At 45.4% G+C, this 139,214-nt stretch overlaps 2 protein-coding genes and 1 pseudogene across 3 annotated transcripts; 1 reads left to right on the forward strand and 2 right to left on the reverse strand.

Moving 5' to 3' along the window:
* Nucleotides 1–40,602: 40,602 nt before the first annotated feature.
* RPL37A (ribosomal protein L37a) lies at nt 40,603–43,477 on the reverse strand. Its single transcript, XM_014785502.2, has 4 exons — nt 43,380–43,477; nt 42,853–42,981; nt 42,253–42,335; nt 40,603–40,726 (listed from the first exon to the last, which is right to left on the reverse strand). Exons 1-4 carry the CDS (start codon nt 43,380–43,382, stop codon nt 40,663–40,665), a joined length of 279 nt encoding a protein of 92 aa, XP_014640988.2. The 5' UTR covers nt 43,383–43,477; the 3' UTR covers nt 40,603–40,662.
* A 12,809-nt stretch (nt 43,478–56,286) lies between these two features.
* SMARCAL1 (SNF2 related chromatin remodeling annealing helicase 1) lies at nt 56,287–120,018 on the reverse strand. Of its 2 annotated transcripts, none has more exons than XM_004427535.3 (18): nt 119,838–120,018; nt 118,667–118,703; nt 117,376–118,259; nt 116,577–116,627; nt 107,990–108,199; nt 105,677–105,727; nt 100,417–100,603; nt 96,202–96,352; nt 94,450–94,617; nt 91,285–91,350; nt 83,400–83,540; nt 77,954–78,172; nt 72,422–72,492; nt 69,064–69,166; nt 62,466–62,648; nt 61,234–61,334; nt 60,121–60,217; nt 56,287–56,573 (listed from the first exon to the last, which is right to left on the reverse strand). In XM_004427535.3, the coding sequence occupies exons 3-18, from the start codon at nt 118,199–118,201 to the stop codon at nt 56,355–56,357; spliced, it is 2,844 nt and encodes a 947-aa protein (XP_004427592.1). In that variant the 5' UTR covers nt 118,202–118,259; nt 118,667–118,703; nt 119,838–120,018; the 3' UTR covers nt 56,287–56,354. The 2 variants fall into 2 exon arrangements, with proteins under 2 accessions (XP_004427592.1, XP_087280974.1); XM_087424848.1 differs by having other exon boundaries at nt 119,767–120,018.
* On the forward strand, nt 80,664–81,248 carry LOC106801441 (tetratricopeptide repeat protein 23-like pseudogene; annotated as a pseudogene).
* Nucleotides 120,019–139,214: the final 19,196 nt, after the last annotated feature.

Consider the following 139,214-nt stretch of genomic DNA (forward strand, 5'->3'; position numbering starts at 1 on the left):
CAAAACTGAGTCTCAGTGTTCCTTTGTGGAAGAGAGAACCACACTGGGCCTCAGTTTCCTCAACTATAAAATGGGGAGACCATTCTCTGCCTTTCCTCATTGATATCACAGAAAGTAAAGCCCATTTGAGATGCTAAAGACCTTGACATGTCAAAAGGACCCTTTACCTTTAGATCGTCTTCCGGAAGCACTAGACGGTAAATGAGGCCAGAGCCATGTGTGACATGCTACCAGACTATGCTTATCTTTTCAGCTGCAAACACTCTTCCTGCTTTCAGATGATAACTAACCTACTTTCTTCCCACCAAAGCAACTGTGACTTGACCACTCCCAGGACTTGGCAACCCCAAGCACTTCAAGACCACTTCCCACCAGCCTACATCAGAGCTCCTAGGTAGCAGGAGCCTCTTGGAGGCAGGAACCAGCCACATGCCCAAACGGAAGTGAAGAAAGAGCACTGAGGACTGGCTTAGAGCCAAGGAAACCTGAAGCACCATCTCAACCTGTGGGTTTCAACTGCAGCCCTACGGAATCCCAGAGTTCCGATGAGGTATTTTGCGGGGTGGGAATGGCGGCAGATCAGGGTAGTTTTGGGTCTCTCACCCCTGCCTCAACCACAGCAGCTCTGATGTTACTGGTCTTATATATCGGTGTTCCGTATATGCTTTTGTTTACGAAAGGGGTCTTATGGTTCTAAAAATGTTTATAAAACATCTGTCTCACTAATATATTTTATAGATAAAGAAACCCAAGCCTAGAGAGGAAAAATTAATTGTCCTCAAGACTTCTTTAGAATCAGATACTGAATCCAATAGAAGAATTCTACTGGACAAAGGACTCACACTGTTGACCCTGAACTAGTGCAACAAGCACACATACCCCATCTAACCTTACATTCTTGCTGCGTTTTCAGCTCTCCCTGTGCCCTCAATTCCTAAACACTTCCAGGACAGGTAGAGATGCTATTTAGGAAAATGTCCCCTGTGTGTCCTCACTCTATGGCACTGCAGACCCTCCCATCAGCTCTGCTTTGTTCATCCTCCATCATTAACACTCTGTATTATTGGTTGATCTAGACTGTGAACACCTTGAGGGCAGGGGCCAGGTCTAATTCCATAAATCTATGCAGTCTCCACATTAAACACAGTGCCAATAACTCAGGAGAAGCTCAGTAGATGGTTCCTGAATGAATGAATGAAGATACTTCTGCACAGACATGGTCCCTTGGTTTCTCTTCTCTAAGTAAGCTAACCTCCCCCACAGTTTTTTTCTTCTGGGTTACAGAGGGCGAATGCTGTAAATTCTCTCTAAGGGGAAAGCTGGGCAGATGTACTTGGGAACATTTAAAAAACTAGGTTGGCATTGGAGAGGAAACAGCCAATATATTTAGCTACCCATGGCATGCCAAGGCCTTATTGAGACAGAAATAAGCACTGTAGGAGGAATCTCAATTAAATATTTTTCTAAGCAGTCAGTTCTGGGCTTTGCCTGAACATGGATATAGAGCCGGGGTGAAGCATAGGACAGAAAGCCAAGAGGATTCTGAGCGGGGCTCCTGAATCATCTTGGGGCTCAGCTACTTGCAACATAAAGCTGGTGACCCCAGGGATGGAGTTCAGTCTACCAGTAGTCCACGATCCAAGAAGAACACCCTCCTTTGCAGTATCCCCTATATTGGAGGGACCCATCCTTTCTTCCACGCCTATTCCTAAGTGGCACCATATATCTGAAATATTCTTCCTACGAGCTCCACCCAACCATTTCCATTAGTCAACACTCCCTAAGAATTCTGCCTCATCGGGAAAGTGTTTCTGGAATGACCTGAGGGGAAACAATGACACTTTGGGCATGGAACTCCGCCACACATCCTGCTTATCTTTGTTAAAACACGCAGCCCTTCAATCCAGAGGCATAGGGATGAGCAGTCCAACCTGACTGGGCTGTGAGGATGGGCTCTCGTGCAGGCAGGATGAGGATGAAAGAGGGTACCTGTTGGTGGCACAGGCAATCCAGTGCAGAAGCCAGATCTGTCTGCCAATGTACACACATGTGAATAATAACAAATCGCTTTCTTTTTCATATTTGGGATCACACTGTTTTGAAAACAGCTTTTCTCACTTAAAAATGTATCATCAACATTTTCCCATGTCATTCAGTATTCTTTTACAACATGATTTTTAACATCTATATAGCATGCTCTCATTTGGAAGTCAGACTTTATTTAGCCAATCTCCAGCTGTTAAGCATTTAGATTGTTTCCTATTATTAAAACGCTAATATGCACACTCTCAGGGCGCAGCCTCATGTTCATGTCTAATCATTCCAAGAGGCAGGATGGCCTGGTGCATAAGAACAAGGGCCTTGCAGCTGTTCTCCTCGATCTCCATCCCTTGGTCATCAGATTGTGCTCAGATGACATAACCTCTCTTGGCCTAATTTTCTTTATTTATAAAATGAAAATCTACTTATAGAAAGTATTAGTAGTACTTACCATATAGCGTTGTCCTGAAGATTAAATGATTATTACATGTAAAGTGCTTAAAACAATGCCATCCTTGATACTGTCATTGGTTGACAGAGCACTCAATAAACTTTAATTTTTATGACTTTGGGGTTCTATTCCTTGAAGAAGAATTTCTGGATCAGCAATTCTATACATTAAGGCCTTTGAAACATACTGCCCTATTGCCCTTCTGAAGGATTGTGCCAATTTACATTCCCACAAGCAGTAGATAAAGACATTGGGTTGTCCACAGTCTTCTAAATCTCTTCTTTTAAAATACTCAAGAAGTTGGCTTTCATCCACCTGGATTTCTCTGTAGTGAAGGCATTTAGCACTATTGACACTCTTTCCTGAAACCCTCAATTCCCTGGTTCTCTCTCCCTGTTTTCTGTGTTCTCCTTTTATATCTCTGATCTTTCCTCCATTTCTCTTGTTGCATCCACTTTCCTGGGACCCTCTCATGCTGAATGTTTCCTCAAGTCCAGACCTCAGCAGTCCTCTCATCTTTCTCTGAATCCTTTTTGTCAGAGGTCTCATCCCCTCCAACCAACCCCCAGCTTTCTAATTGACACCTCTAGTCCTCACTCATCATTAATGTCCCAATCCTACGTCTCCACCTGGCTTTGCCATCATCTCACATCTCCAAGTCTAACACCAAACCCACCATAACCTGCTCCCTCTCCTCCACCTCCCCCAGGCAAGCTCCTGGTTTCCATCTTCCTGTCACCATAGCTTGAAACTTCCAAGGCACCTTGGACTCCTTACCCTCCAACATCTAAGCAGTCATCAGACCAATACATTTTTTTTCTCAGTGCCTCCTGGAGTGTCTCTCCCTTTCTATTTATAACACTATCACCCTTATTCAAACTTTCATCATAAAGCAGGTCCTCTTGCCAACCAGCGCTCTCCTCCTGCACACTCCTTCCTTTGATCAGCTTTAGCATGGCTCTCTCTAAACGCCTGGCCACCCTCCCACTCAAGGATCCTCTGCAGTCCTTGCTGCCTGAATAAAGCCCATACTCCTCCATTTAGATTCAAGGACTTCAAAAACCTGGCCCTACTCTTCTGGACGTTTCCTTTTGCAATTCTCTTTGCCTAGAGTGTCCATTTTCTCTAAATCCTACCCATCCTTCAAATCATTCTCTTCCCTGAAGGCTTTTCTGATCACTCTAGCCCACAATAATACCTCATTTTAGTTAGGACAGTTGGGCTACAGGTCCTAGTTTGAGAAACACTCAAAATGGCTTTAACCATTAGGATATCTGCTAGCTTGCCTCAAAGGAAATCTACGTAGAGTGGCCAACGGGGTTGACTGTAGCAAGCACTGTTGCTAACCAACATCTATTTCTCTCTTCCTCTTTCCTAACAGAAATTCAATTTTGTTCAAGTCCCCACCTCTCTTCACAGCCATGTGATCCAGGGAGGCTGACCTTATCCTTAACTCGAGTTAAGTACTGATTAAGAATGCAGGTGAGGGCCGGCCCCGTGGCTTAGCGGTTAAGTGCGTGCGCTCCGCTGCTGCCCGCCCGGGTTCGGATTGCGGGCACGCACAGACACACTGTTTCTCCGGCCATGCTGAGGCCGCGTCCCACATACAGCAACTAGAAGGATGTGCAGCTATGACATACAACTATCTACTGGGGCTTTGGGGGAAGAAAATAAAATTAAAAAAAAAAAAAAAAGAATGCAGGTGATGGGGCCGGCCGGGTGGTGCAAGCAGTTAAGTGCACGCGCTCCGTTGCGGCAGCCCGGGGTTTGCCAGTTCGGATCCCGGGCGCACACCGACGCACCGCTTGGTAAGCCATGCTGTGGCGGCGTCCCATATAAAGTGGAGGAAGATGGGCATGGATGTTAGCCCAGGGCCAGTCTTCCTGAGCAAAAAAAGAGGAGGATTGGCATTGGATGTTAGCTCAGGGCTGATCTTCCTCACACACACACAAAAAAAAGAACGCAGGCTGGAGCCTGAGTTCAAAACTTAGTTCTGCCACTTCCTAGCTGTGTGGCCCCGGGCCAATTATTGAAACTCTGTGTTTCAATCTCCTCATGTATAAAATGGGGATACCAATAGTGCTTTTTCGAGAGGATTACAATGCATCTAAAGCAGTTAGAACAGTGTCTGAAACATAATAAAAGTCATAAATACGGAGAGCTTGCTGTTTTCACCCCACCTAAGATAATAAGACCATCATGGCATTCCCATGCCACTTGCCATTGCCTGGTTTGGGGTAGCCATGGGATCGAGTGCTGGCCAAAAACCACGAGGGCAGGCTGCTGGCGACCTTCTGGGGAGATTATCCTAACTCTTAAGGAGACACAGGTTTTCTGACCCTTTTATTTTCTCAACTGTGCCCTATCTGAAGTCTAATGTCTGGGATGTGCAGGCTGAGGGGAGTGGGTCCCAGTGTTGGTTGAGGGATGCCATGCAGGACCCAGACTCTCTTGTCTCTTTGCCCATCCTCTTCCACGTGCTGCCTTCTTCCAAGCAGCAAGTCGGCTGCAGCAGTCCCAGTAATCATGTTCCAGGCACAACAGCCGGAGGAATAGAGATGCTGCCCCTTCCTGTGGCTCTTTAGGAGCAAGAGAAGTTTTCCCATCAGTTGCCCCGCAGACCCCCATTCCTGCCTCATTAGTTAGAATTGTGTCACATGGCCTTTCCTGAACCAATTAATGGTGAAGGAAATAGGATTTTACGTAGCCCAATCAGGGCAAGCTCAGAGCTGGGAGTGGGGTCGTCATCCCCTAAGACAACAGTACAGCTTTCAGCAGCATCCCTACTGGCTCCTTTGTACACTGGAAGTGGTATCAAGATGAAGGATTTCCATGTAGGGCTCAAGACACCTGGGTTCTGGTCCCAGCACTGCTGCTAGGCAGCTGGGTGACTGTGAGCAAGTCACTTAACTTCTCTGGGTCAGGGGGCTCATCTTTTTAAAGTGGGAACAGTAACCCTGCCTTCTTGTTGTGAGAATCTGTGAGACAGCACTTCGTGAGCTTGAAGTTGCTCTACAAATGTAAAGTGTGAGAATTTTAAGGGGCTGTTGTTCTCCTTTATGAATCCACTCTCTCAGGCAACAGAGATCGAGAGCCATCGGCCAGCTCAGGAAGTGAGGCAGGAACCTCTGTCTCCTTCCTCTCGGCTGCTCCGTTGGGCTGCCTCATCTCAGAACCCACTCTGGGTCAGCAGCCCCCACCATGGGTCATCTGTCCATCTCCACCCCGTAAACACAGGCCTCTTTGGACTGGAGAGTCTTCAGGGAAGAAAAACGTCCCACCTCCTTCAGGTGCGCACACCTGGCTGCCTGAACTCTCACTGTCAGGAGGGCTGGGGTGTTGCGTTTTCATCTGGAAGCTCTAGGCCATGTTTCCTCTGACCCATTCTCTGAGATCTGTAAAGGCCAGACAGGAGAGTTTTCAGAAAGTAGCTGTGAAAAGCATGAGCTCCAGAATCAGGCAGTCTCTGAGTTAGAAACTGGAACTTAGCGCTCAGTAGGTGGTTCATCTAAGCAAATCATTTAGCCTCTGAACCTCGGTTTCCCCATCTTTAAAATGGGGCTACAAATGTCTCCCTCATAAGGCTGCTCTGAGATAAGAAAAAACATGTAAACCCCTTAGACTGTGCCTGGCATGTAGAAGGCACTCACCAAGCAGAAGCCAGCCTTTCTGTTCTATTTATAACAACTATCGGGGAAAACTTGAAGAAACTATAATTCTAGCTCCTTTGCAACCCTTGAGGGGTAGGAGCCTTGGAAAGAGAACAGGAGATGTGAGTTCCAGTCCTCTTGCTACCACCATGAACTGTGGGGCCTGGGTCACCCCTTTTCTCTCTAAGCTTCCATTCCTGATGCATGAAGTGGCAGGGGCTGCATGAGGTGACCTCTGAGGCCCCTCCTGACACCAGATGCTCACGAGCTTATTTTTGTGGCTTCCCAGTTCTTCCACGACAAGACTTCCAGAGTCTCCTCCTGTCTATCTGATTTCAAAAGCGGCCCCCAGGCCTGTCCATGTCCAGACATCTACTCCAGGGGGCTCCTCGCCATTTTTTGGCACAGACACCGCATCTCCAGATTGGAGCTGCCGCTGCTCTTTCGCTTTCCTCTGGGGCTCTTCCTGGGTTTCCCAGAACGCCGTCCCGCCCCCGCCCCCACCCTTTCCCCCCAGGCCTCGTGTCCTCTCACTTTCTTGTCTCCTGCCAAAATTCCTGGCTGCCTAAGCCAGGTGAGAAAGCGGTTTAGTTCAACCCAATCTGGCACTTTCTCAGAGCCTCCCCTGCCTCTGGCACATTCCTTGTGTTTGGGCAGGACCCAGAGAGCTAGAGAATTCCTCTCCCTCCTTAGCATGGGTCCCCGTGTTGGCATGCCAACAGCCCCAAATATTTAAAGCAATCATGAAAATGAGCTCAGAGTCCCATGCCAGAGCCTTGAAAGGAATTAGGCTAAAAACAGGACAAAGGAAGAGGTGAGGCCAAACGGAAAATGCCATGAAAGGCACTGCCCAGCATGGCCAGGGCCCAGAGCCCTCCTCACTGGCTTCATTCATTTGCAGCCAGGCACTGTGCTAGGCGCGGAGGACGCAAAGTTAAATGAAGCATCATGCCTGCCCTTGAGGAGCTCCCGGTCCAGCGGGGGAAGCTACACAACCACAGTACAATATTGTAAGTACAGAAAGGATGCTACCAAAGGCACAAGGGAGCCACCAAGGAGTGGGATATCAGCTCAACCAAGGAGGGTCAGCAATGCACCTCCTAGAGCCTTGGCCCAGGCCTGACTTAAGACAGGCCTTCACTAGGGGACAAGGCAGCAGACGAGCTGCCAGGTAGAAGGGAAACAGCAGATGCAAAGGCACAGAAGCATGAGACAGGGTGGAGGAGAGAGAGAAAGTCCTCATGCATGACTGCTTTGTCAACTGTGAAGACCCGGCCCCTCCATCGGGCATGTTTACACACATGTAATACACAGGACAGAGAACGAAATTAGACCCAGCCTTATAATTTAACATTTTTAAAAACATTGACAGAGATGAACATTTGGAAGCATGCAGACAGAAGGACAGTCTTGAGCCCCTTTATCAGAAGGGGTTTTGAGTGCGAGTCAAGCATTATGTGTGTAGGGGAGGGTGGCAGGGCTGCGTGCCACATGGCAGCATCTTTCTTGTGATCAATCCAGGGAGATTGATCCCCTGCTGGAGGGGAGACGGGATTTCCCAGGTCACTTGAGTGATGGAAGAGAGTCAGCTTGGCAGGCTAGGAGAGCTGGCAGTCCCCCAGGCACCTGGCAGAGCACAGGGGAAGGTGCCAAGGTCAAAAGCAGATGCCTGAGCGAGTGAGTTGTGATTAAGGGAGCCCCAGGGCCTCCTGGTTACCCAGAGGAGATGTGAGATGCGAGCGGTGGGGCAGGCCCAGTGCCTCCTCCTGCCAGAGCGCTTCAGAGGCCTCACAGCAGGAGTGGAGAGTGGCTCTGACATGAATCTTGTGCTGAGCAGCCACAGGGAAGCCTCTTTTGGAAAGGAACCAGCAAAATGAAAGTGACATGAGCACAGTGATCATCAGGTGCCATAAAAAAGGAATTCTGTTATGACCGAGACATCTGCTAATAACGGTGGTGGTGTTACCAGCAGCGGAGCGGCGTCTGCGTTTATTCATATGGTTCTAACACTGACTGAGCACCTACTATCAGCCAGGCTATGTTAAGCCTCATAGGCACTTAGTCTTCACAACAACCTCAAGAGACCAGTACTCTTGCTAACCTCATTTTACAGAGGAGGAAATGTCTCCTCAGAAGCCTAATGAAGGTCCAGGATGCCCTAAAACCAGGCTTTATAGATTTAAAAAGTGGAAAGTGTTAGGGGCTGACTTTTGTCCCCCTCAAACTCAGATGTTGAAGTCCTAACCCCCAGTACCTCAGAATGGGACTGTATTTAGAGATCGAGTCTTCAAAGAAGTAATTAAGTTAAAATGAGGTCATTAGGGTGGGCCCTAATCCAATATGACTGGTGTCACGATAAGAAGAGAAAATTTGGACACAGACAGGTAGGTACAGACGGAAGACCATATGAAAACACAGGGAGAAGACGGCCATCTACAAGCCAAGGAGAGAGGTCTCAGAAGAAACCAACCCTGTCAACACTTTGGTCTTGGACTTCTAGTCTCCAGAGTTGTGAGAAAATAAATTTCCATTGTTTAAGCCACCCAGTCTGTGGTATTTGTTATGGCAGCCCAAGCTGACTAATACAGCAAGAGATGGCCCAGAAGTGCCTTAGAGAAACTAGAAGAATCGAGTCTGCAGGGAGCACGTGGTGCCTACACAGGGGAGCTAACCACTGCATGCCTTTGCCTTGTCTTGGCTGTAGGGAACCTGATGACCCCTTGGCATCCTCAGCTGAGCTCTGGGGGTGACAAGCCCCAGATGGCTTGGAGCTGTGCAGCAGCAGTGTAGTTGATGGTGTCTGCCTTGACAAGATCAGGGCTTGAAATCAATGGGATGAAAAACTGGGGTTGAGAGAGATTAAAACACAAGACCTAAAGCAAAGCAAAACCATCATAATTCTTCCACTCTGGAGACTTTTATACACCAAACCTCCACAGGACGTGGGGTCAAGGGGGCAGACATGCCTTGAGAAGCAAAACTGGTGTCCCAGAGGAATTCACATTCTCACGTGAAATGGACCAGAGCCCCGAGGATGGACCCTCATGTGAGACATCCTTAGGATGGGTCAGTAACTAGGTTAGCAGTCACTGTGTCTGGGCTCTCGAATTCCTCGAAGCAAGTTAATCATTAAAGAGAACAGGCAAAAATACAGTCTTGAGGTTCGGTTAAACTAAAATTGGTCTAGTCAGAGAGTGGGGTGGGAAAGAGGGTTTCAGGAATTCCAACCCAAGTTGCCCTGGAATCTGCAATTAATATGGAAATCACCAGAAGTACAGAAGGGTGAGGGCTCCAGGTTACAGGATGGTGGGGTCTGGAGATGGGGGGAGAGAGGGAGGCAGCCTGGAACTTTAAGAAAGTTGGATTTCTGTGTTGAGAGCAAACTAAAATAGGTCCAAGGCCCCTAGGACAAAGAGAGGGCTAGCCCAAGACAGGATCTGCAATACGGAGGACGTCCTGGAGGGGGCGCTCTGCGAGCTGGGCTCCGGAGGAGGAAGGAGACGGAGCTCAGAGGACAGAGGAAGCTGCTTTTTCCCATGGAAAATGGGAGAGAGAAACTCAAGAAGGTTCTGGGGACAGCAGTCCTCAATGAGGAGTTGAAAGCTGGAAGGGGAGCCAAGCCGAGAGGGGTGAGTGTGTGCGCATGCGCGTGAACGAGCTCGAGTCCTGGACTTGAACGGGGAGGAGTCCTCGGTCCAACATCTCCTGGGGGAAGTCGGGCTAAGGAGCCAGAGCTAACAGCGGGATCTGGAGAGAGTTGCGGCAATTCGGCAGGCGCCTTCCGAGGTGGTGGGGGAGCAGGGCTAAAGGGTCAAGAAAGAGGCCTGCTGGATTTTCCATCAGACCTGCAGTGTCAAGTTTCAGCTCTGTGATATCCAAGTGTCTCCTATTTCTGTTTTATCATTTCCACCCTTACTGCCAGTAAGCAGAGAACGCCATCTGCGCACTGTCGGGCCAGAGAAAGAAAACCCCGGAGGAAATTGCACTACGGTGCAGCCTAATCAGTCCGATATGTCTGGGATATGAGCTGAGACATGTGCGTCTTCACTTATCTCAGTGTTAGCGTCCTCACTTCCGAAGCAGGACGTTTCTGTTTGGTCTGGCTGAGAGGCAGCTCCAAAATGAACCGTGGAGTGGCAGTTTTCCGGTCCCACTGAAAAACTTCTCTCCCCTGCTCCTCAGTCACATTTCTCCCCACTTGCTGCAAATGATTCTTATATGCTGACAGGTTACACAGTTCAAGACAAGACACTAGCAGGAGTCCGGGTCTGAGCAAGAGGCAACAGTGTGGCAGGGAGGCAACACGAGACGGATGGTAGGTGACAGGGGCAGGAGGTGACCTGCCCGCTCTTCCCAGCCGTCTTCCTTCTTGGCCCTGCTCACGTGTCCTCTGCAGCCCATGGGGGCAGGGCCTCATCTCAGGCAAGTCACGTAAACTCTTCAAATCTTAGCTTCTTCCTCTGAAAAGCAGGCTTAGTAACGCCTGCCTTGTAGGGCTGTAGGGGAGGTGAACGTGTGACCTAGGAACAGCTCCTTATACAGCGCCTGGCACACAGGATGCACTCAAGAAATGCTCTGAATAAAAATACTAGTAGTAAACACTTATGTCATGCTTACTACATGCCAGGAATGGTTTTAAGCCCTTCATAGATATGACTAATTTAATCCTTTGCAACCCTGTAAGGCAAATCCATTATTATCCCCACTGTACAGAGGAACACACTAAGGCACAGAGAGGTTCTGTAACTTGCCCATGGTCACAGAGCTGGTACATCTGGGATTCAAACTCAGGTGGTCTGGTTCCAGAGGCTCGGTGTGAATAATTATATCACATAATTGAAAGGCTGATGTATTGGTGGATGGACGGACAAAGAGCATGGATCCCCATGAGCTGCAGTAAGGGGCGGGTTATCTCAGTAGCACATTGACAACTTGAAGGCTGGAAGTTCTAATCCCGGCCCCGTGATGTCCAAGAACCACAGTCAATCATCTAATGTTGCAGTGCAGCGGCCCCACCCCCTCTAAGCCAGAGGTGAAGGCTGCCTCCCTTACCGAAACAGGGATCGTATGCTGTAATTTGGAAGGTTAGAACTGGAAAGGACCCAGAGATAACCTAACCTCTACTCTTATGTTTGGGGGAACAGAGGCAAGAGAGAGGAAGCGACCAGCCCAGGGTCACGCAGCGCCTGCTGAGACACGGCCTGCAACCATGCCCAGCTGTTTTCACCACACCATATAGCCTCTTCTTCACACCAGGAAAGTCATCTGGAAGTTGGGAGAGTGATTATGGACAGAAAAAGCAAGTCTGAAGAGCTGAATACATTGCACGGTGGATTGTTTTACAATGAGAAGGTCTTCCTTTGTCGCAGAGAAGTTCCTATTTATGTGAGTCTGGGAAAGTCATCAGGCCTTGCCTCCTCCCGACCTCTGCCTGAAGGCACAGGGAGATCCGCCGAAGGGACAGGATGCTTAGGGAACGCACCCTCCTTGGGCCGAACGGGCCACTTGCTGTTCCTCAGACACGCCTAGAGCAGTCCACATTCCTGCCCAGCGACATTTGCTCATGTTGTTCCCTGTTGCCTAAATCCCACCCCACCCCTGTGCCCCCATCAACAGTGAGAGAAACCCTCCCCAGCTTCGAGGGGCAGCTTCAAAGCTGCCCTCTCTGTGAAGTGTCCCCAACCATCACAGCCAGAACAGACCTTCCGGGCTCCAGAAGCATCTTAGGCCAGCAGGTAAACTTCTGGCCCCACAACAGCCAGGCCTGGGTGTGACTCTCCATCCTCTGTTCATCGGGGTGTGACCTTTGGCAAAACCTGTCTCCATTTTCCCACTTATCAAATGGGGATAATAATCATCCTCTCCTCGTGGGGTTATAAAAATGAGATTAATACATGCACAGAAAGAATTTGGCACAGAGCCTGGTGCTCAGTAAATGGAGACAGGGTGGCCTCCCTGGGAGGCCTTATTCTACATGCTGTTTTGATTTATGGCTGTTTGGGTTGCATCTTATCTCCCCTCCTTCGGAGATACCTACCTTGTTGGCAGGAACGGGCCAAGTTCATCTTTCCACTCCCGCTGCACTCTGAGACCTGCGCAGTCGGTGCTCGGTGACCGTGTGTTCAGCTGAAGTGAACTGGACGCAAACAGGATGAGTTCCTTGTAGCCGAGAGCAGGCGGTTACAGCTTTTGTCAAGAGCCTTTTTCCTTTTTTTTTTTTTTAAAGATTTTATTTATTTATTTTTCCCCCAAAGCCCCAGTAGATAGTTGTATGTCATAGTTGCACATCCATTCTAGTTGCTGCATGTGGGACGCGGCCTCATCATGGCTGGAGAAGCGGTGCGTCGGTGCGCGCCCGGGATCCGAACCCGGGCCGCCAGCAGCGGAGCGCGCGCACTTAACCGCCAAGCCACGGGGCTGGCCCCACAAGAGCCTTTTTCAATAGGCTTCAGAAGTTCTGGGTAGAAATGGAGAATAGGATATCACTCTCAGCTCGTAGGACTAGTTTCCTTACGGATGATAAAAGCAACAATAATAGCCTCCACTTATCAAAGACTTCAAACAGTCCACGTCAGGTTCTTCATACTCTCAACCTCATTTAATGCTTACTAAAACTCAGTGAGATAGACATCAGTATCCCTACTTACGGATAGGGAAATCGAGGCTCAGAGAGATTATGTCACCTGCCACAGGTCAGATGCCAAGTGCACCACTGAGCCAGGGTTTGAACCCAACCCTGTCTGACTCCCGAGTCCATGCTCTATGCCAGGGGTCTGGAAACTCCCTCCTACCGTCTGCCCTGGTGCCTGTTTCTGTATGGCCATGGAGCTAAGAAGAGTTTTTACACTTTTAAATAGTTGGGGGAAAAAAATCAAAAGGAAGCTAATATTTTGTGACATGGAAAAATTATATGAAATTCCAATTTCAGTGTCCACAAATCAAGTTTTATTAGAACGCCACTACGTCTGTTCATTTCTGTATTGTCTGGCTGCTTTTGTGCTATAACAGGAGAGCGGGGGATGTTTGCAGGAGAGACTGCACGGCCCTCAAAGCCTAAAATATTTACTCTCTGGCTCTTTACAGAAAAAGTTTGCCAACCTCTGCTCAATGCCATGCTGCGTCTTACAGAGAAACTTCCTGCAAAGAAAATTTCCCTCTCCATAAACGTCGTGTGATGGACACCCATCTCAGCAGCAGTCCATCTTGGTCTCGATTCTGACTTTCCGTGTGCATGCTGAGCCAGCCCTGTGATCTCACAGCCATCACCCAGCTCCCAGTGTGATTTGAAAGGCAGAGCTGAGGGCGGCCTCCAGACTCCGCCAGGCAGGGACACGCCAGAGCAAGCCTAGAAGGAGAGGGGAAGGGATTTAGACCCAGAAGTCAGCTTGACTTCATTAACGCCTTCGCCCCCTTGATTCATGGTTTCCTGTCACATCTTGTTCAGTTGTGAACGTGCCCAGGCCCCAAGCAGGGACAGGCAGGCTGAAACTGGTGAAAGCACAGAGGCCCCAAGCCCCACGATGCTTTACCCGGCCTCCACCCTGGCCAGGCGGCAGAGGCCCGGCTCAGCAGAGCCCTCTCTGGGGGCCTCAGGCAGTTCTCTCCCTCTCCCGAGCCTCAGTCTCCCCGTCTGTAAAATGAGAGGTTGGCCTGGCAGTTCTAGTCCTCACCTGCCCCACACACCTGCGGGACGCAGGCCTTCTCCTTCGGATTGTGTAAACATGCCAGGAGATTCTACAAAACCCTTTGCCCTTCCACTGCCCCCTGTGGGGTGAGATCCAAAGAGCAGATCTTGCTCTTTGAGGCATTCCTTCATTCAGCAAGGATTTTTGAGCACCAGCTGTGTGTCTAGCTCTAAAGACATATAAAGGAAGTCAAATTAACATAGAAGCTTTCAATTTGTTTCAGGACACAAAATGTACCAGATGAGAAGCTACAGAACGATCTCAGCAGATTCAGCTTCCCCGGACCAATGCTGAGTGCTGGCTAAGCATCGGGCATGCTCCAGGTGCCTTCATATCCATGCTTTTACTTAAGCCACAAAACACTCCTGTAGCCCAGGTGTGCTTAGACTCATTTTGCAGATAAGGAAACTGAGACTGTGAGAGGTTGCTTGAGATCAAATGGCTGTTAAGAGGTGAAGCTAGGCTTTCAATGCAGGTCTCACTAGTTCCAAAATTTGTGCACCTTCAAATAACGGGGCTGCCCCCTTCCACCAGGGTGCAGTTGGGTGCCTGAGTGGATGCAGGAACAGGATGTTAAGACAAATTTCTTAGAGAAGAAAAATCTTCTTCTTCTTTTTCTTTTTTTGTTTGCGGAGGAAGATTTGCCCTGAGCTAATATCTGCTGCCAATCTTCCTCTTTTTGTATGTGAGCCGCCACCACAGCATGGCCCCCAACAGACGAGTGGTGTAGGTCTGTGCCCAGGAACCAAACCTGGGCCGCTGAAGCAGAGTGCACCAAACTTAACCACTAGGCCACCAGGGCTAGCCCAGAGAAGAAAAATCTTAACTGAGGGGCCAGCCCCGTGGCTTAGCAGTTGGGTGCGTGCGCTCCGCTCCTGGCGGCCCGGGTTCGGATCCCAGGTGCACATCGACGCACCGCTTCTCCGGCCATGCTGAGGCCGCGTCCCACATACAGCAACTAGAAGGATGTGCAACTATGACATACAACTATCTACTGGGGCTTTGGGGGAAAAAAATAAATAAAATTTTAAAAAAATCTTAACTGAGCCCTTATACAGCAGCAGAAAGAACACTGGACTGACAATCAGAAATTCTTCTAGACCCAGCTCTGCCTTTTAATGAGCCATATAGCTCCCCGTGAGATACTTTTCCTCCTGGGTCTCAGTTCCCCATCTTAGAACTACAGTGGAGAAGCGGGACGAACGGATCGCAAAGCACCACACTCACTGCTTCTCTCTGTACTTGCTTCACAGATGCTGCGCTTGGGCGCAGGATTCATCACTCAGCTCTGGCCCTGAACTGCAAAGCTGAACCCGGGTGCCTGCATCAGAACCTTACAAAGACACAGAAGCCCTAATAAAACTCAGATATTTGAGCTGTATGGGTTCAAACCACAAAACTAAATTTTACGAAAAAATGGCGACTAAAGATGTTATAATAGATGCTGTCTTCCCTTCCTAGTTTCATCCTGTTTGGCTTATGAAATTCTCTTTCTAAGAGTACCTTGGACTTCTATTGACTTTGAGATTTCAGAGCCTCTTGCAGCAGGAAACAAGAGACAGGGATGTCAAAAGGAAGCTGGGATAGATGTGGGGTGACAGAAGGACTGAGGCCTGAAGGATGGGAAGGATTTAGACAAGGTATGGGTGAAGATTTAAAAGAAGGAAGGAAGAGAGGGAGGGAGGGAGAGACAGAGAGAGGAAGGGAGGAGGGAGGGAGGAAGACTCCAAGGCCTCCTGAGGAAACAGTGAGGTCACCAGTTGACTTTGATGTGAATATCAGGGAGTTAAGAAGGAGAGACTGGAAATATGGGCATCCTGAATGCTTTCAGTGAATTAAAAATGTGACTTGACACCCCAGTAGCTAACAAGCACACCTGCACCCAGATCTTGGTTTCTAATATCATTCTTCAATAAAAGGAACCAGGGCTCCTTGGAGAAATAACTGATTCTAGGACTGCAGCAAAAAATATACAAGATGCACCTGGAACAACCTGTAATGCCAGAAAGTAAGGAAGTGCTCAAAAAATAAAAAAAGAAAAAAAATTACAAACCAACAGTAGTAGGGTTATGTCAAAGGAACACAGGAACCAACTGAAAGAGCTCCCAATAGGCAAGGCTGGAAAAATCTAAACAACAAGATACATAAAGTAGTAATGATTTCTAACCCGAAGTATAAAAGAAATGTCCATGAGTCCACACTGATATAAACATATTGTATAAATACATATATGATATAAATATATGAATAAAGACATAAGTGGGGAAGAAGAGAAAAACCTCTTATAGAAGTATCCCCAATGATTTATATAGATAGTCCTCCCTCAGGAAGGGGAACATAACTGCCATTTCTTAAGTGTGGGCCGTGCATAGGGATTTCCTTCGAAAGAGCACAGAATGGAAGTGGGGGAAACAGTAACTTTACAGTGGAGAAACCTGACAAGACAGCTGCCTGCTCGTTGCGTCCTCATGTCTCTTTCTCTTCTTCTAAGGACACCAGCTCTATAGGATTAGGGTCTCACCCTTGTGACCTCATTTAACCTTTATCATCTCCTCACAGGCCCTATCGCCAACATGTAAATTTTGGGAGGACACAATCATTCAGTCCCTAACACTTATGTACAAACCAAATGACAGACATTAAATCTTATGGGCTGAAAAATAAAGTGATAGAAGAAAAAACAGCAAGACTATTCAAATTTTTAGATAGAGATATATTCACGATAACCCTATTGTAATAACAAAGGGCTGGAATAAACCCAGATATTCATCAATAGGACATATGGTTTAAATAAATTCTGGTAGATGTATACAATGAAAATACTATGCAGCTGTTAAAAAACAAGAATGAGGATGCTCTCTATGTAACGCTATGGAAATAGTGCCAAGGCAGATGGTTAAGTAAAACAAGTAGGTGCATATTTAATTTGTGACACTTGTGTAAAAAAGAGATGGCGTGGGAAGAATATCTGCATTTTTGTTATATGTGCACAAAAAGACTTGGGAAGGTTATACAAGAAACTGATCACTTTTTGGCAATGAGAAGCGGGTGGAAAGCGGGTAATGGGGGCAGGGCACGGTCAGAATTCTAACTGTATGTCTTTTTCTATAGCTTTTTTTATTTGTGAATCATGTGAATGTCGTACTTATTCAAAGAATAAATTGGAAAAAAACAAATGAGATGATTTACCAAAAATTATTAACTTAAATCATAGTGAGGTGCTATGTGAGTATGGCAAAAGTCATGAAGGTCCTACGCAAATGACTGGGTAGCGAAACACTGCCAAGCTCTTTCAACTGGCCCCCAGTGGAGCCTCGGTCTGGTTCCTATTAATTGATTGATTACTGATCATCCTTTAAATCTTACAGGCCGAAAAATCAAGTGATAGAAGCAAAAACAGCAAGACTATTCACAGATTTTTAGATGGAGAAAAAACTGAGAGAGTTTCTAACACTGCGCACTCACCCAACAAAAAGAAAAGTGTCAGGGAAGGAAAGCGACTAGTCAAGGCTCGTTGGCGGGCGGATTAAGACCTCCTAGGCCCTGGGCACTTGTTCTTTTGGAGGCTCTACCTCACATCAAGCATGTCCCAGTGCACCCACATTGAATAAATTTTGTCTGTTTAATCTCCAAAGTGTATTTCTAATTTTGCTTTTGAAGTGGTTTGGCTATTAGTAACTTACTAAATTTATGGTTGCTTGTGATTCCCAGGTATTTTAATAACTGTGTTCCCTGGAATTCCTGCAAAGTATGAAAACCTCAACTAAAAGTTGTTTTCATAAGAAATTTTTAAATGTTAAATTTAATAATGAACGTGACATGAGAAGTTTTAATTTAATGGATAATAATTTTTTTGTGTGTGTGTGAGGAAGATCAGCCCTGAGCTAACATCCATGCCAATCCTCCTCTTTTTTGCTGAGGAAGACTGGCCCTGAGCTAACATCTATTGCCAATCCTCCTCCTTTTTCTCCCCAAAGCCCCCAGCAGATAGTTGTATGTCATAGTTGCACATCCTTCTAGTTGCTGTATGTGGGACGTGGCCTCAGCATGGCCGGAGAAGCGGTGTGTGGGTGCACACTGGGGATCCGAACCCGGGCCGCCAGTAGCAGAGCACGTGCACTTAACCGCCAAGCCATGGACCGGCCCCACAGTGGATAATAATTTTGATCTTGCATTTTCCTTTTGGTATCTTCTTTTTTCAGGACTTAAAAGTTTCCTAATGCCTGCAAAGCTCATAAGTCACAGGCATTGTGAGCTAGTGGCTACAGACGTAGGAACCCTCACCCACTGTCTCTCAAACCAATGCCCCCTCTGAGGTCACCAGTCCTCAAAAGGCAAGAGAGATGTGTCCCCCTCCATTGGCACTGCCAAACAGAGCCGGTCTCCTGCCCACTCCCACCTACATGGATGCTGCTGATACTGGAGGTGAGAGGAGCCCGGAGGGTCTTCCCCCCACTGCCCTGCCCCACCGTTCCTGAAATAACCTGCTGTGGAAGAGGCTGCCCCTCCCTCTTCCAGCATAGCCCATCATCCCTTCCGGTGACTCCATAAATCACCAAAGCTTTGCACAAAAGCCCCTTCCAAGGTTTCCCAGAAAGAATCACTATTAAGTACAACAAACGAGGGAGGTGGTGCTTCTTAAAGGCTGACCCAGGCATAAGTAGAAAGAAATCGAGAATGTCAGCTAGGGACTGCTAGCTGATGCCAACCAGGCCTTTGTTTTCAATAGCAGAGCACAATCGCTCTCCTGCAGCCTCATTTTCATTTCCACTCGAGGTTGGGGGGTGGGGGAGGGAGAGGGTTTGGAATGGGGGTTCAGTGCTGGGAATATGCACACAGAGGAAGGTAAGTCAAGGCTGGGAGCAGCCAGATGGCCGGGATGAAAAGCTTCCCAGTCATAGAGTCACAACTTCTCTTTCTCTTCAAGGACCCTAGGGAGGACCACAAGGCAAGAGAAAGAGTCTGATTCTGTTAGTTACACAGGATGTGGCAGCACAGTGACGGCTGTGTGACTGCTCTCACTCCTACACGTCAGGGAGCACACAGGAGACAGAGCCACCCAAACAGATATGCATTTACCGTCCTTGGTACGTACAAGTGTCAGGGCATTACTCCTGATTGCATCCACTATCCACTTAATTAATTCCTGTACTTGCTCGGTGCTTACCCTGCGTCCCTCAGGCCCATCCAGCAGGCCCCAGGAGCAACCAGAAAGCACTGGCCTCAGCGTGGTCCACGCAGTCAAATGTAACCTGTGATGATAACAGCTAACACTCACGGGTTCTCTCTTGTGCCAGGTATTCTGCTAAGCACTCCTCTCCAGTCTCATTTAAATCTCAGAGCAACTCACTGAGACAGGATTGTATCCCCATTTTATAGATGGGAAAACCGAGGTTTGGAGAAGTTGATATATCTTCCCAGAATCACACAGCTAGGGAGAGCCAGAGTCAGAAAAACCCAGATAGTCTGCCTCGAGCCCACCCTCTGAGCCAGTCCCCTCTCCTGCCTTATTAACTGTCTTCTGATGGCTACTACAGGTTAGCCGGTGACCTGCGCTCACACTCATCATGGGATGAGGTAAAAAATCCTCCCCCGGACTCAGAGTGGGCATTCATAAAGCACCTGTCCTCAGGGACTCCACATCTCCACTCCAACTCTGCACCACTCCCCCACGGGACTTTCAGACCATGCAGCTAGTACTTGCTTAGCTGTGCACATCCTCTCCTTTGAGTCTCACAGCCACCCTATGAGGTGAGCAGGGCAGACCTTTCTGTCTCCACTCCACATGGGGGAATTGAGCAGAACAGGGGTAAAGAGACTTGCCAGAGGTCACTGCAAGCGTTTGGGGGAGTTGGACTTCTAGCTCAGTTTTCTAAAGCCAAAGCATCTCCCATTGCTGGTACTACATCTCAAGGTCATGATGAGGAAAGGAAAGGAGACTCTCCGGAGCCCTTGGTTCTATGGCTTGTCCTCTCACCAGAGGTCAGAAAATAGCTCTCTGGGATTCTCCATAATGACTGACAATGGGATTCCTTCCCAGCCAAGACTGTCCTCTAAATCATCTGTTCCTTTGGGTTATGCAGTTCCCAAAACTGATCTTACGCTTAAAGCACAAATGTGCCTCTGGGGAGAGTAAAACACCAGCTCCTTAATTCTTTCAGGTTGAGAAGTTCACAGTCCCTTTGGGACAGAAAGGAGACCACCAGCTAAAAGTTAGGCAAGAGAACAGGGGTGAAGGAGACAGCTGGGGTGAGGTGAGGAAGACCGCAGGCCATGTAAAACTTCTTTATGGTTTTGCCAACGTTGGTCCAGCGTACTACGGGGAATGTACTACATACTCCAGCCTGCTGAGTTCAGGGAATCGAAGGAGGCCTCCATCTTCTGAACTTTTCTTTGATCTTCTGCTCTGCTTTCTCTCCCTCACACTCACCTAGACCACCTCATTCTTGTTGATCCAGCAGTGTTCAAGGATGCCAGGAGTCAAGAGGGGGATCAAGTGATCAGGGTGGGGCTCACGGGGCTTTCTTGAAGGGGTGAGTTCTCTGTCACAGCCAGTCTGGTTGTAAATGAGGCAAACTATTCACCCAGGATCCTTAGAGTCACTGGAATAATCCCAGAGACTAAATTCTCACTGAAGTCTATCATTTTTCAGCACAGCTAGCTTCCTAACTACCTATGTGACCTTGGGCAAATGGCCTATCCTCTCCAAATTCAGTTTCCTTGACTGAGAAATGAGGCTAGCATGAGACCTACCTCCACAGTATTGGGTGAAGATCAAATGAGACAATCTACGTTCTTTGTAAACTTGAAGCCAACAGAGAGATGTCATTATTCCTCATTCACTAATCACCTTTACCCCAAATTGGCTGTTGTACACAAAATGAGTACCAGATTCTGCCATTAAATTGTTTTATTGGAAGAGATTAAAAAAAAAGAGGCAATACAAATTGAACAAAAAAAAAAACAACATATTAGCCTAAGAGATCAGGCTTGGAGAGACGGTCGTGAACTGAAGTCAACAGTGGCCTTGACAAAGAAATGCCAAGTTCCCTAACCTTTGTTCCACACTTCAGAGGGCACTGGCCCCTGACTCACAAGAGAACACAAATATTTTTTACTCCAATGTATTTCTTTGTTCAATACACTCATCTCGTTTTCCCTGGGTCCTCTCCACATTTGTCAATATTATGGCTGCCTTTTAAGCAGGAACCCTGAAATTTCAAGTGTGATGAAAATATCATAGGCACTTGTTTAAAATGCCAGTTTCTGGGTGGCTCACCTAGACACTCTGGGGTGGGCCCCACAAGTCTACACCTGTGGGTGACCCCAGACCCATTCTTTCAGAACCCCTGCTTCAGTTTAGTTAAGTCTCAAAGGGCACAGACTGTGTCATTTAATTGCCTGGTATATCGCCAATGCCCAACACTCAGAAAAGATGCTTGTTAATAAATGAGAAAACACCAAGAAGTCTAAACATTTGCTTCTTAAAGGATGTAACACTTTGTCCCCAATATCATTTCACAACTTCAACAAGTTGCATAATTCCCACCCGTCCTTAGGAATGAAATTCCAGAAACATCAGCTTTCCCATACTGAACTTTTCTGACCCAGCCTAGATTAAGTGACCTTCCTTTGTGGTTCCACAGCTCCCAGACCATACCAGAGCTTACCTTATATTCTATTTGTTGACTTTACTGCTAGTCTGCCACCACTAGCAGGAAGTTTGCCCCCTTCCTTGAGGACAAGGGCTGCGTCCCCTTTTGTGTTTCCACTGTCTAGACAGGTGGTAAGCACTAAATCAGCAGCGGCTAATGGAGTGGACCACAAAGGGTATGGGACAGCATGGGATGGGTGGTAAACACTTGGATGGGAGAGGGAGGTGAGCCCTCTGTGATGTTCTAGCACAAGGACCCTCTCATCCTAGGATGAGTCACATGACTGTGTATCGTTGGCTTTTAAGGAATGGAGATTTTGACCTTGCCCATGGTTTGGGCATTTTGAGAAATTATTTCAATGACTAGGCATCAGGAGATGTTCCTTTTAATGCTGTGGAAGGGTCTCTAAGTTTTTCATACCAATTCTGACATCTCAGGGCAGGTGTTTCACTTGGCTCATGTCAGAGGATCATTCACACTAAGATTATCTCTGTTTATGTAGCAGATCGTCATAAATTGCATTGCTCTTCACCAATATCTGGTTACCTCCTGTAAGGGGATCATGCTTACCCACATTGTTGAACTCCCATGTGGCCATGTGGCTTGCTTTGGCCAAGATACGTGGGCAGAAGTGATCACAGTCACTTCCAGATGGATGATTTAAGAGTAGGTTTGTGGTTCAAATGCCCAGGTCCCAGAACAAGGGCAGTAATGATAGGAGCAGAGCCCCAAGCTGACCCACAATGGACAGAGTGTGGGCAATAAATGAACACTTGTATTAGAAGCCCTGGTGCTTGGGAGTTGTTACTGCCACATAACCTGAGAGCCGTCCCTGGCTCTTATCCAGGTGCCCACATGTTCCCTTTCTTTAATCAATTAAAATGTTCAACTAGGCTGGTTTTGTGATTTTAAGAAAATGTATTTCTTAAAAGATACCTCTATTTCCTCAGTTTCCATGTCTGTTAAGCGACGGAAAGAATAATAACATACTAATAATATTAAACATTAATTGAATGCTTATGAGGCTGAGCACTTTAGAAAAAGTATCTCATTTTATCCTTACCACAACCCTATGAGGTGGGTATTATTATTATCCTCACTTTATAGACAAGGGAACAGAGGCTTGGAGAGGTTAGGAAACTTGCCCAAGGGAATAAAGATACTAAGAATAATTTTTTGCGTGTGAGGAAGATTATCCCTGAGCTAACATCTGTTGCCAATCCTCCTTTTTTGCTGGGGAAGATTGGCCCTGGGCTAACATCCATGCCCATCTTCCTCTACTTTACATATGGGATGCCTGCCACAGCATGGCTTGATAAGTGGTGTGTAGGTCCAAGCCCAGGATCTGAACCTGTGAACTCCATCTGCTGAAGCGGAGTGCGCAAACTTAACCACTACACCACTGGGCTGGCCCCGACACTAAGAATAATTAGTGATGGAAAGTGAATGGTCTGACACCAGAGCCTTGTCTCTTGACCTCCATGCTACATCTGCAGGGTCATCTCTAAGATCCTGTCCATCTGGACCCTCTAAGACTTTGTGACATTGCCATATGGTAACAATTGACCTAGGTCTTCAATTTTGAAACTAACACCCATTTTCATCACTGCTCCACTCTCACAGGATTAAGAAAATCAGTTGTGCTGTGCTCTGAATGTCTTGGAGAAAGGCACTGGGGAAACAAAATGGATGCCCCCGTCGACAGAGGAGGACGTGCCTCCTCCAGGTGCAGGAGGTCCACTCCAGCTACCTTCCTCTCCAAGGCGCTGTCCTGCTGTGCGAGAAACGTGCCGCCAAAGCAGAAAGCCTTCCTGCTCTTGCCGGGAGATTTTTATATATGGATGAAAACTGCTTACTGGAGAAGTGGTGGCCAGGGAGGGGGCCTCTCTTAGGGAGCCTGGGGTGAGGGGGTGTGGCTTCATTGTGTGGCTCTGGGCTCAGTTTGCAACCCCTGGTCCCAGGGAATTTTGTTCATTGTATCCTACTAATCCTTACAACAGGCATTCCTCAGCCCCTTAACAGGAGCAAGGGACAGCAATTTTCCCAAGAGTGGAAGCCCTAGTCCTTTCCTAGAATGGCACTGGTGGAACACACTCAGACTTCCCATATTTTGTGCCCAGTTAGACCCTGCAACAAAGAGACCCTCCTGTATCTACCTCTCTTCTTCTGTTAGGCAGAAACTCAGGGCTTTTTGAGAGGACGTTTTCACTCGATGGCCTTCTCTTGATGACCTGGCTCTTGAGAATGAAAAAACCTCAAGTCCAACTGACCTGATAAGAGACTGGTTCCTTCAGAGGAACAGAAGTGTCAAAATAAGAACCTCCAGAGTCTCAGCCTCTGGGCAGTAATGAATCTCTCACCTGCAAACCTGTGCCCAAAACAACTCCGAACCCCCCGAGGCCTGCTGCAGGTCTGCTCTGGTTTGTTGTCATGGGAAGAGCCCTGAATCAGGCTTTAGGCTCTGTCGCCACCTAGTTGTATGACTGTGGGTAAGTCACTTCACTTCTCCACACCTGCGCCTCCTTCTCTTTAAAATGATGGAGCTGGATGAGACGACCTCTAAGTTTACCCCCAGCAACATGATTTCAGGCTGCCATAGCTCTGTGGTTTGGGGGACAACACTGGCATAACTGTCTTGCTTGACCGTTAGCAAGAACAGCATCACTGGTTTACCTCTTCCCATCCACTTCCTCCTCCCTAAGTGTTACTAGAAGGTGGATTTCTCTTAACTTCTGTCCCCCTACCTACCTTCCAGCCACAACCAACTCTCTTCCTGCCCCCACTACCAGTGTATACAACTTGTGGATGGAGAAGTACAGAAGGATGCCACCAAATGTCATCAGCCACTTTATTTTGACCCTCAGCAGCTCTGGCAAAGGCTGAATTGCTGTTGGAGTGTATCCAAGAATTTCACTCATCTGCCTTTTTCTCATCTTCCCTTAGCTAAGCTCATGGAGATGTGGTTTCATTTTGGCATCTCTAAAAGAGTAGAGTTGAAGCACGAAAGGGAAAAGACTGGGATTTTTTAGGGCCCTAAGCAATGTGATTTGAGGAACTCCTTGTGTTTTTCAACAAGAAAGTGTTCCACCAACAGCTGATGGTCAATGACATCAAAAGGTCAGCCCCCTGCTCAGGCTCCTCTGACCACAACCCCAGTACCCTCCCTTCAGATGCCCCTTGCCATGTCTTCCTTTGGGTCACTAAATTCTTACTTCCTTCCCAATGTCCTGCAGTACTCCCCCCGACCCCCAGCTGATCTTGGCCCTGACTCATTGGTGCTGACTCAACATAGAAAAGCAGACCCCTCAGGCAGCAGGACGGTGGACCTGGGCCAGAGCCTGCAGGAGTGGGCGGGAGGGCAGGCAGAAGTGGGGAATCCATCAATCAGCCTGTCACCAAGTCTTTGCTGAGCCCCCCACCCCCCTGCCCCCCTCCCCACCAGGACTTGGTCCCATGCCAAGCTGCACAGCGGGGGTCCCAGAAGAGAAAGGGGACAAGACAGGAGTCTTTATTTTGTAGCAACTAAAGATGTGAAGTTGGAGCTCTTTTGCTTTGGGGGTCTCCAAGTTGTGCTAACCCACCATCGCTCACGGGAGGAAGGTTTGATTATTGCCAGTAAAGGCTGCCACAGTGGAGTTTAGGGAAGACTGGAAGACGGCAGCCAGGGTAGGGTTTTGAAACTGTATTCGCAAAGCTTTTGGACATTAGATAAGATGATGTCAGTTGTTTATAAGAAAGAGAGAGAGGGGAGGCGAATGGAAATTATGGGGGGATTTTAAAGCCCCCAAATCCACACCCTTGGTACTGCCATTGCCACCAGTCCCCACGTTTCTCTCCTACGGGCTTTCTGGGTGTGCACCTCCTTTGAGTCAAAGCATTGTGTTTTTGTTTTTTGGTTTTTTTTTAAATGATTGTTTTTATTTATTTATTTATTTTGTGAGGAAGATCAGCCCTGAGCTAACATCTATTCCCAATCCTCCTCCTTTTTTTTCCCTTTTTCTCCCCAAAGCCCCAGTAGATAGTTGCATGTCATAGCTGCACATCCTTCTAGTTGCTGTATGTGGACGCCACCTCAGCATGGCCAGACAGCGGTGCATCGGTGCACACCCGGGATCCGAACCCAGGCCACCAGTAGTGGAGCACGAGCACTTAACCTCTAAGCCACGGGGCCGGCCCCTAAAGCATTGTGTTTTTAAACTGTCCCTGCTAAAATGAACACAGCCAGCCCTGGTGGTCTAGTGGTTAAGACTAAACGCTCTCACCGCTGCAGCCCAGGTTCATTTCCTGGTCAGGGAACCACACCACCCATTTGCTGGTTCAGACTAAGACAGACCAGGAAGAAGGACCTGGCCACCCACTTCCAAAAGAATTGGCCATGAGAACCCTGTGAATAGCAGTGGAGCATTGTCTGACAGAGAGCTGGAAGGTGAGAGGATGGTACAAAAAGACCAGGCAGGGTTCCCCTCTGCTGTACAAAGGGCCACTAGGAGTAGGAATCCACTCGTCGACACTAACAACAAAAAAATGAACCTACTACGGTACTCTAACATAGTGTCTTTTTAACCCCATTTGTACCCCGGATTGCATTTGCAGAGGGGGAATACAGGCCCACAGAAGATTCAGGGGCACAGAAAAGCGACTTGGAGATGAGAGGGCTGCACTTTAGAATCGCAGAGCCCTAAGAAGTGGCATCCTGACTCAATGACTCACCCGTTGTGTAAGTGAACTGGGGGCAGTTAGTCAACTCCTCTGAGGCTTGGTTTCCTCATCTAGTGAAGAGGAATAGAGCAGCAACGTCACAGGGCGTTGTGAGGAGAGGCAGGATTGCCAGCACTTCATAGGCACCTCTGTTAGGGAAATGACATAGGCACCGAGTAAAGACGAGAATGGGGAGGAATAAGCTCATGGCAGGGGAACACCAGGGAGAATGTCACTTTCTCATTCTGAGTCCAGACTTGATGAGCAAAACTTACAAGGGCTCCCTCTGCTGTCCATTCTCTACAGTCCTCTTCCTGTATAAAATACGACATGCCCAGATCCCTTAGTCTGAGGCAGATGTGTACATGCCCTAATGTAATCAGTCAAGACCTGTTTGTACTTCCTTAACATTACTCTTGAAAACAGTCTTTCCTTTCCATTCTGTTGTTCTTCCCCTAACTTTATGCCTTTGTCTCATGCCTAGGTTGACCCTCCCATCAGCAAAATCCTTCGCAATGTATTACTCTCAGAGAACCTCAGTCTCCTTATCTGTAAAAAGAGAATAAAGATTCTCTGAAGTTCAAGTCAGTAAATGACACAGCTGAAGTTGGATAACATAACTTCTGGGTCCAAAGCTCATCCTTTTTCCACATTATTATCCCTCTCTGAAGTGTGTGACCTTAGATGTAACATTTAACTTCTCAAAGCTTCTTTTTCCTCATCTGTAAAATGAGAGAAACAATCATATTGATCCCATGAGTTTGGTGTGAGGACAATGCAGGAGGAAAGGAGAATTGGCAATAGAAAGAGCACAATAAATACTAGCTATGATCTTAAAGCAATGTGCGTTCAAGAAACTGAAGCAAGTTTAGTATGGCTGGTGCTTAGAGAGGAAAGAGGACATGACAACAGATAAGGCTGGAAAGGTAAGCAGGAGTCAAGTGATAAAGAGCCCTGTAAAACACGGTCCTACAATTACCCAGTGCAGGGCTGTCGGAAGGAGTGAGTTTATACAGGTTAAGCCCTTAGAACACAGCCTGGTGCACAGCCAGGTGCACGTGTTAGGTATTTCTAATAAAACCCTCCCACTGCTAATCATGACTTAGAAACTAAAGCCGGGAAATATATGTGCACAACAGCCTTGAGTCGATGAGTTAAAGAAGAGTTGCTTGGGAGGGAAAAAACACTTAAAAGACCTTGAAAGAACAACACCAGGAAAGAGAAGTGAAGATCCATATGTCACCCCTGTAATACTGGCCTTTGAGTCTCAACAAATCACACCATTTCACATGTGCACGTGCACACACACAAACTCCCTCTGGACAGAGAGAAGCCCCTCTCCTCCTGGCTCCCTTCCACGTCATACTCCCACTGAGCATCCCATTGGCTCTGCCCAGCAGTGACACCATTAGGGCATCTCCCTGCATCAAGGTAACCTTTTGACCCACTTTTGGGAGGCCGCGCTCTCACTTAGCTTCCTTCATTGGCTCAAGTCTTCATTGCTCGAGTTACTCAATTACGAAGCCCAGGGTTTATGATGGTGTATTTAATACTTTCCTCCTGTACTGACCTTTTTAAAGCGAAAAAAATTCTTGAAGACTCTGAAAATGTGGTCAGAGACCTGCACGCCCTAGTTTGAGAAGTGCTTGACAAATAAAATCATAATCAATTAAATACATTCTAACGATGCATTATCACTGCAGAAGAGTTCTGTTTTTTCAACTGGTAAAAACAATCTTTAATATTATCAACAAAATGAAAATACTAAATTAAAATTTTTCTCTTCAAACTAGCAGACTCTAGAAAACACACCAAAGGTCATCTTAATTATATATCAGAGTTGTTTGTCCCAGAAGACCTGTAATTATTAACTCCTTTTGGTCTCCTTTCTTCACTTTAGTCCGCTTGGTCACATTATAGCATTATGGAAACTTAAAAATAATTTGGTACTTACTAAACTGTAATTTTACACAGCTCTTAACCATTTTATATACGCCCTCAAGATGAATCTTTCAAACACTATGCCTAATTGTCAGGCTGCGTTCCTTTCTCCTAGTTATACTCTATCACCCCCTAGCGTTATATTTGAGGCTTGCAGCCAACACATACTGACCAAGTTCTCCACTTTGTAGAGGGAATGAATAACATCTGCAGATAAGTATTTTCCTGATATACAGACTAGGTTCCCAAAGAATATATATATACCCATTGTGTTCCAAGGCCAAAGTGCACCATATAAACCTTCAAAAATATCTAGAGAACCAGTGACTATACATGACACCTTACAAAGGCTGTTTTCCAAAGTCAGCACACAAAACAAATGGTGAATACAGTGATATGCACGCAACAATGATTGTTCTGTTTTCCCCTGTTGACATTTTTAGGGATACGTCAATATTTAATGCCAATCCAGGAAACAAAATGGAGCAGCAGGCTTCAGTAACAGAGAACAAATCATAGACAAAGGGAAAGGTGGTGGCTCTGAAGCCAGGTACCTGAGGGTTACTATAAACATTCAACAAGAACTTGATTACTCTTCAACCGTGTTCCCAACAGAGACACAGATGAAAAGAGGTTGATCTTGTTAATTTGCTGTTTTCTTGTTTAACCTGAGGGGTGACTCAACGGTCCCAAGGATTTATGAGCTTATTTTGCAGAAGAAAAAGAATGCCTTTAAGGAAGTTATGATCATCAGATAACCAGCTGCCAGCTGCCCAGAAGTCTGATTGCACAAGGGCTTATCTGGAGTGAAAGAAACACGGATTTCCCTTGTTTCTCTGAAACTCCTCCTCCCAAGCCCCTTAGCTCTATAAAGACCCCCTGCTTTCTTCTTTGGTTAAGATGGATTTGAGAGAACGTATCCTCCCACCTTCGCATTTGGGCCAATTCAAATAAAACTTTCTCCGTCTCCAAGCACTGGTGTATCAGTGACTGGCTTATTTTGCATCGAGCACATGAACTTGAGATTAAGAGGTTCAGTATTAGCTCTATTTCAGCTTGAAAGGTTAATTTTTTTAAATTATTAGCATCTATTACCATTATATCTTGAGCTGCTGAAACATTTTTTGATATTTTAAGTTTTTACTTCATAGAGATAACTATTATTCAGAAATTAACTAATTTATGTATTTTCTAGGTGATAATGATTCCAACTTGCTGGGTCTTTTTAGTCATTGGCATTGGCTTTGTAGAATTTATCAGTTCTCCTTGATTTCCTCTAGTCAGTGTTTCTCTAAGTTCTTCAATTAATTCTTCAAGTTGCTCCTCAAGAATATCTTTGGAGCCATCACCACCTACTTATCTAGTGTTTCACATCTTCATCAGTGGCCCAGAAATGCTGAAAAATCACGCACACACTTTTTCTTTATGTTTAACAATATAAATGTCCCTCTTTGTCTCTAGCAATGCTTTTCTGCCTTAAAGTCCACCTTGTCAAATATTAATACAGCTTTCATTTCATGGATTAGTGTTTGCAGGTTATATTTTTTTTCATCCTTTTCCTTTAAACCTTTCTGCATCCTTATGTTTTATTATTTATATCCTATTCCTTATTCTTTAGGTCTGCTTTAATCTTTATACTTTGGGTATGCAATTCAATTTGACTATGTTTACCTTTTAATTGAAGTATTTATTCTATTTACATGTAATATTATTTCTGACACACATCCGTGTATACACATATATGCTTAAATTTACCATCTTACTATGTACTATTTGTCCTACTAGTTCTTTTCCTATCTCTTCTGATTGAGTGCTTTTTAATTCTATTTCCACTGTATTAATTTGTTAGTTATACATCATTTTCTATTCTTTTAATGATTACCAGAGATTACAACACATATTTGATTTGTAGTTTGACCTCTTCCGGAACAATGCAAGAACCCTAGGCCTTTTTTTTTTTTTTTTTTTGTGAGGAAGATCAGCCCTGAGCTAACATCCAAGCCAATCCTCCTCTTTTTGCTGAGGAAGACTGGCCCTGAGCTAACATCTGTGCTAATCTTCCTCCACTTTATGTGGGATGCCACCACAGCACGGCCTGACAAGCGGTGCGTCGGTGCGCGCCTGAGATCTGAACCCGGGCTGCCAGCAGCGGAGCACGCAAGCTTAACTGCTACGCCGCAGGGCCGGCCCCAACCCTAGACCATTTTAACACTATTTACCCTCTTTCTTGATCTATATGCTGATCCTGTAATATATTTTAATGTTAACCCCAAAATTATTACTGCTATTATTTATAGAGTCTATATTCACCTATATTTACTTACATATTTCCCCTTTTTGTTGACTTTCATTCCTTCCTGCATCTTCAAGTCTCCCCCTTAGATTATCTACCCTTTGTCCAGTGGGTGGGTCAGCAGTGATAAATGCTCTCAGTGGTTTGTTTGAAATTGTCTTTATTTCACCTTCATATTTTAAGGATATGGTCCCTGAGTACAGAATTTGAAGGACTTTAAAGATATAAACCTGTTATCTTCTAGAGTCTATTGTTATTAAAAAGTTGACTGTCTTAGTGCTGCTGCTTTTAAGACATTCCTTTTGTCTTTGGTATTCATTAGTACTATGATATTCTCACATGATTTTCTTTGCATTTATTTTGCCTAAGGTTTACAGGGATTCTTAAATTTGTGGCTTGATATTTTTTACTGGTTTTAGAAAATTCTTAATCATTATCATCTCTCCTTTTCCTCCTTCTGGGACTCCAATTATGCATGAATTAGAGCTCTTCATTGTATCTCCTATGTCTCTTATTCTTTTCCATTGTTTTTTACACTTCTTTCTGGATATTTTTAAATTCATCTTTCTATTCACTGATTCTCTCTTAAACTGCATTGAATTTGCTGTTAAATCCATCTATAGAGTTCTAATTTTAGTTATTAAATTTTTCAGTATAAGAAATGTCATTTTTTGTAATGAAATACTCAGTCTTGTCTTTTATTTCCTTGTCCATATTAAGCAGTTCTTTTTAAGTCAGTGTCTGATAACTCTATTATTTTTATAGCCTGTGGATTTGGTTCAGTCGTCTACTGTTTCTCTTGGTTTTTAAAATCAAACTATCTTGTCTTTCTGTACACTTGGTTATCTTTACTTGGGTGCCCAGACATCATATATAAAAAAGTATAGAGATAATTTGAAGTTTAGGATATCTTTTCTTTTTCCAGAGAGGATTTACATTTGTTTCTTGTACACAGCTAGGGCACTAGTAATTCTAAATTAACTAAATCCAATCATGGGTTAAGATGATTTAGAACTCATCTTCAGTCCCTGCAAGGGCTAGTTTATTTCTTGTTCAGTTCTACTCTCAGACAGTAGCCCACCGGAGTCTTACTCCATACTGGGATCTCACCAAATCAAAGGAAGAGCTGATACCAAGGCAGAACCAGGGCAGCTTCAGGGAATCTTAGAAATTCATGGTCTGTCTCTTAAAAGACTCAATTCCAACTACTCACCTCCATGTGTGTGACTAGTGCCAATTTATATATTCCCAGGAAAAATAATTTGTTTGATCAGTTATAACAGTTTGTGTCATGTGACCATCCTTTTGTAGTCAAGGGAAAGGATCCTATCATTGGTTCTCCCACCATAACCAAATGGAAGGGAGGAGGTAAGTGGCTCAAAGGAAGAGATTTGGGGAGACAAAAATAATGTGTCTATTACAGAATATAAGGAAGAGGAATAACAGATGACATAGGATGGGAAACAAATTTGGAGGATATAATTTCAGCTCTAGAAATGTTAAAACAGGTTACTGTGAAACATCTGATTTGGTCAGGGTCCTGGCAGAAAACAGATGGGACACTCAAATGGAGTAAGTGAGGTGAGTTGAATGAAGGGACTAAGGTCAACAGTGTGGGCAGGGTTAAGGGAAATCAACAACGGATGAAGTCCTCCAGGACTAGTAACAATGGGGAGCCATTACACTAGGCCTGAAGGAGTAAAGAGAGAGAGTGGATACTAAATCTCAGAGACAGTAGCTGTAGATACAGGAAAGAGTCACCTAAGAGACCTGCAGCCTTCAGTAAAACAGTCTACCTGAAGCAACTCTGCAAGGCAGAGCAGGAGAAATAAAGTATCATGACTCCATTTTCCTCTTATCTGCCAAGTCTTCTTCTGGTGTTTCCCACTTACTGAACTTAACTAGAAGCCAGAGAACAAGGGAACCCACTGCTGCTGCCCATACAGGTAAGGAAATCTGCTGGAGCACAGAGGTGGGTGGTAAAGGTGATGCGAGTATCTGGAGACATCCCCTTTTCTGCCTATTGGTTCAGTGGCATAAAGAGCCCAAAATGATTGGAAAATTATCTCAAGATTTCAATTTAAATGGAACCAAGGTTGTGCTCCCTGGAACAAACATACTTCCTTAGGCACTAAAATCTCCAAACTCACCAAATTCAAGGTCATGAGCAGAGGAAGCAAACATGCCTTCAATGGGTCAGTTGGTATACTTCTCAGTGGTGTGATCACACTTCCATCTGTTGTCTTCTTGACCTATGCATCTTGGCTATACAGGAGAAAGCATCATATACTGATAAGTTGAAGGCATTTACAAGGAATTTTGTAGGACAGTACCTAACCTCGTAGTGAGTTAAGTCCTATCCTAGCTGGTCCTGTAACTGAGCCTTTGGGAAACCACCAAGTCTATTAAGCAAGCTGCCTCCGGGTGATGGGGCACATTGTAAAACAAATGACTCCCATGAGTGTGAGCCAATTGCTACAATTCCTTCACTTCCTTCACTGTCAGAGACCATACTGTATAGGATATCACAGTGATGGATAAGGCATTCTGCAAGTCCATGAACGGTGATGCTGGCAGATATACTGTAGGCAAAAAAGACAAATCCACGCCCGTAATACACATCAATCCCTAAGAAGACAAACTGTTGTCCTTTGCATGATGGAAAGCATCTAATGTAATTACTTGGCTAAATGGTATCCCTAGGGAATGGTGTCTTATTAGGGCTCAGCATTGGCCTCTCTTGTTGCAGTCTGCCACTCAGCGGAGGCAACAGCTAGATCCTTGGTAACAGGTGGTCCATCTTTTTGAGCTCACACACAGGCTCAATCTCTGCTATCATGATTGTTCTGCTCATGGGCCTATTGAGCAATCACCAAGGTACTGGCTGGGGAAAATAGCTGACATCCACAGAATGGATTATCTATTTATTTATGGTTAGAGCAATATTCATAGTGAATGCTTTCTGGTGGGCATTCACATGGGACATAAATATCAACTCTGTACTAATTCTGAGAATTCTATGCATATACCTATCTCTGCAACATCCTTGTCTCCAGTCTTTGATTCTTCTTCTTTCCAACTCTCTGACCAGCTGGCCAAGCCATTTGCCACTGCCCATGAATCAGTATAAATCTATAATTCAACCCATCTCTTCTTCCATGCAAAATAGATATTACCTTGGCCCGGCGAGATGGCGCAAGCGGTTAAGTGCGCGCTCCACCGGGGCAGCCCGGGGTTCGCCAGTTTGGATCCCGGGCGTGCACTGACGCACCGCTTGTCAAGCCATGCTGTGGCGGCGTCCCATATAAAGTGGAGGAAGATGGGCACGGGTGTTAGCCCAGGGCCAGTCTTCCTCAGCAAAAAAAGAGGAGGATTGGCAGATGTTAGCACAGGGCTGATCTTCCACACAAAAAAATTAAAAAAAAAAAAATAGATATTACCCTAAGTTCTGCCCACTGGGAGGATTTCCCTTCACTGCTGTCTTTCGTGGCTACCTCTGCCCACTTTCAGCTGATGCCAGCAGTGTGGAGATCCATCCATAAAGTACATGTCCCTCTCCCATTAGCAGACACAGGCAACTCCCCCAGACCATCTGAGCCAAGGAAGAAACAGTGAGGCAGTAGGAGCATACACCTATACTATATCCATGCTATATCCATGGGAATCTAAGCTACATTCTAGGGCAGCTTACTTGTATTTTCTGGATCTTCCCTTGTCAATTTTGTGTATATTATGAATCTCATGTCTTAGTAAGACACGCATACAGTGCTTTAGATCATATTGGGAATTTCCTATCTGCAGTGATAGACAAGTTTCCTCACCTTTGACCACCCCCAACTGAAAAAGAGACATAAGGTTTATTTGATCTGTTTGAATTTTGGAGGCAAAAATAGACCACACTTGGGTGTGCTTCTCTGTCCCATTTACAGAATAACCCGTAAGGCTATGCATTTTGAGTGGAGACTGGAAAAAGAAGACTCTGGAGGTTTAAGCTGTGATCCAAGTCACTCTGCCACTTAGCACAGCAAATATAGCAAATCCATACATAGCAACACAGCAAATACAACATAGCAAATCCAAACATTCCATTTTAGAATGGAATGCTGCCGCATACATCTGATTTTCTAATCTCATAGATCAGGTAACGTCAAGTTTCTAATGGGCAGTTTCAGTTGCATAGAAACTCTCCACTCTGTGTTCAGGCATTCCACCAGGGCCCAGTAGCAAACAAGAGCTACTTTCAAACGGATAATAAATGTTAGCAGAAGCAGTCACTAACTCCAAACCCCTAGTGCACTATGATTCTTCTTTTGGGGCATCATAAGGCATCTCTGTCTGCCACTAACACTTCCAATCTATTCAGATTTGCTAGGTCATACACTAAAATGGCAGAGTGACTTAGACTTGACTTGGACCTGCTCCAGAGTCCTTTCTTTTCTCTAGCCTCCACTCAAAACTGACAGCCTTACAGATCACTCAGTAAATGGGACAGAAAAGCACATTCGAATGTGATCTGTTTTGCCTCCAAAATCCAAACAGATCTAACAAATGTTATGCCTCTTCTTTAGTTGGGGGTGGTCTACGGTAAAGAAACTTGTCTACCACTTTAGATAAGAAATCTCCAAGATGACCCAAAGCATGCATGTCTTACTAAGCCATACAAGGTTTACAATACTTCCTAATCTCACTTGGTCGTTATTATGTCATCAGCATAATGGAGCAATATGATCTTTTGTGAGAGACCAACATGATCAAGATCCTTCAGGACTATGACATTCTAAGAGTTGATGGCCCTGCAGCAAAACAAGGAAAGTATACTGCTGTCCCTGTATGCGAAGGCAAACTAATTTCAATTACTTTGCAGAAAAGGATGAAGGGAAACATTTGCTAGGTTTTAACAGCAGCATCTCAGGGCCAGAGGTGTTGATTTCCTCCAGTATAATCTTCGGAATCGTAGCTGAGATCAGTTACGATCGTAAGACCATTGCTCATAGCAATTTCAATTGTTTGGTGGTACCATTAATCTGATTCCCCAGAGAGTCCTTTTGTTTTACTATCTTGGTGTGTCTGTTGGACGGGAAGTGCAATTCTAGAGGTTTGCACTTCACCTTTCCAAACCTAAGAGTCCTCCTTCCACTGACCAAGGGACAAATGAAGGGACTTTACCAGTTACTAAATATACCTAGTCCCATTCTACATTCTGGGAATGGGGTAAAAACCACAGGATGGAAGCCATCATTCCACATTATCCACGGATGACTCAATCCAAGACATCATCTACCATCTGACAGGCATAAGCGCCTATTCTGATCATGGTCATTGGCCTCACGTTTCCATGGGAAAGAAGTGGGGAACAACCTGCAGCGTATACTTGAGGCCATGTTATAGCGTTCTTCTATGAGTTGCCATTTGCAAGGTGGTTTGAGGGACAAAATACAAGTGTTACTTTTAAATTAGATGGTTTATAAAAGAGTAAATGGTAAGAATACAATCCAAATAATTCAAGTCTGATGTTAAAGACACTTGCCCTCCTAAAATTATGGCCCATCACTTCCTTTTGGAGATTTCTCCTCTGTCTGTAGTCTTGGTGAAACTGTCTACTAAAGTGCCAAGGGATGGAAATGTAACCCCAATTAGGCCAACTGGACACTCTTTTCAGGTTTTGACTCCTGAACAAAGTGTCAAAAAGACATAAAACACAGATCTGATCCCCTCATTGGGGATTTCTTAAGAGGACTGTCTCTTAGCTCCCCCATTGATAACCGTGAAGAAGCCCTGGTTTCTTCCCCTTACAAACCTGGTCCTTTTCTTCTATCCTGTGAAGAACACTATTATCCTCCAGTAAATCTCTCTTCTGCTTTGGTTAGCTCAAATCAGTCTCTATTGCACTCAACCAAAAACACTAGCAGAAACAGGTAGGAACTGGGACAGCTCCGTGATCTTGGCAGCAGGAGTCCATGAAATTTCCCAAAGCGTGGTGCTCTGCCTTAGCATGACTCAGCTCTTGTGTCATTTGATTCAAATTCTCTGAAGAGAATTGATTGGTTTCATTTACTCTATCAGTTGTCCATCCCTTTTCCCATAGTGCTTGGGGCAATCCTTTTATGGTTCCTGTGCAAACGCAGCCAATTCATAATTTATTTTCTCCAGAGCCTGGAGTAAGCTGAAGAGTGACTAAGTTATCTACAATTAGACTAAAATACCTACGTAGAGCACCTGGAAACGTTACTGCTTGATTTTCTGCATAAATTTGCTAGAATTTAACCCACGACATACAGGTCCACATGACAACTTCACATAGACACAAATAGCACAGGCAGATCAGATGCAAGAGAGTAAAATAAAACTTCCCCTTACAAGGAATACCACAAAAACCCACAGAAATTTGAACAATAAAAAAGGAATGCTCCATATTCTGGGCATGCCCTGTGGTCACACGTGTGCACGTGCGCACACACACAGGGCATGACGCTGGCTTCATATCATCACAATAAATCTTGCTTTAGCTCCTCTTTCTCCTTCGGCCAAAAATGTACCTTATAAAAAGCTTCCTCACCCTGAACCTCACATCTCCTCCTCCTTTCCTGGCATCATTAAATCATCCTTTTGCCACAGGCAGTTTCCCTCCTGATTCTGTCTCCTTTGGTCTAACATCCCCACTAAAAAACAGCACCAGTATCTCCAAAGGTAGTCCTCTTCCCCTCTCCAAGACCCAGGACTCTATTCATCCTGGGTTCTTGGACCCCACTATTAGTGACCAAGTTCTGGAACAAAATTTACCTAATTTGTTCTGTTTGAGGAAAAAATTATATCCATTTTACAGAGGAGGAAACAAGTTCAGAAGAGGAATAAACTTGTCCACTGTCACCTACCTAGTAGTAAGAAATTTAAACTCCTACTTCTGACTCTAGAATACATGTTCTTAACCACCATGCTACATTGACTTTCTTGTTTTCCTAATTCTGTCTCCAAATAAATTTGAGCGAGTTCTGGGGGGAAAATTAGCATTTTGATTAGAAATGCCATATATATATATATATATATGGAATTACTTTGGAACACCTCTACCATATAGTTTTCCAACCTAGGAGTTTGTAAATCAGTTTAATGAGGCATGCTGTTTCACCCCTGCTAGTGAGCTGAGGGTGGTGACATCCTGTCCACACTGCAGGGAGCTGTCAACACACGCTGGTTTAATGAATGGTCCCTACCCTTCTGCATTAGCGGAACCACAAAAACACCTGTGGGTCTTTGGCGTCAGCCATACCACCCACTCTCCTGATACGATGCTCACGGCCCTGGACTACAAGGTTGATTGCAGCATGACATTAGACCCTTGACTCACTTTGCCTTTTGTATCCCAAAACACATATTCAAAGTTTCCCTTTCCCACTGTTGAATTTTGGCCCAAAGTGCTATCAACAACAAAATGGCTTTTGGTTTTCCACAGAAAAACAGTTAACAGTAAAAATTTTTTAACTTTGTAGACTGCTTAGTTCTGGTTGCTACATTTCAAAGTTGCCGCTGCAGATGTTTTATTTCTATTATATCTTAGTTGGGTCCACAACTCTGGTCCTCCCAAAATACCTTCTTAGTTCCCATCCTTGGTTCCAAAACTTGATCTCTAGTCCTCATCTTTGGCTGACAATCCTTTAAAACAAAGCTCAAGTATCCCCATCCCTCATCTCCACACCCAAACCAAAACCTGTAGTTAGATGTGCTCCTGTTTGGGCTTTCTGGCTACCTGACATTTATCACAGCAAGCACACAAATATTTAAGATACAATGAGATGGCCTGTAAGCCTGGAGTCTAATAGTGGGGAACACATCTTATTCACCTTTATATCCTGATGCAATTCAACTAAATGACTTAGATTCAAAGCCTCAGAAAACCACTGGGAAAACAAGCTAGAGGGTGAGGTGGTTTTGAGAGTAAAATGAAGGTAGGGATCTTTAATCTATAAAGCGGCAAATTAAAGAGGAATGTGCTCTGAGACCATAAAATATGAGGCAGCCTAATACAATGTGAAAAACATGGACGAGAAGTCAGAAACCTAATTAGCCCTCGCCCCACAGCTGCCTCCTGTAACCTTGAGAAAGTCACTACTTCCTTAGCCACAAAAATATTTACTATTTCAACAGCCCTCTAACTAGTCTCCATGCCCCTCATCCACTCTCCTCTTTATCATAAAAAACCAAGTATGTTAAAAGCAATATAAAGTGTCTAGGGTTATCAGCTCTCGAGCCAAGAATGCACGGGTTCAAACCCCAGCTCCATGTGTAAATAAGGACATCATCTACACTTCTTCATAAAGCTGTTGTGGGATTAAATGATACTCAGTGTTTAGAATTCTCAGGCTCAACAAATGTTAATTACCTCACTGCTTACAGAATTCTAACAGTTCTCTATTGACTACAGACTCAAATCCAAATTCTTAAGCAAAGTAACACAAAAGCCTCCAAATAAAAGTAATCCCAGCTCCCATCATATACTCCATTCTACTACCAGCAATTGTTCAGGAAAACGGAAGCTGAGACGTTAAGTAACTTAACCTCGACTACACAACCACCCAGGCAGTCTGGCTGAGTTAGTGACTCTTAACCACAGCCACCTAATGCTTACTCAACTCTCTATGCTGGCATGAAATCCTAGCCGGTCACCTGGGGATTCCTGAAGACCTGTGTCAAATATTTCTATCAAGTCTGATAATACCGACTCGTCACTCCTGGTCCTACGCCTACTGACCCAAAGTACTTATCGATGTCTCACACTACAAAATCAGATAGAGGTGCTACTTTGTTTTAAAAATGAGATCCACGCATTTACTCAATAAAATACTTAACGCCTACTATGCACAGGGAATTATGCTAGGTACTGGGGATATAATGGTGAACAAAACTGTTGGGAGCAACAATACCACAAACAAACAAAAACCCTATAGTTACTACTTTGGGTCTGACAAGGGATTGACAGTTAAGGAGTGTAACCCTGAGGTAATGATGTTTGTGCTAGAGCCAATGCTGAAGCAAAGGGAAAAATCTATGCATAGGCCTTACAGAGCATTAAAGACAAGAGCAAGCAATTGGCCAAAGAGAAAGTTACACAAGACAGGGCCAGCCCATGAAGAGCCACAAATGTTTTTACGCTACCCTAAGAGTATAGGAAATCCATGTTTCCCTCACATCTGCATTCTTAATAAACTACTGTCTGCGGAGCGGAGAAAGGATAGACATACCAGTGAGGGGGCTCCTGAGTCCACACCACAGATAGTAGCTTAGACAGTTGACAAGAGGTCAACAGGCAAAACTGGCAGAGAATTAAGTGATGGACTGAATAAAGGTGACAATGAAAGGTTAACTGTAACTATTTACAACTCTTGAATTCCTCCAAGGAACTTCATCTTTTATTGGTGTGACCATTTGTATCAACCTGAATAATTCAAGCCTATAAATTCCTGTGTGCAAACTGAAAAACAGAGTATGGTGTACATATTTGCAAAATTTGTTCTGAAATTCTAATTGTTTCATATTGGTTCTGAAGATGCTGATACAACGGGTGGTCAGACAAAACACCAAAAGTTAAGAGGCGATATACGTCAACCTACCCTTCACAAACATTTTTAAAAAATATTAACTGTGATTTAAAAACAAAAGTCTGCACAATTTGAACCAACGTATCTCAAGTCAAACTGGCAAGAACTTATAAAAAGCTAAGACACAAATCTAACCTGTAAGGCTAATAGTCTTATATTTTATTTATTTGACTACTGAAAAAAAAATACTGGACTATGAAAACCCATCTATCTCAGCATGCTTTTCCAACAAAAAATAGAACATTTTCAGGGGCCGGCCTGGTGGCACAAGCAGTTAAGTGGGCGCACTCCACTTCGGTGGCCCAGGGTTTGCAGGTTCGGATCCCAGGTGTGCACTGACGCACCGCCTGTCAGGCCATGCTGCGGCAGCATGCCAAATAAAATGGAGGAAGATGGGCACGGATGTTAGTCCAGGGCCGGTCTTCCTCAGCTAAAAAAGAGGCGAATTGGCATCAGATGCTAGCACAGGGCTGATCTTTCTCACAAAAAATAAAAAAATAGAACATTTTCACTTCCAAGTCTTTTTTGAGAAAGCAAACTTAATGCAATGCAAATCAGAACATCTAATTAATAAAATTAACAACAAACCAAAGTAGTCTTGTTACATAAATTAACCCATTTATTATAGGCTAGCAACGTTTCAAATGGTGGCGCTTCTACTGGTCTTTCAATTCCTTCAGTCTTCTGATGGCAGACTTGACTGTGACGGCAGAAGTGGTGCTGGAAAGAAAAACAAATTTGGTTCCAACATAATTAACTACGTTAACATGTGAAATGGCAAATGAGTAAATCTGCCTTATTTTTACATTTCAATCTTAATTTTGATGTCATCCTTTAAGAGTCACGTCTTCTGGCTCTTGCAGAATTAGACAGGCAATCTCACGCATCTGATTTCTCAAACAGAGCATAAAAAAATTAATGAGGAATGGCTGCAGGAGTCTGATCTAAACTCATTAAAAGGGAATGGACAGAATGTCAGAAGAAACTACTAAATTATAAGATGGGACAATAAATAAGAGATATCAAGAAAACAATGTCTAAGGCAGTAGAGCAAACTAAAGCACATTTTGGAAAGACAGGTATTAAAACTACAAAAAGTTTTACCACACGATTCAGGAACTGTGCCTGAAAAACACACAACCGTCCATCCCATTCGGTGGGCACATGAATGCTAATTCATCTTACTATCACAACCGAGACTGTACTAGTCTCTGTCTCTCCCGTTGACCTCATAAAAGCCACACCAGTCGCTTACATATATTCACATCATTTCAACATTTTCCAATATTTTACACTGCTTCAGTTTCAAATTTAAATGAACTAAAATTAAAAATTCAACCCCTCAGCCACACCAGCCCTATCATTTCATACACAAGTGGCCAGTGTATTGGACAGCAAAAGCAGACACTGGCGGAAGAAAGAACACCTCAGCCTTCAGGGTCAGCAACGAATTCCAAGACCAGAGGCCTTCTAGGGTGGCTTTCGTATCCAGAAATGGATAAACTCAAGAATCCACGCAATTAATAACCAGGGCGGGCCCCGTGGCTTAGTGGTTAAGTGTGCGCGCTCCCATGCTGGCGGCCGGGGTTTGGATCCCGGGCGCGCACCGACGCACTGCTTCTCCGGCCATGCTGAGGCCGTGTCCCACATACAGCAACTAGAAGGATGTGCAACTATGACATACCACTATCTAATGGTGCTTTGGGGGGGGGGGATAAATAAATAAAATCTTAAAAAAAAAAAAAAAAAGAATCCACGCAATTAATAACCAGCATAGAGGTTCACCTCAGCAATATTACCTGGCCCTTGTCAGGGCCAAAAATCGGAAGAAGTCCCACCAGTACTGTTCAGAATGGCGAGGGCGTGGCGGTCCAGATGGCCTCAAGTTTCCACGCACAATAATAAGCTAACTGACTTAAATTTCATAACAACTTGCAATGCAAGTCAAGGTTCAGCGCGTATTCAGCCCCACTAGTGGACCTGTACACCATCAAGATGATGCTCGCAATGACGACCCTAACCACTCTATACAATTCTACGGTAACGTGACTTTTTCTTTCTGTAGGTTTCCATTCTTTGAATAACTGAAAATAAACCCTAACTCTCAAGAGTCCTGAAAAAGCAAACCCATCCTGACTTTCTCAGTCTCGCCAAACAGGGAAAACCAGCCCGCCCCGCGTCAAACCTGGACTTGGGACGTGGTCCACACACACCCCTCCAAATACCCCCCACAGCAGGGGACTCACTTGTAGGTCCAGGCTCCCCCGGCCACCGTCTTCATGCAGGAGCCACAATGCCAGATGCCCACGGCTCGTCTCTTCATCTTGGTCTGTAAACGGCAAATCAAGTTTCCCCCGGAGCCAAATAAAAGTCTCTTATCTTGCAAACACCCAGGAGCCTCAATTGCACCGGACAACCAACGCTGGCGCCTTTTATGAGGTTGCGCCTGTTTCTAATACCCCACAGTTCTCCGAGGCAGAATGTGCATTCACCGTGGTGACACCGCCAGGGATATGCAAGACCCCCATTCCCTCAAAACCAACACGACGACTGCGGTACTACGGTATTCTGCACACAATAAACGTGCAAACACTAAACGAAAATCTCTAGCAGCTCCAGCAGACAAGACTGGCACTCGCTTTTAGGCTGGGGCTCTCGCTCAAATCATTTTTTGCCCTTTAGTTCCCGCGTGGTTTTCTTTAAATGAGAAACGTCCTACAAAACCTAAGTCACCAACAAGACTCGACCGTCGCACACTGATCACGAACAGGGGGCGCGATGCTAGCCGCTCCCCAACTTAGGGCCGGGGGAGCCTCCCCCTCCCGCCCCCGCCGGGACCACCTCACCTTGCCGCAGAAGGAGCAAGTGTACTTGGCGTGCTGGCTGATTTCAATCTTCTTCACCATCTTCCTGAGGGAGGCCCCATAACGGGTCCCGTACTTGCCCACGATGCCCACCTTCTTGGTGCGTTTGGCCTGTGCAGGGCGAGTGAAGAGGGACACGGGCGATACTGGGACCCGCTCCCCCGCCACCATCACCAAGTCCCGGCGCCTCCGACGCCGTTCCTCCACCCGCCGGGCCCCCGCCTGCGACCCAGCTGCCCCCATTCCAGCCCCGTAAAACCAGGGCCCAGCGCGGGCCCAGTGCTCCGAGGGGACCCTGGTAACCCGCCCCGGGGGGCCAGACCCCCGCCAAGCCGTCCCCGTCCCCGCCCCTCCGCCCCGGTCTCCGTCCGAGAGGAGCGGCGAGGGCTCGGAGGCCGGGGAGGACACGGGACCGGGCGGCCAAGCAGAGGTGGGTTGGGTCGAAGAAATCAAAAAACAGAGAGATGCGAACGGATAAACATCTAGGCCTCACCGGGACCAACACTCACCATGTCGCCGCGAACTAGGTCCCAGCCCAGAGAGGAAGAGACGCAGTGCGCAGGCGCGGTTTTAGGCCAACGAGCGGAAGTGGCTAGTGGGAGGCCCAGCTAGGAACTGAGCTCTATGGTCTGGAGGTTTCCTTGCCCCCGCGGCCTCCTGGGAAATGTGGCAGGAGGTCTGTCTCCCTGCCAGGTTTACCCTGATTCAACAAGTGTAGCAACAAACTGTATCAGAAGCAGCATCGCACGTCCACAGTATCTCACACATAGCTCACAAAATCCTGCAAAGCAGGTACGATTTGCTCAATTTTATGGACAAAGAAAGATTCAGATTTTAAGTGACTTGCTCACTGGTACTTGGCTTAGAGAAGAAGTGCTTGAATCTGATAACTCCACTTCTCTTTGCTTCCTCGACTACATTATACCTTCTAAAAGCGAGAGGCCGTGTGCGGGGTCCTGGCAGAGTGGTGACTAAAAACCACAGCTCTACTCTCATAAGTTCCAGGCCAGCCAGGAGACAGACATAGGACCACCTTAACGCGTTACGAAATTTCAAACTGGTCAGAGCTCGGAAGGAAGGAAGAGGGAAGAGCCTGAGATTCGCTGAGGAAAGTCAGATCCGACGGCTGGGGAGGAGTAACAGTCACTGTGGACTTTGTTCTTCCAGTTTCTCCTTCCACCTCCTCAGTCCTGATGACTTGTCTTCCTCTTCATTTCAGAATCCACTCCCATGGCCGCATCCTAGGCTGTCAGGTCCCTGTCTCAAACCTTGAACCCATCTCACTCTCTAACCGCAATCTGTTATCTATCCTTGCAGCTCTCTCAAAGGCGTCAGCAGGAAAGAGCCAGGTTTCCGCTCAAGGCGGGGAAGTGGAAGGTGTGTGCTGTGAAGAGGAAGATGACGTTATCTTTTCATGTAGAATACATATCAGAAGGTTTTGCTGCCCTTTCTCAGAAGATGGTTAGGAGAGGAAGCTCAGAGAACTATTGTATGAGAGTGTAAGAGAAGATCCATGATTTAGGGGCCAAGAAAGACCACGAGCGCTGGTTGGAAATTAATAAAAGAAACCTTAACTGAGTTGGAGTCAGGAAGGTCTGTAGGGGGAGCTCTCATGCCTTATCACACACCGTCAATTACACCAAACAGGAAGAGATAGATAGATGCATCTTGGAGGGAAGTAAAACCGTTTGACTACTGAAGGAAGATTTCTGTCCTCACTCTGTAACTGCCCGGCTAAGGAGAAGCATTGCCGCTCTGAACTGTTACTTTCCCCCAACGGACTTTCATTTAGAACAGTCCCTCCCTACTCCCCCTTTTTCTCTATAAAAGCAGCTCCCCTCCTTTGTTTTCTGGATTTGCCTATGGTTTGCCATAGCATGCACATCCCGAATTGCAATTCTTTGCGCTATTCCCAAATAAACTCATTTTGAGATACAATAGCAGGAAAGTTTGCTTTTTAAGTTGATAGCAAAAAGGCATCGTGGGATTACTTGGCTTTGTTTCCAATCAGAATTCTGGTAACAAGTAGCTTCGGTTCACAAAGTTTAGCGTTAACTATCTCAAATGATTTTGCATGTGTTCATTTATCTTCACAAGTACATTAGAAGCACCTTGCAGACAGCAACATACTTCATACTTCATAGGTTTACAATCTTTGGACCTTCGTGATTTGAGTACCATACTGGGAGAGTCACTGGAGCTCAAAAGCAGTAGAAGTGGTATTAATAATAATGCCAGCTGGCATTTGTTGAAAGGTAATATATGGTAGGCACTGTTCTGAGTGTTTTACATGGATGTTCTCATTTAATTTTTGCTACGATACTTTGAGATAGGAAAAATCATTATCTTCATTATTAGGATAAAGAGAGGAGGTCTCATGTAATGATTAGGATCATAGGTCTGGATTCAAAGCAGGGCTCTGCTACTTGCCAGCTATGGGACCTCCAACAAATTATTTTACTTTTCTCTATGTTGGTTTCCCCAATTGTAAAATCTAGATAATTGTAATACCTACCTCATGAAGTTGTTGTGAAGAGGCAATGAATTAAATGCATGAAAAATGTTTGCCACGGTGCCTAGAATATAGTAAACACTATACAGTTGTAACTATTACTATTGTTATTCCAGATGAAGAAACCAAGGCTCAGAGAATTTAAGCACCTTGCCCAAGGTCACATAGCAATAGGTGTGGAGCTAGAACTCAAATTCAGGTCTGCTTGACCCCGAAGTCAGTTCTCTTAATTGTTGGCTTGTATCACTCCAAGTCATAATATTTAGTGCACCAAAAACTCATAGCAGAAAGTGTACTTGACTTAGAATCAGGTCTGTGGCACTCGGTCCAGGCCAGGCTCTGTGACTGCCTTGTGGTATGACTTTGGGTTAGCTGTAGTCGCTGCCTGGCCTGGAGAACCACCACTCCCTGCCTCCCAGCAGCGACCATCTTTACAATGAGGGGCTGGACCAGATGATCCCCATGATCCCATCCAGTTCTTAGGTTCTGTGGTTTCAGGATGAGCTTCCAGACTCTGAGTGCTATTGGGGCAGCTGACTGACCAGGCAATTTGTGCTGTCACCATCCCGTAAATTTTTGTGGAACAAAAGCTCCCCCTTTACCCTCCCCAATCTGTTGCTCCAGCTCTGGCTGTGTAAATTCAAGGAGGAGAAAAAGCAAAATGTCTACTTTTTTGTGGTCATGGGTAGTGGGAATATTTAAGATGATTTTTGTCTTTATACATTTCTGCGTTTTCTAAATAGCTCTGCTAATGCGCATGTATTTATTTTATAATCTGAAAAACTTACAATTAAAAACAACAAGAACAAACCCACTGGCAACAAGTACACCTAGCACCCAGATCTTGGCTTCTAATACCATTCTTCAATAAAAGGAACCAAGGCTCCTGGGAGAAATGGCGATTCTAGGACTGCAACAGGAAATATACAAGATGAAACTGGACCATCTCACAGTGCCAGAAAATAAAGAAGTGCTCAAAAAGCAAAAAGACCCTACATTGATGGAGATATGTCAAAGGGACAGAGGAGTCAACTGAAAGAACTCCCAAGAGATAGTTTGGAAAATTTTGAGCAAAAAATAAAAGTAGAATTGATTTATAACCCAAAGTAAAAAATAAATATAATATAAATATAACCCAAAGTAGAAAGTAAATAAATTGGGCCCACGCTGATATAAATAAATGATCAAATAAATGAATAAATGGGGGAGAAGATGCAACTCTCTCTTACAGAAGAATTCCAAATGATTTATGTGGATTCTCTGCCCTCTAGGAGGAGGGCACTCTCCACTTTTTAAGCGTGGGCTGTGCAGAGTGACTCCTTCCGAGAGCACTGTATGCAAAGGGGGGAAAAAGAGTAACTTTAGAGTGGAGGAACTTGACAAACACTATCATAGCCAGGTCAAGGCCAATATCAACAGTCATAAGTCATGTAGATGGGATGTACCCTCCATATGATGCGACGAAGGTAGCCCTTTACTTTTGCTATCCTCCTCCCCAAAACCATAACCCCAGTCTAATCATGAGAAAAAACATCAGACAAATTCCAGTAGAGAGGCATCCTACAAAATACTTGACCAGTACTCCTCAAACTATCAAGATCATAAAAAATAAGGAAAGTCTGAGAAAATGTCACAGCCATAAGGAGCCTGTGTCAGAGGAGACATGCTGACTAAATCTAAAATGGGACCCTGGGACAGAAAAAGACATTAGGTGAAAACTAAGGAGCTCTGAATAAACTATAGATTTTCGTTAATAATGTATCAATATTGGTTCATTAATTATAGCAAATGTACCATACTAATGTAAGATGTTAATGATAGGGGAATCTGGGTGAGAGGGTATATGGGAACTGTCTGTACTATCTCCCCAATTTTTCTATAAATCTAAAACTGTTCTAAAAAATAAACTCTATCTAAAAAAACAACCCAAAGTCATCACAAGTCAAACCCATGAGAGGGCAGGACCTGTTTTTGTCCATTTCTGCATCCCAGGACCGAGCACAGAGCCTGGCACATCAGTGGTAATGAATACTTGTTGAATGGGGGAATGTTACCTTGCACGGTATAAGGGTGATGATGGGTTTATAAAGGGTTTTATTTGTCTAGGCTTCTCTGCCTTACAAGGTCAATCCACTTATGTCAGAACTAAACAAGGCATTAGAGATAATCTAGCCCAAACTGGAAACTGAGGCCCGGGGAGGTCAAATGACTTGCCCAAGGTCATATAGTCAATAAATGACTTCGAGACCAGTGCTCTTTCTACTATTGTCACAAGAGCCATGCTGTTTCCTTAGCTGCAAAATGAGTATACCATACACCTTATAAGGTCCTTGGGAGGATGAAATAACTTTTATGAAGTGCCCAGTGGGCATTTCTAAATGATGGTTATCATTATCATTGAGATGATGATGAAACCTGATTTCAATGTCTCTTGATGCCTTTTCAATCCTATTTCCTCTTCTGCCATACTTGGGGGACTACAACAGACCTGCTTTCTACTTTCCCTTAAAAATATGCCCATCTCTTTTCTCCATAATTTCTTTAGCTTGGGCACAATGAGACTCTTACAGTCGTGGCTACTGCTACCTGAGGCCCACTGAGGGAGCAGAATGTGCTCAAGTTCTCTCATTTCCACCACAGCCTCCACGTATCTTCTGCCCCTTCAGGGTGAAAAATAGCAAGGGGCCAAGGGAGCAAGTCCCTCCTCCCCCAGAAGAGAAATGCACTGCATTTGGGGATGACTTCTGGAAAACTCTCCATCAAAACTATGTCCTGCCTCCAGAAAACTACAAATTAAAACAAAAATGTGTTCATATTGGTGCAAACAAATGGGACTGGTGGAAGGAGTGTGGAGAACCAAGCACTCAAGTGGTTCTCCTGTTCCAGCCTGTGTCTCTAGACCAAGCAGGAGTGGTGCTCACTTGCCCTAGGTGAGTGGGAAGGCACAGCCAGCCTGGCGTTGGGGCAGCTCAGGCAGAGCTGAGGTGAGCTCTCCTGGGCTGGCTCTAGAGTCTAGTTCAGGTCATCATTTAGCAAATTTACCACTCCCTCACCCCATCCTCTGCATAGCCTCCTTTGTCTCTGGCCTTCAGAGAGTCTGAGAGACAGAGAGCAAGAGAAGAGAGAATGCATGAGTAAGACTGCAACAGTATGTCTGAAAATGAGACACTCCAAAATAGGAGGAAATTGTTCATGTTCAGAGCAATTTCGTCAAAACTGAACAATTCTCTTTAAATAACGAGCTCGAGGATGTACAAATGGCGCTCTCATGAAATCAGCCCTAAGTGGCTTTAGAGAATTGTGCCTCTCATAAAGTCTCAATTTGTCTTATCTGTGGGCTGACAAATTTCCATCCCCATTAGAGGACCATCAGGTGTAGAGATTGTTAACTCTAATGTGTACCCATAAAAATCTCAGTAAAAATCTCTGCTGAGTCACCCCTGCTCCTCAGGGGCACTCAAAAATCACTTTTCCCCTTTAGAAAAACAAATAAGTTAAAATCGCCTCCAGAGAAGAGTTCTTTCAGCTGTTGAGTCAACCAGTTCTCTTGGGGGCACGTGGAACATTTTCTTCTTGAAAGAAATCAGAGGAGCACGTATCATCCCCGATTCCTCTCATGCTGGAGACAGAAAGGGTTTATCCTGGAGCCCCAGGTTCCACGTTGTTCCTTCACTGCGTGCCTCAAGACCTCTCGCTTGCTCTTCACTGAAGTACCCGGAGGCCACAGACAAGAGCCAAGTCTGCACAGAATTGTCAAGAGCCCTGTGGGTCAAGCTCCTCAGGGAAGGGCTGACTCAGCAAGAGGGGGCAAGGCCTGCCAAGGCCACATCCTGGACACCTAGAAAGAAGCAGCTGTCTGAAATGGATTCAGCACATGGATTCTTTCCTGCCTCCCTTCTCTCCACAAATTTACATTCATTCTAGTTGCTGTTGTTTTTTTAACAGACATTTCACAGAGCATTGACACAGGGAATACACCCATCGGGATGGGAGTTAGCAACTCTTAAAGGGAATAAGGTAGATCAATATAATACCATCACCAAATCTATCATGTGAAATGAGCCATTTTCAGTACGAAGAGCTTGACACAATTTTTGTAAAAACAAATTCTATGTATATTTATATATATTCATATGCATAGGGAATAATTACCAATGGCTCCATCCCAGATTGGTTATATTAGTTAGTACCTCCTGGAAGTAGGGCTAAGAGTAGAAAGGATGAAAATGTGCGACTTCCATTTTTTTACTTATACATTTCTAGATTAGTTAGTTTTTACATCAAATTCATAATAGCGGAAAGAAGGCACTGCAGAGCACTGGTGGAAGGGACAGTCTTTTCCCTAAATGGTGCTAAAATAGCTGCCTATTCGTATGGCAGAAAATTAACCTTGACTTTACCTCACCCCATATATAAAAATAAACTTCAGGTGGCTTGTATATCTAACCATTAAAAGCACAACAATAAAGCTTCAAGATACTATATTTATAAACTTGGGGTCATGGTTGCACGGGTGTTTGTTTTATAATATTTTCTTAAGCTGTGAATTTGTTTTAAGAACTCCTTCGTGTATTATATTTCACCTCCAAAAGGGGGGGATTATAAAAAAGTGGAAGAGTGCCTGGTGTGCAACAAAATCTGTTGAATGGATTGGGGGAGGAATGTGGGCAGAAGTTGTTGCAAAATCAAGTAACTGTTGGCTGTCACAATACCCAAAAGATTGTGACTCACAGGCTTCTCGATGCTCTCTGCAATGATTAGGAATCCATTTCCTTTGCTGAGACCCCACAGGCAAACACAAAACCAAAATAAAACATAAGTACGAAAGACTGCTCCAATAAACTCCTTTTAAGCTTCCAAGACATTTTTTACCTTGTAGTCCTGAACCTGGTAAGAAATGAGAGGATGGGGTAAATAATAAGGTTGGACTTCTCTTTATCCCCTTTGCAGCTTAAATTTCACCTAAAAAGAGCTTCAGAAAGCATCAAGGTTCCAACAGACAAGAATGCACAGACAAGGCAAAACCCCAGAGCGGGCGGTGTGGGGAGGGCACCTCCGGCTCTTTCTCAGCTCTCCCTCTGACCTAGAAAAAGGCTCATAGGAAGCCAAGAAGGGAAAGACAAGATTAATTCAAACACAAGTGGATCAAGGCTAACAGACTTGCTGCCTCCTGGAGTCTTCCTGACGCCGGCCCTGGAGGCAGAAATTAACCAGGGTCACTCAGGGAATAAGACTCCACTTAATGACCCTGGAGAGGGGAGACAGAGACAGCTCCAGTGGGCCTGGGGGGTCTTCAGTAAAACCCCTTATGGGGATAATCATGGCAGGGATGAGAGTAGGATGAGATGGGCCCAGATTTTCTTCATTCCAATTGACATTTCCAGAAAATGCAGTGGATGGTGGGGGGAGTGTCTGGACTGGGCTGTGAAATAGAGGAGGAAAAGGATTTGGTGTGGAAATGCTTCCGTAAAACCAAACGTATCCACTCCATGTAAATAAGTCCAAGCGTCTTTCACTGACTCACACAGAAATGGCTGAGTGGCTCTCAGCAAATTTCAGAGGTACATTTGGGACAGCCTAATTTAAACTATATAGGCTACGTGGTATAAATAAAATTTGCTTTGCAGGACCTCAGAGACATCTCAGAGAGAGAGGTTTTCTCCAGTGCAGCTGGAATGGAGGTTCAACTAGAGGCCAGATGGAGGCTCAACAGGCCATATTTGCTAAGACCACAGAGGAACAGTGGTTTCAGTATGACCACCAAGTTGTAAGGACCAAGGGCAAACCTTCCCCATGGCAGGCGCTGAGCCAAGACTCTGCAGTATTCCAAGGGCCACTCTGTGCCACGAGGTGAACAGAGCTGGAATCTGTTAATTCAACAATGATCAGTGATTCTCCTAAGCAACACTGCACATGTATGTGTCAAAACCACCTGTGCATTTCACTTTTACTTTTGAAGAGTATGCATTGTATCCTAGCCACATCCCTGGAGTAAGGAGGAATTATGAATAGAATTAGAGATCCTACGATCACATACTTGAAGACATTAAAGAGCTTGACCAAACTCCAGGGGAGCCCATGGAAAAGCTGCACCCAAACTTCTCTGGATACTCTGGGGGCTGAGTGAGCAGCAGGCAGGTGGGAGCGTCTCTGAAGATGTCCGCAGGCTCACAGCAAAAGGCTCCTTAACATTTCTCAAGCTGTGTGATGTAAATACGCAGAGCAGAGGCTACGGGTAGGCACTGGGGCAGGCGAGGAAGAATGTTCCTCTCTGAAACTCTCTCAGGACCTGACTGTGACCCCAAAACCTTTCTTTTTTTTTTTTTTTTTTACGCCAAAATCCAATGTTGGGGGGTGGGGTGGGGGGAGTCGGTGGGTAACTACATTTTGAGCAGTGAAACGCCCGTGGCAGTGCGAAAGGAAAGCACCGAATGCCTGAACAGCAAAAATGCAGTCTCAGCAAACACTTTTTGAAAAGCGGCAGACGAGAACCTCCAGGGTGCGGATCTCCTGCTGGGTGAGGTCGTTGGACACGGCGCACTTGGTGCGCAGCCCGCGCAGGCTGCCGATGGAGATGTCGATGAGCTTCTGGAGCTGCCCGCACTGCTGCAGCGCCCGGCTGGCCGCGGCCCCGGCGCCCCCATCCGCGGCCGCCGCGTCCCCCCCGCCGCCGCCCTCCTTCTTCTCCCCCATCGCCGCCGCGCGCAGCGCCGCTCTATCCATGCCTCGGCATCGGGGCCGCGGGGTGGCCGAGGCGGGGAGCCCGGGGGCGCGGGCGCCTCGGAAGCGAAGCCCCGAGCCGGGAGGGCTGGACCAGGAGCGCACCGCGGCGCTGCCGGAGCCGGGACGCAAGGAGAGCCGGCCGCGAGCCCGCCGCTGCCGCCCAGCCGCGGCGGCAAAGCGAAAGCCGCGACGACCCCCCCAAAACCTTTCTGCTTCCTGGACCTTAACTCATTCCAGAGATTCTTTTCCCTAATGAAGTGACTACGTTGTTTCCGTTAATGCAAGACTGGCACGATCACACAGGCAAAGTTGATGTAGAATTGTCAACATTTCTTTTTGTACAGGTTCTGTCCCCATTGGACCACCTCCCACTAGGCCACCCAGTGCACAAGTGACTGTGTCCTTCTCCATCTCTGCATTGACTGCTGTGTCCACGGCCGATTATGAACCTCCAAGGGCAACAGCCATGAAGTGACGTAGTTGGCTTTCCAGGGCACCCACTCATGAGAGGACTCAGTAAAGCTTTGGTGAAACAGCAGCCATTGCTCTATGTTAATTGCTCTTAGAAAAATATTTAAGTGCCTGTTTGGGGCAAAAGTAAAGTAAAATTTAGATAGACCCAACGCTTGTCCTCTGGAAGCTTCCACCAAGACTAGTCACTGTCACAGACAAACATGTTGAGCTGGCAGAGCTAACAAAATTAAAAAATAAAATAGAGAGCTGGGAGGGAGACAGTATGAGACAACTTCAGGTGGCCCAGAGGAGAGCCAGACAGTCACTCTCTCCAGGGCTCTGGCCCTGGATTTTCTCCAGATAACACCGGGTAGTTCCCTTTTCAGCAGGAGATGAGGAAACCAAAGGCCTGATGATACGGAGATCTGGGGCCACAGTGGACCTCTTCACGGCAGGAGGAACCAGCAGAACGCAGGCTCAGCTGCTCATCTCCACAGGCCTCAAAAGAAGAGGACCCACTGGTGCCCCTCAGACTCAGGTGTTCAGGCCGGACCGTCCTGAAGTGCCCTGATCCCGTGGAGAAGCCAGCAGCCGCGGGTCGACACAGCCACTAACAGGAGGCATCGCAACCAAAAGCCAGGCTTGACCGCGGAGGGCGGAAAGGTTAGCATCTTCCTAGCCATTTCCTGAGGCTGGAGCCTTACACAGGACGTGGAGCCCCGCATCCAGGCTGTGTTGAGATGTCAGTAAGCCGGACCTCCCCTGAACAACAGTGAGGGCAGTTAGGTGGCTCCCAAAGATCCCTTCTCTCCACTGGAGCTGTCTGGAAGCCCAGGAAAGGGGACTCGATGGGACAAAAATGGCGCATTCCCAGGTCTTGTTCCAGTTTGTTGAGCAGAGAGCCGGCCGGGGGCCTGCGGAGAGGCCAGTGCAGGTTTACAGCCAGGGCTGAGGCCCTCAGGAAGGAGCCACGTAACAAACTGCTCACACACCCGCCAAAGCACGCAGGGCCTCCTGCCCTGGAGGAATGGCACACCTACGCCTGCAGGTGGGCTCTGGAGGGGGCGCCTGGTGCAGGGCCCGCCCTGCCACTTCCTAGCGGAGACACCATGTGCACCATGAAACTGGAACGACCTTCCTCCAAGGTGGGTTCACTGTGTCTATACATGTGAAGCACTCAGCCCAGTGCCTGGCGCCCAGTAAACAGCACAGAACTAAAAACCAAGTCTAACAAACAAATCCACAAACTACCACACCGGAACAACTGGGCATCTTTCATTGCTGCCAAGAAAATCGGGCTAATTCTAAACTCTCACTTACACCTGGCCCACTGTCTTTCTACAATACCAATTAAAGCAGCAACTCCTTCCTTTCTGAAACACTTTTTAAACATCCCTTTCCTGGACACCCATTTTGGTTTTCTTCCTCCTTTAATTTCCTGCTTGGTCTCCTTCTCTTCTTCCCAACTCTAAATGTTGGAGTGCTGTGGGGACAGTCAGATCCGTTTTCCTCCTGAAGCCGCCGTGCGCCCTAGGTGATCTCACCCAGCCCCAGGACTATAAATACCACCTCTAGCTGGGGAGGACAGAATCCACAGCTCTAGGTCTGACCGCCCATGCCAAAGACTCAGATATCCCACTGCCCCCAGGACATCTCTGCTTGGATCTTGCCACAGGTTGGGTTTCTGGAAACAGATACTGAGATGGAGTTTGGGGTGCAAGGTGTTATTAGAGATTGACGCCTGTGACACGAAGCGGGGAGGAAGCAGGGCTGGGCAGAGGGAGAAGGAGAACTGTGATGCAGACAACCCAGGGGGAGTGGGGAACTCTGCAGGGAATACTGCCCATCTGAGGTGTCCAACCATTAGGCCAAAACAGCCCAGCCTTTACGCCCACCTTGCTCAGTCACCGATGCAGGCCACCCCAGGTGACCTCGGACAGAGTGGCTTTCTGTGAACTGAGTCCAACCTGGAAGTTGTGGCCAGGTGGAGGCCATCTGCTGACTGCACTCCCTGAACCTGGGCAGCAAGTCTCTCCTGGAAGGGGAGCTGGGTGGGGTGTCTCCAGGTCTGCCACAGACTGTCCCCCAGCCATCTCCAACTCCACAAGTCCATAACCAAACCCTTGACTCACTCTGCCCCCCAACCTATTCTTCCCCGTCTTTTTAGCTCAGTCGATAGCACTACCACTTTGCTCAGGCAAAACCCTAGGTCTCAGCATTAACTCTTCTCTTCCTCAAATGCCCCATGGTCGAGCCATCTGCAAATCTTTTCAGCTCTACCTCCATTATATATCCAGAATCCGACCACTTCTCACCTCCCTCACACTGCTACTCAGCTGGGCCACACCCCAGCATCTCTTCCATGGTTGGCTGCAACATCTCAATAGCCTCCTCCCCCACTGTTCCCTCCACTCATCCTTCTAGTCTATTTTCTACACACAAACTGGGGTGAGCCTTTAAAAATACAATCAGATTGCCTCCTACCCCTGCTCAAAACCAGTCGGTGGCTTCCATTCACGTTCAAAGTTAACATGGTCCGATCCCTGACGATGACCTGGGAGCTCTACATCAGCCGGCCCAGCTACCTCTCAATATCATCACCTGTTACTCTTCCCACCTGATGCTCTGCTCCCTCCTCAGTCTCTACACCTGCACTGTCCAGCACCAGAGCCACCGATCACCTGAAACGTGGCGAGTCCATACCGAGATGTGCTGTTTGTGTCAAATACACATTGGATTTTGAAGGTTAGTATGAAAAAAAGAATGTAAAGTTTTTCAAAAACTTTTTAATGGTGATCGTATGTTGAAATGACAATATTTTGAATATATTGAGTTAAATAAAATATTACTAACTTGATCTTTTATTTTTTAAAATACTCTATTAGAAAACGGAAATCACACATGTGGCTCGTGCTATATTTCTATTGGACAGTGCTGCTCTAAACCAGGGGTTAGCAAACTACGGTCCGGGGGCCAAATCCTGCCCACCACCTGTTTCTGTATGGCCTGTGAGCTAAGTACAGTTTTTACATTTTTAAATGGTTGAAAATAAATCAGAAGAATAACAATTCGTGACACGTGAAAATTATACCAAATTCAAATTTCAACGTCTGTAACAGAGTTTTATCGGAAAAGAGTCATGATCATTTGTTTCTGGATTATCTATGGTTGTTATCTAAAATAGCAGAATTGAGCAGTTCCAACAGAGATGTCCTGGGATTGAGCAGTTCCAACAGAGATGTCCTGACCCATGAAGCCCAAAATATTTACTATCTGGTTATTTATAGAAAATGCTGTCACCCTGCTCTAAACCCTTCCCTTACTTTATTTTTCTTCATAGGACATATAACTATTGCTTCTCTCATTAGATGATAACCTCTCCAAAGGTGTGTAAGTAATTTTTCTCTTTTGTTTGGTGAATTATTGCCAGCACCTAAAACGGTGCCTGGCACATATTAGGTGCTTGATAAATACCTGTTCAATCAATAAATTTTAAAAATCCAGACTTCCAGGGTTGTGTAAGAAGCACCTTGTTATTTAAAGAACATGAATTACTACTACAACCACCTACTGTCTCTGTTTCTCAGCCAGAAAAGCTAAGGTTGATTAAGACTCCAGCAAACCCACACATACTGATGCTGGAAAGGAAACGCCGACACTTGGCCCGGTACCTCGCTGGGCTGGGAGACGGACACGAGCACTGCTGCAATGACAGGAGGAGCACAGGCTTTAAGAACAAAATGCCTTATTTTACTTTAATGAATTCTGTGATTTTTAAATGCTTTTTCTGCCCCTCTTACAGCGGAGAGGTAAAGCTGTCCCAGTTATCAAAAAATTCAAATCTCCTTTTCTTCAGTGGACTGCCCGTCATGGTGCTTTCCTCCAGTGTGTCTCCCATGTCCTGGGAACCACTTCCGGGGTCAAAGGACTCTGCTGCATCCAGGAGCTCCATATCGCTTCCGGCTTCCTCAAAGGACTTCTGGAAAAGGTCATAGATCTTCTGCTGCTTTGGGTCCTTCATCAGAGATAGAGAAGAAAAGATAAAAGGAGGAACCCAGGCTCCAACACCGACTCTCCCTCCACCACTGTGACACGAGGTGCCGCCCGATGGCGAGTGCGGACCAGCTCAGCAAACTATGTATCACTACAGCAGCCTTACTGCAGTAGTGTCTGACATCTCATCCCCCATGCTGCTTGTTGGATAAAGGGGAAAAAAAAAAAGAAATGGTTGTGAGCAACAAAGAACCTGCTTCCACACTATAATTATGTTAGAAATGTTTTCTCTCTTCTAACTTTCCAAGTCAGTATTTCAACATGAAATAGCTCCCAAGATCTCACTTCCTCCAAGCCTTTCTCCACTGAGGGGTTAGTTAAGCTGTAATGCACCTGCCGAATCAGTGTGCTTAGCCATGGCTTACATCTAATTTTCAGGATGGCTAATAAAACACACGCATACTTAACATATTGATAAGCAGATACCTGTACCTGTTTATGATTACCTTAAAGTTACAAATGATCAAAACGCCCACCCACTGTATCTATGCAGTGACGACAATGGTGTAGGGTCAAAATCATGCCCAGTGGTTACAACCACCACACACGATGGGCTCGCTATCACCCCTTTGCTGACCTCTCCTAAGTCTAAATTCCTGACCCAGACCATCTTTCAATCCAGAGGCACATTTTCAATATCTCCACTGACATCTCAGCCCTGGTGCTCTAGTGGTTAAGATTCAGTGCTCTCACCACTGTGGCTTGGGTTTGTTTCCCGGTCAGGGAACCATACTACCTGTCTGTTGGTTGTCATACTGTGGCGGCTGCATGTGGCTGTGATGCTGAAAGCTATGCCACCTCTATTTCAAATACCAGCAGGGTCACCCATGGTAGACAGGTTTCAGCAGAGCTTCCAGACTAAGACAGACTAGGAAGAAGGACCTGGCCACTCACTTCCAAAAAAACTGGTCCCAAAAACTCAATGAAGAGCAGCGGAGCATTGTCTGATAGAGTGCTGGAAGGTGACAGGATGGTGGAAAAAGACCAGGCAGGGTTCTGTTCTGCTGTACGCAGGGTCGCCAGGAGTCAGAATCGCCTTGATGGCACTAACAACAACAACAAACTGACACCCATAGCTCCTTAACACTAAACCTGTTTTAAAGCCAAAACCATCTCTCATCTCACTCCCGCATCCTTAACCCAGCTCCCCTTCCAGAAAAGCCTAGTTTTGATAGTCTACCAACATGCTTAATAGTCTCCCTGGCTTGAAATCACCAGGGCATCCTGACTCCATATCTCATATCTCAAACTGGTATCGTGTGTTTCTCCCATCTGTTCCCTCCTTGACACTTCACAGACATAATCTTTCCTGGGCCCCCTCACTTTGTATCTGCATGGATTTGCAAAAGCTCAACTGTACATCCCACTTCAGGCCTCCTCCCATTTGAACCCCTGACAGGTCTCTGCCAGGCTGATTTCCCCCTAAGCTATCTTTAACAAGATTTTCTTGTCACGTCATTGGGTCCCCTCGTGTCCACCTCATCAAGCCTAAAGTTGCTCCCCTGGCTTTTCAGGCTCTTTATAATCAGGTCTCAACCTAACTGGCCTCTATTTCCTCACTGCTCCTTAACAGAAGCCCTCCACACTGGTGAAGTGAAGCTGCCTGGAAACTGATCAGGGGAGCATGTCAAGGAAGAATTCCGGATCACTCAATGAACCTGCAGCCTACATTCCTCGCCTTTCAGACAGGAAGTGATATTAAAGGTCATTAAGGTCAACCCCACACCATCCATGTGTCCTCCTCTGGGACAGCCTCATCAGTTTCTGTCTGCAACTAAAAAGTCAAGGAAATGAATGCTACCCCACGAGGCAGCCTATTCTAAGTAGAAATAATGTCAATGTGCACTTGATTATGACGATGGCAATTGTTACCTTGGAACATGCATAATTGATGGAGGAAATTTCAAGATCAGAGTATTTCACTTTCCCTCTCAGAAGGCAGGTTATCTTAGAGGTTATCTGAGACATAACCTCTTTTGCTTTTGTTGCCTACATAGGAGATAACATTTTCTTTTTCTAGTATTTGATAAAATTTTCAACCCTATTTTAATAAAAATAAATGATACAATTATTAATCAAAATAAATATTGATAAATCCTATTTTTATTATCTTGTACTTTAGGCAGAAATTCTTAACTAATTCAGAGTAACTGAGGGCAAGTATGAATGAATCAGTTATAAATAAATTTATTGTCACTGGTTGAGAATCCTTTAAAAATAAGGCTCTTTCTTTTCAAAGGGCATATAATAACCAAGGCTCTGTTAAAATATTTACCATTCAACTGAATTAGAGAGTTCTTTAAAAATCTTAAAAAATAAGGTTATTTTAAAATTGGCTTATTAACTGTTTACATCTATAAGGATAATTTATACTCTACATTTAAAAATATGATCTCAGAGTCTTATTTATTCCAATAATTACATTTGGAAGAAAGGATTTAGTTGCTAAGTAAATGTGAATGAAAGATGGAATCCTCAGACTCTTAGGTCTTGTCACCTACAAGATTCTGTTGATTTAACTCAGCTTCTGATGCTCAGCAATTCCGCAGGAAGGAGCAGGCACCTCGGGTTCCCGACAAGCTACCACAGGCCGCCTTTCTGTGCGAGGCTCAGACCTCCGTCCAAGCTCGTGCTAGAAGCATTCACTCAGGAGTTACCTCCGGCAGGCAGTACCTCCCAAGATTCACCTCCCTTGTCAACTACCTGAGCTCTCCCGTGCTTCCTGCTCCTCTCCATTGAGTTTCACGGGAATGGAGGAGGAAGAGGCCGTGGCAGCAATTGGGCCGGAGTGCTAGGCCAGGGCAGACTTGCTGGGCCCCGGTCATCCTCTCCAGAGGCAAACGAGCCTTCCTCCCAGCACCTCTGACAAGGCCCACCAAGTCATGAAGGATGTTCAGTGGCTTCTCACTCCCCACGATAAGAGGGGCTGTCACAGAAGGAATGCTGGGCCGGGTTGGGAAGCCTTCTACTTTGGGCTGGCTTCACATGACCTGTGACTTTGGGCAAGTCTTACTGGTCTGCATGTCTCAGTTCACCCCTCTATAAAATGGGGAGACACAGAATAAAATGCAATGACAGAGGGGACAATACGTTATCTAAAAACAACACCCCATGCTAAACACTCTCATTCTGTGCTCAGTCCGTGTTCCTGTGGCAGCTCTGCTGTGTGGTGTTGCTATGTACTTTTTGCAACAACTCAAAAGTTGCCATGGGGAGTTTCTGTCAGCGTCTAATGCCCTGATGGAAAAGGCAGCATTTGAAAGCCCTGGTTTTATGAGAATCTACGAGGGCATGTCACAAGCAGTAGGAGTTAATGCCATCAATGCTCCGTGAAGGAAATGTACATATGAATTGAACTGAGAATGACTGCAGGCCATCATTTTCAACTCCTGGGCTGGGGAGGGTGGCCCAGGAGTGATTCACACCTTCCCGCTCAAGACCTCAGGGCTGGGCAGACAGCTCAAGGTCTCCCTCCCCGCCAGTGCTGAGGAGCCCTGTGCTGGTGTTACCTTGTAGAGGTAATCAGTGGCTTCTGTCATTTCTGAAAAATTGGTCTCAGAAAGCCCGGCTTCACCCAGAATTTTAATCTTCTCTTGAATCATAGGCCTGTTGGGGAGAAATGAGCTGCAGTGAATACAACCTGCACAGAACCAGCAGACTGATTAAAATGAGGCCACCCTCCTCATGGGACTGTGACACGCTTAATGTTTCATATCCTCGCATCTCTCGAGGCACAAATGCCCATCCTGAAATAATGCCCCCTCTCCAAGGTAAGCCAACAAAGTTAGGGCTCAATATTATCAAGTTCAAAATTCTTTCCACTGGAAGATGTGTAGGAAATAAAGTCTACCTCATGACAACAAAATCTTGAACCTGGTGTCGTCAGGAGCCACCCAATTAACAAGTCCACTACACAAAGAGAGGGAAGGGGGGAAATCTGCACATGTGCAAAGGGAGGACCCCTTAGTCATAAGCCTGGGAACAGAGACAAGCAGTGGAAACTAATGAGAGAATCAAGAAACTTCCTATCAGGAAAGGGAAACGGGATTGGGAAGGAGCATTTTGGGATTTTTTGCTTAGGTAACAGACATGAACCCCCAGGGTTGGAAATTTTGCCTCAGCTCTGCTAATGAACCCTACACGGCCCCGGGTGAGCCACTTTCTCCCGATGCCCCAGCGGCAGCATTGCAAGATCCACCATTCTAAGATGTGGCCTTATCATACCAGTGCACAACACAAAGGGGCACAGTGGGCGTCACCCTGTCTCAACAAGTGCCTTATGGCTGGGAATATGGTGTTTCAAAAATGAAATTCCATCTGCATTGCACCACAATCAGTTCCCTTCCCTTGTCTCAGTGCTCCTTGACCAGTGGGCAAGGAGCACATCCCCTTATTCCTACAAGATGTCCTCATGGGCGCTGCAAGCCACCAGTGAGTGCTGTGAAGGAGGCCAAACGTGGTCACAATGCGGGGCGGGGGCAGGGAGGGGCATTACTAACAGGTCTTCTGTTTGGGTCCCCGAAGGCCTTAGCAAAAGCAGAAGCACGTAAGGAGCACGGGAAACATGGCATCGGTGTCAACTGCTGCTCAACCCCCACTGCTGGGCCAGCGGCCGGCCGTACCAAAGGTAGTCGTCAGCGGTGCCTCTCGCCACGAGGTAGTGGATGCCCACGGATCTCGACTGTCCAATGCGGTGCACCCGGTCCTCAGCCTGGATCAGCACCTGTGCGGCCAGGGATCAGCATGCACGTAGGTCAGGGCCCGAAGCGGCTCAGCCCACCAACGCGGGCAACCCCCTGCCCCCGACCCCACCTCAACCCTTCCTCCTCAAAGCTCTTCACTGCTGTGCCACGCGGCAGCAGGCCCACTAGCCTCTAGGTACAAGGACCTGTCATCTGACAAAAGAGGGAACCAAACGAAATGCTGGTCGGGGAACTAAATCTGCAGCTGGACGGCCGTGGGTGACCCTCCAGTGCCGGGCATGGTGTAGGTACTGCGAATGCAGAGCGAGCCTCAGCCCTGCCATCAGGCTGCGATGGAGGGCAAATGAAGGAAACCTGGCTCACTCCCATTCTTCTCTCCGTGGAATAAAATTATCTTCTAAATAGATAAACATCACACCCAAGGGAGAGGCCATATATGATTAGGGGGTACACTGTTTTTTTAATATGGTGGCAAGCCCCACAATAAATAAGGAAAACCAAGAGACTTGTTTCTATTATAAAATGCCTTCAACCTTGAAGTCCACCCATCATTAGAGCACTCACCGATGTGGCCAGTGAGAGGGACACTATGTCAGAATACCAGAAGGGAAATAACCTCTTTCTGGAGCTCAGGAGAAAATGTTATGAGTCCAAACAGACATCTTCTATCTGCTGTCAGAGCCCTCAGCTGATCAGGTAAGGCTAATGGATACAAGGACCTTGCTCAGGGAACACCACACGGTTGCCATGTTTGGCCCCATCAGCCAAGGCAGCTCACAGGGATGGTTAATAAAAGGGGCCCCGGCTGGAAGGCCTGGGCTGCCCCTGCTGCTGCCACACACTCCCCTTCGGGGACAGCTACGCATTTGAGCTGTCTGTGCCCCAGTTTCCTCAGAGAGAGAAGTCTAAGATTCCTTCTAGTCTTTAAAATTTCGATTTTCCCACTGATGAGATGGAGGTGATAACCTTACTAGTTAGTAGGTCTTTGTGAAGACTGACATGTGGGAAGTACACACATGTTTATGAGGCCTAACAGAAGAGGAAATCGGCACTAGGGACAGCTTGCCGAAACCCTGTCTCCCCGACTGACACCAGCTCCTTCCTCCCTGCAGCCGTAGGCACGCCCGGGAATTCAAGTCCCCGACCCTTACCCCTGGGTTCCAAAACAGCTCTGCGAATACCACCAGATCCGCCGAGGAGAAGGTGAGGCCCATGTTGGCGGCGGTGATGGACAGCACAGCCACGGCGTGCCTCTCGGTCAGCTGGAACTCCTGGCACAGGGCCTCGCGGTCGGCCGAGGAGGTGGAGCCGTCGATGCGGATGTGCTGCACCTGCTGCAGGGGCAGGGGCGAGGGAGGGAGAGCGTGGGCCAGGCCTCTGGGACAGGAGCAAGGGAGGGAGAGCCTGGGCCAGGGAGAGCGTGGGCCAGGGCTCCGGGACAGGGGCAGGGAGGGAGAGCGCGGGCCAGGGCTCCAGTTCAGGGGCAGGGGAGGGAGAGCGTGGGCCAGGGCTCTGGGACAGGGGTGAGGGAGGGACAGTGTGGGCCAGGGCTCCCGGACAGGGGCATGGAGGGAGAGCATGGGCCAGGGCTCCCGGACAGGGGTGAGGGAGGGAGAGTGTGGGCCAGGGCTCCCGGACAGGGGTGAGGGAGGGAGAGCGTGGGCCAGGGCTCCCGGACAGGGTCAGGGGAGGGAGAGCGTGGGCCAGGGCTCCCGGACAGGGCCAGGGGAGGGAGAGCATGGGCCAGGGCTCCCGGACAGGGCCAGGGGAGGGAGAGCGTGGGCCAGGGCTCCCGGACAGGGGTGAGGGAGGGAGAGCGTGGGCCAGAGCTCCCGTACAGGGGCGGGGAGGGAGAGCGTGGGCCGGGGCTCCCGGACAGGGGCAGGGGAGGGAGAGTGTTGGCCAGGGCTCCAGTTCAGGGGTGAGGGAGGGAGAGCGTGGGCCAGGGCTCCCGGACACGGGCAGGGGAGGGAGAGCGTGGGCCAGGGCTGCCGGACAGGGGCGAGGGAGGGAGAGCGTGGGCCAGGGCTCCGGGACAGGGGCGGGGAGGGAGAGCGTGGGCCAGGGCTCTGGGACAGGGGTGGGGAGAGAGAGCGTGGGCCAGGGCTCCCGGACAGGGGCGAAGGAGGGAGAGCGTGGGCCAGGGAGAGTGTGGGCCAGGGCTCCCGGACAGGGGTGAGGGAGGGAGAGCGTGGGCCAGGGCTCCCGGACAGGGGCGAGGGAGGGACAGCGTGGGCCAGGGCTCCCGGACAGGGGCGAGGGAGGGAGAGCATGGGCCAGGGAGAGCGTGGGCCAGGGCTCCCGGACAGGGGCGGGGAGGGAGAACAGGGGCCAGGGCTCCTGGACAGGGGTGAGGGAGGGAGAGCATGGGCCAGGGAGAGCGCGGGCCAGGGCTCCCTGACACACCCCCGCTGCCACTCTGGCTCAGACCCAGGGCGGGAGGGGGGGGTACCAAGTTTGTCAGTGATCCGGCTTTCGGAGCTTCTTTTCTTTCAATTAAAATTTGTGTTAATTGTAGATTCACACGCAGTTTAAGCAATAATACAGAGAGTCCTTGTACATTTTGCCCAGTTTTCCCCAATGATAATAATTTGTAAAACCATAGTATAATTTCACAACCAGGATACTGACTTGGACGCAATCCACTGATCTTCCTCAGATCTCCCCAGTTTCACTTGTCCTCGTGTGTGTGTGTGTGTTATCAATTTATCACCCACATAGGGTTTCACGCATCCCCCTTCACAGATACTCCACGGAGCGGCTCCAGCACCACCAGCGTCCTCTTCTAGCCCTTTCATAACCACGTCCACCTCCCTCTTGCTCCTTCCCTGCCTCTTTCCAGTCCCTACTCATCTGTCCTGCATTTCCAAAATGTTTCGTTTCAAGAATGTTACATAAATGGAGTCAGACAGTGTGTGACCTTTGCGGATGGGCTTTTTTTTTTCACTCAGCATCATTCCCTGGAGATTCATCCAAGTGGCGGCGTGTATTGGTGGTTCATTCCTTTTTACTGCCGAGTCCCACCCCGAGGTATGTATGTACCACAGTTTACCCACCAGCTGCTGAAGGACATCTGGGCTGGTTCCAGTTTTTGGGCTACTACAGATAAAGCTGCCACGAACATTTGTACGGGTTTCTGTGTCAATGCAAGTTTTCATTCCTCTGGGGAAACGCCCAGGAGTCAACCTCTGGGTCATATGGTGGCTGCATGTTTAATTTAGCTTATTTTCTTTTCAGGGGCACTTATTTTTTTATAATAATAAACATTTTAAGGAAAATAAAAACATCAGTAATATTACCAATCTATTTTTTCCTCTCACTCTTTTCTCAATGTATAAAATGTCTTTTAAATAAAAAGTTTTATATCCTGCTTTTCTTCAATAAACATGATATTGCAAATTAAATTATTAAAAAGTTTTCTAAAATATGACTTTTAACAACTATTTCACTATCAGCAATAGTATAATTTAACCATTCATCTATTTCTTCACACTTGGAGGATTTCTAATTTTCACTAAAAAAGGATAGGTTGGCGGAGCTGGCCTGGTGGTGTAGCAGTTAAGTGCGCGCGCTCCGCTTCTGCAGCCCGGGGTCTGCAGGTTCGGGTCCTGGGTGCGCACTGATGCACTGCTTGTCAGGCCATGCTGTGGCGGCGTCCCATATAAAGTAGAGGAAGATAGGCAAGGATGTTAGCCCAGGGCCAATCTTCCTCAGCAAAAAGACGAGCATTGGCAACAGATGTTAGCTCAGGGCTAATCTTCCTCACAAAAAAAAAAAAAAAAAGGATGGGTTCGCGAATATCCACCAACAGGTTAGTGAATAAAGAATTGTGTTACAGGCACACAAAGGGATATTACTCAGCAATAAAAAGGAATGAACTGCTGATACACGCAATAACGTATGAATCTCAAAATAGGCTGAGAGAAATCAGATTAAAAAAAGTAGACACTGTATGATTCCACATTTATATAAAGCTCTGAACAATGCAAATTAAGCTATAGTGACAGAGAGCAGATCAGTGGTGGTCTGGAGACGGGAGGGCGGGGAGAGACAGGAGGGTTTACCAAGGGCACAAGGAAACTTCTGGGGCTGATGGATATGTTCACTATTTGATTCTCATCCAACTGCACACTTCAAATATGTGCAGTTTACTGCATGGTAATTACACCTCAATAGAGCTATTAAAATAAAAAATTTAAAAAGGATGGGTTAAAATAAACTTCTTCATGGTTCTTTGCCCATATTTGGTTATTTCCTTAGACTACTAAAAATCAAGGTTGTATGGTAAAAGAGAAAAATGTAATTTAAGGCTCTCAATATAATGTCCAAATTGCTTTCCAATAAGTAATGCACGAGCACGTCCAGCTCACTGCACGGTTATCAATAGTGAGCACCGCACGTTTTGAAACCTCTGCTGATTTGATAGGTTAAAAAAAAGTATCTTGTTTTAATTTTCATTCATTCGATTACTAGCCAAGTTGAATTTTTTGATATTTCAGGTTCTTAAAGGATCCAGTGATCTCCACAAAGTTAAGAACCACTGATCTACACCATTATTTTTTATGTCTGAATGGACTATTATTTAATGGTATACCTATTGATGAACATTCAGGGTTGTAATTATTCAATATCATAAATAACAACGTGACTAATATTCTTGTACGTAATCTTTCTGACTGGTCTGGTTATTTCCTTAGGATAAATTCCTAGCAGAGGAGCTTGGAAAAATTAGTGTTCACATTAAGTTACTGCCAAATCGCCTTGCCAAAAAAAAAATGTACCAAATATGCAAAAGAACCATGATTTAACCATTGTGTATGTGTGTGACAGAACGGATCCATTTTTTAGGTAATTTGAATCAATTCTCCTTTGTAATTTCTTTCATTGTTTTTATGCTTAGAAAGTCATTCCTCCATCTAGTAATCAGCTATATGTTCACCTGTATTTTCCTCTAATACTTTACGATTTCAAGGAGCTTTGATTCTTCTGGAGTTTAGTCTAGTAAACAGTGAAGCAAAGTTCCATTTAACTTTTCCCCCCCAATGACCCAGACTTTACTTGTTGAGTAAGTCAAACCTGATTTGTGATGACCTTTGATCATATATTTGTTTTTAATTTACACTAAAGGGCTACTACTCCTCATTCTGCCCATCTGGCCACCAATTCTCAGACCAGAACAACTGAGTTTTTTTTGTGTGTGTGTGAGGAAGACCAGCCCTGAGCTAACATCTGATGCCAATCATCCTCTTCCTTGCTGAGGAAGACTGGCCCTGAGCTAACATCTGTGCCCATCTTCCTCCACTTTATATGGGACACTGCCACAGCATGGCTTGACAAGCAGTGCTTCGCCGCGTGCCCGGGATCTGAACCTGCAAACCCCGGGCCACCGAAGCGGAGCGGGCGCACCTAACCACTGCGCCACCAGGCCGGCCCCACAACTGAGTTTTATAAGAGATTTTAATATCTGGAGGGACAAGTCTATCAGCCTTGCCCTTCCTTTTCAAAAAGTTGTCTTAGATACCTCTCCTGCTTATTTTTTGAGATGTTCTTTGGAATAACAGTATCAAGTTCCCTTAAAAAAATCCAACTGGAATTTTTATTAGGATTGAATGAAACCTACATGTTAATTTGGGAAGGACGGGCATTTTTATACCTTTTATCCTATTCAGAGGAGTACAGCACAAGTCTCTCCAAGTCTTCATCAGTTTCTACACTCTGCTTGGTGAGATTATTATTAGGTACTTTAAGTTTTTTGCTGCTGTGAACTTATCTTTTTCCCATTACATTAACTAATTACTTACAGCTAGAACATTAAAAAAGCAATTTACTTTAGCGTATTTATTTGGAATCCAGGCATCCTATGAAACTCTTATGCATTCTAATAGTTTTCTAATTAATTGTTTTGAATTTCTTGAAAATAGTAACAGCTCTGATTTTTCCTTTCCAGGGATTATAGCTTTTAATTCCATTGGCTGGCTTTCTGCATCACATTATATATAAAATTCAAATCCAAGTGGATTAATGGTCCACCTCTAAAATTTTCAGAAAAAAAAATACAGGAGAAAATCTTTATGACCTCAGGTAGGGAAAGATTTCTTAAACTGGTCATAAAAATTAAAAACTATATAGGAAAAAATTAATAAACAAAATATATTTAAAAATTTAAGATAAAAATTTAAAACTTCTGTTCAATAGAAACTTAAAGTAAAAAGATAAAAACATAACTGATAAAGGATTAATATCCAGAGTTTCTAACGAATATTTCCAAATCAATCAATAAAAAAAAGACAAACAATTCCCCAGAAAAACAGGCAGAATACTCACAGAGGAGAGCCTGAAATGAGCAATAAACACATAAAAGGATACACCGTTTACAGGTAGTCGGGGAAATGCAAATTAAAATAAGAATGAATGAGACTTCATTGGCAAAAGTAAAAAGTCTGATAATACTAAGTGTTGATGAGCACATAGAACAGCAGGAATTCCCAAATGCTGCTAGTGGGATTATAAATTTGAATAACCACCCTGGAGAACAATTTGACAATACCTAGTAGAGCTGAAGATGAGCCTATCCAATGATCATGCACGATCATGCATGGATATGCCCAAGCACACACACGGCATACTTACATATGTACACACACACATGCAAAAATAATCACATGACAGCAAAAACTGTAAATAGAATTCAATGTCCATTAGCAGGAGAATGGATAAACTGCGATACGGTCATCCAATGAGAGACCACTCAGCAGTTACTGTGAATGAACTACACATATAACACTGTATGGAGAAATCTTAAAAATAATGTTGAGCAAAAAAGTAGACTGCAGGATGCTTCCACTATGCTACCATTCGTGTAAATTAAAAAATATACAAAAAGAGACTATATATTGTTTAAAGATACACACTTCTAGAGTAAAGCATGACAATACGGAGGGGAAGGATTCAGGATAGTGGTTATCTCTTTGGACGAAGGAAGGGGAATGAATTAGAGGACCACTGAGGAGGCCTAAGTATTACATTACTTAAAAAATAAACTTTGAAATAAATACAGCAAAAGATTTCATTTATTAAATCCAGGTGGGGGCCACATAGGTGTTTGCTGGGTATTTCTCTGTCATCATCTATATGTTTGAAATATTACATAAGTGTAATAAAAGATGCAGGAAGAAAAAACGAAATTTATGGTCCTAAATTTAACCACAAATTGAAAGGGAGGTGAAAATACGATGTGTTTAGTTTTAATGAACATCCTTGGAAATCCTTCTAGATATTTTTCACTCAATTTAACGAGAGCCATAAAATTGTACTGAAGTCTGCGCACTGCCATGTACCATTAATAAAGCCACTTTGACAGTAACGAGGAGGAACAAAAGGAAGAAGAGAGGAGGATATTCACACAAATACTTGTCCCCACACAGGACAATGACTTTTGCCACCTCCTCTCTCAACCACTTTGTAATTATTTACACAGAATAATAGAAGACCCACTGGGAGATGCTCCTGACCAAGACTCCAGGGATATCTGGACAGAGCATGGAGGAAGCTAAATGACACTGCTAAGAAAATATTTTGGCCTCACCATGGTTCTATAAACAAGAATCCTTCAGAGAGTCTTCAGCAATGCTTCAGGAAACCCAATCTCAACTTCTTGGCTCAGGTCTGATCTCAGCCTGCTCAGAACAACTTAGCAGCCGACACACAGATAATAAAAGCATCCTGTGTTGAATTTCAAAGGGAGCTTACCTTTCTCTCAAGCTCCTTAGTAACTGCATCCAGAACCACCTTATGGTGTGCAAACACTAGAAACTTCTCTCTTCCACTTTCCAGTAGGTCCAGGATATATTCACTGCATTCGACAATGACAACACAATAAATTAGGCATCTACTCAACCAGTTGAAGTTAATTACTGAAAACTGCCTACATCTGTAGCAGTCATCTTCAGGGTACCTGCCTTCCCCAACCCATCCCCGCCCTTCTCTGGGGCCGACTTCTCCCCCTCTCCCTCACACCAGGTCACTTGACCAGAAGAAGCAAAATTAGGAGCTGTGGAGAAGCCATCTTCTGCCACGAACAGAAAGAGTTCTTCTGTACTTTCTAGTCGACTCCCATACACAAATAAATCGAGGTATTCTTATGTTTTATGTGTCTCTGATATGTTACTGAAACATTTTTATTACCTGGGATCACAGAAGATAATTAACAGTTTGCACATGGGCTGCTACTGTCATTATAATGTTTTCAATGCAAACCGAAGTGTCGCCTACAGATCTGAAAATGCCTAGGGAGGGGATTAAGGGATTTCTTGACAGTAATCAAATTTCTGGAAGCATAATATTGAGACAAAAGTAATAATATAGAAGAGATGGTCAGCGAAAGCTCTCCAGCTCCCTCCCTCACTACACTGCAAACCACAGGGCCAGCAGTTACGTCAGTGGTAAGCGAATTCTTTTCCGAGGCAAAGGAATATGGGGTGAAGGACTTTATTTTCTTGGTCTTCATTGTCCTGTTAGTTTACTTCTCTCCTCCATCCACTGTGTTTTTTCTTGACTTCCCAAGAAAAGTCTTATCTTCAGCCAAGGCCTTAAAGGAAGGCAGCTACCCCCGGGAACTATAGGGAGGAGAGCCACCCAGTCAGCAGACCTTGCAGAGGGCTCTCAGCCCCAGTGCAGGTCACTGCTCTCGCACGGACAGCGAGAAAGGGAGCTTCCTTGGACACAAGGCGCACTCACTCTGCCTGAGGCCATCCCTGTTGTGTGTGTGCGCATGCGTGTGTGGTGTGTGTGTGTGTGTGTGTGTGTGTGTGTGTCTGGGCAGAGAAGAGGCATTGCCCTCCTCAGAGGAGGACATATCTTAGAGTCTCCTATTACAGGGAGGTGATGGAAAGGTAAGTGGACTGTCCTCTAAACATCCAAGAATTATTTTCAAACAACACTACGGCCAACCAGGGTACGGATTTGAGTTCAATTTGCGAATTGCTGGTACTAACAGAATCTGCTTTAATTAGTTTGAGAGACATAAAATTTGCCATGATATAAGCAAAAAAGTTTATTGCCACAGCATCAAGAAGTCACAAGGCCATAAAATCAACTTGGCTGGCTTATAAACACCGCAGGCTCCAATGTTCCTAACGCTTCTCTCCCCTCTCCATTTCAGACAAGGCTTTGCTGCTCTGCCCTTCCCTGCATCCCTAAGCCACCACGCTGGAAATATTTGCCTCCCACACCGACCTTGGCTTCACATTGAAAGAAGTCCATTCAAATGAAAACAACAGCAAAAAAGGGAAGAAACACAACCAGCAGAGGAAATTGGGGTTTTAAGATTTATAACCCAATTTCTACTTACTAGCTGTGTGACTCTGAGGTCCAGAGATGTAAGTGAGATTTACTGTTTCTGCATTTTAACAATGGGGCCAATATGACTTATTCTACTGATCTCACAAAGAGACTGTAAATGTGAAATGAGTTAACAGATGTCAAAATTGTTGGAAACTATAAAAGCACTATATAATCTATCGTGGAATTCTGAAAAAGTAGGTATGAGGTATGTGATGGACTGAGGTCTGTGTCTCCCCCAAAATTCATATGTTGATTAGGTCACGAGATCTAATAATTCGGGACTAGCCGTCATGAATGGGATTAGTGCTGTTATAAAAGAGATCCCAGAGAGCATCCTCGCTCCTTCCACCACGTGAGGACACAGCGAGAAGATGGCTGTCTGCAAGCCAAGAAGAGAACCCTCACCAGACACTGAATCTGCAGGTAGCTTGATCGTGGACCTCCCAACCTCCAGAAGTGTGAGAAATAAACGTTCGTTGTTTAGATCCCCCAGTCTATGGTATTTTTGTTATAGTAGCCTAAACAGACTAAGACAAGGTACGACTCAAGTTTATTTATGAGGTGGCAAAATGGTTAAATCGGTGGTTCTGGGCCCAGCACTCAATGGACCCTGAATTTTGTAGGTCACAAGCTGAGGGAGAAGAGAAAGGACCACTGCCATCTGTTATTCAGCAGCTCATGAGAAACGGGTCGGTGGGGGCAATTCAGATTAGTTTCTGAGATAAATTTCCAGGCCACAAAAACCACATCTGGAGTTCATTAGTCTCGTAACAGTATCATAAAACAAAAGGGCGGGTGACAGAGAGCTGGCCAACATTCAGTGGTCTTTGTGGAGAATCTTAGATTTGAATAATGCAGTGAACTCACTTTCTTACCACATTGAAGGGTGCAGAGGGAGGGGTTGGTGAAGCTGGGAGACCTGGAGGCCGAGAGCGAGGGTGGGGTAGGCTGTGTGTGTCTCAATTTATCCACAGGGCTTGGTCCCCATAACCAATCTGGCACCACCCAACCCACACTAAACACATTTCCATTGTAATTTAATCACATGGAGCGTTACCCCACCAGAGCCTCACATGAATGTTAAATAACAGAAAAGTAGGAAACAGCACGTCATTAGAATTACAAGGTTCTACCACAGTGATATTTGAACATGAGTGGGTTTTTCCTTTCTTTCAGAAAGGCAAACAATTGAGATTTTTCAAGTCAGTGAATAATTTTAAGAACAGAAATTATTACTTCAGCCTTAGTTTATAAGGCGGAAGGAAAGCTAACTGTGACAATGGCTACTTGCCCATCTCTTTTGAACAAACTTTGTCATTTGCCTTTTTATGTAGGTAAATAATAGCTGAAACTTCATGTCTTTGGAGAAGACCAGAGAATCCCCTTAAGGCAGCCTTCTTGGTCTTCCACGAAACCCTTAATTTTTTCCTACAGGCAAGTGACCACCGTTCTCCCAGGTAAGAGGAAAAGCTCCCTTTAGTGTCTGGGTCAACCCCACCCTCCTTGTAAGTGGGCTGCTCCAGCTCACTGGGTTAAGACAGGACCTCTCGGGGACCGCAAGCACGTTCTGGCAGCGCTCCAGTGACAGGCCGACTTATGCCTGTGGGGGATGAGGCCCCGGCGCCCTCAAATTTATACCCAAGGCAGCCGTAATTCTAATCTCTGATCACTTCTTACGGCAGTGAAACTGCTCTGGCAGACTAGGGTAGCAGGTGTTTCTTTTAAAGATGAGAGAGAGAGAAGCCGACACTTGGTGACCACTTACATGACACACGGGATTTTAGCTTCAGCTGTTCTGTTGAAGAAGAGAATGAGGGCCTCTTTTTGCTGCTGTTTCTGTGGAAAGAGAAGTTGAGGGATTAAAGTCTCCCACTCTGACAACTCCGGGATAAGCTGACGTAATTATCGCCACTATGAGCTTTTCAAATCCTAACCCCAATCGCTAGAGCCAGGAGACCCCGACTTATCCATGCACTTTAGCCAAGCTATAGGAACTGTCTGGACTCGGGTTTTGTCCTGGAGACACGACATTATAGCTCCTCTGTCATCCTCCGAGAACTGCTGTGAGAATCACAGGTAGGGCTTTACCGTACGTGCCAAGCTCACGTGACCAGCTGGAATGCAGCCTTGCTAAGCACACCTATTCACTGCAGCCTGGTGACAACCTGCACATGACATTGGCCCAACGTGTTTTTCGCCTCCCCTTTTCCTTCTGCCAAGTTGCGTCCATACCTGACTGACCAAGCCCACCTCTGCCCAAAACTTAACTGAATTAATTCCAACTGATCCCAACTAGTCTATTCTAGCATCATCTCAAAACCATGGTTCATATGTTTTTGGCTTATCTCCCACATAAGGTAAATGACTTCCCAGAAGAAGAAACCATGCTTTCTCTCTAGTTTGCATCTAAATAAATCCTAATAAAGAATGCTAACACAGAAGATGCTCAAATAGTTTCACAAGAATATGAGATAACATGTACTCACTCTGGGCTCCCAGAGATGAAAGATACCCTTGCCATCAATGGCACGGGAGCCATCTCTTTCCACGAGCAAGCATGGGTTTATAGATGCCTCTACTTTCTCGTGCCTGGGCCTAGGAGGCCAGTGATTGACGTGACACAGCTTCCTCACGGAACAAAGAAATGACCCAATAGTAACAATATCTGTGGTCCTGAACTCAGTAATAACTCAGGAAAGCAGCCACAGCCAGACTGTACCTTAAATTATTGACACCACGGATGGTGTGAAAAGCTGCCTGGTAAAAATAGTTTCTTGGGTTTAAACACTGTCTTTCCTTCAGGTCTTGACGAGCAAGAAGAAAGATTCCCAGGAATCACAGGAATTCATGGGGGCACTGACAGGGCAGTGGATCCATTTCATCTTCTACATGTTGCAGCAGTGGTGGCCACCATCCCTTCTATTTGTGGCGGTAGTCCAACTGAATAGCTCAAACTTCCTGGGGACTCATGTGGAAGACGAGACTCCATGGCAGTGTGTCTCAACTTTTTTCTCAGCTACAGGCCCAGCTCAGACTCTGATGAGGCTCTGGACACCACAAAGCCTTTCGCCTGTGGCCAGTGAGCTCACAGACTTTAGAAGGTCCAGTCATGTGCCCTCAAAGGGTCCCTTGCAGCAGGGGAAGCCTTCTAACCTAATGCGGTCCCCGTTAGGATATGCTAAAGGGACAGAGCCGGGCTTCATACGATGACCCCACCCACAATGTGGATGCCTCAAGCTAACTGCCGTCAGTTATCCTCAGTCTATAATTTACCCTGTGTCCTTCAGAGACCGTCGTTATCTTGATAGGTCCATCCCTCCAACCAACACTCACCCACTCCACACTTGCTAATAAGAAAGGAAAAACGGTGAAGAGCACTTTCGGAAACCCTGCCCCAAGATTTAACACCTAGAGGTGATGTGGGTGTGAGGAAACGAACACCTTTACTCTATATGGTCGGGGGATGGTCCACTGGGCTAATCCTCTGGGGGACGATTTGTCGATGTGCACGAAAAGCCTTCAAAATGCGCCCATACCCTATGATCAGCAAGTTACTCCTTAAAATTTATCTCATGATGTAATTGGATATACACCAATTCATATGTAAGCCACTCTTTCAGTGTAGTCTTACTTAGAATAGGGAACAACTGAAATAACAAGTGTCCAACCAAAAATGAATGGCAAAACCATAACACAGACATGTGAGAAAACACTATACAGTTTACAGTTTTTAAATATTATGTTCTAAAAGAACATTTAACAACATGGAAAATGTTCATGATGCAACTTTGTAACCTGTTTTCTTCCCCACTTGATGTACATTTGTATGATCCCAATTCTGCTTTGAATATATATATAAGTGTATATAAAAATAATACATATTTTAAAGCAAAATATACATACACATTATGGAAAAAATACCCAAATGATATATGCTGAAATTATGTGATATAAAAGATGAGAGAATCTTTTTTTACAGTATAGCAACAAAAAGCGTTTAATAAATGTTACTTAAGTACTTTATTTTTCACATTTTATATAATAGACATCTATTATATTTTTAATGTGGGAAAATCAATAGTTTTGTCTTAAAAAAAAACTCCCCAACACTGGGTAGACATAATACTAGTCTATTAATGGTCTCACTTCTTTTGCCAGACACAGGCCAGGAAATTTTAAATGACCTGCATTCTTTGTTCCTGTCTCCTAGACTTTTATTAAATTAGATCCACTGTGGTTTCGATTTTATTTTTCTATGTTGGAAATTTGAATGGATTCTCAAAGGGCAGAAGGGTGAACTGATACTGTCACCAGGACACCTGTGTGGACTTGTTCCCTTTTTCTGCTCTTGGTCTTGCTGGTCAAAAAAGGGCTTTAGACAAAAGATGATTAGAGTCAGCTTTTCTTAGCCTGTGAAGAGATATCTATTATTTCAGCTGAAAATGAGAAAAAGCTTTTGTTGTACATTATATTTTATAAATTGGCTGCTTCACCGTGGCTCCTGTGATTTAAAGCTTTTTAAAAAATGTCTTCCTCCAGATGGCAGATGCGAGGGAACAAAGAAAGAACCACTTCTTGGCGGGTCAGCGGTGCTTTGCTGGAACCATCATAATGTGCAAAATCGCAGGGAAACTTGGGCCGAAAAAGTAACTATAAAAATGGGACTTTCTGTAGATTCATACAGTCTCCTTATCTGACTAAAATCTTAAAACCATGATTCCCCATTTTAACTCTTCCAACGCAGGATTTCACACCCGGCCAGGGTTTACAGGGGAGGTCAATGGCCATCTAGTCCAACTCCCTGCCTGAGCTAAGCTGGGCCGTGCTCCCAATGAGATCCACGGTTCACAGATTCACCACACTGCTGGCTTTAGAGTAAGAAAGGTGCTGATGGTCTAAAGCACAAAGCTCGTAAATTTGTTTTCTACTTGGATTTTCCATTATAAAAATGAATTTACATTAAAGAACACAAAAGGGAACCAAATTTTCAAGGATTAATCTTATTACTGGAAGAGCTTAGTATCTGGCTTCAGCATGACATGGAAGGTGTTCTATACCAACTCGATTTCTCCCTTTTGGGGACAAACTCTTAATTTTCCTAGGCCTCTGTGGAAGCCGACAGCAACTCTCAAGCAATGGACTCTAGGCTCTTTCTCAGCTGGATTCTTAAAGAATTACACTGCAATTTAGGCTTCATTTTCAGAATCTGCAAAATAGCATTAAGACTCTGGGGTGAGGAAGCAGAGACGACAATCACACAACAGGTGGGGCTCAGAGCAATTGGCACTACCCTTACGTACTTCTCCAGCAGGAAGCCTAGGAGGCAGGTTGTGGCTCCTCTTTTTAGGTAAGAAAATATCAAAATATCTCCCCAAATTTAAGGGATTTGCACAGCTACCAGAATTTATAAACACCCAACGTTCCTGATTTCCATGGCTTAGCCTAGTTAATTTCACATCATTGTAAACTCAGAAATCAAACTTTCAGGTTACATCTGAAATCATCTGTGTCAAGAGCCACTCACCTAACTTGGGGAACTATGCAAGTTGGCAAAACATTTAAAAAAGGCCTTCAAACTTTGTTGCACTAAGTTCAAAATTCCCATTACTTCTATTTCTTTCTTTTTCATTTTCTTTTTGGCCATACTGCAAAATTTACAGTTGCCTCTCGGCCAATTTAGGTGACTTTCCTCCTCATTTCAAATGCCCACTGACTGTTTTATTCAGTTGTCTACATTGGCGATTCTCAACCTGGTTCAGGAGGTGGACTAGGTACAGGCAAGGGTGTTCTCTGGGGAACTGAACGAAATACTAATAGACTTATTTCCACCACACACACAAGGAACTAAAACATAGCATTTTAAAAATACTCAGTTCTTTGCATCTAAAAATACCACACATCTGAATTTTTTCCATTAATATTACATTTACTGTACTTGTTCATTGGTATTCTTGTCAGATAGAGTTCACTAGTGGGCAAAAGTTAGTAGACATTAAAGGTTTAAGAAAATTATAAGAAAAAACTTAAAACTGAGAAAAAATTTTTCCAATCATTGAGTTTTTATCTCTAGAAATCAGAAAAAGACCACCAAGACTGATTTTTGCAACAGAATACCCTGGTTCTGCTCATGGTCCCATTGAAATATAATTTGAGGACCACTGGTCTTTACATCCACATCAATGTCGTGGAACTTGCTAGAAAACTCCATGGCAAAGAGATTATGCCTGCTCATTTCCAGCAGACCACCCATATTATTAACTGTAATACAGCATAAATTAAATCCAGGTTGACAATTTACCAGCGCATCCTCTACCCAACCCTGTTTCTCAGAAGTTACCAGCTAGTCTCGCTCATCACATAGTAAAATAACATTAAAGAAAAATCACACATTCTGTCTTGTCATTCTTATTTATTTCGTAATCTCCCAGAAGGCTGGGATCTCATCTAGATCTAAGTTCCTTTATACAGGGTAATATCAAGCCCAGATAATACTTTATGATAATGTCAAAAAATGTCAATGACTGCTATTTTCTTGGCAATGAAAAATGCAAGATTTTATCCCAAGAGGACAGAAAAGGAGCTGACGTAGATTACTCTATAGCACTTAGCATAGTGTGACACTCAAGACAGATATTGAAGTGTTCTGAAAAGATAAAACTACCATAGTGGAAAGAGCTCTAAAATACAGGGGTAACAGGCTTGGCTATAGACTCAGCTCTGCCACGGAGCAGCCATAAGACCTTGGGCCAACCGTAATCTCTAAGAACCTCAGTTTCCCTCTCTGTAAAATAGGGATGCCAACTTCCCGCCAATCACAAATGACTGTAATAAGGATTCAAAGGGTTAAGAGGGTTTGAAAACTCTACTTTTATATAAATGTCAATTTGTTATTTTGACTAAAGCAATGACATGGGACGGTTAGAGGGTTAACGTATATATCAAATACATGTAGGACTAATTTCCAAGAACTGTCACTAGATGGAGGCATTCTCAAAATACACTAAACATAAATTCCAACTTTCTTTGAGGGATTCAGTATCTATATCACCATCCTGCAGTTGCCCTGGGGTTTATTTTTATGGCCATCCATCAGCAGTGATCTACACAAGTATAAAACTGCAAATTAACAGGTTGGCTGAGCAAGGAAATGGGCTCACTGGCCTTGCCCAGGGAGGGGTAGGAGGTTACGCAGAGGCAAGTTCAGAGAACTCTGGGTAATCCCCGTAGAGCCCCTCACAGGAAGGAACACCTGTGCACACATCGACTTCCAAACACCTGTCTTCAGCCCTGGACTCACTGTTTTGTTCTTGGTGGTCATCTCCTTGGCTGCCGCATCCAGGGACGCTCTGGTCCTGGCATTGATCCGGCCTGGGGCAACGACTACCATCTTGCGCTGTTTGGCGGGAAGCTGGGAAAGGACGTCGGATTTGAGGCGGCGTAGCATGACCGCTTCCTCCAGCAGGAGCTTCAGCTCCCTGAGGTTGGAGGAGCCTGAGTAATCCCACCCCCAGGGCATCTGTGGAAGGAGAACCGAGACACAGCGTTAGACTGTCCCAGGGCCAAGTCCACAGGGCCGTGACCTCCAGGTGGTCTCTCTTCTCACCACCTTCTCTTCCTCCGGCTTTGTGCGAAGAACGTCAAGTGGCCTTAAAGAATGAATAAAACCCCATATAAGACAAATGAGAAACAGGAAGGAGAAGGGAAAAAGAAAGTCAGGAATAGGGGAATAGAAAACACCCATCATGGTGTTCTACAATTTGGCACTAAGCTTTCTAGCAGCAAATGCAAGACATCAAGCCGTTTGGTGTCCATTATATTAAAAAACAAACAAAATACTCAGCTTGTCAGACCATTCCTACACACCCAATACAGAAATAATCTTCCCTAGGGCTTATGCTACAGAGTCCATTGCACAATGTAATAAATAATGTTGTCAGTAATATCTTTATTTGATGAGATTTACAGGGATTTAAAAAGCTGTGTCCTCAGTATGGGTGACACAATTGAGTGAAGTGTAGCACATGCAATTGTGTGATGGTGGTGGTGGTGGGGACTGGAGGAGGAGCCCAGAACACAGGCTTCTGCCAATCTGGCTGACACCAGAGGGGGGTTTTAGAGCGCCCAGCCAGTCCCTCACAAGCATGGCTCCCTCATGTAGTGGCTCATGGGAGGCAGTGAGCAAGAATGTCTATTTCCTGCCTCACAGCTAGAGAAGACATTATCGATTAGAAGAAAAACCCTATCCTTCACTAACAATCTTACCGGAAAGAGGACTTATTCCCACAGTCTTATAGAGAATCAGGGAGCCAGGGTGTCTGCTGCCTTATATTTTCAGCCCTTCAACTCCCCTCCTGCCCCCCACCCCCCCGGACTGTGAACTACCTCGCGTAGGGGCTAGGCTTGTCCATGTCCGAGGGCCACTGGGGACATGGCAGGCGTCTAATAAACCCTTGCTAAACTGAGAATAGGAAGAGATGGTCAAAGGTGGAGAAATAAAATGATGAAAAACTGCTTCTTCTATTAAAAAAACCTGAAATCAACTGGAAGTTCTCAGCAAACGCCTCATGCTATGGGGTCGAAAATGAGCTCAGTATGGGGCACTCTCTTCAGCGGCTTCTCTTAATCCTGGACGCTGGCCACACACACACACACACACGGTGGCCCTGGCCTACCGGCTGCATTAAGTAAAAACCATGCTGGGGACAAGTGGACATCATAATTACTTTGGATATCATACTCCTAAGTTCTAACATTGTCAGCTTTTAATTTTGCAGGTTAAAATCCAATAATACTAAAGATTTTAAGTTGGACTTTGGAATAATCACAATCCAACAAGGTTTTGTTGAGCACTAACCAAGTACCAGGCACTGGGCTAGGTGGAGGAAAGGATATGAAGATCTGGAAGGGACTTGTCTGTGGTGTGGGTGTGGGGGAGGGCAGCAAGGAGGGACAGGACGAGTTTGAAGATGGCATGACCCAGGGGAGATGGTGGTCGGAGATGGAACACAGGAAGGGACAGTTTGGGGAGTAAAGGCAATGGATTCCATCTCAGCCCCTTCCATCACTAGCTGATCATTATCCCACAAGCCCAGCGAGTCGAGGAAGAGAAGATCCTTTTCAGAAAGAGGAACATCTGCAAATAGGACAAAGGTACAAATCGCACATGAAGAGCTTTGAGGAACCATGAAAACTGTATATAATCAATCTAATCTGGATTGATCCATGGGGAAAGTGCATTACAGATCTGCTGAAGTGTATGGCTTTAAATACATTTAATAACGGAGAAATTTTCTGCCTCAGTTACCAGCTAAAAATGGTTTGCAATTAACTTTGCAAAGCACTACAATTTACATTATAAGTACTTTGTTTGAATGTAAGTGGATATTTTTAAAATACTTAAAAACTTTTTTTTTCTTTTAAAAAAAGTATTTAAAAAATAAGGCAGACGATCTCATTTACATCATGAACTTGCATAGCAAGGCTTTTCCCTCATAGACGGTATAGGTAACGAGTAAGCTGCAGCCATTTCCCTAAAGCGTCAGTGTCTTCGACGCAATAGTGGCTTGGGATATTTGCGGTTTGATGACAAAAACAGGAATCTTTAAGGTCTGAATTAATGAGGTTTTAGAGCCCAGCTAGTCCCCTGCGGCAGAGGCAGTGCCTTCAAGGAAGAAGCCAGGGGCAGCTCAGGATGTGGCTTCAGGGTTTATGAAGCTACAGCAGAACAACCAGGGAAAAAGGAGAAGTGATGAGCCCTTGAGAGAGGGGCCAAGTGTGGTGTTCTAATTCAGGGCCACGCTCAACCTCAGGGGAACAGAGTTCAGGAGTTTGAGAAGTCTCACCTTGCCAGACAAAGGTCTACTGTTGAAGGATGAATTCATTGCCCTGGCCATAGTTTTGAAAGTAGAGATTAGCAAGAGAAATTAGCGCATCTTCCCTCGTGGTTTTCAGCTCGTGGATGTTTCTGAGCCTGGATCAGAGAGAGCTACCTGGGACTCAGGACGAAGATGAGAGCCAGCCCCACCCACACCCCAACTGTCAACAATGACACTGACTGCGACTTCTGTTTCTATCCATCACAGCAAACCGAGATCCCAGCACATAGACGGGTTTTATTCCAATGGTAGGTCTGGAGAGAGTGAAGAAGGCACTAAAGCCAAGGAGAAGGCCATGGACTGTGTGTCTCTTCTCAAAGGAAAGCAGCCCAATCCCAGAAGAAAACAGCTCAGCTCGTTAAGGAAAAGAATGAACATCCAAGCAAACATGGAGCTGACTTGCTGGGTCATCTTTTCTTGGGTTGTTTTTGGGGAAGAACACTGGAAATGTGTACAGGCTTTGGCCAACCTGATTTATGGCTGCCTGACACTGAGAGGCCTCCCAGCTCAGGCCAAGAAACACGCTGAGTCCACCAGGAACACACTGCTGACCTGGAAGGGAGACATGACCACAGCAAGGGGAAAAAAGAAATCCTTGAAGCTCTGGCCATGATCTACCACACTCGGGATGGCTGGCTTCTGCAGAACCATGGCAGAGAGGCCTACTTCAACCTGCAGAAGGCAGAGGGAAACGTGAAGGGGCCGAAAGAATTATAAAAGGAGGGCTTTGTGGGGGCGGGCCCCATGGCTTAGCGGTTAAGTGCACGCACTCCGATGCTGGCAGCCCGGGTTCGGATCCCGGGCGCGCACCGATGCACCGCTTCTCTAGCCATGCTGAGGCCGAGTCCCACATACAGCAACTAGAAGGATGTGCAACTATGACATACAACTATCTACTGGGGCTTTGGGGGGGATAAATAAATAAATAAAGTTAAAAAAAAAAATCTCATAAAAGGAGGGCTTTGTGGATTACAAGGCTCAGAGAAAGACCTAACAACTGCTTGGGACAGAGCCTCCTGGGCCACCCGCAGGTTGACCCTAGCCCTGGGATACTCTGAAAAGGCAATGGGCAGCATTATTACTGCAAGGGTGATAGGGCATCAGATCTGACCAGTCTATACGAGGAAATTGCTCAGATGGAGCAGCTGAGGACCAGCCACGATCAGGCCCTCCAGCACTTCCACTGGGTCCATTCTATCAGTGTTTCTTTGTTCTCAAGTCAGCCCCTAAACCGCAGAGGCGAGCCTGCTACCAGCCAAGGCTTGTGCCATGTCTGGAGAGGCCCAGCAAAGAGAGTCGCAGCAAATTCACCCGCATAAGGAGGGAGAGCACACACGACACGCACGTGACCTGTGATGTAAGGGCTGATGAGGAAATCCAGGGATAAAAGAGAAAAACATTGGCTCCCCCTCTCCTCTTCCTCCCCTTAACCCCCTGACTCTTGTCCTCTGGCTTACAAGAGAGAATGTTTGTAGCAACTAGAATTTTCTTTTCTTTTTTTTTTTTTAAACTTTATTTATTTTTCCCCCCAAAGCCCCAGTAGATAGTTGTATGTCATAGTTGCACATCCTTCTAGTTGCTGTATGTGGGACGCGGCCTCAGCATGGCCGGAGAAGCGGTGTGTCGGTGCGCACCTGGGATCCGAACACGGGCCGCCAGCAGCGGAGTGCACGCACTTAACCACTAAGCCACGGAGCCGGCCCTAGAATTTTCTTGACCTAGATTCAAAAGTGAGGTCCTGGGGGATCCGGAGGAAAGCCAAGTGATGAATTTATCCTTCGACAGGAGTCCTTGGTCTGGCAAGGTCATCCTTTTGAAAGTGGGTGGCTTTGAAGACACGCAAAGGAACTGGTGAGGAGGACAGCATCCTGTGCTCAGCTGGCTTGATCAGATCAATGAACACAAATGGATTCAATGACCCATCAGGAGGAATTTGGGATTTGTGAATAATGCAATTTAAACATTTTTAAGAAACCCTAATTTCCTCTGCTTATAAAGGTAATCCATTTTGGTGTACATTGCCTTCCATTCAGATATCAGAGAGGAAGAGAAAGGAGAGAGCGAGAGACCTAGAGAGGAAGAAAGGAAAGAGAGAAGGAAGGAAGAAAAGAAGAGAAAGTTTTTTTCCAATGTTGTATTTCCCAATATCATTGAATAAACATTTTTTTTCAGTTAAAAAAAAATTGAGGTTTTAGAAATTGAGATTTTGATTGCAATGGCATTTGTGTTTACAAGGTTTCCTCTGCCATTTTTGGAGAACTGAAGCTGCTCAGATTGTAGCTTCTGAGGCACCTGCTCCATTGACATCGTATTCATAGAAATAATTTATAGGTCAGAGGCTTCTGGCACGATTCACTATAATGAGTCATTATCGACAAGCCCGGGCTCTCTGATGGGAGCCTATAAGGCAGCTCGACCGTGCTCCTACACCACCTGCTCAAAGGCTTCCTCTGTCTTTTCTGCAGAGTATTTTTTCACTTTTTAGAGGAGTTTTTCATACTCCTCCCATACTCCTTCACCCACCTCGTCTCCTTTTCTCCTTCGGCCTCGCCTCTAGCTCACCTCAGTGCCCTTCTCTCAGGCAAAAGCTGTTGGCTCTCAGAGCTCCACACACCGACACATCAGCCACTGGTCCCTTTATTGGGAAACATTAACCTGGAGTCACCACAAGCATTAAAACTGGGAGGGACTGTTCTCATCCTCCCTTTGGGGACACTCCGAGGTCAGAGTTAGAGGCAAAGCAGAATACAATCTTGGTCCAGCTCCCCGGCTGGTGGTCTGATCACACCATGGCCGAAGAGAGGGAGCAGGAAGGTAAGTGTCAAGTCAGGGAGGGGGATGGGGCTGGGGAGGGAAGGGGATAAATACCCGCTTGGCATCACAGTAGCGAAGTCCAAAGGCATGAAACTGAGGGAAGAAAGTTGGCTTGACCGCAAGGATCTGCGTGTAGAGCTCTGCAGGCCGGGACATGGCTGGCGTGCCCGACAGTAAGATCACCCGGTTGGCCATCTAGAAAACAAACAGCCAGAGGTGCTGAGAACATGGAGGAGCACACAGGGAATATCCCAAATGCCCCAATGAGACAGGAGCTGGGTGCCCTCAGGAACAGCAAAATCTCTCAGAATCCAGCATAAATGCCTTCCACTTCCTGGACACTCTGATTGCTGGCTGTTCTCAAGTTTACAGCTCAGAGCCCAGGCAGATCTAGATTCCAAAGACACTGCAGACTGGCCTCACTCCAGAGCTCCGTGTGGCCCACACCTGGGAACTCTAAGGAAGGTACTACAACCAGAGAAAAAGAGAACCTCACGGCGTGACCCATGTCAGTAGCTGGACATCATCTCCCAAGCTGCCTTCGTCGCACTCTCTGCCCATCTCTATATTAGCACTTAGCACAGTACACTGAGTCCTAGCTCTCTGTCTCCCTCACTAGACCGCAAGCTTCTTGAGACCAAGGACTGGTCTGTATTCACCTTTATTTTCTGTAGCACAGTGCCTGGCAAGAAGTAGGTAATCAGTAAATGTTCTCTGTAAGCTGAAAAATATTCAGAAGGAAGCTAATTAGTGCCCTAGAGAACACGGAGTAGGCTCAAAGAATCCAGCACAGGAAGAGGAAGTGGAAGTTTGGGAGATACCCATGGCTCCGAACTTCTTCCAGAATGGATTTCTGACATCTGAGGTGAACTCACGACCAAATAATAACACCCAGGAGCAGCCCTTTCTCACTCCCAGGAGGAAGAGTCGGGGACGGCCTGTTACAAGCTGCTATGTGATTTTCTTTAGAGGGGGAAAAAAGGGCCGCCACTAACTCAGCTTCACAATGCTTTGGGTGTAGAGATCCTGACTCAAGCTCATTTTGCAATTGATAAGCACTTTAAAAGGTGGGACCTGGAACCATTTACTCTAAACTCAGCCCTGGGTCTGCAGCGGCCTGCTCAGCAGTGGGCAGGATGGAAATAAAGAGTGGTCAATTCCAATGACGAACTCCACGTTGCTCAGTACCCTCACAATAACCTGACCCCAGGAGATCAGACCCAAATATCGTACCTCTTATTCAGATGGGAAAAAGGGTGAGAATAAAAAAGGAGACACTTCCCACTGTATCAGAACGTGGAATGGCCAAAGATTACTGGAGGTAAAATTCATTTCAGCTCAGGGAAGGGACCCTATCATGGAGCTCAGTTGTCTAGAAACAGCTTGTTAACCACTGTACCCTTGAGTTAATGACAGTAATACAAGGCAATCACATGCAGTAAATCACCAAGGGGAGGATATGAGGTCTTCAGATGGATACACTGCTCCATAAAAATAAATAAAAAAAGGTGCAACAGAGAGAAGGAAAATGATTCTTTATAAATACACAATATATACAATTCTCAAGATGCACTCCTGCCCTCTCAGCAACCACCAATACCTAATTCCATTATGACAGGAGAGCTATGACTTTCTCCAGCTTTAATCTTCCACAGTTCAATTACCCGGCATTCTAATTTCCTGCATGGTTTAACGCAGACTCATTAAAATAACAATGAGTTTCTTCAATGACGTCTGTAGCATCCCATGCCTGGCTCAAGACCATTTTCAACGAAACAGGGAAAATGAAAAAGGCTTATCTATAAGAGAAAATCGGCTCATCATCCCAAATCTATTCCCCACATGGTGGCTGCTGTTGCCTGGGGATGGAGCCTGGAGAGCAGTTCAAAGAGCAGGGTATGAAAATTCACTCCAGGGTGAATACTGAGTCAGATCTCTCATCCATTGCCCAGAATAGGGGGTGATGGACCCACTGAAAATGGACATTTGTGGGTGTTAAAAAGCAGAGGCAGGATTATGGAAAAAGAAAAAGGCCAGCTTTGAAAGCAACCAGCATGGCATCTCATCTGCTATAGAATGATGGAGCCTGCTCCCTGCTCAGCCCCAACACGTCTGCAGCATCATCACTGTCACCCATAAGGCCTTTAATCGTGCTCAGCTGCAATGATTTATGTGTCACCCTCCACCTCTGAGAACTTCCACTCTGGGAAAATATAAATGCAGAAAGCTACATAAATCCACACTAAATTGAACACTTTATGGTTAACTCCTCTAGTTAAGGGAAGAAAGCAGCACCCAAGAAACCCACAATGGAACAAGGTAAAAAATACCTTCTATTTGGTGTCAGAGAGAAATTATGTGATTCCCATGAGCAGACACCGTTGGGGGCAGATGACCTTGAAAGACAGGTTTAGTCTGCTCAGGGGTCACGGTGGGGGTGCCCTGCAGGCTGACAGCAGGACAAGTTGGTATATATAATTTGCTCAATGAAGTAATTCAAAGTAATCCATAACCTACACATGGATTTTAAAATATGAGCCAAGAGAATGTTCTATTGTCGAGAAGAGAGCTGAAATTGTTTTAAGTTCAAATAAGAAGCAGTCTGGAAATTCTTCAACACTTTCCATTGTTACCTCTTTTTTTTCCTAACTGAGCCAATAACTTGCTTTACTGAGTTATTCTGATTGGCTATGACACAATTTACCAGGACCCCAGACTAGGGAAAAAGTCATGCTCCCCAAAGCTTAGTCCCATTCTTATACCCAATATTATTCCCAACGGTACTCTAAATAAAGTTTATGCTACAGGAGAAGTCCCCTATGATTTAGCAATAGGACATGAGGAGGCAGGTGACATCAAAGAGGTCAAGCCCATACCACCCAAGTGTCCCAATATGCATTAGCCCTGATGTGGCAGGGACAGTGGAGCTATGTTTTAATTAGTTCAGAAGAATCTTGAAAAATAAGGATAGTGGCAAACATAGTTTGGGGACAAGTGACCAAAAGTACAAAGATCAAGAACAAATGCAGGATCCTAGCCACTACCCAAGAAGCAACAGAATAGTCAACACTCATAGGCAAATTGAAAACCTGAGAACAAGAGGGAAAGCTCATTGTTCAGGAGAATCCAGTGATGAGTCTGGGGAGAAGATGCGAGGTTCCATTCTTTACTCTGCTCCCCATGACACACAAGACCAAACCAAGACAAACGGTATAATTATGACCACTGTTGACCAGAGTCGCCCCAGGGATCAGCAGAGGGCCACCTACTGCTCAGTGATACCCAGTAAATGGCTTTTCTGACTCTCGGGTTAGGTCAGCACATTTCACAAAAAAGCAGTCCCTTCCAGGTTCCAGCCTTCTTCCAAAAAGAGACAGAGTTTCAGCCACAAGTCTGGATGGCACTGCCTTTACTAAGCTGATCTGCATGATAAGCATCGCACTTTTAAGCTAAGTGAGTCTCACTGCTCTGATATTAATGAAATTCTGATGCCATGTGTAAGGCAACTAGGTCTCGGGTAACAGAATGAAGACTGTGGCTACAGGTGTACTGGTTCAAAAATACCAAAATGTTACAAAAATACATCAAACGGTATAATTACAACCGGTCACTTCAAGTTATGCAAAACACTTGTGTATAGCGCACACGCTGAAATTAAACACTAGTGTGGGGTTTGTATTAGACTCCTATAATTTCCTTTTAAGTCTGATTCTGTGATGAAATTGAGAAATATTCACCAGAGAGTCTGGACCACAGAAGACTCCTCTAGTAGCCTGACCACACTGGGGGCAGAGCAGGCCCTCCAGCTGACACCACCCTCCCTTGTGGCCTAAGAGACGCAGAGAGCCACCTGTTCTAGATGCAGAAAGACTGGGTTTTCTCGTCTGGATACAGAGGGACTGGACTTTCTCTTCCAGATGCAGAAGGACTGGGTTTTCTCGTCTGGATACAGAGGGACTGGACTTTCTCTTCTAGAAGCAGAGGGACTGGGTTTTCTCTTCTAGAAGCAGAGGGACTGGGCTTTCTCCTCTGGAGGCAGAGGGACTGGGTTTTCTCCTCTGGATACAGAGGGACTGGGTTTTCTCCTCTGGAGGCAGAGGGACTGGGTTTTCTCCTCTAGAAGCAGAGGGACTGGGTTTTCTCGTCTGGATACAGAGGGACTGGACTTTCTCTTCTAGAAGCAGAGGGACTGGGTTTTCTCTTCTAGAAGCAGAGGGACTGGGTGTTTTCTAGAAGCAGAGGGACTGGGCTTTCTCCTCTGGAGGCAGAGGGACCGGGCTTTCTCCTCTGGAGGCAGAGGGACTGGGCTTTCTCCTCTGGAGGCAGAGGGACTGCGTTTTCTACTCCCTGCTTGTTCATCACATGAAAAGATGGTCAATGCCATACTGTATATGACATGCAGAGCCTGGTTACCAATCTATCACAAGGGAACAGATGACACATGATAGATTTATACCAGAGAATACCATTTGTAGAATGTGGCTGGGTCATCTGGAACGAGGTGGAATGATTCCCAGGGTACACTACTAAGGGAAAAGAGGCAGATGTGAACCAGTGGTTGTAGAGCACTCTGAGGAGGAAGAAAGAGACACATGCATGCGTGCTTACATGGGCACAGACTAATTTTAGAAGTGAACCTGAAAATCTGGTACCTAGGGCTGCTTTTGGGGAGAGAGATCAAAGGACTGGGGATCCAGACGTGGGAGAAAGAGTTATTTTTCACTGTACACCTTTTCATACTATTTGAATATATCATCCTTTTAAACTACTTTAATGAAAAAGGAAAAAGAAAGAGCTCGTACATTTTAGACCACTATTTTCATCTCGTCTAGCCAATCAATAGAGATATAAAAAAAGGACTGTACTCACACAAAATGAAATAGCTATTTATTAGCAGAGGATAGTAGGATTCTGGGGGCCTTTTTCTCTCTGAAGAAATAATCTATACTGTTAATAATGTTGTAACACTGGTTTAACAATAAAAAGCACTGTAAATAAAACACTACTAAGGAAAACCCCCAACACACACCTCACTGCTCAAAAGGGAAGAGACTGATAACCTTGAGGGCTGCTGTCGTGTGGAGAAAAAGACCATGCGATGCGGGCTGAGCAAGAGTAAAGATGGTTATGCCTGGCCTGATTGGACTTCAAAGGCATCTATCAGAAGGTAAACTTATGACCCAGCAATTCTGAGTGCAGGAATTTGTCCTAATAGAACAAAGTATGCAAGCTACGAATATACGGATAATGTTCATTTGCAGAATTATTTGTAATAGCAAAACAGTGCCCAACACTAAGGGTTAAAATATGGGACACGGCCATAGAATGGAATGCTCCAGAGCCATGAAAAATGAGGATCTTGCCCTACAACTGATGTGTTAGAAAAATAACCAAACTGTTAACAGTGGCTTTCTCTGTTGGAGGGATTAAAGGTGATTTTAATTTTGTTCTTTACAGCTTTCTGTCTTGTCTACTTTCACACATTAGTATATAAAAATAGAACCATCTTGCTTAGTAGCCCAGGCAAATTGTGCTACAGGGGAAGAAAAAATGTCACATTTCCCAGGGGACGACAACAGTTTCTTACAACGTAAGCAACGTGTCCTCTGCATACGGCTGCTGTCACCATTTATGAAACCCACATTTTCTGGACACGATATGACCCAGCTATCTCACAGACTGTAAGATATAACCTAATTACCTTAACATGCACATTTGCTGAAAATATCTTGAAATATTAATTATCAGAATATAGTTCTAAGAGATGCACAAGTCAGAGGAACAATGAAGTGGTATTACACTAGGCCCTTATATGGCTTTTCAAAGGCATATTTTACTTCTTCCCAACTCTTCTTATTCCAAAAACATTCAGATCCATCTCCTTAGAGTATCTAGATCAGTGGTTCTCAACAGAGATGGGCAGGAGAGATTTTCCCCCGAGGGGACGTTTGGCAATATCTGGAGGCAATTTTGGCTGTCACAACTGAGGGGTACTACTGGCATTTAGTGCATGGAGGCCAGGGATGCTGCCAAACATCCTTCAATGCACAGGACAGCTCCGCACAACAAAGAATTATCTAGACCCAAATGTCAGCAGCGCCAAGTTTGAGGAACTCCAATCCAGATGAAAATACAGCACACAGAGGAAAGGTTTAGTTAACAGAACAACACAGAATGCCTCACCCCCACCTCCACTCCATCCTGCCAGTAGCCCAGCATCACGTGAAGTCAAGGTTACGGGAGAGCACAGCTTCAAGACACCTTCATAAACAGCAGGCTATGTTCAGGGGTCCTATTTTCAAATGTTAATTTATTCAAGTTCTACAACAAATGCAGAATAATATATACTAGTTAACAGTTAAAAGATTTGTTTTAAATGTGTCATTTTGAAACATAGCCAAGATATTAAAGATACAAGCTCTGCGTTAAAAGGTCTGGCTCAGAAGCACGTATTTCAGAAACCAATATGTGGTCCAGCTCGCCTGACCAGGCAGTGACTATATTAACAGGACGGCTGCTAAGAAGCTTTCCTATTATGCCTTTAATGATATGATCTATCTATTGTGCAGTTTCTTTTGTCTAAACCATCAGGGGTACAGATTTAATTTTAGTTAAGGCTGTAATATGGGAACCACAGTACCAAGGTGTATTAACATTTTTCAAAATAAAAAAAATTAAAGCTTCTCAAAAGAAGGGTCAAAAAGGGAAAAAAATCTCATTTAAGTGTGTCCATAAACGGCTCTCGACCTATAAATATTTATAGGCAATATGAGCAGAGGATCAAGCTTTTTAAGTAAAGGATCTTTATTTTTAAGTTTGGAGCATATGACATAATCCTGCTTTGGAAGCTGTATCATATTACTTGTTATTCCTAAAACACAACACAACAAAACTTGAAATGAGTCGATACTTGTATGTGTTTTTCGAGGAGGTGGAAAAATTAAGTTAGTTTTCAAATGCTAGTAAGCTTCACCAATATTTAGCATATTTGTTTTCCATAGTTTAGGTACAGCTTAACGGTTCTTTTAAGCAATAAAAGCTGCAGTTTTACGATGCTGGTGCAACACCCCGGCTGCTTTAATAGAGTACAAGATGAACATGTGCTTTTATTGGCTCAGTCTACACAAACCAAAGGAGATTCCCCCAAAGTCATCTGTGAGAGATTTCTACCTTCATATGAGAGAAAAGGCCACTTTTCTAATTATACTATTCTTCCCCAATATCAGGAAAAAGCTCACTACAAGAAGACAGAAGGGAATTTGGGGGCCTTCCCTCTGTTGGCGGTGGGGGCCCTGGGACACAAAATACAGGCAAGAAGTGTGTGCCAGGTCAGACATGGAGCTGACACTGCATGTCAGCATAGAACACTTGCAGGTAACGGCTTCCAGCTACAGTGTATACACACCCCGCCTGCTCTGAAGCCGGGACTCAACCAGCCAGAGCGCTCAGGCACGTCTCGGCGCTTCTTGCTGATCCCCACTGGCTTGGTTCTACATCTGTGTAACTCATCCCTTGCTTCCTAGCACCATGAGAGCTTCGCCTCCACAAGCGACCTAGAAGACAGGCAGTTTCTCCCGAGCTGTTCACAGGGCATACTGTAGGAGGCTCCCCCTCTGCCTCGTCCAGGAGGAGCCCAAGGAGGATCTGGAGGGCAGTCCCGACCTGGCTTGTGACCTTAGACAAGTATTCATCTTTGAGAGACAGAGACGACTGCACCAACCACTAGTTCCTTAGCAAGATGTTAGGAAGACAAACAAATCTGGCACTGAAGCCCTAAGCAGAGACGCCCTGAGTCAACGCTAAGTCCACGGCCCACGGCCCTCAGCCCCGGACCTGCAGGCCCTGCTCTCCTCGGACCCCTTGCCAGCCCGAGCAAAAGACCGCAGGGTCTCAATGCCAAGTGGGCTCAGGTTCCCGGGCTGTTCTCAGCAGGACTCACCTTGAGGAGGGGCATGGCAGCGCGACACCGGGCCGTCTTACTGTTTTTGAGGAAGTGAGATTCATCCTGAAAAGAAGCAGTCATGCAGGTGAACAAGGGCAAGTCCTGAGTGGATGGAGCAGAGCCCACGTGGAGCTGGACCCCGGCACAGCATCGCGTCGAGGACGCCTCCCTCAGATCGTTCACTCCAGGGACAGCTGTGGGCCCGGGGAAGGACCCAGGTCCTGGTGCAGCTTCTCCGCTACGCTCTGGGCAAGTCGCTCCACCTCTCTGGGACAGTTTTCCACCTATAAGGCGGGGTTAGTGACTCCCCCGTCCTGCCCACCTCAAGATTGTACTGAAAAACCGCCGAGAGGTAGTTTGCTGCTTTGTCAGATGCATGTCACGTCTGCATGTGCTGAAGACCCACTGTGTGCCCGGGGCACGAGGCACTGGCACCCAGCCCCTGCCCAGGGACTCGCAGGGCAGGAAGGACGGCAGCCACACTGACAACTCATCAGACGATGCTATGAGAGCTGTCACTGAGGTGGGCGTGACAAAGTACTGTGGGAACCTGGAGAAGGGAAGGAGGTGTGGTTCCTGTCCTCAAGGGACGGACTGTCACGTTTAGAACGTGGAGTTTGATTATTTATAGCTCTATATTCTGTGCATAAGAAAACTAGAATATGTCATATTTTATCAGGTGACTAACTAGTACATTCTTAGTATTAGGGAGAAAATTTCTGTTTTGGTACACATTCAAATTACATGCCATGGAACTCTGAGCAACTTCATGACCTCCCTACGCTGCCAGTTTCTCCATCTGTATAATGGGCGTAACACCAGCATCAATGGGCTAACACACATAAACCCTTGGAACAGTCCTGTCACTTAGTGAGCACTCACTGGTATAGTCGCCCTCTGATGGGGATACCCAGGACATCCCGGCACTGTCCCTGAAGAGGATCTGTGAGAACCCCCTGTTCCATTTCAGCTACGATGAACCAAACAGGACCTCAAAAGCACTATGGAGGGGAGTGCGAGATGAACCCCCAAATGTCACAATGTCTATTCCCAGAAACCTAGGGTGTGACACTTGTGCTCCTGTCTCAAGAGCCTGTGTGACAGGCAAGAAAAAGGAGTTTATAGAAAGAAACAGCAGAAAGTACAGAGGGCATGGAAGGAAATGGACCCTTTCAATCAATGGGTAAAAATGTACAACTGTTATAATTAACCATGATTATAACTAGCCACTGTTAACTAACCACTGTGATAAGCAGCCACAAGGAATGGCTTGTATCTGAAGTCTCTTCTAAGAAGTGTGGCACCTCAGAGCCGTCACTTTACTTCTTCCTACAACATCTCTCTGAAGTCAGAAGGGGACAGGGCTCTTTCTTAACTGAAAAACAAACCGACAGGGGTGGAAGCAGCTTGTCAAAAATCATATGGCAAGTTAAGTGTTGAGCCAGAAATAGAAAAACATGAATTCTGAAGCAAGATGCTACCCAGCTTTGATCAACGACTCTCCGTCTTGCTAGCTTCAGGCGCATGAGCAAATTACGTAACCTCTCTCATCGTCAGTCTCATCAGCTGTGAAGTGGGGACATTATCCGCCTTAATGACTACATATAAAGGACCTGATACAGGAGAGCCCTCAGGCAGTGAGGGCGTGACTTCTCCTACACACTGCAGGACCATCGCCATCACCCTGGGATACTTCTCTTAGCTTTCATTTTGCATGGATGCTAACAAAGCCACACCTGAATCTGTGCCAAACCAGAAATGACTCCCCCAAAGACTCATTACCCGTATAGCTGTGAAAAAATATAAACATTTAAGTTTGCTTATGCTAAGAACACAGTATGGTTCTCACGTCCAAAACATAGTAATAGAGCCCTGAGGTCTGCAACTGTGTCTTCTCCTTCCCTTCTCTGAGCTCCCACAATCGTGGGCTCACACGTTTATGAAAGCACTGAGATGTATTCTAATGATCTGCGTGTGTGTGTGCGTGTGTCTGTCCTACTGGACTGTGGTTCCATGGAGGATGGGGCTGACTTTCCTCCTTCCACGCCCTCAGTGCACAGCACTGGGCAGGGCGCTGAGCTGGTTCTCATCCTGTTAGATGAACACAGAGATGAACGTGCCTCCCACAGCAGTCAGCCCTGTGCTGGGAACGGCCGGGCACGGAGTCTCCATCATAATCTTGTTGACTTGCATGGCTCAGAGCCTTTACTCTTCTGGGCCTCCTAAAAACTCTTTCCTTACTCTCCCTCTAGATAAGAAATACACTCCAATTTTGAGCACCAAGATTTGGGAAGCCACAGTCAACAGAGAGTTTTATTTTTAAGAAGAGGAAAATACCACTGGCTTTAAAAACTCACATGTTTGAATAAAGAAGAACCTTTCACATCATCTAGAGGCATCAGGTTCTTTCTTTTGCCAAGAGGAAAAACGAGGGTTAACTTCCATTGGAAATCACCCACCACTCGCTTCACCTCTGCGTGTCCCCGAGGGGTCACTGGGTTGGGGTGGAACTGGATGGATGGGGCAGGGTGGGAGAAACTGCACACCCTGTCATAATGTTTATTTGTGAGCCACTGGACACACTGAGTGCTGACAGACACCAAGTCTCTCTAGACCTTCCTTATGAAGGACGTGAGGAGTTCAAAGAAGGGCCGGTCACTGAAAGACGTGCAGTCACATCGTTAAACAAACACCTAAATTAAAAAGTGCTTTTTTGGGGGAGGTAGTGTCTGTATATTGGCTGGAGGAGACTCTATTAACTGTCTGAACTGTATGTCTAAGCCATCCGAACAGGGGGCAGCAGATGAAGGCACACGCCCTTGCTGTCCAGGCTGTAGTTCCGGGAGCCCTGGGCGGTCTGGAGTCCACACACTGGCCTCCCTCCATGACCTCACATGGTGAGAAATGGCCTAGAACCCCCCAGCACAGACCTAGTAAATCACATCTTTCAAAAGGCTCCCCAGGAGATTCCAACAAGTGGCCAGGGTTGAGAACTACTATTTGAGAAAAACGTCAGCTCCCCAGAAAATAAAGACAGTGACTTCTATGCTCCCAGAAGCCGAGCGAGGCTCCATGAGAGTACAGATAGGACAGTTCTTAGAGGTTCTGAGAAGAAAGTTTCCACAGAGACAAAGTACATAAAGACTGTGCCAAGTCACTTACAATGATGACAACTTTAAAAGGAATTTTTAGCTGTTTCAGCTGTTTTTCCAACTTGCTCAGAAGGTCAAAACTGACAATGTTGACCAAGCCAGCTGTCAGGCAGTCCTTGCCGGTCACCACGACATTGATGCGGTCTGGGCTCAGGGACGGTAGCCACTGAAGGAAGGCCTGGGGATGACAGGGGAGAACAAAACTGAAATGACGATTCGGCCCAGCAGCTGTCAGCTATGACCCCAGCCACCCTCAACTGCACTCTCTCCATGTGGACCAGAGTTAATGCTCCCTGAAAAACAAACTGGGCCTCTTTCCTTCCACATCCTCCTGCACCTGCTGGGACCCTCATCCCCCTGAAGAGCGACCATCTCCATCCACTCCCCGCCACTCTGCACCAACAGGACACCTCCCGCCTTCGTGAGCAAGTGCCTGCTGGCAGTCACCTTGTGGGGTCTGTGATTTCACTTCTATGATCTCTAACTAGATGGCAAGTTTCTGCAGAGAAAGAATGTGACTCCTTTTAAGAGGAATTCTATAAAGGAATTTTTAGCAGAGCCTGGTACACCGAAGGCACTGATGATGATAAAAATATTTATGTCAGAATTTCTACAAAGCCACGTGCTCCCTCCAGAAATCTTACCATCTCTAGTCAAAGCCAGTGGAGCCAATGGAAGGCCACCAGGTGCCTCCGTGTCAGTGGCTGGTGTCTGGTGTTCCCCTGGTTGACACTATTCTTATATCAGAGGGCTGGTGCTTTCAGCCATCTGACCACCTGGCTATTCTCTAGACTTCTGAGGGTGTGTGGGAATCTAACACACACAATAAATATGTGTTGAATTGTTAGTTCCTAGAGGCACTGACAGAAGTCAGAGAACAAGGATGGGAAAGAATGAGTGTTGTTTTCATGCACATTCTCCAAGTTTTGCTCTCTCTTCACTGGCAGGGAATGTCTGGGCATCAGGCTGACGGGCTGTACGCAGGGCTGCCTCTTCTCCTTGAGTGGCTCCCAGGCACTCAGTAAGAAGTCAAATCGTGAGGAGGCTGACAGCCACCACGAGCAGCATAAAGCTGGGAAAAGCTACGGACCATGGGCGAGGTCTTCCTCCTTCAATGCATTTGCTCATGTGGATTTTTATTCATTTCACAGACGCACTCTGATCCCTGGATTTATGGTGGACAAAGCTCAGGGCTGAGGGATAACACAATGTTCACGTCAGCTCCTTCAGCCATACAGGTGCCCGGTACACAGTGACTATCCTGCCCACAGCCCCTTCCCCAGGGGAAAAGCCCTAAGCCAAGAAGTCAGGAGATGTCACTTCAAGGTCCTACGCTGCTCCTCACTGCAGTAAGCGTGGTGCTTAACCCCTCTGAGATTCAGTTTTCTGGTCTGTAAATGAGGTTAATGTCTATCGTGTCTACCCCACGTGGCTGTTAGGGGATTAAGGGAAATAAAGGAGGTAAAAATACTGTGACGCTCAAGTGTGGTCCAGATGAAAGGTGTTATTAGCAGGGGCACGAGAGGGGCTCAGGAAGGTCTACTGATGGACAGAGGCAAGTCTGAGCTCGCTCACTCCTTGGCTTTCTTCCCTAAAGGCATAAGCATGGGCCTGGCCTCAGGAGGCCATTGCATCTCCCTTCCTGCCTTCAGCTGAGACAGGATCTTACAGCTCCCCAGGCCCTGTCCCCAGGCTGCTACTTCATTGCTCTAACACCGAGGAGAAGCTTCTTGGTTGAAATCGCAGCACGAAGAGAACTGACCTGCTCCCAGGTGAAGCGCACGGAGGATGGTACCACCACCAGGAGGGGCCATTCCTTCCGGTAAAAGGCCGCTATGCAGATGGCTTGGATGGTCTTCCCCAGGCCCATGTCATCGGCAAGGAGCAGGCGGCCTCCCTTGGCTATGGCAGAGCTGAGAGCAGAGCAGGTGAGGACGGCGGAACAGCCGGGGGCCTCAGTTAACCCGCCACCACGCTGCCACGGAAGGGACACGCACAGCCCCGTGTGGGCTACCGCGCTCACCAGCACGGGCCCTGCTCACAAGAAGAGACCCGTCCCCAGAGAGGGCAGACAGAGGCCAATCAAGGGGCAGAATAATAATTAAAAAAAAAAAGAGTCAAAATAGGGGAAAATGTGAAATGGTTGACAGGTAGGAAAAAGCTCTAGAAGGTGATTAGGTCATGGAAGCCAAGGCGGGAAGTTTCCAACAAGAGGAGTCATCCTCAGCCTTTGCAGGTGAGGCCCCGGGGATGCGAGAGGAGGACAGTGGGAGAGAGGCCCACCGGGGGGCTAGGAGGGGCACTCCTGTTCACGAGACAGGTCTGCCTAGAAGGAAGAGGAGACAGCGGGGTCACGTAAGGCTTTCTGAAGATCAGAGAGGATGCCATATGCATAAAAGCAAACGGAAGGAGCTAGCAAAGACAGAAGGTGCTGGAGAAGAGGAGGGTGGCCAGAGGGGGGGACAGGCGATTGCCTAAGAGGGGCACCAGCCTTAGCAAGTGTCTCATTAACCAGCAGTCTCCCAGGTCCCAAAGCCCTCTGGTGCAACAACCTTAGCTCAGTTTGTGAATGAGGGCGCATTCCACTCTTGGGGAGCCCGACCGGCTCGGCTGGAATCCCGCCTCCACCACTTAGCAGCTGTATACCTCTATGCAAGTTATGTAACCTCCTCGTGCCTCAGCCCCAGGATGGGAATTATCTAGCACCTCCCCAGAGACTGTTGCAAGGATTAATAAAGTTAATGTGTAAGGCACTTAATACAGCACCTGGCACCATCTTAAATGCTAGTTAGTGTTTCTCTTATAACTATTATTCCACAAAAAGAAGAAAAATAATCAAGACACAAACAGTAAAATGACTTGCTCAAGTCACAAGCTGAATCAACGAAAAGCTAAAAGGATCTGAGCACCAGATGCCCGGTCTCCTGCCCCAGACCCAGTCCTCTTCCATCTGAATCCTGAAAAACTCATCATTTGCTCAGAAACCTGGTAATAATCCAGTCGACTCACTCTTCTTTCCTTCTCACACAGTAAAGACAGACAATATAACCTCTTCTAATCAGCAGCTGGTTCGGCCGACAATTCCAGGCTGCACACAGCCTTTCTGAATAGCCTGGAAATAGCGTTTCCGCCCTCGGAAAGCCACTGCTCAATAAAGACGGAAAACTGAGCAGCAGATGTGCGGGTGGCATGAGGCTGGCACGCCCGGGCACAGCAGACAACAGGCACTTCCTTGTCCTCCCAGCAGCCACAACGGCCCACACAGTGAGAGGGAGCGTCCTTCCTGCATCCCCCCAGCCGTGGCCACCATATTCAGTGGGGAGACAGGGGGCCCAGCGGCGGGCCGCCACCTCACCTCTCCGAACAGGCCCAGCCTCCTCCCCAGGCACGCCTACCTCCACTGAATCTTCCCGACTGTTTCTGGGATCATCTCATGACACAGACAGAGGAGGGGAGGGCAAGAGTGAAAAGACTTATTTTTTACCTCACTTGCTGATTTACAAAATTGGTGGCCAGGGCAGACAGGGCACCCAAGCAACAAAGCATGGAGGGCCTTTTGTTGCAGCCTCCTTGGCACCACCATTTACAACGTCCACAGGGTTTCGTCCATCTGGTCATTCTCAAAGCGGAACGGACCCCTGAATTTCACAGTCTTTTCTTTTTCCCTGCCTCGAGGTACCCCAACCAAGGAACAAAGTGGCCAAACATGAGAACAAAGCAAAGAAAGCACCTGGGTAGCAAAGAAATAATCACAGAGCTGAAAGCCGTCCCCTGCAGGATAGTTTGGAATAACAGACAAAAATGCTGCACTCGTCATCAGAAAACAGGGATTTCAGCCCCAATTCCACTTTTGCAAGCTGAGTGACTTTATGCAGATGACTGCCTTTCTGAGCCTAGACTCAACCATCTGTTGAAAGGGACCATTTAGGGGCCGGCCCCGTGGCTTAGTGGTTAAGTGCGTGCGCTCCACTGCCGGCGGCTCGGGTTCGGATCCCGGGTGCGCACCGAGGCACCACTCCTCCAGCCATGCTGAGGCCGCGTCCCACATACAGCAACTAGAAGGATGTGCAGCTATGACAGACAACTATGTACTGGGGCTTTGGGGAAAAATAAATAAATAAAATCTTTAAAAAAAAAAGAAAGGGACCATTTAGATATTAGAGGGAGCTGACACATGAACGAGAGTTTTTCTCCACAAGTTTGAGTTTTCCATTGTAGTTCTCACATAAAAAACAAAACAAAAAAACCACGGAATTGCCAGCCCTCCTCCCCCAACACCCAACCCCTCCTCTTCAGAGAATGCAAGTTAACAGCTGGGTTCAATTAGAAAGTTTTGAAGAAAGGCTGTGAGTACCATCAGCAGTTTCAGAGCCACAGAGGGAAGAGATGGAATCTGCTGGCCACACTCTGGCTTGGACGCACTGGGGCCCTGGGGAGCCTCGCACACAGTCCCTCAGTGGTGCCAGAGTTAACGGGCGCCTGAGGCCAGCACGCACCATGTGGGCCAAGGATCTCTACTGGAGCCACGAAGAACTTGGGTACTGAAGGCTGCCCAGGGGAAGGGGTGGGTGGTCCCTCTCAGTGTTAATGAAGGAGCCAGAGGAGAAAGATCAAAGGGGAAAACCGCCCTGATTCTGGGTAAACCGAGGCCCAAAGAACGTCGAACAGATGAAGGACTGACACGGCAAAGCGTGCTGTCTCAGAGAGACGGAAGCTGGAAGGGACAGGAAGATGGGGTGGGCAGAGCTGGGACCCTGGGAATGCAGTAAGGTGAGACTCTGCCCAAACCACACACAGAGTGACATCCTGTCCGAGACAGCCGAGCTGTAACCAAACGCCACGAGCGGGCAGCAGACAGGCAGGCTGTCTTCATCGGTCAGTTCCACCGACAAGTTAGTCCCTTCCCTTGCACAGGACTCCTCTCCAACCACAATGACTAATAACAGATCTAGATCTTATTATTTCTGAATGGACTATCGAGCCCTCCTCGACCTCCCGTATTTTCACTAGAAGGCAAGTTGAAACCTGTCATTTTGCTTCTCCCAAGAAACTCTGGGAAAAAAGGACAGGTTTCTCTTTTTTCTTTTTATAAAAAGAGCATCCTAGGGCCGGCCCAGTAGCTTAGTTTGCATGCTCTGCTTTGGTGGCCCAGGGTTCGCAGGTTCGGATCCTGGGTGTGGACCTACACACCGCTCATCAAGCCATGCTGTGGCGGCGTCCCACATACAAAATAAGAGGAGGATAGGTACAGATGTTAGCTCAGCCACAAGATGTTTGCTTCCTCAAGCAAAGAGAGGAAGATTGGCAACAGGTGTTAGCTCAGGGCCAATCTTCCTCACCAAAAAAAAAAGGCACCTTGACTTTCTTTTGGAAAACCACCACCTCGCACTCTCTGCTGAAGTAATCGAGTGGGGCAGGCCCCACCCTCTGGCTCCAGGGATGGGCCCATCACTTGGTCTTGCCAAGAAGACATCCACAGCCCCCAGGCCGAGGTGACTATTTCCGGTGTAGTCACCACATTTAAGGCATTGCTGTGTCAGACCCACTAGGAAAGAGGGGCTTCCGCTGGGTTGGTGAGCTGATGGCTGCAAGCCGAAGACCCTGGCAGGCCTCACGGCCACACCTGAGGAGCGCCTGGCTGAGAACAACGCAAACGAAGCAGCAGCAGAGCTGAGAGAGGGACAGAGTCCTGACGAGAGCTTTAGAGACCAGGTTTTCTATGACACGCACTGAGAAATCTCTTCTCTGAAACTAGTTTGGGTTGGGTTTCTGGACACCCGCCATTCAGAGTCCTGATTAACTCATGGAATTTGAAACCCAGTGGCTGCTATCGGGCTTTGCTAACAGCACAACTGGCTGTTTAACGCCTAGATGCTTCTAGACGTTCAGGAAAGATGAGTGTTCTTAAAAGGGGGGCATCTGAACCCGGTCAGTGGTAAGTGATGAAATCTGAGCAAGAGGCAGATAAAGAACCTACCTGACTCCAGTTCTCTGAAAGGGCAGCAGGTTAGACACGAGCTTGGGGTCTACTCCAGAGAGGTCGGCCTCAGGGATGTCCGCCGTGAGATGGAGAGACGTCTTCTCGAGCTGAGATGCGAACGCCAGGAGGAGTGTCTTGGGCAGAGGATCCAGCTGAACGTGTGGAAGGCCACGCACCCTTTCAACTAGAAAGAACAGAGACACAAGAATTGGAGTGTGACTGCCCAAGACATCTGGGGAAAGAAAAGGGGCGTCGAAATACAAAGTTCAGTGGCTTCTGCTGCATGCCATCTTCTCCAAAAAGAAACTGGAGAGAAAACGGGGGGCGGACAGATACACCCTGGGCAAAACACATAAACCTGGAGAACTAGTTTTCCCTCTCTCTTCCTTAATTTATGCAAAACGAGGACAATCAAGAATGCAAAATTAATCTTCTATACTACACAAACACTGGAAAGAACTGTAAACTGTTCTTGTGACCAATTTTTTTAACCTAAAGTAATTAAAAAATTATCTTAGTACTCCCATTCAAATAAATAAGGACCCATATTCTTAAAAAATCGGCCCAGAAAAAGCAAGACTTTGAATGAATATATCTTGTTTTGCTTCCATGCTCCTTCTGTTTGCTTTTGGTCTTGCTGTTTGAGAAGTCTGAGAACTCTAAGTTACCTGCTGTCAACAGGCAAGGAAGCACTGTGCTCCGTAGAGGAGCTGTCAGGTGCTTCCAGGAAAGATCAGCAAGACAGTAGTGCTGTTTACAAACAACAATAAAAAGGGCACAGTCCGCACAAAGGCCGCCAACTGATAAAAACACAAGTGGCCCTGCACACTTCTGACCCTTTCCATAGGGGATAGTGCCCTCCCGTTGAGAGGTGAGTTTATAGTAGTGATCTCCCTGGCGGAGCAGCCAGTGAGTCCATCAGCCTGGGGTGACCTGACAGCTCCCTCCCTACCCTCTAAAGCAGGTGTTGGCAAGCTAAGGCTTGGGGGCCAAATCGGCCTGCTGCCTGTTTCTGTCAATCAACTTTTGTTGGAACACAGCCATGACCGTCTACGGCTGCTTTCACACTGCAATGGCAGAGTCAAGTGGTTGGGACAGAGACCCGATGGTCCACAAAGCCTAAAATACTTACTATCTGGCCCTTTACAAAAGAAGTTTACCAACCCCTGCCAAGCTCAGAGTCTACACTATTACTAAGGGACCATTACTCTGACTCTTTCAATGAAAGCTTATACTTAACGGTCTTTCCTTCCCAGTGTGCTGGGTCCAGACCCCTACATAATGAATGGGAAATTCTTCTTCCAGCCAGAGCCATTAACCAAGTGGGAAAAACTACTTGGGATCCTCATGGAAACGAAAGCAAATTAATTTCATTGATTTGGGTTTTTGGAAGAAGTTAGCCTTACCTGATTTTAAAATTAAGAGGAAAAAAACTGTATTGGGGGAGCAGGAGAAGTTAAAAATTAAAAAGTCTGAGACAAGATGACAGACCTAGACGTCTCTGGTGGTAGAATTATCATTAAACTACTAATCACAGCCTGGTCTCCTATAGGTTGTAGCTTTTAAGATGTTCTTCCCTTTTATCATTGTCCTTTGAAAAATCTAATTAGAAGAGTAACCATTGTTTACAGATCTTCATTTGCTCTTTATCCCTTTACTCTTTCAGGGGCACCCTGGGAGAGTCACAGTAACTCAGCAAGGGGCTAATCGTCCTCAAGAATCCAGCAGAGGGAACCAAATAGAGAAACTGGGTATATTTCATTTCTACCTAATATTATTTGAAATCCTAAGGTTGTTAGTTCTCTATTCCATATGGTCATGTGTTTTCTAAATATCCTAACAAGGTATTCCAAGAGTCTTTCACCACAACCATCAACCAGATACCATGGCAAATAGTGATGTGAATATGGAGGGCTGAGCCATCTTCTGCTACCTTAAATTGCTTTGTATTCTCAATATATTTAAATCCATTTCTGTCCTTCACTAAATACATGTGCCAGCGATTTCTGGAAAGAGTCTGCATGAACAGAATCACCATGATAAGAAATTAGGTAAGGCTGACAGCTTTAATGTAAAGGAGACTGTCCACATGGATGCAGGAATACATTTTACGCCTCCAAATTAAACCTGAGCATGCTGGTTTCTGCACACTTCAGGAGACTGGGCACTCCTCGTGCTTTCAGAAACCAGTTTCACTTTAATCCTACGATCTTCAGAACTCAAACACCCGATGAAAGCTGAGAAATGGCTGACGGTCTGGCTGGGGTGAAATGTGGTACGTTGTGAGCATTATGTCCTTTCAGCCACTCAAGAGCAGAACAACCAACCTCCACTGTTCCCCTCCAACTATGTCTCCAAAACCCTATGCTGCCAGCCACGTGTGTTTCTGAGCAAGCCCCTGTGCTCTGTCAACGACTGTCGCTGCTGTCCTTTCCCCGTGTAGGGAGACAGCAGGATGTGCTGTCTGGCTTCATCAGTCATCTAGAAGTCGTTTCTGTAACACAGCTCTTTGGTAGAATGCTACTGAGCCACCCAGCCAAGAGATGTCCGTGTTTTCAAACAATAGCTGACAAGACAAGATCACTGAAGAGGATGCAGAATCCTTCTGGATTGTGACAGTCAGGGGAAAACAAAAGGTCTTACGCCAGTTTCACTGTGGGCAAAAGGCCTCAGGTCACTGGGAAAAGGGAGACGAGCAAAGCTCTTAGATTTGCCTTATCTGGAGAAAATAACTGTCACCACATCATCAACGAGCATTCATATCCTCAGAAGGTCTTGTTTTTTTTGGAAATTCTTTCCTTTTTTTTTTTTTTTGGGGGGGGGAGATTGGCCCTGAGCTAACATCTGTTGCCAATCTTCCTCTTTTTCTTTTTTCTCCCCAAAGTCCCAGTACATAGTTGTATATCATACTTGTAGATCCTTCTAGTACTTCTGTGTAGGACGCCACCTCAGCATGGCTTAATGAGCGGTGAGTAGGTAACTGGCGAACCCCAGGCCGCCAAAGCTCAGCACGCTAACCTAACCACTATACCACCGGGCCAGCCCCTCAGAAGGTCTTATTGTAATTTCTTAATTGGTTTCATATGCACATGTTCACGAGCTCAGGGTCAATAACCTAATCTCACACCTGAGGAATGAGACCTAGGGGAGAGGACAGAGATGCACATTCCCCAGGTTTGCAATCTGTTAATGGTGGAATCAGAACGAAACTGGGAACTGTGGTATTCTCCAGCGCCTTGTCTCCTCGGCCGCCTAGTTCACGGATCTGGCTTCTAAACGTCCACATGGGTCACGTTACAAACTCAAGATTGCAACTTTAGTCTGGTCTCTGTCACTGACTTTATTGTGACCCTGCAATGCTCCCAATAAGGAAAACAACTGTTTCCTTTCTCTGGGTCCAAGCTTTTCCCAATCTGTGAAATGGGGAGAAATCAGTCTTATCTTCCACAAGACATTGTAATGAGACAGAATGTAAACACGCAATCTCAACTCTAAATCTAGAATTCTTTTTTTTTTTTTGTGAGGAAGATCAGCCCTGAGCTAACATCCATGCCCATCTTCCTACACTTTATGTGGGACACCGCCACAGCATGGCCTGACAAGCGGTGCGTCGGTGTGCGCCCAGGATCCGAACCCGGGCCACCAGCAGTGGAGTGCACGCACCTAACTGCTACGCCACAGGGCCGGCCATAAATCTAGAATTCTTAACTCAAGATTCATGGAATTACTAATATCAAAAGCAAAATTTTATGTGTGGCCATTACATGCATTTTTCTGGGTGAAGAATCCATCATTTTCACCAGATATTTCAAAGAGTCTACTGCCCACAAAAGATCTGGAACCACAGTGTAACACTATGTGAGTGGCGAGTCATGATTTTTCAACATTACATTCACCTGCTAACGCGGTAAGTACCATGCTTTTTGTCATTCCACAGAAGTCAAAGCCTTTATAGCTAACATAATTATACTGTGGCTTGTAATAATGTCTTTCTGTGGCTAAAGACAATGGAGTGAGAGGGAAAAACTCACCCCTATTGCTCATCAAAAATTCAGCTTTGGCCAAATAATTCCCTCTGAAGCCCAAGTTCTAAATAGCAGCAGCCATGGGGTCTCAGATCAACGCCGGTCATCCTTTCTGCTTCCGCCAGTGTTTGCTGATACTAAGTATCACATTCAAACCTAACCTTGAGCTTCCAGCAAGTCTTTCCTCAAGGAATCAACAGCTCTTCCCTTACATGTACTTTCTGTCAGTCGGGCAGATGGGGATTAAGGGCCCCTTGTGTTACCGAAGAGACAAAGGGGACACAGCATGTTGAGTTATCTACCCGGCATCACACAGCAGGTCACACGAGGAGGAGACAAAGGGAAGAAACCCAGCTTCCTTCTCTCTTCCTTAAAGCCCCTGCCTGGCGGCGAGACGGCCAATGACTTGGAGCTCCCTGGGCTAGATCAAGTCTCTCCTGGCCTGACTGGCACCAGCACCGGCTGGGAGGCCCAACAAGTCCTCAGGGGGTCAAGCAGGAGGCACAGAAGTTGTGCCAGCTGCACATCCACTGCAGAATCATGAGAGCTTGAAAGATGGACAGACTGGTGTTCAGGGCAGGCTGAGATGAGACCATGTCTCCTTTTCTCAGGCATGTTAGAATATACTGCCCCACCCAAGCAGAGCACAGAGAAGAGAAATGATAAGCCCAAACTGGCTTCTCCTTCTTGTAGTGATATCTCCCTTGGTCAGTCTCCAAAGTGCTTATTACACACTTACATGCCCTGGCCTAGGGTTCTGCATCTGCCACGACTCAGCCCATTATGAAGCCTGTGACCACGAGACACTCCAACCTTCTTTGTTCATCTGGTTCTGGAAGTAAACTGAGAGATGTTCCTAGAGGGGATTTAAAGCAGCTTCCATCTAAGCTAAGCAACCCCGGCTCGCCTCTGATCCCCAAAGTCCGCGTACCCTCACTTCTAACACTTCTACGAGGGGCAGGAAGGTTGCATGGGCCTCAGGAATTTGACCAGTACTGCTATACCCTGATGGAAGACAAGGCCCTGCGTTCGCTTGGCTGCTGCAAAGCTACCCTCCCAGTGGACAAGGACGCAGCTGCCCAAGAACAGCTTTACCTTCGCTTGTCCTGCATGCCAGCACGTGCAGTTACCGCAGCGGAGGGAGGAGAGTCTTTTAAAATACGTTAGATTGAAGGCAGATAATTAAAGCTTAACAATAGCACGATATAAAACAAGCAAGGTGGGCATCTCACTTAGTTTACTGTGCTCTTCCAAGAGAAAGTTCCACTTCTTGGTCTGGACATCTGCAATGAGAAGAAACAAGTGAGCACACGCGACCCCCTGCCCTCCTGCTACGTCATCACTTCCTCAGTCCCTGGCTTCATAAACCCCCAGCAAGCTCGGACAATGTGGCTGGTCCCGTGCCTGGCAGTGGGGACACAGAAATTGAGCGAGCGCCTGCCCTTGATGCTTTCTCAGAATTCAGGGAGGAGAGACAAGCAGACATAGTGCTAACAGTGGGTTGTAAGGGTGGAGATAAAGGGTGCTGCAGGGATTCATGACTGGGCGTGGCCCTGCAACTCAGAAATGCCCTACCCCTCAAGATAGGGAGAATAAGTGTAGCTTACATGTACTAAGTGCTTACTTTAAGCCAGGCACGGTGCCAACAGTGTCACATGCACCATCTCCTCTGCTCCTCACTATGCTATAAGCTGGACAGTATTATTAGCTCCTTTTCACACATGGGAAGCAAGCTGCACGTGGTCAGTGGTCAAACAGCCTACGTTCAAATCCCAGCTCTGCCACCTCCTAGCTGTGTGACCTTGGGCAAGTTATGTGACTTCTCTGTGCCTCAGTTCCCACGTTGGAAAAATGAGGATACTACAGCCCCTGTCTCCTAGGGTTCTTGTGAGGATTACATGAAATTTAAATGTAAAATGCTTGTGAAAATGTGCCTGACAAACAATGAACACTCAAAAAAAAGTCAGTAATTGTAAACTATTGTTACTGTTATTACCATTATTAGGCTATCTGCCAATTAGTATAGTGTAGCATAAACTACGCACAATATTAACTAAGAAGGGTGAGCATCTCGCTTACCCAACACTGGCTAATTACTTAGAGACTTTGCCTACCCATCTACCTTCTGAAAAAAATCATGAAAGCTTCAACTTGATACATGTTCTCTGGACAGCAAAAGTTAATTCTTCTGGTCACTGGGGAAGCAAGGTGGTTGGGGACAAAGCATCATGGACACAGTGAGTCCACTTCAGGAAGAAATCAAGATAGTGCAGGTGTCATCCGGCACGAAGAGCAGAAGCAGACAGATTACTCTCGAGGTGGGACCAGTACAGGAGACTCTTCCCGACAACGGCTTGACCCTGACAGCAGCAGAGCAGCAGAGGGGGCAAGCCCGCCAACAGTAGCTATGGCAAAAAAATCCAATCGTGGTTTGGATGTCCGGGTGTGGGCAGGATTGGGGGTCAATGTTTTAGCTGTTCACATTCCCCAAACAGCAGACTATGTCAGGATTGTGATTTCGAAGGTCACGCTTTTCAGAAGACACAGGTCATCTGTGCTTGCCTTTTAAGGTCCACCCCAAGCTGAATGGAACATCTCAGGGGGCAGGAGACGCAAAGAACCCTGGTCCTCGTGTGAGCGGCTCGTCCCACGACTCAGGCTGGGCCCAGCGCATCTCACCTGAACCCTGCTCACCAGCCTGCTCTCACCAGTTACAACTCCATCCATCGAAGGGATAAAAATGCAACAGCCAGCATCACCCTCCTCCTGAAGGAGCCCCAAACCCTCAGGAGAGCTCTCACTGAGGAAGTCATTCTCCAGAGGCTTCTTCCATGACGCTGCCTGAACGTGAGGGCTCAAAGGCATGAGGTTTTAAGGGTTTGCTTTCTACTTGCCTAGGGAAAGGCTAAAACCATCTCAAGAATGGGAATACTAATCCATAAAAGCCACACCATTTTGTAAAACAACATGACCCAAGCTAAGAACGAAACCCAGGGATTCAAAATCCTAAAGCTAACTTCTGCCCCCAAAATAAAGCAAAACTGCTCTGCTTTGGCTAGTGGTTTCCAATCCTGGCTGATTATTAGACTCACTTGAAGATTTTTAAAAATACCACTCCCCAGACCACACCTTAAACCAATTAAATCAGTGTCTCGGGGCGCGACCCACGCATCAGTCTTTTCTGTAGGGATGGGGCCCAGCAATCTGGGTTTTAACAAGCCCTCCAGGTGGTTCTGATGCACGATCTAGTTTGAAAAGCTCTGCTAAGGACAAAATAAAAACAGATGGGTCTAAATGGCTGAAGCAGGAATCACCTGACCAGGTGACCGGGGACAATGTGGAGTTTTCTCTTTGGGGGGACTTTAAGGACAAAACTGGCCCCACTATGTGTTCACTGTCTAGAACAGTTTAGGCAACACCTTTCTAGAGAAAGAGGAGTAGATTAGAAAGTCATTTCTGAATGTTCAAAGAGAGAGAAAAACGCCCTACTCTGAGATCACAGACCACTATGCACCCTGGGAATCGGGCAGAGGCCAATTACTTGCCATAAATTCTGGACTCCATCTGTTTAAACAGCGCAATCAGGTCTTCCGAATAGCCGATGTCTGCCTCGAAGCGGGCCCGGGAGATGAGCACACATCGCCCTTTGACAAAGCCAAGGGAGGGGGCTGATGGGAGGCTGGTCTGTGCCACACTGCCCTCGCCTCTTTCCAGAGGCTGTAGGGTGACCTTGGGGATGCGCTGGGCTGCTTTCACTGCCGAAGAAGAAAAGGACAGAGGTGACCACGCGGACAACTTTCACAGGGCCCTGGGAGGTACATGCAGGGACAGGGTCAAGAGAAACTGCACTGGGCAGGTAGGCAAGAAAAGGCACCGTTAGGTTGGGAAGGCCCGTGAGTGTGCTTCCACTGGGGCTTCGTGAATTTCAGTATTTACCGAATGTAACTCTGCTGTTCCTTGAGTTTTAAAATTAAACAACTTAGAATTGAGAAATGAGCAGGGTGAAGAGGGATCTCACCAGGATGAGTAAACTTATTAGATAATTTCTTTTCCTGTGTCAGAGAAGCCCGAAGTCGGCATGCCAGAAATCACCCACTTACCCTCATTCCTGGGTCACTACTCTGTCTACGCTTGGAGAACAAGGGAAGAGACACAGGACCATCGGCCACAAATGCACGGTTTTGAACCTTATCTGTTACTGACGCATTTCATAGATTAATAGATTTGACTACATAAAACCAGACAGTCAAAAAACACAAACTGAACTGAAAGGCAAAACTATTAAATACAGATATTTGCAAGAAATCTAAACAGAGCTCATACTTAAAAAAAAATACTAAGACCAAAAAAGATAAGAAGAAAGAGATGTAACCAATTCAAAAGAGGGGGCAAAATTACTAATAAACATTTGCAGAAATGTTCAGCTTCACAAATAATCAGAGCAACAAAAAGCCATTTTTTACTTATCAAACTTGCACACACACAAAAAAAAACAAAACACAGATATTTGCATTGCTAGCTGGGAATAAAACCTTTTGGAAAACAATTTGACAACATATAGCAAGAGGCCTAAAAAGTGATCATAAGGATTCAACTTCTGGGACTCTAACCCAAGTAACAATTAAAAATACAAAAGCTGGAGGATAGAATTAGATGGAGGATAGAATACAGAAATGCTTCAGATGGAGGAGGAGAGAGAACTTAGACCAAAAAGAAATGAAGAAATTCTCCAGGAAATATCTGACTCAATTAGGAAATGTAACATAAGGATTATAGGTATTCTAGAGGGAGAAGTGGGGGAAAAAGGAGCAGAGAGCTCGTTCAAATAAATAATAACTGAAAACTTCCCAAATCTGGAGAAGGAGCTGGAATTACATGTAAAAGAAGCCAACAGAACTCCTAATTACATACCTTCTCCAGGGCACATATTAGTAAAGCTGGCAAAAGTCAATGACAAAGAAAAAATATTAGGGGCAGCAAGACAAAAGAAAATAACCTACAAAAGAAGCCCCATCAGGCTTTCAGCGGATTTTTCAGCAGAAACTTACAGGCGAGGAGAGAGTGGAATGATATATTGAAAATTATGAAAGACAAAAACTTTCAGCCAAGAATACTATATCCAGTGAAAATATCCTTCAGATATGATGGAGAAATAAAAACTTTCCGAGATAAACAAAAGCTGAGGGAGTTCATTGCCACAAGTCTCCCCATATAAGATTTGATCAAGAAGGCCCTCATACCTAAAAAAAACAAAGGATTTACAAAGCCTTGAGCCAGGGGATAGAAAAAATCAGAAAACTGCAACTCTCTACCAGAGGAGATTAGCATACACTTAATTATAATTCCAAAGATAAAGGAAAAGAAAACATCAAAAATAAATATTATCACTTCATCTTAACCACAAATTCACAACACATAACGGAATAAGTTGTGACAACACCAACTTAGAAGGGGAAGAGGAAAGCGATGAAACCTGCTTAGACTAGGGGAACAAGAGGCTATCAGGGAATGGACTATCTCACCTATGATATCTTTTATACAAACCGCACAGTAAACACTAAACAAACAATCAGAACAAAGACACAAATAATAAAGACAAAACTGAGAAAACCATCATAACGAGCCACCAAACCAAATTAGCAGTCCGAAATACACAGGATAAGAAACAAGGGAAATACATAACAACTGAAAAACAAGAGAGAAAATGGCAGCATTAAGCCCTCATATATCCATAATGACTCCAAATGTAAACAGACTGAATTGCCCAATCAAAAGACACAGAGTGGCTGGACGGATTAAAAAACAAGACCCAACAATTTGCTGCCTCCAGGAAACACATCTTGGCTCTAAAGACAAACACAGGCTTAGAGTAAGGGATGGAAGATGATACTGCAAGCTAATGGCAAACAAAAGAAAGCAGGTGTTGCCACACTTATATCAGACAAAGCAGACTTCAACATAAAACAGGTAATGAGAGACAAAGAGGAGCAATATATAATGATGAAAAGGACACTCCACCAAGAAGATGTATCACTTATAAATATATCTGCACCCAACACAGGAGCGCCAAAGTACATAAAGCAACTATTAACAAACCTGAAAGGAGATATTAACAGCAACACAATAGTAGGGGATCTTAACACCCCACTTATACCAATGGATAGATCATCCAGACAGACAGTCAATAAGGAAATAGTGGACTTACATGAAAAACTAGACCAGATGGACCAGATATATAAATAGCATTCTATCCAAACAGAGCAGAATGCACATTCTTCTCAAGCACACATGGAACATTCTCAAGGATAGACCGTATAATGGGAAACAAGGGAAGCCTCTATAAATTTAAGAAGATTGAAATCATAACAAGCATCTTCTCCGACCATAATGCTATGAAACTAGAAATCAACTATGAGAAACAAACTGGGAAAGTGACAAAGACATGGAGACTAAACAACACGCTACTGAACAACCAATGGATCACAGAAGAAATTAAAGAAGAAATCAAAGAATATCTAGCAACAAATGAAAATGAAAATACACCATACCAACTCATATGGGATATAGCAAAAGCAGTCCTGAGAGGGAAATTCATAGCAATACAGGCCTACCTTAACAAACAAGAAAATTCCCAAATAAGCAATCTTAAGCGACACCTAACAGAATTAGAAAAAGAACAAACAAAGCCCAAAGTCAGCAGAAGGAGGGAAATAATAAAAATTAAAGCAGAAATGAATGAAATTGAAACCAAAAAAACAGTAGAAATGATCAATGAAACAAAGAGCTGGTTCTTTAAGAAGATAAATAAAGGGCCGGCCCCGTGGCTTGGTGGTTAAGTGCGCGCGCTCCGATGCTGGTGGCCCGGGTTCGGATCCCGGACGCGCACCGAGGCACCACTTCTCCGTCCATCCTGGGGCCGAGTCCCACATACAGCAACTAGAAGGATGTGCAGCTGTGACATACAACTATCTACTGGGGCTTTGGGGGGAAAAATAAATAAATAAAATCTTTAAAAAAAAAAAAAAAAAAAAAAAAAGAAGATAAATAAAATTGACAAACCTTTAGCCAGACTCACCAAGAAAAAAAGAGAGAAGGCTCAAATAAATAAAATTAGAAACGAAAGAGGAGAAATCACAACCGATACCACAGAAATACAAAGGATTATAAGAGAATACTATGAAAAACTATATGCCAACAAATTGCACAATCTAGAAGAAATGGATAAATTCTTAGACTCATACAACCTCTCAAAACTGAATCAAGAAGAAATAGAGAATCTGAATAGACCAATCACAAGTAAAGAGATTAAAACAGTAATCAAAAACCTCCCCAAAAATAAAAGGCCAGGACCAGATGGCTTCTCTGGAGAATTTTACCAAACATTCAAAGAAGATTTAATACCTATCCTTCTCCAGCTATTCCCAAAAATAGAGGAAGATGGAACGTTTCCTAACACATTCTACAAGGCCAACATCACCCCAATACCAAGGCCAGACAAGGACAATACAAAGAAGGAAAATTACAGGCTAATATCGCTGATGAACAGAGATGCAAAAATCCTCAACAAAATATTGGCAAACCGAATACAGCAATACATTAAAAAGATCATACACCATGATCAAGTGAGATTTATACCAGGGACACAGATGGTTCAACATCCGTAGATCAATCAGTGTGATACGCCACATTAACATAACGAGGAACAAAAACCACGTGATCATCTCAATAGATGCAGAGAAGGCATTTGAGAAGATACAACACCCATTTTTGATAAAAACTCTCAACAAAATGGGTATAGAACGAAAGTACCTCAACATAATAAATCCATATATGATAAACCCATAGCCAAAATTATACTCAACAGGGAAAAACTGAAAGCCGTTCCTCTGAGAACAGGAACAAGGGTGCCGACTCTTGCCACTCTTATTCAACTTAGTACTGGAGGTTCTGGCCAGAGCAATTAGGCAAGAAAAAGGAATAAAAGGAATCCAAATAGGAAATGAAGAAGTGAAACTCTGGCTGTTTGCAGATGACATGATTTTATATATAGAAAACCCTAAAGAATCCATTGGAAAACTATTAGAAATAATCAACAACTACAGCCAAGTTGCAGGGTACAAAATCAACTTACAAAAATCAGTTGCATTTCTACACTCTAATAATGAACTAACAGAAAGAGAACTCAAGAACACAATTCCATTTATAACTGCAACAAAAAGAATAAAATATCTAGGAATAAATTTAACCAAGGAGGTGAAAGACCTATACAATGAAAACTATAAGACATTATTGAAAGAAATCAGTGGTGACATAAAGAATGCAAAGATACTGCAGGCACATGGATTGGAAGAATAAACATAGTTAAAATGTCCATACTACCTAAGGCAATCTACAGATTCAATGCAGTCCCAATCAGAATCCCAATGACATTCTTCATGGAAATACAACAAAGAATCCTAAAATTCATATGGGGAAACAAAAGATCCCAAATAGCTAAAGCCATCTTGAGGAAAAAAAAAAACAAAGCTGGAGACATCACAATCCCTGACTTCAAAATATACTACAAAGCTATAATAATCAAAACAACATGGTATTGGTACAAAAACAGACATACAGATCACTGGAACAGAATTGAAAGCCCAGAAATAAAACCATACATATACTGACAACTAATCCTTGACAAAGGAGCTAAGAACATACGATGGAGAAGGAAAGTTCAAGAAATGGTGCTGAGAAAACTGGACAGCCACATGCAAAAGAATGAAAGTAGACCATTATCTTTTGCCATACACAAAAATTAACTCAAAATGGATCAAACACTTGAAAGTAAGACCTGAAACTATAAAACTCCTGGAAGAAGACATAGGCAGTATACTCTTTGACACTGGTCATAAAGGGATCTTCTTGAATTCCATGTCTACTCAGACAAGCGAAACACAAGAGAAAAGAAACAAGTGAGACTTCATCAGACTAAAGAGCTTCTGCAAGGCAAATGAAACCAGGATCAAAATGAATACACAACCCACCAGCTGGGAGAAGATATGTGCAAATCATATATCCGACAAGCAGTTAATCTCCATAATTTATTTTAAAGAACTCACACAACTGAACAACAAAAAAACAAACAATCCAATCAGAAAGTGGGCAGAGGATATGAACAGACATTTTTCCAAAGAAGATATACAGATGGCCAATAGGCACATGAAAAGATGTTCAACATCAATAATCACCAGGGAACTGCAAATCAAAACAATACTAAGATATCACCTCACACCCGTTAGAATGGCTATAATCACCAAGGCAAAAAATAACAAATGCTGGAGAGGTTGTGGAGAAAAGGGAACCCTCATTCACTGCTGGTAGGAATGCAAACTGGTGCAGCCTCTATGGAAAACAGTATGGGGATTCCTCAAAAAATTAAAAATAGAAATACCTTATGATCCAGCTATCCCACTACTGGGTATTTAACCAAACTTGAAATCAACAATCCAAAGATGCTTACACACCCCTATGTTCATTGCAGCAAATTTACTATAGTCAAGAAGTGGAAGCAACCCAAGTGCCCATTGACAGATGACTGGATAAAGAAGATGTGGTATATATATACAATGGAATACTACTCAGCCATAAAAAAGACAAAATTGTCCCATTTGCAACAATATGGATGGAACTGGAGGGTACTATGTTAAGTGAAATAAGCCAGACAGAGACAGACAAACACCACATGACTTCACTCATATGTGGAATATAAACTAACACATTTGACAGAGAGAACAGTCTGGTGGTTACCAGAAGGAAGGGGGTTGGAGGTGGGCACAAGGGGTGAAGGGGCGCATTTATATGGTGACTGAAAAATAATAATGTACACCTGAAATCTCACAACGTTATAAACTATTATGACATCAATAAAAACAAATTCACACACACACACAAAAAATACAAAAGTTTATGGACAAAGGTGTTCCTTACTGCTTTAATACTGAAAAAACGGTGAGCAAATTAAAATTAAACAAACAGAAAATGATTTACACAATTTATGACACATTCATTCATACAATGGAAGGTTACATAGCCATTAATTTTTTTTTAGTATGAAATTTTGGAAAAGACAAAAATACAAAAACCAATATTAAGTTCGAGAATATGAAATCAGTTTTTCGGAGGTCAAAACGGTCCAATAATGGACATCCACACTTTCATCATGCAGAATTAGCTGTTAACACTCACCATTAAAATAAAAATGTTTCTGCTAGAACAATAAGTAAAGAAGACAAGATAAAAATCCTATCACATATATAAAATCTGTATTTTTTTTTTGTGAGGAAGATTGGCCCTGGGCTAACACCCCTGCCCATCTTCTACTTTATATGGGACGCCACCACAGCATGGCTTGACAAGTGATGTGTCGGTGAGTGCCCGGGGTCCAAACCTGCGAACCCCGGGGCCACCGCAGCGGAGCGCGCGCACTTAACCGCTGTGCCACTGGGCAGCCCCAGAAATCTGTATATTTTAATGCATAGAAAAAAGGCTGGAAGGAACAAAACCAAGACGTTAACAGTGGTTAACTGAGTGAGGAGATTATGAGGGATGGTGGTTCTTCTTTGCACATTGATATACTTTCCCTCTGACCTATGATGAGCATGTGGTTGGGTTAAAAGGCAAAATCCAGAGGTAAACCTAAAGCAAAAGAACAGAAAGACTGACAGAGACCATCTTTATACGTTATACTGATATAAAGTATAATCTACTAAGAAGACAAAACAAGCACAAATCTATCTGAAATTAAAAACAAGGATAAACTCACAAATCCACAATCGTTACAAGAGTGTTCACAATCTATCTCGGTAGACAGCAGGTTAAGTGTGCAAAACACAGGTAAGAATACAGAGGAGCTGAACAAGTCGTAATCAGTAAAATTCATCTAAAAGCTACAGAGAATTTTGTGCCCATTAAACAGTTTTCCAAAAATACGTGGAGCATTACCAAAAGCCACCAGACCACACAGAAAGCTAAATGAATTTGCAAAGGCAGAAGTCACCCAAGTCACCACACATTGTGGTCAGAGAACAGGGGTAAAAAGACAACACAAGAAACAAAATCACGACAGTGGAAATCACTGGTCTGAAATGAGCCACAACGAGAAAACCAGGCGTCCATCCCCACGATCTTCACCCGCAGCCCAGGCTCTCCTCCTCCCAACACCTAACAAACGGATTAAAGTAACAGTAAAAGTGGGTCCCCAAAAGAGGTCACCAGCAGCTACCACAGAAAGGGATGCCACTGTCCCATCACCCCTAGAAACTGTGCTGGAGACTCCAGAGAATTCTACCCCATCAAAGGAGTGACCTCACCATGCAGCCTCACCTTTTCCCTTGTTGAACTGGGTGGGGAAAGAGAGGGCACAGAACTGGCTGCAGGGACAGATGAGTAAATGGGAGATGAGAACGCCCAGGGCTGACTCGCTGACAGAGGTGGAGGCTCCGGGCTCCAGGAGGAGGTGAAGACCCCTTGGTGCAGGACAGTCGACAAAATCTCAGAAGCCAGGGGGGCACCCAGGTGCCCGGACAATGACCGGACAGGGCACGGGCTGGAGCCTGCCTGGGCAGCGCCCGCTCCCCGCACTCTCGAGTTACCCAGCAGCAGAGAGAGTGCCGCGAGCACTGCTGTTGTTTGCTGAGCTGTCACCTTCAGGGAGCAGGGGCTGTCACAGCTGGAGCCAGCAGTCCAGGGGAACATGCAGTCTGAAGTCAGACTGTCTGGGTTTGAATCCCAGTTGCACAACTTATTGGCTGTGTGACCCTAGGTTAGTTACTTAGCCTCTCTAGGACTCAGTTTTCCCATCTGTAAAATGGGTGTCATGAGGAATAAAAGAGCTAACTTAAGTAAAGGGCTTAGAAGAATCTGGCATGTAGCAGGATCCTTCCATTAAGAGTCAGCTTGAGTTAATTTTACCCCTGACTTTGACCCAAGCAGCTGCCTCCCTAGGCTGGCCACAGTGAGAAGGAAGAAGAGCATCAGGATGGTGCCCTAAAAGCCATCTGAAGCACAAGCTAGACTCCATCCTGCTCCTCCAGGGGAACTCTTCAATGCCAGCCTCTCCCTGCACTGGGGGGTGACGATACACCTACTTACTTAGGGTGCTGTAGTCGGTCATGCTGAAGTTCCACATCTTGGTGGCAGGATCTGCAATGAAACAGAAGTACTTGTTTGCCCACAACGAGGCTGATGACTGTTGTTATCACTCGTATGTGGACACTCAGTAGAAGCGTGCGGAATGCATGAACGCACGCTAAGTTCAGAGCAGTGGACTGACAAGCCCCTACTGATTCACAAAGTCCCTGTAGAGGCCAGGTAGCAAACACTCACGAGGATAATGCCTTTATTCCACACAGAGGAATTCAGGTCAGGCCTGGGACATCATGGCCTCCCTGTAAGGGGGCTGAGGACAGAGGTGGGATTGGAACCCAAGTTCTCTGCGACCCAGCGTAGTCAGGCAAAGTGGTACGAGAAGGAGTGTGGGCCCCGAGGCCTGGCAGAGCTGGCCACATCCCGGGCCCCCCCTTCCAGACAAACCGACCTGAGCACGTTACTTGCTGAGCCGGCTCCATCGCCTTTAAAACAGAAATAACGTCTACTTATCTCAAAAACCATTGTTAGGCTTAAGTGCTACAACGCACACAAGGCAACTGCAGGAGAGCGGGCCTCACAGTAAACATCCATCCACTCTCCCTGCGGCCGGGCGGGAGATCCCCACGTGGCAGCTGTTTGAAGGACTATCCATTACAAAAGGAGCTAAGACAAAGAACTTGTAACAATGGGATGGACAGAATGTGCCAGTGCACTCTCTTCATAATTATGAGAAACTCTTAGATTAAAAGAGACTCCAGAAATAGACCAAAACCTCTGAAGAACTAGACTGGAGACTCATTACCGTAACGTCTGCTGGGCAAACTCTTAAACACTGCGATGAGCTCCGCGTTGTATCCCATCTTCACGTGGAAACGATCCCCATGCCTCACGCACACGCCGTTCTGGGAGCTTCCTGCTTTCTGGAGCGAGGCCCCTAGCTTCTGCAGGAGTCCTCCATCTGTCCTGGGTGTCCCACTCCCTGAGCCACAGTGGACATCAGAAATGTTCTGCCCCGAGGTGGACGGTCTCACCATCTTGGCCTCTAATTCAGGATCCCCAGGAGGCTGTCCAGAGGGAGCTGGTGTCTTCTGGAAACTCTTTGCTTTGGACAAAGGTTCATGAGTTGTGTTAGCAAAAGGTGTCAATCTGGTCTCCTGTGAAGACTGGGAATGACCTTGACCTAACTCATAACCCAAGAGCTGCTGGCTGGGGACCTGTGGAGGACTTTGTGCCAAGGGAGGAGAGACCCCAGTGACAGGCATTTGACTTGGGGGGCTGTGACTTGGGCAGGCTGTGGGCATCTCTCCTTGCCTCCTCCATGTCCCCTTTGCCTGCTCTGGAGTGCTGAGAGGAAAACTGTGGGAATTATGAGGTCTTCGGTCACCATTAGACGAACTACTGGGATTCTGCTGCTTGAAAATGACACCATGGCTCCCTGGCTTAGAAGGATCCCTGAGGAGATGCTGGGAAGGGCCCTGCTTGGACTGGGAAGGCGTGGCAGCAGCGGAAGGGCACAAGCCTGCGCTCTGATGCTGTTCTGCTAATAATTTCTCAGCTCTACGGGCCAGAGCCCTCTGTCGATTCTCTTCGATTTTTTTCCTCTGCTCCTCTGTCAGAGGCAAGGACATTTTAACAGAGAAATCCTCATGCAGGAATGTCAGTCTTTAATTGGAAACTTGGCAAAAGCTGAGGAAGGAAAAAAATATTGAAATTAACATTAAATGTATTTATTTGCCATTCTCCTACCTTGATTTTAACAAGCTTTTGTCCCAGGAAATGCACAAGAGCACAATCAAAGGATATACTAAAGTTTCTTTTATAATTAAGCACATACACACAGGGTAGAAGGTAGCATATGCTAAAAACAATGACCCCGACCAAAAAAGCAAAAAGCAAGGTCAGATCAACTCCAAAGCCGAACAGGGATTTCAGCTGCAATGTTTTTCCCCCTCTCATCCCCCAGCCACCCTGAGTTATCAGATCCCGAGGAAGTTTTGCAGTGCAACCTAAATCCATTAGATAACGAGAAGGGTGACCTTTCAAACTAGACAGGATAATGGATTAGACTGACATAGACCAAAACAACCACATACCATGGCGCGACACTTGCTAAAATAACCTCTTTCCCACCTGGAAGAGAGAAAAAAGCATTAGCCTCACATAGACTGCGCGCTAAAATTCACCCCTCGGATTCAATCCTCTTATCTTTCCGGCAAATCAGTCCACAAGTGGTCAGCTTCGAGCCACAGAGCAGCTGGGCTTAGAGCCTGCCTTCCAAAACACACCACCACAGAGCAACCGAGTGACTCTTTTTGAAAAATAAGGGGAAAAAAAGGTAATATATGCTCATTGTACAAATTCATATGCTACATAAAAATGTAAAGAAAAGAGAAAATTAATCAGTAATCCCACCATCCATCAACAACCACTATTCACAGTTTGGAGCACAGTATAATTCTGATTTTTTTCTATCCTTAGACACATGTTACATATTTGGAAGACAGAGATATTTATTACAAAACAGGATCAGTACATACATTCTGTTTTGTATCCCGATTTTTTTTTTTTTCCAACTAATTTACTCAGGTCATTCTTCTATGAGCTGCGCCACTTTTGCAATATTCTAGACCCAGGGAGCTGCACACCAATTTCTCTGGCTGGGTTCAGATTACATAGCCTCCACCCAACGTAACACCACGTAAGGCTTATAACGATGACGTGACGTAGCGGGTACTCCAGCAGGACTGTTTAGCCCTGTGAGAAGAGCCCGAGGGTTCACAGGTTGCCTTCCTGCTGGGACTCCCTGTGGCCAGAATCCCAAACACCATCTATCCCCAGAGACCTTCCACCTCCTGCAACCACCAGCAGTGAAGGAGGGGTTAGGGAAAGGCTTTGTTCCCGGGGCACGGCTGAAGCTCTCAGGCTCCCCGGGTAACACCCTCCTGCCGAACTTCCCAGCCAGGGATCTCCTGCACCCCAAACTCTGCAGGTCCAAGGCCTGCTGCGCCAACCGCTCCACTAGCCAGGGAAGGCGAGGCCGTGGGAGGAAGTCCCACTGATCAGCCCCAAACCATGAAGCCATCCCACCACGTGGACGCCCCTCTTCTCTTTGCTGAGATTTCTGTTCCACTCCACTTAGGGAGCGCTCCTCACCCCGGCCCCGGAGGAAGGGAACGCCACGCCCCGCTCTCACCCCTATTATCTCCACTTGGATTCACCCTCGCCTCGGTCTCATCCGCCTCCGCCGCCTTCCTTCCAGTTTACCTTCTCGCCGGGTGAGGCCTAGGACGCGAGCCACATTTCCAGCCGACCCCGAACCCAGGCGCGTCTCCAGAGCCCTCTCGAGCCGATGACTCTTCCGGGTGGGCGGTGAGAAGCGGCTATTCGAGCGTGGCCAGTTCGCCCGCCTTATTGTAGTGCCCAGGCCTGGAGGATGGGGGTGGGAGGAAGGCTCGGTCACCGAGGAACTACATCTCCCAGCGGGCAACGCGGCCGCAGGTACGCTTCAAAAAGTGGGAGTGATGAGTCGGCAAACCAAGCGGCGCTGCAGCGTCTTCTGGGATTTGTAGTTTGGGTCTGGCGAGAGCCTGGAGAGAATTAGGAGAGGCGCAACGTCGTGGGCGGGGCGAGAGTGGTGCACCCTGGGAATTGTAGTCCTCAGTTCCCCCAAAGGTTTAGCCAAGCGCCGGATCATGAGAGCCTGGGACGTTGAAGTTTCCAAAACGGGAGTCTCGATGTCTGAGCTGTCTCAGAGGGCTGTCAGAGTCGTCTCCAGGGGGTATCCCAGGCGGCCGGACTGATTTGGTGGCGTGTAATAAAAAGTATCCGCTGAGACATCCATTCCTGGTATTGGTAACTTTGCACTTTAAGCCCCACCTGCTGTCTCAAACTCGACTAGACCTTCAACGGACAAAGGAGAATCAGCGTTGTCCTTGTCGTCATTGTCCTTGCCGTCATCATCGTCGTCATCATCACTGTCATCTTGCTGAACATTTAATTGAATTATCTCATTTAATCCTCGCTACAACCTTATTATACATATCCCCATTTTACAGATGGGAAAACTGAGAGTTATTCAATAACTTTTTCAAGGCCTTGTTAGGCTCTTTGTGATTCTGATTCTGAAGCCCCGGCTCTTGAGAGAAAATTAGTAAGCTGACACTATCAGAGTCAGTTTACCCCATTTCTGAGCACCGAGCACCTTTTCCCTTCCACAATCAACTCCACTATTAGATACTGGTGGTAAAAATAATATTCCCCCATCATCAGTGTACACGTGATGTTGCTATTTTGTTTTCAAACATGGCTCATTTCAAAACAAAGAGATAGATCTCTACTTAAGGGTTTAGAAAAATGGCCAGGACATATCGTTAAGAAAAACAAAGCACAGCAATGTGTACGTAGTAGTTTGATCCATTAAAAAAAAAAAAATCTTTACCTATAAATGCATGTAAACTCACAGAAAAAGTTCTGGGAAGGAAACAAAAACTCACCAAACTCTTCAGGAGCATGCTACAGTGGGATAAACTCTTCTGCTTTTTAATCTATGTTTTCCTGAATTATTTGAATTTTCTTATAATAATCACATAGAACTTGTGTGACTTGTGAAACAGTAAATCTGTTTTTTTAAGTGGCAAAGACATTGACCTGTCTTACTGAACTAGAGTAAAGTTTAGTCCTAGAAAATGTTTAAGTCTCAGCTTTACCTCTTTTATTGGCCACGTAACCACAGGGACTGTGCCTCCATCTTCTCCTCTGTGAAGTTAAGATAGAAACCATACCACCTTGATAGATCTCCTTGTTGTGGTGAGGATCAAAGCCAGAAAATATGGGAGAAGTGCTTAGTGAACTGTGAAATCCCAGAACAGATGGGAGAGGGATGTTGCTATTATTTGAGGTAAATCTTCTTAGGTCTTTCATTTCTCTACACTCAGCACTGGTTTCCTACTAGAGAGTGTGAACAGAAATTAATGAACACCTTTCCCTGCCCTTCCTGTCCCCCAGCAGTCAGTTAATTTGCTAAGACAGCTAGGTGCTGTCCACTTCACCCACATCTGCCACCGATTCCTATGACAGTCACTTGACTTTGCTGGGCTCAGCTGGCTCACCTGTAAAATGGTATATTACCCTTTGATATTTGCTAAGAAGGCATGTGGACCAGTGGATCTTGGATCTTAGATCTCCTATAGATTCATGGGTCTTATCCTCCCAAATCGTAATTTGGTAGGTCTGGAATTGGACTAGAAGATGTGATGTCCTTTCTATCTCTAAGATTCTAAAATTCTAAGAACGGGAAATTAAAATAAGAATTCAGTAAAAAAAAAAAAACTGTCTTCAGAAAGTAAAATAATCAGATACCACTTAATATTCACATCTGTTTTGTCAACAGCATCTTTTTGGAGGTCTCAGGCTATGCAAGCCTTTTTTTTTTTTTTTAATTTGTATACTTCTGAAGTTCTTGAGGCAACTTATAGTAAAAACTCATTCGTTAAAAAGGCTTAAAGGCTGGGAGGAAATCACAGGAGCCGAGGAATGAAGGGAGAAGAGGGGATCGTTGTAGCAGTTGAACTCCAGTTTAACTCGGAGGTTCCTGGCAGCTAAAGCAAAAAAGTCAAAACGTCATGCAAAGTCTTCAAATAAACACCACACGGCTGAATGTCCCAAACACGAGTCAGCGGGTTGGTGCCAGACTGGTTCAACGGGCCACCTGGTTGACTTAGAAACACACAAACAAAGGGACAACGTGATAAGTATTCTGTAAAGTTAAATTTTTAAAATGATTTATATAGCTATAATTATAAATATAATAAGTACATAAATATAAATAAGTATAATAAAGTAATTATATATTTGCATAAAATGATCCGAGAGTTCGTTTTGTAGTTTTTAATGTTTAACTGGCTTTTCCTTAGTAAAATGATGGTCATAAAATGCCTTTATTTGCCAAAGTTAAAAAGTTGTTTTCTCCTCAAAAAAATCCAATAATGTTTAGTCTATGAGATCCAAAAATCTAGCAGACACAATTGTAAGGGTTTCCAGAGATGAGTAAGGTCCAGTTCCCGTCCCTCCAAAAGGTTACAGTGTTTGAAGAATAGGAGACAAATAGCTAAAGCTGTCAGATCTAGCAGATATCCTAAATATTTGTCCCAAATGGGACATACTTAGGGGCCGGCCCGGTGGCGAAAGTGGTTAAGTGCGCACGCTCCACTGCGGTGGCCCAGGGTTCGGATCCCGGGTGTGCACGGACGCACCGCTTGTTAAGCCATGCTGTGGCGGCGTCCCATATAAAGTGGAGGAAGATGGGCATGGATGTTAGGCCAGGGCCAGTCTTCCTCAGCAAAAAGAGGAGGGTGGGCAGATGTTAGCTCAGGGTTGATCTTCCTCACAAAAAAAAAGGGGTGGGACATACTTATACTCAAAAAGTATTTGTTGATTATCTGAAATTCAAATTTAACCGGGTGTCTTATATGTTATCTGACAACCGTAGAAACAGTCCACTTCTATTATCGGCGGCTCAGGGCTTAGATGAGCGCAAACAAATGTACACTGATAGATAGATGATTCACAGATGTATTGATATGTCGGATTTTAAAGCTAGAAGGGACTTGAGAGCCTCTCTGGATTCATAGGTGAGGAAATAAAGGCCAGATCAGCTGCTAGTCCATTTGCGTGTTGTAAAAACGCACCCAGAGACGTTAGCTGTGCCTGACGTCACGACCAGGCAGAGGCCAGGCTGCAAGGGGAACCTCAGTCCCAGTGTAGGGCTCTTTCTAGACACTGATTAAACCTAGGAATAGTTGCTGCACGCTGGCCCTTGCCTGATGGTCTGTCTGGGCGCCTACAGCAGATAAGTCCCTCTCCCTGGAGCTTACACGCTAGTGATGTAGTTGCTGGGCTTCCCTCTTCCCTCCGTTTCCGACCCTCCCTTTGGGGAGGGAGTTTTTGACAGCCACCTCAAAGGCGTGTCGTCGCTCGCGTTAATTATACCTAGAGCGCTGTGATAAGATTCGGGAGCAGATGCAAGACTCCGGGTGGATTAAGGAGGCTGTTCCCACCTCAGGAGCTGCCAGTCGGCAGAGGCGTTTGCATATCCAAAGCACAGAGGAGCAATGAGAGGGTTTATAAGCCAAGAGATGAACCTTCCTTAGCGGTTGTTCCGTTCTGATGGACTTAATTGCTCCAAGTCTGACAGTTCGGTTTTTCTCTCTCCTCTCGTCTGCCTCCCCATAGCCCTCCTTCCTCTAAAACTCCACACATATTATAAAGACAGCAACTCCAGAATCGTTTCTACATGGTGCATTCCATAGTTTGGTGTGAGGGTTCTCCAAGCGTCTTAATTTCTCTGTTTGGTCTTGATGGCTGTGATTACTTCACAGCCTCTCTCTCCAATCTGACACATTATCTGCTGGGACGGCTTTGTCCTTCCTTTGCCAAAAGCATCCCCCTTGATACCCTGCTCCAGTTTTCTTAGACCTGTAAAATTTCACTTTTTCTGTTCTTTCAATATCCCAAATTTCACTTTACCCACCCATTTATATATTCATTTAACAACAATTCAAGGACCTACTATGGGCCACATACTGTGCAAAGGCACTGGGGGTTGCAGCAGTGAATAAGAACCCAGATGTCATCCTTTCTTCGTAAAGCTTACAGTTTAGTTGGGGAGGTAGACAAAAAAAAAAAAAAAGGAAACAAACTAAATGATAAGTGCTTGAAGGATCTAAACAGAGGGCCCAAGTAGAGACTAAAGAGGCTTCAGAGTGGTCAGGGAAGGCCTCCCTGGAGGAGGCGTTGAAGCTGAGACCAGGAGGAGAGGAGGCAGCCACGCCCATGTCAGAGGGAGGAGGGTTCTGAACCAGAGGCAAAGGCGAGCGCACTACACCCAGGCAAGAAGGAGCTGGGCGTGTTTGAGGAGCTGAATAAAGGCCACTGCGTCTGCAGGGCAGTGGGAGAGGAGAGGGGCGCAAGGCGAGGCTGGAGAGGCAAGTAGGGCAGATAATTTCAGGGTCCTGCAGGCCACGGAAAGTTTAGATTTTGTTGTGGGAGCAGTGGGAAGCCACTGAAAGGATTCACACTGGAATAGTGTGATCTGACGCATGTCTTAAGAAGATTGCTCTTGCCGCTGAGTGCAGGATGCCCTGGAGGAGGGAAAGATGCCAACAGGAAGGCCATTTAGGAAGCCATGACAGGAGTCGGGAGAAGAGATGATGGTGGCCTGGCCAGATTGTCACTTTGGAAAGCTCCTTGGAGGGACTCCAGCCCATGTCTCTTTCTCAAGGAGCCCGAATCTGAGTCCAACACACACACATGCTCAGAGCCCCATTGCTCACTTCCCACTGGTGGCAATGGACGTGAAGTTGGCTTAGAAAGTTGGGTGGTGAACTGAACTTTCTTACGGACTGCTGTTTTTTCCTGTATACTAGGAAGCTTCTTTACAGAAATACGAGTTGAAAGAATTGTGTCCTTTCATGATTATTAAAGGAGAATGGAGGCAAAGAGGAGCTAAGTAACTTGTTCGAGGATCTAGATAACATTGGAGCCCAAACTCCATCTCACACGTCCTTCTTCCTACTCCTCATCCAGTCGGCTCCACAGCTCCTACAAGGGGAGAGCCACAAGACTTTGCCCCATATTTTACTCTTGATGTAGTTTTATCCATCCCGTGGGAAATTGCCCAAGTGATGACACCCCATTTGCGTCTACAGAGGTGAAAATTGAGCGTTGGATTAAGTCATTGGCATAGTGCAATATCTCTTAAGGCCACCAGGGGGCGAATAATAGTCCATGAAAGCCGTCTGTGTCACTGTTTCCCCTCCTTCCGTCTGGACCCCTCTTGGCTCCTTGGTTCTCTGTGTTTCTGCTTTGTCTCTTCTTGTGTCTTGCATTTTCATTTTGTGCTACATTTTTATCCTTATGTTACCTTTTTACCTTCTCTTTTGTTCTCTGCTCCTCTAACCCTGGTATCCAGCCTGCCCACATCACGGAACTAAAGTTTCTTTTTAGTAGTTTGTTGTATGTATTGAGTTGCTCCTAGTTTCAGTTCCCAAAGCGTACAAGTGAAACACTTTATATTTTTCTCCCATCGGCTTTCCCCACTCTCATTTGTTTGATTTTTACTTATAAGGTCATCAATTGCCTGCCGCCTCCAAGAGAAAAAGAAAGGGGATCTGCTCGGACCCAAATGAAACATCCCACAAACAAAAGGTCCCTCAGTTGTTAAGGAATTTCGAGAGTAGAGGAAAATTTAGGAGGCCTTGAGGGCTACATCCTGTCTCCACCGTAACTAAGACAGCATCTAAATAACCACCCTGAGTGTGGGGTCCCTACTGATCTGGGGAAAGGGGCACTCCTTCCTTCTCTTACTCCGGTCCTTCCCCATTCTCACTGTCAGAAGATCCCCTGAGGGTCTGCTCCAAATTCTCCACAAGTTCAGATTTGTTCTGTCCACAGGAGAAAGATATACGGAGGAGCTGCTAGCGATTTTCTGTTCCTGTCGACCTAAGGGGCTGGCGATGATCCCTTCGGCGGAGCCGCGCTGCCAGCTGCAGGTTCAGGCATTAGGATGCTGAGGACCCAAAGTTGGCTATCTGCTGCGAAGAAAACGACTTACCTCTGCGTTGGATGGAGGAACGCTCAGACTAAATCGGAGAGAAGGAACAGTCCCATTCATCAAAGGGTAAATTATCCTAATTGAGCGGTTAAGAGCATTAATGCTCTCTAGGTAGTTTACAGTAAGGGACCTCCTACTCTTGGATGCAATAATAGAAAACCACCGGCCATCAGATCCATTTGGGAAAGAGCATTAGCATCCAGTCCACTCACCGCCTCGGTCCTCCAGCACTCGTTTCCAGGAAATCAGCTCCCCCTTAGCAATCAGTTCAATATTATTTGAGTTTTTATTTTACTTTTCTCTTGTAAGCTTCTGAAAGAGCAGGGACTCTCTTCTTAACCTTACTGGTACAGCAAGTGATGTGTGGTCCAGTAAGCATTATACACTGAAGCCTCTTAGACTTCCGGCACAAGCCTCTGCTTCTAAATGATGGCGGTAACTCCCTGCCTTCCGCTATCCGGCTTCATTAAACAGACAACTCCAGAGTTCCTTCTCAGTGTCCCTTCCAGCTTGCTATAGGCATAGTCTTCCCTGCTTGTAAACAAATGAAAACAATTATTTGCTTTTTGAAAAATTTAAAAGGCCTGGTTCATGCTGTCAGTTGCAGAGATGGCATGTTAAAATATTAATTTAAAAAACTATATATTTTTGGAGTAGGCAATACGTTCACATGATTCAAACTCCATCCACACGCAAGAGTGCATACAGTGAAATGTTTTATTCTGGCTGGAGGCAGATTTAACATGAAGCCGTACACACTTTGGCTTCAGGGACCCTGATTTACGTAGGCCCCCTCTAAGGTCCTGTACCTAATTCTTTATTCATCATTTTGTATAATTTTTTAAAAGCTCCCCCACCCCGAAAATGTGTGAACTTCAGTGCCCCCAAAACTTGAATCTGCCCCTGCCTCCATCCCTGTCTCCTAGCCACCCCATTCTCTTCCCGACAGGCAACAAATATCATCAGTTTCTTGCATACATTTCTGGATATATTTTATGTACATTTAAGTAAAAACATATTTATCCCTCCTTCCTTTTTGTATAAATGGTAACACGTTGTACACAGTGTTCTGCACGTTGCTCTCGGCATTCATCTCGAAGTAAGGTAATTTCTTCTTATTTTGGTTTCCTTGTCCATAAAATGGAAATAATTATACATATCCCAGAGACTTCCTGTTAGGATTAAATGAGATAATGTAAAGAAAGCACTCAGCTTATTGCCTGGAACATAGTAAATGATCAATACGTGTAAGTTATTATTCTATTATTAATAATATTTTAAATAATTCGCTACAAAGCTACAATGTTGAAAACAGTGTGGTGCTGATAACATAGTAGCAGGTGGATGAAGCAAAATAAGTCTCTGCAACTCAGCCCTGATTATTTGTGTGCAAGATGCTGTTATCCATGGGTGGAAAACACTAAAAACAAACACTTTGTCTCAAGGAGCTTAAAGTCCAGGGGAAGAGGGAAGACGTGGGTCAAAAATAGTAATTGCTGTAAAGCAGATTTTAGTCACAGGGACGTAGAAACTGTAATTGTAGAGAAGAAGTAGGGAGATTATTAAATAGTCTCATTTAGTTGCAACTGCAGATCTTGAAAGTACTTTGGAACAATGGGCGCCCCCAACCCCCTCCTGCCACCACCCCGGTGTGTCAAGTATATAAGTCATGTTACATATGCAAAATGGTCGATGGGTCATCTAACCAATCCCCAAGGCCAGGTAGGGCTTTGGGGAAACTGAGTGTCAAGCCCCGTGTTAGATAAAATGGAGCTTATATCTTGATCCCAGAAATTCAAAAGCCCTCTGGTTAAGTCAACTGCCAGACAAACACAGACCTCAGGAAGAACTAGGTCCCCAAGGCTCTGACACTGGATTGAACTCGTTTCAGACCGAAAGAGGGAGAGAGCCCCTGAAGCTGGCCCGCCGGCATGTGTCTAGTGGGCTTCTTCTGCCCATCTGGCGCCTCTTTATCTAACCCCTTCTCCTTTCAGTCTAGATTTCCCCTGGCCCCCAGTGGTCATCCAACCAGTGTGTGCTGCTTGTGTGATCAGCAACTCATTTAGGGAAAAGCCTTTTAATTAAGAGGAGAGCAACAAATTATTAAATCAGAGTGGTTTATTACCCTGCCATCTGGCCAGAACCCCTCCAGCCCCCCTTCTCCTCCAAGACTGCACGGGCATAAAAATGGACAGAGAGTGGAAAGAGAGGAGACTTGTCTCTGCCTGAACTTGGAAAGGACCGTCCAGCCCTTCCTGGAAGCAGGGTGAGGGTTCTAGGAAGATTTCTCGGGATCTTTTGCATACTGTAGACACTGAGACTCAGTTTCCTCACCTGTAAAATGGGAAAAATAATGCCTACCTTGATGCTTGTGAGACACCTGGCACGATGGCTGGCATAGCGGAGGCTCTCGGGAAATGTAGGTTGAGGTTGAAGTGGTACATTAGGAGCTTTGCTATGCAGGTGGGTGGTGATGATGCTGGCAGCAATGGCGGTGGCAGTGGTGGCAGGAGTGAGGCGACACCAAAATATTTCTTCCCAGTAAGCCCCAGCTGGTTCTCTTTCTGTTGTGACCCACAGGGGCATCCCCTCGTCCTCTCCTCCCAGATGTCAGAGGAGCTCAGGAAATCCATGCCCATCTCTGGTCCCCACCCCTCCACATCCGGATGTCAGGCATTATCCTAAGGGAAATGCAGCTGGAGATTTCCGTGTCAGTTTGGGTGTGATGAGAAGAGGGGCTGAGAGAGGCTTAGAGTGAAAGAGGCTGGGGAACGGAACTTAGGAGTGTATTTCAACAGGTAGCAGCTCAGAGAGGACCACACTGGAAGACATAATTAAATAGACACCAGTTCCTAAGAGTAAAATCACTGCATGTGACAGCTATGAATGGAGACTGATACAGGGCAGTTGCAGACTCGGGTACCATGAGCAGCACTGCTGCCAGTGATGAGATTTTCCAAAATGATGAACACATCCTGGTGAAGCACCGAATCAAATAAAGTATAATCTTCCCATAATCTACATAGTAGTTCCATTCTTAGTGTACACGTGGAGTGGATTCTGACTCCCAGCACCCCGGGGGACAGCAGACCTGAACCCTGTGCGGTCTTTTTGCACCGTCCTTTCACCTTCCAGCACTATATCAGACAATGCTCTGCTGCCATTCATACAGTTTTCGTGGCCAATTTTTTCAGAAGTGGGTGGCCAGGTCCTTCTTCTTAGTCTGTCTTAGTCTGGAAGCTCTGCTGAAACCTGTCACCATGAGTGACCCTGTTGGTATTTGAAATACCAGTGGCATAGCTTTCAGCATCACAGCCACACGCAGCCACCACAATATTACAACTGACAGACAAGTGGTGTGGTTCCCTGACCGGGAAACGAATCCGGGCCTCGAGGTGAGAGCACCGAATCTTAACTACCAGATGACCAAGTGTATGCTTGGTGTATATTAAAAGCCACTTTAAAAAGTCCTTCTGTTTATATATGATACAAAGTCACATTCTAAAGCTCAGAAGATTATAAATAAGTTTCCAGCTCTATAAATATCTAGTGGGACATTTGAAAGTTGTATGGAGCACAGGGTCAGGCATGAGCAGGATTGTCTCATAGACTGCAAAAGATCAAGCTGCCTGGGTCCCAGCCTCTACTTGCCAGGAGTGGGATATCTATCCGTCAATGGGGCAGCCCAAAACACTCCACACTTTTCCAAAATGCCCCCTAGGGGGGTGATCCTGTGCTAGACTAAAAATTAAAATGTGAATCAAATTAAATGAAATGCAAAATGTGACTCAAATTAAATTAAATGTAACAAAAATTAAATGACATTCAAGAAATTTTGGATGTAAAAAAACACCTTGAGACAATCAAGAACTTTTGAGCTGGAGATTAGATGATACGAAAGAATTTTGTTCATTTTGCTTGGTATGATAATGAAATAATTTTGTGTAAAAATCCAGACAAATGTGCATACAATAAGACAAAAAGTAAATCAGTCTCAGGATAAAATCTCAGTAGTGGCCATCTGAATACAATATGTCTATGAGCTTTATAGAACATATTTCCTGGGGTAGCTGCTCAGCTCACAAGACTCACTCTTCTCTGGGAACTTCCTCCATACAACACTCCAAGTGAGCCCCCCGTTGCAGAGTTTGTATCACATACTCCCGTCCCCCTTGGTGATTGGTCAGGTGGGGTACACCTGACCCAATTCAAGCCCATCAGCTGCTCTTTCCGGAACTTGGCATTTTAAAAAAATTGTTTGATTGAGGTCATATTGGCTTATAACTGTGTAAAATTCAGGTGTACATTATTATATTTCAGTTTCTGTATAGACTGCATTGTGTTCGCCACCAATAGTCTCCTTTTTATCCGTCACCCTACACATGTGCCCTTTTACCCCTTTCACCCTCCCCCGACCCCCTTCCCCTCTGGTAACCACTTGGCATTTTGAACTGAGAGATGGGGAGCCTGCGGTGTGAGAGCTGAGTCACATTAAAAGCTACTCCTGGAGAAGAGTCCTCCACCGCAAGTGCAGAGGTCTCCAGAACCACTCTGTCTCCTGCCCTTCTTGGGGTCTGGCAATTCAGTCCTTCCATGGTTTCTGTGAGACACAGCAGAATCTTTCCCCCAAATTCCATTTCTTTGTACTCGAGTTGGCTAAAGTTGATGTCTGTTATTTACAACTAAAGAATCTTGGTAACATTATTTTATTCTGGAGACAAATAACATATTGGGAGGGGATTCACAGATGAAGGATCGACCACCATAGATTCGGTCCCTTGGAAGTCAGAATTGGAGAATTATTAGGTTCCTCAATTTGGTTATATTTAGTTAAACCCTACAAAGGGGATGCACTTGACCTTGGCAGATTGTCTATCTTTGTATACATTGGAAATTACCATTTAAATAGAATAACTGTGATAGCCAGCCTCTAAAAGGGCCCCAGTGATGTTTGCTGCTTGGTATTCATTCTTCTTTAGTCCCCTCCAATATTGAATAGGGCTGACCTGTGTAACTAATAAAACATTGCAAAATATTTTGTGTGGAATATGACTTCTAGGGCCAGGTCATAAAAGACATTGAACCTTTCACTTTGTTCTGTCTTGGGTCACTCACTGGGGAGGGAGGCTGTTCTCCATGTCACAAGGACACTTAAGCAGCCTCATGGAGAGGTCCTTGTGATGAGTGGCTGAGGACTCCAGGCTGACTCCTGTCTCAGATACTTTGCATTTTGGGGGTTTCTCTGCCTGAATCGCTCTTCTCCCAGACACTCAACAATGTGCTCCTTCACCTCCCTCAAGTCTTGGTTCAAAACTTACCTTAGTGAAACCTTCCCTGATCACTGTATTTAAAATTAAAACTCTTCCCCTCTCCTGGCAATTCTGTCTCCCTCTCTTGCTTTATTGTTTCCATAAACATTATCACCATTTAACATACTATATATTTTTTATTGATGTCATCATAGTTTATAACATGGTGAGATTCCAGTTGTACATTATTATTTGTCAGTAACCATATAAATGCTCCCCTTCAACCCTTGTGCTCACCTGCCAACCCCCTTCCCCCTGGTAAACACCAAATTGTTCTCTCTGTCTGTGTCTTAGTTTATCTTCCACATGTGTGTGAAATCGTGTGGTGTTTGTCTTTCTCTGTCTGGCTTATTTCGCTTAAGATAATACTCTCCAGGTCCATCCATGTTGTTGCAAATGGGACGATTTTGTCTTTTTTTTATGGCTGAGTAGTATTCCATTGTATATATGTACCACGTCTTCTTTATCCAACATCAGTCGAGGGATACTTGGGTTGCTTCCACTTCTTGGCTGTAGTGAATAATGCTGCAATGAACATAGGGGTGCATAAGCCTCTTTGGGTTGTTGATTTCAGGTTCTTTGGATAAATACCCAGAAGTGGGATAGCTGGATCATTAGGTATTTCTATTTTTAATGTTTTGAGGACTCTCCATACTGTTTTCCATAGAGGCTGCACTAGTTCGCATTTCCACCAGCAGTGAATTAGGGTTTCCGTTTCTCCACAACTTCGCCAACATTTGTTATTTTTGGTTTTGGTGATTATAGTCATTCTAATGGATGTAAGGTGATATCTTAGTGTAGTTTTGATTTGTATTTTCCTGATGATTAGTGATGTTGAACATCTTTTCACGTGCCTGTTGGCCATCTGTATATCTTGGAAAAATGTCTGTTCATATCCTCTGCCTATTTTTTGATCAGGTTGTTTGCTTTTTTGTTGTTCAGTTGTGTGAGTTCTTTATATATTAGGGAGATTAACCCGTTGTCGGATATATGGTTTGCAAATATTTTCTCCCAGTTGGTGGCTTGTCTTTTCATTTTGATCTTGGTTTCCATTGTCTTGGAGAAGCTCTTTAGTCTGATGAAGTCCTACTTTTTTATTTTTTCTTCTGTTTCCCTTGTCCGAGTAGACATGGAATTCAAAAAGATCCCTCTAGGACCAATGTCAAAGAGTGTACTGCCTATATTTTCTTCCAGGAGTTTTATAGTTTCAGGTCTTACCTTCAAATCTTTGATCCACTTTGAGTTAATTTTTGTGTATAGTGTAAGATAACGGTTTACTTTCATTCTTCTGCATGTGGCTGTCTAGTTTTCCCAGCACCGTTTATTGAAGAGACTTTCCTTTCTCCATTTTAAGTTCTTAGCTCCTTTGTCAAAGATTAGCTGTCCATAGATGTGTGGTTTTATTTCTGGGCTTTCAATTCTGTTCCATTGATCTGTGTGCCTGTTTTTGTACCAATACCATGCTGTTTTGATTATCATAGCTTTGTAGTATATTTTGAAGTCAGGGATTGTGATGCCTCCAGCTTTGTTCTTTTTTCTCAGGATTGCTTTAGCTATTCAGGGTCTTTTGTTGCCCCATATGAATTTTAGTATTCTTTGTTCTATTTCCGTGAAGAGTGTCATGGGGATTCTGATTGAGATTGCATTGAATTTGTAGATTGCTTTAGGTAGGCATACTACATATTTTATTTCTCCATCATCTTTATCTTTAGCTCCACAAGGGCAAGGATTTTGTGGGTTTATTCATTGCATCCTTAGGGTCTAGAGCAGTGCCTCGCACACAGGAGGCTCTCAATAACTGTTTGTTAAGTGATTGAATAAATGAATTAATCTAGTCATCTTTAAAAATGAAACACATTATATGGGTTTCTTGTAGAAACATTAGAAACTATAATCAGCCTTAGGAATGAAATAAGAACAACCATCTGGAAATATCCAGTACTAACATTTGCTGTATATCCTTTCTGATTGCTCTCATCATGACCTTTGAGTTGTAAGGAATGGAAATCAACTCTGGCTGATCCAAATGCAGGGATATTTATCAAAGGCTGCAGAGGACTCCAGGGAAACCCACAGGGCACAAAGCATCTCTGGGCCTCAGGGGAACTAAACTCCAAGAGACACCGAAGCTGCTCTCTCAAGCTCCATGGGGTCTTCAGACCTCCCTCCCGTGGTATCTCTGCTTCCTCTCTCCACCTACTCCAACCTTCTCTCTCTGAAGACCACTTTCCTCTGCTCATTCGTTGGTTCACACGTGGTGCTCGTGTCTGCTCTGGAGCCTCTGTGATTTTTCAGTCTCACTGGCTCAGTCTTTCATCATCCCGATTCCAAGTTCTAAGAAGACTCTGATTGTGCCAGCTTGGCCAGGCAGCCTTGTCTGGTAGACAGCATCACAAATCTGTATTAGTTTGCTAGGACTGTCATAACAAAGTACCATAGACCGGGGGGCTTAACGAACAGAAATTCATTGTCTCACAGTTCTTGAGGCTAGAAGTCCAAGATCAAGGTGTCAGTAGGGTTGATTCCTTCTGAGAGCTGTAAAGGAGGATTTATTCCATGCCCTTTCCCTAGCTTCTGGTGGTTTGCTGGAATCTTTGGCATTTCTTGGCTTCTGCTGCATCACCGCAATCTCTGCCTTCATCTTCACATGGCCTGTGTGCATGTGTTCGTGTCCAAATTCCCCCCTTTTTTATTTTATTTTATTATTATTTTTTGTGTGTGTGAGGAAGATCAGCCCTGTGCTAACATCTGCCAATGCTCCTCTTTTTTTTTTTTTTTTGCTGAGGAAGACTGGCCCTGGGCTAACATCTGTGCCCATCCTCCTCCACTTTATATGGGACGCCGCCACAGCATGGCTTGCCAAGCGGTGCGTCAATGTGCACCCAGGATCCGAACCGGTGAACCCCGGGCCACCACAGCAGAGCACGTGCACTTAACCTCTTGTGCCACCTGGCTGGCCCCCAAATCCCCCCTTTTCATAAGGATACAGTCATATTGGATTAGGGCCCACCTTAATAACTTCACCATAACTTGATCATCTGCAAAGACAATATTTCCAAATAAGGTCACACACACAGGTCCTGGGGGTTAGGACTTCAATATCTTTTAGGAGGACACAATTCATCCCATGACAGTCATATTGAAATAGTCAGTAGACTTTGCACCTTCAAGTGGCTGTAGTGGAAGCAATGGCATTTGTCTGACAGCAACGTTGTTTTCTAAGTAAATATACATATTTTCTTGCAAAAATGGAATCATACTGCATATTTTTCCCTTACCAATATATTGTGAAAATCTTCTCATGTCAATAGCATATTTTATCTTGTTTTTAATGACTGCATAGTATTACACTATGGGAATATGTCATAATTTATTTAAGCAATACTTTTTTTTTAATTGAGGTAACGTTCTTTTATAACATTATATAGGTTTCAGGTGTACAACATTATAATTCAACATCTGCATATGCTGCAGCATGGTCAACATCAAAAGTGTAGTTTCCATCCGTGACTGTATAATTGGCCTCCTTTACCCATTTCGCCCTCTCCTGATCTCCCTTCTCCTCTGGTAACTGCCAATCTATTGTCTGCTTCTATGAGTTTGTTTTGTTTTAAACAATCCCTTTTTGTTAGATTTCTTCCAATATTTTTTGTTATTTTGTACAATAGTGCAATGAGTATCTTTGTCTCTAAATCTTTGGGCACACTGTCAATTATTTCCTTAGGATAAATTCCTGGAAGCAGAATTAGTGGTTCAAAGAATAATGACATTTTAAAAGCTTTTGATATATATTATCAAGTTGATTCCCAGGAAGTTTGTTGAGAATGTCTGTCTCCCCATCATCTTTGCTAGTATCCAGCAGAGTATTTTTGGTCAGCCAAAGTCAAAGAGATTACGATATATCTTATAGTGGTTTTAATTTCTATTTTTGGACTGAGATTGAATTTTTTCCACATATTTATTAGTCATGTGCATTTCTTGTTTGAGGGATTTGTCTATTGACTTAGTTTGCCTAATTTTCTAATGGATTTATTTTTTTCTTATTTATTTGTATTAATTATCTACTTAGAAATGTTAACCTATTATATGTTGTAGCTATTTTTTTATGGCTTGAGTTTTATCTTGCTTATAATGCTTTTGAAATACAAAAGTTTGAACTCTATTAAAATTTGCCTCTGTGGTTTCTTTCAATCCCTTATGCTAGGAGAGTTTTTCCATCCATAAAGGGGCTCAACAATCACGTATATTTGTTTTTATTTTTTCCCCAATGGTTTCTATTTTCACATTAAAAATGTTGATCTGCAAAAAACGGGCAGAGGATCTGAACAGACATTTTTCTGAAGAGGGTATACAGATGGCCAACAGGCACGTGAAAATATGTTCAACATCACTAATTATTAGGGAAATGCAAATCAAAACTACAATGGAATATGACCTCACACCCATCAGAATGGCTATTATTAGACAGACAAGAAATAACAAATGTTGGAGAGGATATGTAGAAAAGAGAACTCTCATACACAGCTGATAGGAATGCAAACTGGTGCAGCCACTATGGAAAACAGTATGGAGACATCTCAAAAAATTAAAAATAGAAATAGCATATGCTCCAGCTATTCCACTTGTGGGTATTTATCTAAAGAACATGAGCACACGAATTCAAAAAGATATATGCACCCCTATACTCATTGCAGCATTATTCACAATAGCCCCACAATCGTCCCATTTGCAACAACATGGGTGGACCTTAAGGATACTACTTTAAGCGAAATAAGCCCCATTTGCAACAACATGGGTGGACCTTAAGGATACTACTTTAAGCGAAATAAGCCAGACAGAGAAAGACAGTCATTGTATGATTTCACTCATATGTGGAAGATAAACAAACAAACACACACACACAGATAAAGAGAACAGATTGGTTGTTACCAGAGGGGAAAGGGGTTGGGGGAGAGTGAAGGGGGTAAAGGGGCACTTATGTATGATGACGGATGGAACCTAGACTTTTGGTGGTGAACATGATACAGTCTACACAGAAGCTGAAATATAGTAATGTACACATGAAATTTACACAATGTTATAAACCAATGTGACCTCAATAAAATCATTTAAAAATATGTTGGTCTGTATGCTCTCATTACCTCTGGTAGATTAAATATGGCTGCAAATTCTTTGCTACTCTTACCTCTGAGAGGTGGAGTCTAATTCTCCTCCTCTTGAGTCTGGATTTAGTGACTGGATTGACCAATAGGACGTGGTAGAATTGATATTCTGGGATTTCTGAAGCTAGGTTATACTCTTGTCACACAGGCTCATAGAATTCCAAGTCTCCATGTAGGAAATCTGACTACCTTAAAAGCCACCATGCTGGAGAGGTTATGTGTAAGCCCTTGACCATCCCAGCTGAGCCCAGAATTCTAGTTATTTGCACCAAGGCAAACCAAGCATCAGCAAGTAACCTCTGTCAACACTAAATGGAGCAGAAGAATCACCCAGCCAAGCCCTGCCCGAGTTTTTGACCCATAAACTCATGAGATACAACATACACAGTTGTTGTTTTAAGCTCTAAATTGTAGGGTAGTTTGTTACGCAACAGTAGCTAACCGGAACATTACCTCTTATCTAGAGTGTCATAACAGAGACCGTGAGGTACAGAAAAAAGCATTAGAGTTGCAGGAAATGGAAGAGTCAAGAATTTCCACAAGGATATTCTCATCAATTGGTAATGACTGATGATACTAAAAGTAGCAAGGTTTACAGCTGACATGTACTTTCAGGCAGAAAAAAAGGCAAATCAATTCCAACTCTAGCATATTTTGAGAAAAAGCTTTTTTTAAATAATTGAAATCCATCCACATTTTTAATGTGCCATACACCGCACTAAGCCCTTGACACAGATTTTCCTGATTTAATCCTCAACAAACTCCCTGTAGTAGCCACCATTATTGTCCCCATTTGGTAGACAAGGAAATGGAGGCTTTGAGAGGTTCAAAAACATGCCCCTGGTCACAGACCTAGAACTAGGGTTTGAATCCCTGTGTCTGAGCCTGCACATCTGGCCACAAGACTCACTTCCATTCCTCTGCCTCTGAGCGAGGGGGATGTTCTGATATCAACTTGCAGAAAGTGCCCCTTTGCCAAGGGGTGGGTCTGGACACTGGATCCTACTGGATCCTTTTCCCCACCAGATCCTACCACAGAGATGTCTCCAAGTCTGTAAAATCAGAGAGTTGAGCCACATACTCTCCAATCTCTCTCCCAGATCTTACAAGCCTATGGTTCCTAAAACTGAGCCATGGGCGTGGCAACATGGACAATGCAGAGGAAAACGAGAGATCTCTTTGAGCCCAGGACAGATTGCCTTTCCCTATCCAGGGTCCTCTGGTCCAGACACCTGGAGGGACAGGGTAAAGTCCCTAGGCAGGAAGGTCCTGGGGGGAGGGATCATGTCTAATTCACCGTGTATCGCTAGAGACCAACACAATGCCTGGCCCCTCAAGACATGTTTGATGTTGTGGGAGATCAGAATTGGCCACCTCAAACTATGTCTCTTTACCTTAATTATTTTCTGAAAGACACTTTGACCTCTCCCTCTACTAACTGATTGATAGACTCACAGGGTCCTTGCTAAGCCTAGTCTTATCAAAGTTCTGTTTACCAAACATTTACATTTGTAAGGGAAGTCTCCATTTGTAAGGGTATGTCCCTTTTTGTACTGGGAAGAAGGGGGATGACCTCATCTCTAGAAACTTATCAATGCAGAAGGTGAGGCTGTGTAATAACCTTACTGTGCTTTTCCAGTAATCTTCCCTAACTGACTCCCCCACCGCCAACATCCTCCTTTGTCTTTACCTAAATCTATTTAAGAAGAGAACCTCCACCATTTTGTCAAGAAACTTAGTTTCCCTGGTGTCTCCCATGTATTCGTGTTATAAAGCTCTGTTTGATTTTCTCCTGCTATTCAGTCTCATGTCAATTTAATTTGTAGCCCGGCCAGAAAGGACCCAGAGTGGGTAGAGGATAGTCTTCCTCCCCTTCAATGGTATAAAAGGAAGCACCTCAAATTATCGTGGCCTGAGTTGAGACCTCAGCCCTCTGAGGCCTTCAAACCATTTCAGAGAGCTTTCCAGATTGCTGCCTTACTCACGTCCAGGAACAAGTCCATGAGGTTATTTCACCCTGCTTTATCCCCAAGCCACTGCCTCAGCCATTGACCTTCATGACATTCCTACTGGGTACAGCTGCCCTGCGACCGCCCGTGATTCCGCTTCTCTAGTCTCCAGGGAGGGGACGCTGCTCACTGCTCTGCTGCTGAGTCCCAAGGAGGTATCAGCCGTTTCCCTCAGCCACTGCAGCATCACTGAGACCAGGCTGTAACTCTTAAGGAGATTTTTTTCAAAGTCTGGGATTAATGGAAGAAATTATGAAAACTGAGAATCATCAAAAACTCTTGCCCCGGATCATGCTCATCCCTTGGCTCTGTTTCCTCCCTTGGTTCCTGGCTTGCCTCCTTTGACAATGGGCAGCCCTCCTCCTGCCCCAACATGCACTCACACCAGAAACATCCCAGGGCTGTTCTTAGCCTTGGGCTACCAGCTGAATAGATAGCCTGCTCTGGAAGAACAAATACTTTTTCTTCTTCCCAGTATAAGTCTCTCCTTCTTGTATTCTTATAGCTAGCATCCAGTTAAATTCATGCCAGGATGATTGACAATGGGAGTA

This window comes from Ceratotherium simum, chromosome 37, assembly GCF_057802395.1.
Source record: "Ceratotherium simum simum isolate JZ-2026a chromosome 37, ASM5780239v1, whole genome shotgun sequence".
Lineage (NCBI taxonomy): Eukaryota > Metazoa > Chordata > Mammalia > Perissodactyla > Rhinocerotidae > Ceratotherium > Ceratotherium simum.

What these genes read in the sequence shown, in the direction of transcription:
- SMARCAL1 (XM_004427535.3), bottom strand. Translation starts at nt 118,201, where the DNA reads ATGTCCTTGCCTCTGACAGAGGAGCAGAGGAAAAAAATCGAAGAGAAT. An exon ending in TTTGCCCAGCAGACGTTACG is followed by an intron (nt 116,628 to 117,375) that starts GTAATGAGTCTC and finishes GTTTCATTGCAG; the next exon opens with ATCCTGCCACCAAGATGTGG. An exon ending in GGAAGAGCACAGTAAACTAA is followed by an intron (nt 100,604 to 105,676) that starts GTGAGATGCCCA and finishes TGTTCTTTCTAG; the next exon opens with TTGAAAGGGTGCGTGGCCTT.
- RPL37A (XM_014785502.2), bottom strand. An exon ending in CTTGCTCCTTCTGCGGCAAG is followed by an intron (nt 42,336 to 42,852) that starts GTGAGGTGGTCC and finishes TGCCGTTTACAG; the next exon opens with ACCAAGATGAAGAGACGAGC. An exon ending in GGGGGAGCCTGGACCTACAA is followed by an intron (nt 40,727 to 42,252) that starts GTGAGTCCCCTG and finishes TTTTCTTTCCAG; the next exon opens with CACCACTTCTGCCGTCACAG.